The following is a 110869-nucleotide window of genomic DNA, read 5'->3' on the forward strand; positions in this document are numbered from 1 at the left end:
AGCTGATGATCAATGTCACTGAGGCTTGAGGTCACGCAGAAGTCACTGGCAAGACTGGGATTTATAATCTCTCTTAACTCCTAAACCTTTCTTTCCCAACCAGATGACCAGGGACTCAGGTCTTAACCTGTGGAATGCAGGGTGCTTCTCCCAGGATCCAGCACTCAGAAGGCCCATTACCCTCTTAGCTGATGAATGAGCAGGGGATGTGTGGGACGAGAATTTGTACCAGAACATTTGGCAGATGCTCCCCAAAGCCCAGCATCCAAGGATCAAGATCCTGCATCAGTTTTGGTAGATGATGGTTCTTTACTTCTCATAAAGATGATTCCAGCCTGAATGCAGTGAGATGAGCGTGTGGGGAGGAATCACATTTAAAAGCACTAAATAGCCTTTCTGGGCGATTTAGCTCCTGCCTCCTTTTAAAACACTAAAAAAGCAATTACCTGGTAATTAAGATAAATTACTTGACCAAGTTTCATAGCAAAGCGGTTGACTTTGGTTTTTCCACCACTAAATACTGAATTCCAGAGAGAGATCCTCTTTGTAGCTCTTTAAACTTCCAGGACTTTCTACTTATCTTCCGGAGGTCCACTGAGCCTGCAGGGAAGAGGGGAAGGAGGAGATTTGCATGTTTAAGATGTGTGATCTGAGCCAGGCCCCCTGCAGCTAACTTTACCCCACGTCTTTTTCAGAACTCAGAATCCAAACCCGGAGGGGCCATCTAATAACCATGGGGTCCCACACCCAGCCCTGCCCTGGTGGCCCCTATGAAGATAATACCCTTGCTCATAAGCCTGGCTCTTCCCACTGGGGAACCCACGGCCATATAAATACCAGAAGGCAGCCCTGAAAGCAGGCCTTGTTTGCAGGCCCTCAGAGGCTCGAAGGCTCACTTGTCTGCCGCCTCCCCGTGGCCAGGGGTGGGCTGGATTTTTCCGAGAGTGGGAGGCCCTGGGCCTTTTTGTGCTCCTGAGCTCAGGAGGTAGGAAGGGTATGAAGAGGCAGGCTGCCAGGAATCAGTCCACCAGGGAAACAACACAGCCCGCAGAAACCCAGGAACTGAGATGGGGAAGGTGGCCAAGAGAGAGCGCAGCCTCTGCCCACGGGCCCCCAGCATTCATGCTCCCCTTGCTTCCGAACTGGCAGCCTGGTCTCAGCCCCACCCCGTCACCCTTGACCTAGTCACCAAACGCAGAGATTGTCTCTATTGTCCTGCCTCCTGCAGCTCTTCAAGGGACCCATGAGGACACACTTTCTGCCTTCGGGGTCCCTGCACCTCCTGCTTTTTTGCCTTTTGGGTGTATCTTCCTTTTTCCTTTTATTTTCTTCTTCCAATAAGGTGGACCCAGTCCTCAGCCTCGGGCACCCCATAGCCTCTCCCTTTCTCTCCTGCGTTCAGCTCTCCTCTGTCCAAGAAAGACCCTCGGTTCTACACGTCTGGCCCCTGTTTTCTCTCCAGGAACTGTCCGGGTTTCTAGCTCCTTGCTTGGTGTTTCCTTTTGGATCTGCGTCAGGCCTCACCAATGTGTGCAACCCGGCTCCTCTTCTGGCCTCTCCTGTGTCTCTACTTCTCACTGTCAGACTTCCCCATTCCCCTGTTTTCTAGGTCACATTTGCTGTCTAAATCCTGTCAAGTCTTCTTTTAAAATATCCCTTTATCGCCCTCTCGCCTGTTTTTCTTTTTTTTAGTTAGATCTATATTTATTGAACTAGAGGAATATGTTTTGTTTTGTTTTGTTTTTACTGTACTGCGCATCTTGTGAGATCTTGGTTCTCAAACCAGGGATCGAACCTGGGCCTTGGACAGTAAAAGCACAGAGTCCTAACCGACTGCCAGGGGATTTCCCACAATATGCTACTAAGCAGATATTTTAAAAAGCAAGCATGTATAGTATGGTTTTAAAATGAAACTTCCATATGTGTATATGTATGTGTGTTTATATTTGTATGAACATGGAAACAGTGTGGAAAAATATATATTATGCTTTTCACTGAATTACAATAGTGGAGTGGAAAATGGAAAAGGATTAACTTTTCTTTATGCATTTTTGTATTGTTTTATTTTTTGAAATGAGTGTATATCATTGTTATTTATTTTTCTTTGTTGTTGTAGTTTATTGAAAGATATTGAATATAGTTCCCTGTGCTATAAAGTAGAGCCTTGTTGTTTATTTTATATATAGTAGTTTATATCTACTACTCTCAAACTCCTAATTTGTCCTTTTCTTCCCCATTCTCCCTTTGATAACTGTAAGTTTGCTTTCTATGTAAGTCTATTTCTGTTTTGTAAATAAATTCGTGTCATTTTTTAGATTATATGTATAAATGATGTCATATGATCAGAGAAGGCAATGGCACCCCACTCCAGTACTCTTGCCTGGAAAATCCCATGGACGGAGGAGCCTGGTAGGCTGCAGTCCATGGGGTCGCTAAGAGTTGGACACGACTGAGCCACTTCACTTTCACTTTCATGCATTGGAGAAGGAAATGGCAACCCACTCCAGTGTTTTTGCCTGGAGAATCCCAGGGACAGGGGAGCCTGGTGGGCTGCCGTCTCTGGGGTCGCACAGAGTCGGACACGACTGAAGCGACTTAGCAGCAGCAGCAGCAGGTCCACCCATGTTGCTGCAAACGGCATAGCATTTCTCTTTTTAGGCTGAGTAGTGTTGCATTGTGTGTATGTACCGTGTGAGCGAAGCCGCTCAGTCGTGACCAACTCTGTGACCCCATAGACTGTAGCCTACCAGGCTCTTCTGTCCATGGGATTTTCCAGGCAATAGTACTGGAGTGGATTGCCATTTCCTTCTCCAGGGGCTCTTCCCAACCCAGGGCTTGAACCCGGGTCTCTGCATTGTAGACAGACACTTTACCGTCTGAGCCACCAGGAGTGTGTACCATATCTTTATCTGTTTATCTGCCAGTAGATACTTAGGTTGCTTCAGTGTCTTGGCTGTTGTAAATCCTGATTCCTGCTCTGGTAGACAGTGTGGTGTAGAGCCCAGCACAGGGTTCAGTTCTGACAGCGCTGTTTTCTAGTTGTGCCACCTCACGCAGATCCCCGAGCTGAAGCCCCGATTCACTGTCCATAAGGTGGACATATGTGGGAGAGTAGATACCCTGCTCACCACACTCAGCTCACTGACCTCAGTACAGGGCAGGATTTCGCATCCTTGGTGCTGTTGATACATTGGGCTGGATAATTCTTTGCTTTGGGGCTGTCTTGTGCATTAGAGGATCTGTTGAACGGCGTCTCCTCACTAAATGACAGCAGCCCCTGCCCATTCCCTAGTTGTAAAGACCAAAGATGTCTTCAGACAAAGCCACATGTGCCTTGGAAAACTAAATCCCTCTAGTTGAGAACTGTTTGTACAGAGTGACTGAGTCTTGAGTTGTGGGTCCCAGGTTTTTAGGTTTTAACCTTACAACCACCATCCACATATAGAAAGGGAACCAGCATGGATAATATTGAAAGACACAGATACATATTGCTACAGTTTAATATTTTACAAATGGTATTTCCTGTCACACAGCTGAACTAAATGCCGCATGTGTTTGTGATTAAATATTATGGGCTGTAGAACATATGTACTAGTAATATATTCAATACATGCAGTGGACACCTTTCCTGTGACTTAAGCTCAGAGTGTAAACATTTTCATAGAAAATTCTTCTAAGAACAGAATTTAATTCTGTTAAATTCTTTCTTAAACACTTTTAAAGAGATTCTTCACAGATGCATTTTGCACCCTGGGCTGTCCCTGATTTTGGCTTTGTTTCTGGGATGTAAATCCCCAGTGCAAAGAGGGTAACTAGATTGCAGACCTCCAGCCACACAAAACAAGAGGGAGATTGTTTTATTTCAAACACAGCTCCAGCCTGGTTCCATTATTGCAGTTGGGGAGTCAGGCATTGTGGAAAATGGAAGAATTCCTTATTTGGGAGGCAGCCAATGGAACCACACAGAAATTGACATGAAGACATTCTTTCTCTTGATTATGCAGCATTGCTGTAGAGCAAAGAAGTCACTGGCATAAAGGACTAGATTCAACCCCCTGCAGAGGCGAGGGCATTGCTTAGGGTCCTGATGTGTTCATGGGGCTTGAGTAGTAGTCACCCTGACTAGGACAGCTTGGGCGGGGCTGAGCGCAGGAGGCTATTGCTAGGTGCTAGCGTCGCTTCCCTGAGCTCTGCTGGATACCTCTTCAGCACCTGGCATAGACAGAGAAGCCAGACCCTAGAGATAGTCCTAGAGGGTGGTGGTCTTCACAGGTGACCCACTGACATGGCGACAGAGGGTACAGCTGCACACCCCCTGGAATGCTGATTCAGTAACCAAGTGGCACTAATCTGATTTTTGTTTGACCATCTGCGGTGAAAGGTAGAAGTTTGTATTTACACTTGACTTCAATAGTTTCTGAAGAAAAGCAAAGGAAAACAGGCAAGAACACAGAAGTAGACCCTTGAGACTAGAGGGGTTGGGGCTGGCATGAGAGGAGGGATGAATGCGGGGACTTAGTGTACCAAGATGGTCACCAGAGGAGAGGGTGGACCTCAGTATGTGTTGGGCAGCAAGTCTGAACAGTTTTCATCACTAAGAGTGGGATGTCCAGTTGAGGCAGTCAAAAAGGGACCGGAAGTAGAGCAGAGTGAGTTGTGAAAGCTGCTGTCAGATTTGACCCAAATTGCTCCTCAGCTATTTTTGTTTAGAACAGCTGTCTCAGAGTTTGTCTTTCCCACAGCCTGACGTCCCAGGGCAGTCGCTTGGGATGCACTTTGTGGAGAAACAGGCTCTTCTCAGGTGAGAACGGCATCCTTCAGGTCAGAGAGTTCCAGGCTCCAGGAAGTGGTAGCTCCTGACCTGAAACTGTCTCCTTAGTGAAGGGTGACAGGGTGACACTGGCAAGTCCTTGGATCTCTGGGCTGGTGGATGCTATTAGGCATGGACTTTGGAGTCAGACAGCCCAGGTCACAGTTCAGGTCTGCCTCTTCTGGCTGGGTGACTTTAGGCAAGTAGCTTAACCTCTCTGAGCCTTGTTTTCCTTTTCTAAAAAAAAATGGTAATATTATATATATACATGTATAATTTTTTGGTGGTTTAGTCGCTAAGTCTGGAGAAGGCAATGGCACCCCACTCCAGTACTCTTGCCTGGAAAATCCCATGGATGGAGGAGCCTGGTGGGCTGCAGTCCATGGAGTCGCTAAGAGCTGGACACGACTGAGCGACTTCACCTTCACTTTTCACTTTCATGCATTGGAGAAGGAAATGGCAATCCACTCCAGAGTTCTTGCCTGGAGAATCCCAGGGACAGGGGAGCCTGGTGGGCTGCTGTCAATGGGGTCACATACAGTCGAACACGACTGAAGCGACTTAGCAGCAGCAGCAGCAGCAGTCGCTAAGTCATGTGTGACTCTTCGTGACCCCTTGGACTCTAGCCCGCCAGGCTCCTCTGTCCATGGAATTCTCCAGGCAAGAATACTGCAGTGGGTTACCATTTTCTTCTCCAGGGGATCTTCCTGACCCAGGGACTGAACCTGTGTCTCCTGCATTGCAGGCAGATTCTTCACTGCTGAGCCACCAGGGAAGCCATATACATTTGTATTATATTATTATATCAACTCCTCGTGGTGTTGCGAGGATTAAATGAGATTATTTACATACAGTCCTTAGGAGACCATGAGACCAAGGAGACTTACTAGGTACTTGATAAGTGTTTTTGGTGCGGTTAATTGAACAGAATACCTCCCATTTCTGCCTTACTCTAAATTCAGTGTTTCTTTGAACTGGGGAGGGCAGTGTAGAGATTAACTTTATGGATCTCCGTAATACTTTTATAAGAATTCCAGTATGATTTCTTTATTTTTATTTTTTAATTGAAGTATTGTTGATTTACAATATTGTTAGCTTCAGGAATATAGCAAAGTAGTGCAGTTACACATATATGTGTATATATCTCTATATATTTTCGATTCTTTTCTAGTATAGTTTTTTACAAGACACTGCATATAGTTCCTGTGCTATACAGTATATTCTTTTTTACTATTTATTCTATTTTAATATGTTGGTGTGCATCGGTTAATCCCATACTCCCAATTTATCCCTCCCTCACCCTTTCGTAACTCTAAGTTTGTTTTCTGTGTCTATGAGTCTGTTTCTGTTTCGTAAATGAGTTCATTTGTATTACTTTTTAAGGTATGTGATAGCATATACCATTTGTCTTTCTCCTGGTATACTTTCTTCAGTGGAAGAAGGGGGTTGGGTACAAGAATTGTATGTAAATACAGCTTTTTTCATGTTTGTTGTGGCCTGAGGCCCTCCTTTGCTGACCTAACCCTTATAATGGTGCTGATAATTAATAATTTTAGGGCCTCCCTAGACATTTTGAGAGGTGGTTAAATGCTTGGTACAGCCGAGGGAATGTGCTAGGTTTCTGAGTGCCAGCTGCCCCATGTGTTGAGGTAAGAGGTTGAAAACCACTGTCCTACCTACAACCTTGTTGTTCCCAGTGTGAGTAAGCATGTGCATTGGCTTTTAATTTGTTCTTAAGTTCACTGGACTCTGATGCTGCTTTGAAAATAAGCAGCTGAAAAGAATAGTCTTAATAGTTCCCTAATAGTCTTAAGACCTCTTTAGGTGGCTCAGAGGTTAAAGCGTCTGCCAGCAATGCTGGAGACCTGGGTTCGATCCCTGGATCGGGAAGATCCCCTGGAGAAGGAAATGGCAACCCACTCCAGTATTCTTGCCTGGAGAATCCCATGGACGGAGGAGCCTGGTGGGCTATAGTCCGCGGGGTCACAAAGAGTCAGACACGACTGAGCGACTTCACTTCACTTCACTTCACTAATAGTCTTAAGAGGAAGCAAACATGCTCCCCTGGAAACCTTTAAACCTCAGAGACTGACTTCTAGAAATTTTCACCATGATACATTTTCCTTTTCTATCTGTGCCTTGTATGGAGTCTTGGTGTCTTACCCTGTTTGCTGAAGTTTGATTGGAATTGTCTTCTAGGAGTTTCAGGTGTTATGCCCAGAGTCCGAGTCCCCAAAACTGAGAGAATAAGACATCCACAGCAATGCAAACGCAAAAAGGGAATTTATTGCTAGCTCGAGCCAGGGCCCAGGTTCATCCAACGCAGTGGAGTGGAACAAGGGCCCCGAGTTCTGAATCACCTATACTTTTATACAGCATAGCTGATTGGTTAAACCGTATGTGCATGGGACTTTTAAACCTCGCATCCCTAATCTGGATTGGCTCGGGTCTGGCATGGGCGGGGGGCTATGGGGATTTTTTATGATTGATCTAGCTACACTGCCCGGGGGCCTGCCCCTTAGAGCCTGTCCTGGCTTCAGTTTGGTCCTAACACAGGATAATCGGATTGACTGAAAAACAGATCTCTGAAAGGATTAGGGCGTGTAGGGTGGGATGGAATGCTGAGGAGAAAGCCAGGCAGTCAGACCAGGGGAATCTGCTTCAGAGGAAGGCAGCTGGGACTCGGTGCACAGAGTCCTGGATTCCCAGCTCTCCACTGACCAGATCTTGACTTTGGAGAAGGCTGTCCAATGCTTTGGTCATCTTGGGATTGTTGTAAAGTTTAAATGAGATGTTGCACCATTTTTCTACCAGAAGGACAGGAATAGACTCAGAGTAGATATGTGGGCGTGGTGGGAAGGGGAGAGCGGGACGAATCGGGAGAGTGGAGTTGACACACATACACTACCCTGTGTGAGATGGACCGCTAGTGGGGAGCTGTAGCACAGGGAACTCAGCGTGGTGCTCTGCGACGACCTAGGGGGCAGAGGGGCGGGGAGGGAGTGTGCGTATAGCTGACTCACGTTTACGTGTAGCTGTGCACTTGGTTGTACGGCAGAACTAATGCAACTTTGTAAAGCGATTACTTTCTGTCGTTCAGTTGCTCAGTCATGTCCGACTCTTTGCGACCCCACGGACTGCAGCATACCAGGCTTCCCTCTCCTTCACTGAGATGCTGAGATGTTGCCCTTAAAAGGGCTCTGGAGTGGGAGAACTTGGACCTTCTCGGAGACGTAGATTTAGATCCTATTCCGTTTGCAAGTCAGGAAAAAAAATGCTGAGGTTAAATTGGTGTTATTACTTGAATACTTCTGGATTCCAATGCCTTGAAGTAGGTGGGGAGAAGTCGCAGATGATTACAAGAAGATACATTCTAGATCTCTCGACTCTGAGCTTTCTCACCCCTCCCTGGGCCTTGGACAGCGCCGTGGACAAGATGTGGCCCCCTTTCCCTGCTGGGAGTAGGGACCGGTCAGGAGAGAAGGTAAGTGCTGGATGGAATTCAGGCTAGTTGTTGACTTTAGAAAGACTGCCTGGGGTGCAGAACTAGAACTTTGAGACTGAAATAGAAAGATGAGGTCATATAGAGAGGAACGGAGCAAAAACCATTCAGGTAGAAAGGACAGATAAGGAAGGATGTGGAGGGATACCGAGGAGGAGAAAGAGGAGCAGGTGGGAAGCAAACCTGTCCTGGACCACAGGGAGCGGGAGTCTCACCTCCGAGCCCATCTGAGTGCTGTCTTTTCAACAGGGACAAAAGTTTGGGTTCCTGTTGGGCACAGTTCTGTTTGGTTGAATTAAACTTACAGTATATTTGCTGAGTTCCTCCTTGTGGAAGAATCCTACATAGGGCAAAGAGAGCACTTTGAGTAGATTTTGCCTTCAAGGTAGATTTTTTGGTAAGATGTGCTTATAAGAAGTTCAAGGGTCACTTAAAAAGTAATGAGACTGATTTCTTTATTTAGCTTATGGAATTCACTCCCCACCCCCAGCCCCCACCCACCATAATAAGCAAAAACTCTGATGAAACCAGTACCGCTTTCAATTTGTGGAAGCTCCCAATGGAAAATGGATGAAGTGAAATGTTTGGTGTAGGTTAGAAATAGGATTCAGTCTGAAGCTGAGCTATTTTTTCTCTTGGTGTTCTTTTTATTTCTAATAAACCCAACTAAAGCAAATATTTACCCAATCTCTCACCCTATATGAAGAATTATTTTGGCTGGATTCCTTCTGAAGAACATGGGATGGGATGAATCAAGAAATATTGTTGCTGATTTCCTCCGTCTGAGCCTCCTGGCTGCATCCCATGGAAACACCACTGTTCGTGCTTCGGAGGGAAAGTGCTGTACGGCAACTTTAGCCCAAGGCCAGTGACAGTGAATGCTCTCCAGAGACAGCCAGCTGGCCTGGGGTGCTGCTCACTGGGTGTTTTCTGTGCCCTCGAGAGTGTGTAGATTTAGCAAATGACAACACTGAGCGGGCCTGTCCCCACTGGAGCCCCAGGCCCTTCCTCTCTTTGTGTTGGCTCTTTTCCAAGCTTGGATGATTGTATTGGTTGAGCCTTCATCATCCACAAGGAGAGATGAGGAAGCAGACTGGGAGGAGAAAAATGTGCCTTTCTCATGGGCTTTATTCCAACAGATTTTGAATGTTCATATCAGTAGATCTTGTGGAGTTTTATTTGCCGTCAGTTTGGAAGTTTGGTCAAAAATCCCAGTGGTAACACAACTTCTGCTTAAAAAAAAATTTAGTTGGATGTCAACCACCATAGAATTATTGTAGAGTTGGAAATGACCTCATGGATTATTCTTCTCTAATCACTGAATGTCTGGAGTGGCTTAACACACAGTTTGTGAGTGGCAGAGCAGTGACCAGCATTTGGGTACCCAGCCCCTAGTTCCATGCTGGGGCCTATATGCCTCTCTCCTCTGTTACCATTAGAATACTTTCAATAATTTTTGCTGTACTAGATCAGGATGAGGTGACCCGACTTCAAATTCTGATTCTTTCCAAGTTTAGGTATATACCCGAGAGAAATGATCACACTAAAGCTCTACACAAATGTTCATAGCAGGATTATTTATAGTAGCCAAAAAATAGAAGCAAACCAAACGTCCCTCAACCGATAAGTGGATAAACAAAATGTGGGATATTCTTATGATGAACTATTATTCATCTACAAAAAGGAATGAAGTTCTGATACCTGCCATGACATGGATGAACTTTGAATGAAAACATTATGCAGAGTGAAAGAAGCCAGACACAAAAGGCCACATGCTGTTCTATTTAGATGAACTGTCCAGACTAGGCAAATTCATAGGAAAAGAAAGTAGATTGCCAGGGCCTGGGGGAGGAGGAGAATGGGGAGTGATTGCTCATAGGTTATTTTTAAATTGATAAGAATGCTCTGAAATTAGATAGTTGCACAATTCTGGATATCGCTGAATGAAACATCATTGAATTGTCATTTTGTGTGTGTGAATTATATGTCAATAAGTCTATTATTAAAAAAAAAAAAATCCTACTTCTGTCTCTTACCAGTTGGGTGACTTCAGGCAGTGACTCTAAATCCAAGTAATCTCAACTATGAAATGGGAATAATGATATATACCTCCCAAGGTTGTTTTGATAAATGAGACTGTGAATTTGAAAGTGCTGTAAACTATAAACCTTTGGAGCTGTCAGTGGGTTATAGTTCATTATAAATTGGGTTTTTATATTCTCCTGTATTTTCTACAGCATTGACAAGGTCTAACTACATAGGAGTCATTCAGATAAAGACTTTCTGAATTCAAAGGTGTTGCAGTTTTTAAAATCAAAGTTAAAAGCTTAACATTTAAAATCTTTTATCAAAAATCGAAGTGTACAGTACAGTATTGTTAACTATTGCATGTTGTTGTACAACAGATCTCTAGAACGTGTTCATCTTGAATGACTAAAATTCTGTGCCCATTGAGCAGAAACACCCCTTTTTCCTCTCCCTGGTGCCCCTGGTAACCACCATTCTCCTTCCTATTACTAACTGAGATGCCTCACATAAGTGGAATCATACAATGTGTGTATTTTTGTGATTGGCCTATTTCACTCAACATTATATCCTTAAGGCTCATCCATGTCATAGCATGTGTCTGAATTTCCTTTCTTCTTAAGGCTGAATAATGTTCCATTGTAAGTATATGCCACACTTTTAAAATCCATTCATTAGATGATGGACATTTAGGTTATCACCTCTATTGTGAATATGCTGTCATGAATGTGGAAGTGCATATACCTGAGGTCCCATTTTCAAATCTTTTGAATAAATACACAGAAGTAAGATTGCTGGATCATATGGTAGTTTTGTTTTTTGTTTTTTTTTTTTTAATTTTGAGAACTCCTGTTTTGCATTTTACAATCCACCAAAAATGCACAGGTGTTCTAACTTCTCCACATCCTTGCCAACATTTGTTGTTTTGTGTGTGTTTTGTGTGTGGTTTTTTGTCATCTGCTATTTTTTTTTTGTTTTGGTAATGGCCATCCTAACAAGTGTAAGGTGATCTTATTGTGGCTTTGATTTGGCTCTCCCTGGTTATTTAGTGATGTTGGGTACCTTTTATATACCTGTTGTCCATTTATATATCTTGTTTGAAGAAGTATCTATTGAAGTATGTTGCCCGTTTTTAAATTTGATTACTAGTTTGTTTTTTGCTATCAAGTTGGAGGAGTTCCTTACATGTTTTGGATATAAAACTCCTTATCACATGTAAGATTGCAAATATTTTCTCCCATTCCATATATTAACCTTTTCACTCTGGTGATTGTTTGTTTTGTTGTACAGAAGCTTTTTAGTGTGATGTGGTCTCACTTGTCTGTTTTCACTTTTATTTTCTGTCTTTTTGGTGTCATACGCAAGAAATCATTACCGAGACCAATGTCATGAGGCTTTTCCCCTATATTTTCTTCCAGGAGTTTTATAGTTTCAGGGTCTTGTGTTTAGGTCTTTCATTCATTTTTAGTTGATTTCCTATATGGTGTAGGATAAGGGTCCAACAAGGAGCTTTTTTTTTGCTTGGACAAGGATCAGTTCTTTTCCTATGGATATCCAGTTTTCTCCACACAATTTGTTAGAGAGACAATTCTTTTCCCATTGTATTATCTTGGCACCCTTAAAGAGGATCATTTGACCATATATGTATCAGTTTACTTGGGAGCTTTATATTTTGTTCTGTTGGTCAGTTGGGTTTTATACCAGTACCATACTGTTTTGATTACCAAAGCTTTTTATGTTTTGATGTCAAGAGGTGTGGAGCCTTCAACTTTGTTTTTCTTTCTCAAGATTGTTTGGGCTATTCAAAGGCCTTTGAGATTTCATACAAACTTTATGATTGCTTTTTTTTTTTTTAATTTCTGCAAAAAAGGTCATTGGGATTTTGCATTAAATCCGTAGGTCACTTGGATGGTATGGACATCTTAACAATATTAAACCTTCTACTCTATGAACATGGGGTGTCTTTCTATTTATTTGAGTCTCTTCAGTTTCTTCCTGCAATAATGCTTTGTAGATTTCAGTGTACAAGTCTTTTGCCGCTTTAAATTTATTCCTAAAGTTTTTTTATGATGTTGTAAATGAAATTATTTTTATCAGTTTTATTTTTGGGTTGTTAATTGTGTATGGAAATGCAGCTGATTTTATATGTTGCTTTTGTATCCTGCAACTTTGCTGAATTCATTTATTCTAAGTTTGTGTGGTGTATGTGTGTGAATGTACTCTTTAGAGTTTTCTACATGTAAGGTCATAACATCTACAGACATACACAGTGTATCTCTTTGCTTTCTGATTTAGATGCCTTTTCTTTTTTTTGCCTGATTGCTCTGGTTAGGGGTTCTAGTACTGTGCTGAATAGAAGTGTTAAGAGTGGACATTCTTGCTTTGTTTCTAACATTAGAGGAAAAACTTAGTTTTTTTCCCATTGAATATATTAGTCATGGGCTTTTCATTTGTGGCCTTTATTATGTTGAGGTAATTTCCTTCAACTCCTAGTTTATTAAGTGATTTCTTACTATGAAAAGATATTGAGTTTTGTAAAATGCTTTTTCTGCATCTACTGAGATGATCATATGATATTCATTCTTTGTCCTGTTAATATGGTATATCATATTGATTGATTTTCATTTGTTGAACTATTCTTGCTTCCAGGGATAAATTCCACTTGATAATGGTGTATGATCCTTTTAACCTGCTATTTAATTTGGTTTGCTAGTATTCTGTTGAGGATTTTTTTGGCTTCTAGTTTACTTGTAGTATCTTTGGCTTTGGTATAAGAGTAATGCTGGCCTCATAAAGTGATTTTGGAAGTCTTCCCTCATCTTCAGGTTTTGGAAGAGTTTGAGAAGGGTTGCTGCTAATTCTTTAAATGGTAGAATTCTTAAGTGAAGCCATCTTTGTCTGAGCTTTACTTTTAGGGGGAGGTTTTGACTGGGGGAAGTTTTGACTACTGTTTCAATTCTGTACTAATTATAGGCTGTTCATGTTTTCTATTTCTTTATGATTCAGTCTTAGTAGATGAAAGTTTCTAGGAATTTACCCATTTCTTCTAGGTTATCCAATTTGTTGGCATGTAATTGTTCATAGTAGTAGTTCCTTATAGGGACTTCCCAGGTGGCTCAGTGGTAAGGACTGCCTACCAGTGCAAGAGATGCCAGAGACCCAGGTTCAGTCCCGGGTCAGGAAGATCTCCTGGAGGAGGAAATGGCAACCCACTCCAGTATTCTTGCCTGGAAAATTACATGGACAGGGGAGCCTGGTGGGCTACAGTCCATGGGATTGCAGAGTGGGACATGACTGAGCACACACACACACACACACACACACAGTCCCTTCTAATAAGTTTTTATTTCTGTGATGTCTCCTCTTTGATTGATTAACATTAAAAAAAATTATTTTTGGAGTATAGTTGATTAACAATGTTAGTTTCAGATGTACAGCAAAGTAATTCAGTTTTACCTATATCTATTTTTTTCTCTTTGATTTCTAATTTGATTATTTTCTCTTTTTTTCTCAGTCTAATTAAACGTTTGTCAGTGTTGATCTTTTCAAAAAAATTGGTTCATTGATTTTTAAAAATCTTTTGTTCTCGGTTTCATTTATTTCTGCTCTAACATTTATTCTTTCCTTTCTTCCACTAACTTTGGACTGTTTGTTTTCTTTTTCAGTTTCTTGAGATATAACATGTTATTTATTTGAGATTTTTCTTCTTTTTAATCCTTGGAGAAGGGAATGGCTACCCACTCCAGTATTCTTGCCTGGAGAATTCCGTGAACAGAGGACCCTGGTGGAGTACAGTTCATGGGGTCACAAAGAGTCAGACAAAACTGAGCAACTATTACTTTCACTTTTCTTTTTAAATGTAAGTGTTTATCATTAAACACTCTTGCACTTCCTACTCCAGGAGATCTTCCTGACCCAGGGACTGAACCTGGGTCTCTTGCATCTCTTGCACTGGTAGGCAGAGTAAACTCCCCTCTAGGTACTGGTTTTGGTGCATCCCATAAGTTTTGGTATGCTGTATTTTCATTTTTGTTTGTCTTATGATATTTTCTAATTTCCTTTTCAGTTTCTTCTTTGACTCCTTGATTGTTCAGAGTGTGTTGCTTAATTTCTACTTGCTTGTGAATTTTCCATTTTTTTTTTCCAGTTTCATTCTGTTGTGATTGGAAAAAATACTTGATATGGTTTCAGTCTTTTTAAATTTGTTGAGACTTTCTGTACAGTAACTGATCTCTTCTGAAGAATGTTAATGTGTGTGCTTGAGAAGACTGTGTATTCTGATGCTATTATGTGGACTATTTTGTATGTATCTGACAGGTTCATTTGGTCTAGTGTTGTTCAAGTCCTCTATTTCTTTATTGATCTTCTGTCTGGTTGTTCTGTCCATTATTGAAATGGAAGTATTGAAATCTGTTACTATTATTGTGTTGCTGTCTTTTTCTCCTGTCAGTTTTTTAATGTTTGCTTCATATATTTGGGTGCTTTGATGTTGGGTTTATATGTACTTGTAAGATCTTCCTGGGGAGCTGACCTTTCTTTCATTATATAATGCCCTTTTTTGGCTTTTGTGACAGTTTTTGACCTAAAGTCTATTCTGTCCTATTTGTATGGCCACCTCTGCTCTCTTTTGGTTCCTATTTCCATAGAATATGTTTTTCTGTCTTTTCACTTGTGTATTTTTTACACTTTCAGCCTCTGTATTTTTTAAATCTAAAGTGGGTCTCTTATAAATAATGTACATTTAGATCTTGTTTCTTTTTAATCCATTCAGCCATCAAACTGTTACTGTTTCAAGCATTTCTTTAAACTCAGTTAATCTATAAATCTGGATATTTTAAAATCCAAGTATTTCTCAGAATGAAGACCTCTAGTAACTTGAATTTTGTTCCCCCTCATTTTATATTATTTTCTCTTTCTTCTTTAACAGAGACAACATATCTGATTCATTGGCAAGACCACAGTCTGATCCCAAAGATGTGTTCCACGAACCCAGGCAACTGGGTCACATTTGATGACGACCCCACTTTTCAGTCTTCTCAAAAGTCAAAGAATTTCCCTCTGGAGAATCAAGGCATTTGTCGGCCAAATGGACTTAAACTGAACCTTTCTGGCCCTAAGGAATTTCCCAGTGGGTCTTCCTCTACCAGCAGCACCCCTCTCTCCTCTCCCATCGTAGACTTTTACTTCAGTCCAGGACCTCCAAGTAACTCTCCTCTTTCTACACCTACCAAAGACTTCCCAGGTTTTCCTGGCATCCCCAAAGCAGGGACTCATATGCTTTATCCTATTCCAGAATCATCTTCAAGCAGTCCATCTATAACAGCAACAGGTTCTTCCTCACTGGCTACTAAGCCAACCTGTTTCTCCCAAGCTTCCTTACCCAGCGACCACTCATGTATACATCCAGCCTCCAAAGTGGGTCTTGCAGATGAAATGAGCCCTCACCAGGCTGAAGGGTTCCAAAGTGATACTCCCCAATTTCAGTATTTTCGGGAAGACTGTGCCTTTTCAAGTCCGTTCTGGAAAGATGAAGGCAGTGCTTCCCAGCTCACCTTTGACCCTCCAGGAAGCAGAAAGATCTTCCCATCAAGAGACAAAGAAGTGCCTGTGGATCAAAAAGGCTTAAATCAGTGTTCACTCAGCTACATCTGTGAGAAGCTTGAATATCTCCAATCAGCTGAGAACCAAGACTCATTTGCAAATTTGTCTGTGCAGCGTCTATATGCGGAAGACGCTGCCTCTTCCTTTGTCCCCCACATGCTCTTCAGGAGTCAGCCGAAAGCTGGATGGCCTTTCATGATGAGAATTCCGGAGAAGAAGAACATGATGTCTTCTCGTCAGTGGGGGCCAATTTTTCTAAAAGTCTTACCTGGAGGAATTCTGCAAATGTATTATGAGAAGGGGTTAGAAAAACCATTTAAAGAGTTACAGCTCGATCCATACTGCAGGCTTTCTGAACCCAAAGTTGAGAACTTTAGTGTGGCAGGAAAAATCCATACTGTGAAGATTGAACATGTGTCTTACACAGAAAAAAGGAAATACCATTCTAAGACAGAAGTAGTTCACGAACCAGACATAGAACAAATGCTGAAGTTGGGGTCCACAGAGTACCATGACTTCCTCGCCTTTCTGACCACTGTGGAGGAGGAGCTGATAAAGCTGCCAGCTGTTTCAAAACCAAAGAAGAACTATGAGGAGCAAGAAATTTTCCTGGAAATTGTGGACAACTTTTGGGGTAAAATCACTAAAGAAGAAGGAAAGTTGGTTGAAAGCGCTGTGATAACTCAAATTTCTTGCCTCTGCTTTGTGAATGGCAACACTGAATGCTTTTTAACCTTGAATGACCATGAGCTACAGAAGCAAAATGAACGCTATTTTGAGAAAGATCCAGAAAAGAAGGGGATTGATATTCTTGACTGTCATTTTCATAAGTGTGTGAAAGCACAAGAATTTGAGCAATCAAGAATCATTAAGTTTGTACCTCTGGATGCCTGCAGGTTTGAGCTGATGCGCTTCAAAACTTCACACAGCGGGGAAGATCTTCCCTTTTCCCTGAAGTCAGTAGTGGTTGTCCAGGGGGCGTATGTGGAGCTTCAGGCCTTTGTCAACATGGCCCCGTTGGTCCAGAGACCATCCCATGCCGGTTCCTTGAGGTCCTGTGACAACATAATGATACACTTTCCTGTCCCATCTCAGTGGATCAAGGCCCTCTGGACCATGAACCTCCAGAGGCAGAAGTCCCTGAAAGCCAAAATGAACCGCCGGGCGTGTCTGGGGAGTTTACACGAACTTGAATCTGAACCTGTCATACAGGTCACAGTGGGGTCCGCAAAATATGAGAGTGCCTACCGGGCTGTGGTATGGAAGATAGACCGGCTTCCTGATAAAAATTCAAGTAAATATTCAACACACTAAGCTGATTTTCGTATGAAATCTCTTAAATGTTTTCACCCTCCTCCTTGGGTTGAAACCAGACTGAGGCAGATGATAATGTCAGTCAACTAAGGCCATGCTTATTACATCAGTGGGTAGGAGATGGAACATTTAATCAAACAACTGACTTATTTTATCCCTTTATACCTATTTCTACCAGATAAGTTTAACTGATTTTTTTTTTTAATAGTGTAAGAACTACTATCCGAAGCTAGGATTTTATTATGGATGGTGATACTGAGGGAAAATTTCTAGTTGGACATCTTCACATCAACCTCAGATATTAAAATTATTGTTCATATAGCTTAGATTCCTAGTTAACCTTTTAAGATCTGTCATCCTTGAATATACTTGAACCTTTTATATTCTCAGCCAGTACCAAGACTTCTTCCTTGTTTCAAGTGATAGCTCAGTTGGTAAAGAATCCGCCTGCAAAGCAGGAGACCCCGGTTTGATTCTTGGGTCGGGAAGATCTGCTGGAGAAGAGATAGGCTAACCCACTCCAGTATTCTTTGGCTTCCCTTGTGGCTTAGCTGGTAAAGAATTCTCCTGCAATGTGGGAGACCTGGGTTCGTTCCCTGGGTTGGGAAGATCCCTTGGAGGAGGAAAGGCTCCCACTCCAGTATTCTGGCTTGGAGAATTCCATGGACTGTATAGTCAGTCCATGGCGTTGCAGAGTCAATATGACTTAGTGACTTTCAGTTTCACTCTTACCTTGAAATAAGACTGCCTTTTATCTTTACTCAAGATAATTTCTTTTGCTGAATTGACCAATTTGACCATCTTGACAGGTTGTTTTAATTTTAATTAAGCATTGGAACAGTTACTTTTTCTATTTTGCAAAGAAAACAGTGAATCTAGAAGTTTAGACATTTGAACAGACTGTTCTAGCATTGCGTTTATTTTAAAGTAGTAAGTTAGTGGGGGCTTCCCAGGTGGCACCAGTGGTGAAGAACCCACCTGCCAATGCAGGAGACATAAGAGGTCTGGGTTTGATCTCTGGGTTGCGAAGATCCCCTGGAGGAGAGCATGGCAACTCACTCCAGTATTCTTGCCTGGAGAATCTCTTGAACAGAGGAGCATGGCCAGCTACAGTCCATAGGGTCGCATGCAGTCGGATATGACTGAAGCGACTTAGCACGCAGGCGCAGTAAGTTAGTGTGGGTGTAACATCATAAAGCAAAAAAGCAAAATTTGAAATTAGGGCTGCTCGCTGTTTTAGTTCAGTTATTTCTAGCAGAACACTGGGCTTTGGAGCTAAGTTGGGGCCAGGTTTGGAGCCTTTGAGTTGATGCATTCATCATTTAAGCAAACCTTTATTGAGCACTTTTTGTATTCCGAGTGCCTCATCAGGTGCTGGGGCTCAAGAGAAGTAAGATTGTTTCCTACTTTCAACTAGCTCTCAGTTGGACTAGTCCTTCAGGGAAATTTAATTTCATTAAAACAAACCTTCACACTGTAGACTTCAGAGGAAGCGTTTTTATTTGGGGTAGACCCCAGCAATGTTTTTCAAAACTGGCTATCTGTTAGAGTAGCCTGCTCTGCTATGCTCAGTTATGTGTGACTCTTTTCAACCCCATGGACTGCAAAGCTGTACTGCCAGGCTCCTCTGTCCATGTGATTTCCCAGGCAAGCATACTGGAGTGGGTTGCCATTTCCTCCTCCAGGGAATATTCCCCACCCAGGGATCAAACCCATGTCTCCTGTATTGGCAGGAAGATTCTTTACCACTGAGCCTCAAGGGAAGCCCATTCAGGCTCTACTCTATGCCAGTTAAATCAGAATGTCTTGGGTAGGGGCCCAGGTGAACCTCATGTGTAGCCTGAGTGGAGGGACACTGCTCTGCAGGTCTTGCAGTGTTCTGGGGCAGGAAGAACAAGCCACAGACTACAGTGGACCTTAGGGGCAGCGTGCCATCTTGTCTGTACCCTGCAGTTTTCTGGCTTAACATCTCTCAACTAATTGCAGCTTGAGTTACGGACAGGGCCCGGCAGGTGAGAGACACAGCTGGTGGCTGACAAGCCCAGGCCCCTGTGCTGAAGGGAAGCCCCTGCTCAGTAGCCCTTTCTGACAGAACTTGCTCTTCTCCTTTTATGCCCAGTTCCCCTCCACAGTGTTCTCTGGACTCGCAGTAGTTCGTAGTGACCTGCTAGTTCCAAGGAATAGCCAGGAGAGCCCAGGCGGGGAGAGGCAGTGATGGGGTAGTATGCTCACAGGTGCGGCCTCTAAGGGCACCTCCTGGTCAACTCTAACGTGATGGGATTGTCTTCCATGATAGAATCCATTTAGGGACTGTTTCCTGACTTCTTGATAACATTGCTGGAGGAACCAGTTAAAACTATTCTCAGATTATCTTCCTCCCAGGGAAACAAATGTGAGGTTTTGAGTATGTGGTTCCAAGGGATCTACTCTCAAAGTTATTTTGTGAGTTTTATTTTGCTAAACACAAAGGGAAAGAGGGGGAGGCAGGCTGGAATGCTGACTGTAATCTCCTCGGTCCAGAGATGTTTCCTGAGGTCTGGGTGATAACCCGACTCCTGCAGTTCTCCTTTAATCCTAGAGATGGTCACTGGACCCGGAACAAGGTCAAGTGTAGCTTTTGCACAGATGTGGAGAATGATTACGCCTCTGAGGGTTCAGCCTGCTGGCTTGTCTGGCTGAGGTCAGGGGGCAAGGTGTGCAGGGAGCTCACTCCAGCTGCTCTGTCTTGGTGCAGCCTAGACCCACTGGGGCAACCACACTTCTTTTTCAAACTGAGAACCCATGCATCCTTTTCTGATTTTAGAAGGGGAACAACATATATAAAGCTTCTTATAAAAGTGATCCTGTTCAGAATACTGCATTTTCTCAGAATTAATGGTATAGGTAATTGATCCATTCAACAAGAATTTAGTGAGAGGGCTCTCTCATTCATGCATCTATTCCACAAACACCCACGAAATTTCCTGTAGGTACAGACTCTGTGCTGGGTCCTCGGGGGACACAGATACAAACATGTTCCCTGCTGTCCAGAAACAGATGTCTTACGGGTGAGGCAGACATGGAAGCAGCTATCCAAAGGCACAATGGCACTGTGCTCTCTTCTATTGCAGGCATGTACCGACGTACCTGATGGGCACCCCAGAGGAAGGGGTGATCATCTGCAGGGGGACGGGGACGGGTAGGGAAGGCTCTGCTGGAGAGGGGATGCTTCAGCTTGGCCTGTGAGAATCAGTGAGATTCCATCAAGACAGAAACAGCAGAAACTCAGGCGTGTCGATGGGGGATCCTACCTGAGTTTCAGGACTGAGGGGAGAGTTGGAGAGGAAACCAGGATGCAAGAAGTGTTGTGAGCCACGCTATGGGGTGTGGAGATTGTCAGCAGGGCCTCTGGAGTATTTTCAGGCACATTTGTGACAGAATTCTGCTTTGTTTTAGAAAGTCAGGCGTACATCGTGGAGGAGAGATTCAGAAGTAGATTAAAGTAACGGGAGGCTGGTAGGAGGGAGAGGGACTGAATGAGACGGGGGAGGGGGCAGTGGGAGAATGAGGCAAAGGTGAAGGGTGAGCCCGAGACGGTGACAGGCAGTCTGTGGGCTCGCGGAGAAGGGAGGGGCTGGGAGGAGGTCAGGGCCTCTGGCTTTTACGAAAAGATGGGCAGTGGTGCCATTAGCTAAGATAGCCTCTCCTCACTCCTTTTAAAATCTGTTTCCAGCCCTGGCTCCATGTTAGAGTCTAGAATCATTAGAGCTTTAATATTTAAAATACCACATATAGGCCTCATCCCCACCAAGCAGACTGTAGGCCTGAGGCCCAGCTATGGGTGCTTGTGAGAGGCTCTCCACGCTGCTGGCCTGGTACCTCTCCTGGGAGAACTGTCCTGGCCTCCTAGGCACCAGTCCTCCCTGCTCTGTGCATCCTGTGTCTTCTAGAGCTCCCTTACTACCCTCCCATCTGCATTTACCAGCAGTTGCGCTCACTGAGGACAATTAGAAGAATGCATTCCCAGAGAGGCTCACTGGACTTGGTCCTGGCCTTTGGGAATTCTTGTGGAGGACTGTCCTCCACAAGCATTCCAGCCAACTACATAGTGAGAACTCACTGACCAAATAAATCCCTTGGGATCAAAGCTGCTTCATTCAGATCAGGCCTGTGCACCAAGAGGAGGCCCATTGAGAAGGCAGTGAAGCTGTGACCAGTGGAGTCTTGGGGGAAGGGGGAGCTCTGAGCCAGGCTGGGGCTGGACACTTCTGGGGGCATGTGGACTTGTCACCAAGGCGTCTCCACCACAGGGGTGGAAAGGGGTGGAAATGCAAAGAGTAAGAGGCTTCCTGCCACTTTTTTCTTGAGAAGCATAGAGTAAGGCTAGGGTAGAGAGGAAGGCTTTATCCTGAGGCAGTGCTTGTCAAGTGTTGGCATGCACATGAATCGCCTTGTTAGAATGTGGACTCTGATTCGGCAGGTGGGTCTCCCATACTGTGTCTCCCACACACACTCCAGCGATGCCAGGGCTGCTGGCCATGGGCCTCATGCAGAGGAGCAGGGAGTTAGAATGCATCTTGATGTTTCTATATGATTTTAAAAATCACCTGGGTATTTAGAGAAGAGAAGATTTTGAAAGAAGTTCTTTAAAACGTTACCCTTTCAAGCTAGCTTCTGAAAACCCTACACTGTTAGAAAAAAAAAATTTTAGAAACATGGAAACTAAAAAGACTATATGAAGTACTTGTACTCATGAAAAACAAACGAACAAAAAAAATGCCCCTTTCTTGGGGATTTACGAGATCAGTATTGACCTTTCCTGTTGGTGAAATCACTCATGTGATTTTTGGGGAGGTGGGATGTTGCCTCCTTAACTATCTTTTCTGCCATCATGCCATTGCTTAATATGACTTTAACAGTGAGTGAGCCTTTCACTAAACAAAGGCTGGCCCCAGATGGTTCATTCAGGCTAAGGTGTGAATGACAACAGAGGACTTTGCTCAAGCACAGGATTTGCTAGGGGTGGAAAAGACAAAGAGAAGGAGGAGAAGGCGGTGGATAAAAGCGAGGAGGGAGAGAGGGGAAAACGGAGGAAGTAGGGGGAGAGAATGAGGACAGGAAAACACTCGTTAGACACAGAGGGCGCATATGTCAGTTAAGTTCAGTTCAGTTACTCAGTCGTGTCCGACTCTGCGACCCTGTGAATCGCAGCACGCCAGGCCTCCATGTCCATCACCAACTCCCGGAGTTCACCCAGACCGACGTCCATCGAGTCAGTGATGCCATCCAGCCATCTCATCCTCTGTCGTCCCCTTCTCCTGCCCCCAGTCTGTCCCAGCATCAGAGTCTTTTCCAATGAGTCAACTCTTCACATGAGGTGGCCAAAGTCCTGGAGTTTCAACTTCAACATCAGTCCTTCCAAAGAAATCCCAGGGCTGATCTCCTTCGGAATGGACTGGTTAGATCTCCTTGCAGTCCAAGGGACTCTCAAGAGTCTTCTCCAACACCACAGTTCAAAAGCATCAATTCTTTGGTGCTCAACTTTCTTCACAGTCCAACTCTCAACATCCATATATGACCACAGGAAAAACCATAGCCTTGACTAGACGGACCTTAGTCGGCAAAGTAATATCTATGCTTTTCAACATGCTATCTAGGTTGGTCATAACTTTCCTTCCAAGGAGTAAGTGTCTTTTAATTTCATGGCTGCAGTCACCATCTGCAATGAATTTGGAGCCCAGAAAAATAAAGTCTGACACTGTTTCCGCTGTTTCCCCATCTATTTCCCATGAAGTGATGGGACCAGATGCCATGATCTTCGTTTTTTTGAATGTTGAGCTTTAAGCCAACTTTTTCACTCCACTTTCACTTTCATCAAGAGGCTTTTTAGTTCCTCTTCACTTTCTGCCATAAGGGTGGTGTCATCTGCATTTCTGAAGTTATTGATATTTCTCCCAGCAATCCTGATTCCAGCTTGTGCTTCTTCCAGTCCAGCATTTCTCATGATGTACTCTGCATAGAAGTTAAATAAGCAGGGTGACAATATACAGCCTTGATGTACTCCTTTTCCTATTTGGAACCAGTCTGTTGTTCCATGTCCAGTTCTAACTGTTGCTTCCTGACCTGCATACAGATTTCTCAAGAGGCAGGTCAGGTGGTCTGGTATTCCCGTCTCTTGAAGAATTTTCCACAGTTTGTTGTGATCCACACAGTCAAAGGCTTTGGCATAGTCAATAAAGCAGAAATAGATGTTTTTCTGGAACTCTCTTGCTTTTTCCATGATCCAGCGGATTTTGGCAGTTTGATCTCTGGTTCCTCTGCCTTTTCTAAAACCAGCTTGAACATCTGGATTCACGGTTCATGTATTGGTGAAGCCTGGCTTGGAGGATTTTGAGCATTACTTTACTAGTGGGTGAGATGAGTGCAATTGTGCGGTAGTTTGAGCATTCTTTGGCATTGCCTTTTTTTGGGATTGGAATGAAAACTGACCTTTTCCAGTCCTGTGGCCACTGCTGAATTTTCCAAATTTGCTGGCATATTGAGTGCAGCACTTTGACAGCATCATCTTTTAGGATTGGAAATAGCTCAACTGGAATTCCATCACCTCCACTAGCTTTGTTTGTAGTGATGCTTCCTAAGGCCCACTTGACTTCACATTCCAGGATGTCTGGCTCTAGGTGAGTGATCACACCATCGTGATTATCTGGGTCATGAAGATCTTTTTTTACAGTTCTTCTGTGTATTCTTGCCACCTCTTCTCAATATCTTCTGCTTCTGTTAGGTCCTGACCATTTCTGTCCTTTATCGAGCCTATCTTTGCATGAAATGTTCCCTTGGTATCTCTAATTTTCTTGAAGAGATCTCTAATCTTTCCCATTCTGTTGTTTTCCTCTATTTCTTTGCATTAATCACTGAGAAAGGCTTTCTTATCTCTTCTTGCTGTTCTTTGGAACTCTACATTCAGATGCTTATATTTTTCCTTTTCTCCTGTGCTTTTCACTTCTCTTCTTTTCACAGCTATTTGTAAGGCCTCCTCAGACAGCCATTTTGGTTTTTTTTTGCATTTCTTTTCCATGGGGATGGTCTTGATCCCTGTCTCCTGTACAGTGTCACTAGCCTCCATCCATAGTTCATCAGGCACTCTATCTATCAGATCTAGTCCCTTAAATCTATTTCTCACTTTCACTGTATAATCATAAGGGATTTGATTTAGGTCATATCTGAATGATCTAGCGGTTTTCCCTACTTTCTTCAATTTCAGTCTGAATTTGGTAATAAAGAGTTCATGATCTGAGCCACAGTCAGCTCCTGGTCTTGTTTTTGTTGACTATATAGAGCTTCTCCATCTTTGGCTGCAAAGAATATAATAAATCTGATTTTGGTGTTGACCATCTGGTAATGTCCATGTGTAGAGTCTTCTCTTGTGTTGTTGGAAGAGGGTGTTTGCTATGAACAGTGCATTTTCTTGGCAAAACTCTATTAGTCTTTGCCCTGCTTCATTCCATATTCCAAGGCCAAATTGCCTGTTATTCCAGGTGTTTCTTGACTTCCTACTTTTGCAGTCCAGTCCCCTATAATGAAAAAGATATCTTTTTTGGGTGTTATTCTAAAAGGTCTTGTAGGTCTTCATGGAACCATTCAACTTCAGCTTCTTCAGTGTTACTGGTTGGGACATAGACTTGGATTACTGTGATATTGAATGGTTTGCCTTGGAAATGAACAGAGATCATTCTGTTGTTTTTGAGATTGCATCCAAGTACTGCATTTCAGACTCTTTTGTTGACCATGATGGCTACTCCATTTCTTCTGAGGGATTCCTGCCCACAGTAGTAGATATAATGGTCATCTGAGTTAAATTCGCCCATTCCAGTCCATTTTAGTTTGCTGATTCCTAGAATGTCGACGTTCACTCTTGCCATCTCCTGTTTGACCACTTCCCGTTTGCCTTGATTCATGGACCTGACATTCCAGGTTCCTATGCAGTATTGCTCTTTACAGCATCGGACCTTGCTTCTATCACCAGTCACATCCACAGCTGGGTGTTGTTTTCGCTTTGGCTCCATCCCTTCATTCTTTCTGGAGTTATTTCTCCACTGATCTCCAGTAGCATATTGGGCACCTACTGACCTGGGGAGTTCCCCTTTCAGTATCCTATCATTTTGTCTTTTCATACTGTTCATGGGGTTCTCAAGGCAAGAATACTGAAGTGGTTTGCCATTCCCTTCTCCGGTGGACCACATTCTGTCAGACCTCTCCACCATGACCTGCCCGTCTTGGGTGGCTCCATGGGCATGGCTTAGCTTCATTGAGTTAGATAAGGCTGTGGTCCTAGTGTGATTAGATTGACTAGTTTTCTGTGATTATGGTTTCAGTGTGTCTGCCCTCTGATGCCCTCTTGCAACACCTACTTTCTTACTTGGGTTTCTCTTACCTTGGGTGTGGGGTATCTCTTCACGGCTGCTCCAGCAAAGTGCAGTGTATGGTAGCATAAGATTAGAGAGAGAGGTGAGAATGGTGGAGGGTCAATTAACATATGTCTATCTCCACTCCTGGTTTTACCAATTTTAAAATATATCCTGCTATTATTTTTTTCTTTGCTGTCTCTTCAGTACATTGGTTTTTCTCTCCTCCTCCACTGGTGTCACCCTCCTACTATTCATTCCCTCCAACTCTCACCAGTTCAGTTTCAGATGTACAATATTTTGGTTCAAGAAGGACTGGGTACCTAGTAGACCTAAATAGATTTTGTCATTCGCATGCATAGTCCTTAGAAGGTGGTGAGAGACTGATTACCAAAGCCTGAGAGTGCCCCCTGGTGGTCAGTACTGAGATAAAGAACATGATTTTCCTCTCTCTTTTAGTTATTCACTTGTAAATTCCACAAATAGCCTTTCAGCTCCAAATGTGCCAGACTTGCTCTAAGGATAGACATAATACTTTTCTTAATGGATATCAAAGTTCAAAGGGAGTGTGAGTTACTAAACATTGTAGAGTTTTAAAAGCCAAGAAAATATATGTCAGAAAAATGTTCTTTATCTTTTTTTTTTTTTTGGAGCCCCATTTATTTGTGTTTGAAATATGTGACCTTTCTTATAACTTGTGGTCTTAAACTTCTGTTTTACAAAACCCAAAAGGAAAATCCAGAAGAAACCAACAATAGAGGTTATATCAAATAATAACATACAAAGCTATAGTTAAGATGAATTAAAGAAAGCCAACATTAAAACTGCAAAACTTGTTAGTTACTTGTTGGATCCAGCCCTACACTAGAAGTTAGGTAATATATACAATTATTTTCAAGTAGATTACTTTATGTTGCTCTAACATGTTCTTTTCATCAGTGCACTGTTAAACTAATCAAAAACTCTACACATGTATATTCCCGTAAAATAGCAGCACACACTACCGCTACCTGCAAAGCCATCCCTTTCAAACGACATAGGGAGTAAAAGGAAATAAGAAGCAGGGGGGTAACATATTAAGGAGAAATAATGGGAATTAGAAGATTAATGCAGTTCAGCTCTTTTTAATCAGCCAGCAAGTTTGCTAGCAACAAGAGATGGTTTCCGTTGAGGAAGGTCCTGTGGAGTGGGAATGTGGTCACCAGTGACCTCTGTCTTATCCGGGGTTGCAGTAGGAAGTTGCTTGTTCTTCATTTTTGCTTTAGCCATGTTGTAATCCCCAGAATCAAAATATTTTTGCCCTTTCTGCAATCGTTTCCTTAAAAAATCGGAACCTCCAGGCTTTTGTCCCAGATGAGGATACCTTGCTTTTAATTTTGCTTCTTCAGCTTTCTCTGGACTAGTCACTCTATCTTCCATTTCCTTCTGCTCCTCCGCGGAGGCTGCCTCGGGGACTTCCGCAGACATACTGCTCCCTCTACGGACGAGAGGCCGAGAAGAGAAGCGATTACTGGGTGGCCGAGGCCGCCCGACCACCGCGCCTTCGCAGGCCCGCCCGCTCCCGCCTCCCGCCAGCTCCCCGAGCCTGTTCTTTATCTTTTAACCTTTTTTTTTTTTTTTTTTTAAGAAAAGTGGATAGAAAGGTTTTTTTCCTAAACCTATTTTTGGAGTTCTAGGTCTTAAAGTTGGGTTATTTTAATTGCAAAATTCCAAAAGAATTTTTCTTTAAAATGTGAGTGTCAGATTAGATCATCTTTAGTATTATTTTCAGCTCTAAAAGTGTAGAATTCACAGTCCTTTCATTAGCAGAATTACAGTCATTAAATGATAATATTGAATTTATAATCGAATAGCACTTTGCACTTCTAACAGTGCAACTTTCAAGACGGTAAAGAATCCGCCTGCAATGCAGAAACCTGGTTTCGATGCCTGGGTTGGGAAGATCCCCTGGAGGAGGGCATGGCAACCCACTCCAGTATTCTTGCCTGGAGAATCCCATGGACAGAGGAGCCTGGCGGGCTACAGTCCATGGGGTCACAAAGAGCTGGACACGACTGAGTGACTAAATACCTAGTGTACTCCGGCTCTACGCTGTGTATGCCAGCCGGCTTGCTCAGTCTTCACAGCAACCCCATAAGGTTCATACTGTTAACCATCATCGCACCCATTTTCAGATGGGAAACTGAGGCCCGCAGCGATCAAATAACTTGAGAAGGGTCTCACACATCTTTCAAGTAGCAGAGCTGGGATCTGATCCTGGGCTTCCGGAGTCGAATGTTTATGTTCGTAACCACCATGCCATAAAGGACTGAAGAGTGCCTGAATTAAGTTTAAATAAACTTACTGTATCCTGTGGACAGAAGGCTAGAAAAGCTAATGGATTGTGGACTCTCCCCTGGGGGGGCTGTGTGTGTGTGTTAATAAAGTTGTCACTTGACTACAGTGATCTGGGTAGTGTAAAGCAACCCTGGGGCCGCTGTTGTCTTGCCCTACAAGTGAGTGGTGGAGACTCTAATCAGCATCTGTTCATGGCTGACGTCTCAAGGGCTTTTATAGCCTTACAGTTCCATTAGTCTATAAGAAGCAGGTTGTAAGGCATTAAAGGCAATTTATCTTTTAAGAATTAAGTGAAATCCTTTAAATTCTTGTTTTTGTGCCTAAAGCTATCTTTTGATAGAAATGTTCTTTCTTGGTCATATCAGTGGTATAGTAATTTAATCTGGCTTTTGAAATTATTATTATCTCTTGCATAAGTAAAGATAGCTACAAGGAATATGTAGATGGAATATGCCACGAGGGTAGAGCCCCTGGAGGAGGAAATGGGAATGCACTGTAGTATTCTTGCCTGGAGAACCTCATGGACAGAGGAGCCTGGTGTACTGTCCATAGGGTCACACAGAGTCGGACATGACTAGAGCGACTTAGCACACACAGCTACATGGAATATGCAGACACTGTGGACTGATGGAGCAGAATCATGGAACATTTATAGAGTTACTGCAATGATTACATTGAAAATACTTTTAACTTCGCTGTAACACACATACATAAACACACAGTATATAACCCTCTTAAAAGTTTTTGTGTAAATCTGATATCTAAGGTCTGGCAGAGTCTGGTTTGGTATAGAGTAGATGCTCAATACATGGCAAAGCAAACTTAAGTGAAGAAAAATATTACATGGAAACATTGAAAGTCAGTATGCCCATCTCCACACTGTACATTTGTTCCAGTCAAAGCTTTGAGGAGGGTAAGTGGGAATTAATGTACTCAAAATTAATGTCTCACTAAAAAAAAGAATCCTTGACTTATAATCTTTTCTGAAATGCAAGAAAAAATTCACTAAGTTGAACTTTAAAAAAAAATAATTCTTTATAAAGTGACTTAATTTACTCTGAAATTTTCTTTGCATTATCAATAAATAGAGTGGTAAGAAACTGAAAAAAATTAAGAATTATAAGATCTTAGTCTACTTAGAGAAAGCTTTCTTTTTAAATACGTCTTATGTGCATTTTGCTTCCCTGGTGGCTCAGAGGTCAAAGCGTCTGCCTCCAATGCGGGAGACCCGGGTTCGATCCCAGGGTCGGGAAGATCCCCTGGAGAAGGAAATGGTAACCCACTCCAGTATTATTGCCTGGAGAATCCCATGGACAGAGAAGCCTGGTAGGCTACAGTCCATGGGGTCACAAAGAGTCGGACACGACTGAGCGACTTCACTTTTCACTTTTATGTCTACTGTAGCCCAACAATGATGCTTAATTTAAATACTCATCTTTTAATTTAAAAAACTTAGCACACTTCTGTTATTCTATTTTTATGAATTAGAATCACTCAATGGAAGGCACTCACATATGTTCAGTTCAGTGACTCAGTCATGTCCAACTCTTTTGACCCCATGAATCACAGCACGCCAGGCCTCCCTGTCCATCACCAACTCCCGGAGTTCATTCAGACTCACGCCCATCGAGTCAGTGATGCCATCCAGCCATCTCATCTTCTGTCGTCCCCTTCTCCTCCCGCCTTTAATCTTTCCCAGCATCAGGGTCTTTTCAAATGAGTCAGCTCTTCGCATCAGGTGGCCAGAGTATTGGAGTTTCAGCTTCAACATCAGTCCTTCCAAAGAAATCCCAGGGTTGATCTCCTTCAGAATGGACTGGTTGGATCTCCTTGCAGTCCAAGGGACTCTCAAGAATCTTCTCCAACACCACAGTTCAAAAGCATCAGTTCTTCAGTGCTCAGCTTTCTCCACAGTCCAGCTGTCACATCCATACATGATCACTGGAAAAACCAGAGCCTTGACTAGACGGACCTTTGTTGGCAAAGTAATGTCTCTGCTTTTCAACATGCTATCTAGGTTGGTCATAACTTGCCTTCCAAGGAGTAAGCGTCTTTTAATTTCATGGCTGCAGTCACCATTTGCAGTGATTTTTTAGCCCCCAAAATAAAGTCTGACACTGTTTCCACTGTTTCCTAATCTATTTGCCTTGAAGTGATGGGACTGGATGCCATGATCTTATTTTTCTGAATGCTGAGTTTTAAACCAACTTTTTCACCCTCCTTTTTCACTTTCATCAAGAGGCTCTTTAGTTCCTCTTCACTTTCTGCCATAAGGATGATGTCATCTGCATATCTGAGGTTATTGATACTTCTCCCGGCAGTCTTGATTCCAGCTTGTGTTTCATCCAGCCCAGTGTTTCTCATGATGTGCTCTGCATAGAAGTTAAATAAGCAGTTAAATATACAGCCTTGATGTACTCCTTTTCCTATTTGGAACCAGTCTGTTGTTCCATGTCCAGTTCTAACTGTTGCTTCCTGACCTGCATATAGATTTCTCAAGAGGCAGGTCAGGTGGTCTGGTATTCCCATCTCTTGAAGAATTTTCCAGTTTATTGTGATCCACACAGTCAAAGGCTTTGGCATAGTCAATAAAGCAGAAATAGATGTTTTTCTGGAACTCTCTGGCTTTTTCAGTGACCCAGCGGATGTTGGCAATTTGATCTCTGGTTTTTTGAAAACCAGCTTGAACATCTGGAAGTTCACAGTTCACGTATTGCTAAAGCCTGACTTGGAGAATTTTGAGCATTACTTTACTAGCGTGTGAGATGAGTGCAGTTGTGTGGTAGTTTGAGCATTCTTTGGCATTGCCTTTCTTTGGGATTGGAATGAAAACTGACTTTTTCTAGTCCTGTGGCCACTGCTGAGTTTTCCAAATTTGCTGACATATTGAGTGCAGCACTTCCCACAGCATCATCTTTCAGGATTTGAAATAGCTCCATTGGAATTCCATCATCTCCACTAGCTTTGTTCATAGTGATGCTTTCTAAGGCCCACTTGACTTCACATTCCAGGATGTCTGGCTCTAGATGAGTGATCACACCATCATGAATATCTGGGTCATGAAGATCTTTTTTTGTATATATGAACTTGATATAACTCTGAATTTTTTGTCACTGTTGTTGGTTATTGTTTTATTTGAATAATTAAATGAAATATTTAACTTTCCTTTTGAAAAAAGAAACAGCCCAGTTCTACTTGAAAACATTTTGGGAGTTAACATATGTAACTATATAATGATAAATTGTACTTACTTTAAAGCTAGTACTTAAAAATTGCATTTAGATTCCCCCCCTCCCCAATTAGTGCAAGATTGTGAATTTTGAAGATATGTAATTTAGTGGAATTCACAGCCAGAGTGCTAATGGAAATGTATATTAAAGAGAGAGATGCGTGCCTTTTACACTCAAGAGAAATGTGCACTGCCCATTGAAACGCTTTGACTGACCTTTTGATTTTTTTTTCTTCAAGGTCCTGATCATCCCCATTGTTTGTCTTACAAACTAGAACTTGGATCAGACCAAGAAATTCCCTCCGATTGGTATCCATTTGCTACTGTTCAGTTTGGGATCCTTGACACCACTGCTTCAAGGACAGAGGTCAGGTCTCTGGGGGTGGAGAGTGATGTCCAGCCACAGAAACACATTCATCATCGGTCTTGCTACAACATCCAGGTACATCCCAAAGCCCCTGGTGTTAGGATGGGACTTTCGAAGCTGTGACCTGATTTGGCTTTAGATCCTTGCCTTGCCTTCTTAAGTAACGTCATGTGTATGCATGTATTAGACCTAGAAAAGAGCTCAGTTGTGGAAACTTGATGGTCACCAGTGAGCCTAGTTCTTCTCCTCAGTTCTAGAGAACATTAGGAACCTGAAGACAGTGCCATGTACTTAACTCAGATCTCAATGAAAAACAGGGTGTTCAAAATAAGTTCAGATTTCAGAAGCATATTTGTAATAAAGGTTTTGTCAGAATAACATTTCCCTAGGTGTGTTCTATGGGACATATGTCCCATATAATGATCTAAGAAAAAAATAAGTTGGGGAATGCTGTCCACTTAATGTTGAACAAGGAAGTCCTGCAGAAAAGAAACTTACTAAACTTAGCTCAGTCTCTCCCTACTTGCCAATTATGGAACCTTGTCTCCTGTTGAGCACCTGTCAGTACCTTCTGTAATAGTATTCTGTGGTGCACTGTTTGGGGAAACGCTGAGTTACTGTGTCACCACAATTTTAAATGTTCGCCATCAGCTTGTCTGCATTCTGGAGCCGTTTGAATTAGAGAGGGATGTACTCTTGCACTTGTTCCTAAGCTTGCTTTTCTTTCTCAGCTTCAAAGTTAGACGACATAGAAACAACCTCTGTCACACATTTCCCATAGTATCTTGAAATGGTGTTATTATATGATATCATTAGCACCAACTAGCGGTTCTATAATATAGTAACCTAAGTCTGAATTTTTCTTTATTTTGGACTGTCTGTTCCGAGTCCTGTGTGTTCGGGTCCAGTAATGTTTTTTGTATTGGTAAAACCAGTGATGAGTGGGTGCTATCCTGTGCGTCCCTTCAAGACGGAAGGGCTGATTCAGCAGCTGGGAACTGCCCTGGATGATGCACATGCCACTCTCCAGGTCACGTCCCCTTCCTGGGGCAGCCTGTGTCCAGTGGCTGGTCGCCCGGGGCTCTAAACACCCTTCTACCTCAAGCTGCAGTAACCCTGAGGGCCATCCTAGCTTCATCCCTCTCTGGGGATTGGCTGAAACCTTTACTGTGACTGCTTTGTAGCCCAGCGTCTCTCCCTGTTCTGCCCCATCCCTTCCCCTTTCCCTCCCCTTGCCTCCCTCCCCTCCTTCTCCCTTTCTCTCCCCTCCCCTTTCTGTGTCAGTCAGGTGTTGACCCCAGGAGCTCTCCACAGCAAGCTTTCTGCACCCCAGTCTCCATCTCAGCATCTGCTTCTTGGGGAAGCTGACCTGTAACACTAGGCAGCTAAGTGTCATGTGTGACTGAAATGGGTGTGAAGTGCACATGGAGACTTCATACCATCCGCCATTCCTGGGATGCGCCCATTTCACATGGTTTGTAGAGGGCCGCTCAGAATTGTGTACCAAAGTCTCTTCAGCTTTAATGGCAGTCGGTTTAAAAATGTTATCTTCCATTTAATTAGTATTTATTGAGCAATTTCAAAGTGCCATCTGCTGCTGTAGATGCTGAGACACAAAGGTGAAGTTCCTGTCCTCGTAAAGCCTACCTTTTAGTGACAGAACAAAAAATAATCAGTAAAAAGTACCATGATTTCAAGTATTGACAAATTCTAAGAAGAGAATAAAAGAAGATCACAGCATAGAGAGGGATGGAGGGCTTCCTTATCTAGAGTGGTCCCGGAGGGACTCTGTGAGGAGATTATGTTTGAAAGGGTGAGACAAAGGTGAGGGACAGGTGGATGGTTTGCCCCAGATGGATTACTATTGTAAACTAGTTTCTTTTAGTTAGAGAGATGATTTTGGGTGTACTCTGAATCTCAGGGAGGCCCAAAGCTGGATGTATGATACTTGGGGGATATAACTGATTGAAAGACTAGCTAGATTTGTAAATGTCTTATCAGTATGTGTATTCTGTGTACACCTGTGTTTGACTGAGAAGAGACTTTGTCCTCTTCAAAATTTGACCCTAGAAGAAGGATTTAGGAGACTTGTTGTCCAGAAGGGGAGCAGTGTGCCTTCCTTGGGAATGGGCATGGCAGGGTGGAGGGGCTGTGTTTGTGTGCAGAGGATGAAGTGGCTACAGTGCTTGCTGGTTTACAAACCAGAACTGAAGTGTTATGCTGTGTTGCAGTCGTTAATGCTTCCTCCTGTTTTGCTTTTGTGCAACAGGTTGAAATAGAAAAGAAGTGGATTAAAATCGATGGAGAAGACCCGGATAAAGCTGGTGACTGTGTAACTCAGTAGGAGTAGCAAGAGTCAGTGATGATGACCCAGTTTGCAAATAAATGCATAATTCACAGAAACCGCACAAAGTCCTGCTACTACTGTATAGTGGAAATGACGGATCCGCTGGCTGTGTTTAGGGATGTTTAGACCTGCAAGCGAACCATCTATCCTTTATGCTTTTGATATGTTTGTGCCCCAGGGGTTTGATCTAAAATGTGTCTTGAATTTTTGTGATGTTTTTATTTCCTAGTAGAACTCAAAGGCACTCTTCTCCAGTGTGTGACCTCACAGCCACTGGCCAAAGCATTTTTAATTTTTGATTACTCGGTGGCTGATTGTTTCCCACTCTGGATTGATGCCATGTTTATTATCCTCCAGCCCCATCTCTTCTTATTAAGTTAGCACCTATGCTAGAGGAGAAGGCAGTTGAAGGAGACATAAACCAAAATGCTTAATTTTCCCTCTTGCTCTTCCCTGAAACGTGGTTATTGTAGACTGATGTGGAAACCACAGGCTAAAATGGAGATGTGGAACTATCTCTGATTCTGAATTATTTATCTTCCTGTCTTGTTAACACATTGGTGAGTAATCATCAGCTGTATTTGGTACCTCTGTTTCCCTTGTGGTATTATTATTTTCAAAATGTATTTGTATGCTGATATGTGCGGCAAAGACGCTAGTTCTGTTACTATGCATATTTTAGTACAAGTCGCTGAGACATACTGCCTTTTGCTTGGAGAGATTCCTTTCAGAATGAAATCCTAGTATGGACTCTAGTTAAAATATTAATGTATGTTAAAAATGAATTTTTATAGTCCATGAATGTTGCTTCTCAAAGGTGTAGACTCTAAGAATGTATTTTGATAAAGTATTATTTGTAATTAACACAAGCCTCTCTTAAGTAGAAGTCTGAATCATGGTTATTTTATGCTAACCCTGCTATCATGCTATTTATGCTAATTCTGCTTAGTTTAGAGTGATTCTCTTTAAGAGATGAGGAAACTGAAAGATACTATTTTGTCTGCATTTCTAACAAGTGATATTTCTATTTTTCAAAGTCAGATAAATGTTTGTTTTTTTAATGAAAAGTCAGTGGCATTAGCAGTTATGATTCTGTTTATAACTTCCTTTAAGTGTTTATAGTGAAAAGTCAGACTTTTAAATTTAGGAAATCTATGTTCTAGATATTTTTTTAGTAGGAAAAACATGGAAAAAAAACATGATATGAGTACACCTTCAATTTATGTTGATCCTTAAATATGATTAGGAGATATTTTTCTCTATTTACCAGATCTGTTTTGAGTCAAAACTGATACGACAGTATTCTTCCAAACAACATTATCTGTCGGCCCTCATACGTTTTATTTAATGTTATATTACATTCATTTTAATCTGTTTAAAATGCAAATTAAAATGAACATTTATGATGGTTTGTATCAATCAGCAGATTTACTGCTTTTCATTATTTTACTATAAAGGCAAAAAATGCAAAAGTTGACTGTTAAAATGAATTGGTGTTGCTGTTTTTAACTTCACTTGATGTGTTGCTCCTAATATCATATGCTTGAGACTCGCTATAGATATATATGAGAGCAAATCTGTGTGTGCATCATATAAAAAAAAAATCCTACCATCCTGACTCACCTGGTGTGGCACATTCTGGAATGACTTCAATCTGCTCAGAGCAAATATGGAGGCAGGCTGAACTTGGTGCTCCTCCATGGTCCCAGGGACGGTAACTGAGTTAATTACTGCTGGTCCTTTCAGATCTGTTTTATGGCATCCTGCCCATAAGGAACTCAGAGTCTAATTCGGATGAACTTAATGAATATTTACACCTCAAAGTAATTTCAGCATAGGGTCCAATTAATCACCCCTCAGGCTTCCCAGGTTGCCAGCATGTGCCGGCACCTCACTGCTGGAGTCATTTATTCACCAGCCCTCCAGCCTTCAGACACATCTCAAGATTCAGTGCTGAAAATAATAACAAAAAGCTGACTGAAGCCCAAGTTGAGTTTTTGTGGCAATGCAAAGGGTGTTGGTAGGAACAGCAGGGTTCTGCAGCATAATTGTTCATTTGCACATCTATTAGGGTCCTTAAATATTCATTACTTAGCATTAAATTAACATTCTCTGTTGGGTGGAGAGAATTTTTAATACAGTACTTCTGACCTGAGCTGTGGCAGAAGGTCAAATGTGATCTTGGTGCTTTAAGTGACAAATCAGGTAGCGTCCACTTAGACTTACAAATTAAAAAGTAGAATCTCCTTTTCCAGAAAGTAAATGATGATCTTCAAAACAACAATGACAAAAACTCCTTCTTTTAAGGTCAGGAAGGGAGGAAGGAAGTGAATGAAGGAGGAACTACTCCTTACTAGCATTTTAATTTAGGTAATTTATTTAGATCAATGCTCTATGAGTTTGACCCATTAGGGGTCCTTTGTTTAATTGACTGAATGGCAGACTTCCAGGCCGTTGGCCAGTTTGGGATGGGTTGCTCTGCTCTAATTGGTCTGGTCTAGTTACCTTACCAGTCAAAGGATCGTATTAACTCTGTAAATGAGTTCATGGCTTGATGGTTACCTGATCAGTTGTACAGATATGAATTTAAGGCCATTTCCTTTTTTTTTTTAAATGGGACTAGAAATAGTTTATCCATTTAAAAAGAATAAAAAAAAAAAGCCCTTCTTAACATAAATAAAGGCTGGCATTTTGACCTGATTTCTGTGTTAGGTAATTGTAGGGTTTTAATTCCCTTCATTCTGGGTTTGTGTTTTGATATAGCTCTTTTTCTTTTATAAATTCAGTCAGGAGGCCTTCCTTAATAATGACTAAGTATTATTATATCTTACTCAAAATATGATTTTATGTCGTCAATACAAATATAAAACATTGAGCCTTAATAATCATGTAACAAAGTATTTTGTAGATTGCATATTGATTTTTTAAAAATTAAAGATGTATTTCAAATGATTCTTGATATCCAGTGGACTTATATCTTCTTTTGTAAGGTCTGGGGCTGGTTTTTTTAATGTATGAAATCCATTTCAATAACCTTAAACAATTGACTCTGTCAGGCAAATGCGTGCTTACATGTGTATATGCTCAGTTGTGTACAACTCTTTGCTACCTCGTGGACTGTAGCCTGCCAGGCTTCCCTGTCCATGGGATTCTCCAGGCAGGAATACTGGAGTGAGTTGCCCCTTCCTTCTTCAGGAGATCTTTCTGACCTAGCAATTGAACCCATGTCCCCTTTCCTGCATTGGCAGGTGAATTCTTTCCTGCTGAGCCAACTGGGAAGCTCCCAGACAAATGTATACTGCTTCACTATGAGGGAGTTAGTGTCCATGGTGTTTTGGCACATCCTGGAAAAATATCACCATCAAAGTACAATTTATGATGTTAAAATAATTATTTTTGAAAGAGGATATAATCATTATTCTCATGAAGAAATGATATGAGTGTGTGCCCAAGTTTTACTTAACTCATTGACTAATGAGGGAACTTGTTAAGATGTTTGTTACAAGTGGCTCTAAGGAGAATTCAAAAGAGCAGAGACATGTACAGGAAATAAGGAATTCTGAAATGAATTTACAAACTGATGCGGAATGGATTGGTCCATAGGGCAATATTAGTAATAATTTCCTCTACTCCCACACAGTTAATTTGTATGGGCAAGGATGATGCATGTTATTGTCAGTTTTCTAAAACTTACAGAGTTGGGACAATGGAATCTGTTGATAATTTGGATAAATGAACTAGTTAGGACACTTTACAAAGTCTTTCACAATTTTTCCCAATAACTGGACGAACTTTGTCCACAGGAGAATTCTAAGCAATTTTCAAACTTTGGCAACTAGTATTAGAGAAATGATGTGCTTTCAAAGTGATTTTTTTAAGTTTAGAAAACTATTTTTATCCAATCTATTTATCCAATTTTATCCAATATTTTTATCCAATTTATTTATCCAAACTATTTTATCCAGTCTGTTTCAGGTAAGTTGTATGTTTAGGGGGTATTAAAGATACGAAGATAAATCAGCTCTAATGAAAACCAACCTAAGAAGCTCTCCACCTGCTCTTTGTATGAGCAAGCTGCCTGTGTTGAAATTCAATTTTTATCTAGCTATTGCAGTTAAATTTCAAAATTGCATTAGGAAATAAACCTTCGTAGAGGCTGGATCATTGGGAACTGTTTTAGCCACTCCTGGAATTAACAGGGCTTGACTCTTGTTCCATAGGAACAACAAAAAGATTCAGTGACATAAACTGATCATATTTGTAACAGAATTTCTCAGATTCCATCAATCATTTCTTTCCTGTTTTGTTTCAACTCCACCTAGACTCTCCTGCCTTCTCTGCGTAGTTATATAGTGTTTCCAGTGCTTTTTCTTGCATCTGCCCCAGCCCCTCCCCATTCTCAGCAGTTTCTCCACTCCCAAGACCATTTTTTGCCCTTACCTAGAGTCCTGAAGGACAGGGCTGGGTGTATTTGATTGAACCATATGACGCTGACAATATGTAACCTTTCTTGATGGCAATTTCATGGTCCTAAACCTAATTACCTGCATGTTTCCCCAGTTTATATGAAATAAGATTTTCTTATAATTATGTTAATGAGTTCCTACTTAGAACTGGCATCTAAATGTGAATTTGTCAATTTTTAAAGCAAGATAGAATTGGTAGTCAGAAAGCAAATGGATGAGTTACAAAAAATACCTTAGGTTAAAGCTCCAGGTGATACAATGCCTTAAAATCATGCCCTGTCTGTAAGGAAAATGGATTAGATCAGTTGCCCCATGTTTTAATAGATTAATTTCTATGGGACTGCCTAGGGAAGAAGTGCAAATCACAGTTACACTTCAGAGACGGCAGCATTTCCCTCATCTTCACCACACCTATCTGTTCCAGAAAAGGTGTGAAAACCTCAGGTGGGAGGATAGCACATTTAAATAACACGATCACGTGTGTCGCCATTTTCCTGAAAAGCCCATTTTTGTACTCTAGAATTGCTGTGAGTTCTTTGTAATATAAGTTGTGGTATACTCTTGAAACAGAAGAGGGCACTCTCAGGCAAGAGCTGCTAGCCAGAATGAGAAACAGTATTTTGATTTGGTGGTGTTTGTATATGTTATGATTAATAAAAGATCCTGGGGCCATTTTGTAAAGGATTTCAAAGCGTTGTGAATCCAGTGGAGTATGATTAAAATTAATGCAATAGACAAACACTTTATAAAGTATTCTTAATGCCTGTCTAAAAATGCTGTTGAATACAATTTTACACATCCTGAAATTTTAAGTACCATGCTTATCACTAAACATTTCTAAGTACCAAGGAGAAAAAAAAGTCTTCTTTCTTAACACATTTGAAGAAAACTTTTTTAAAATGAGAGTTAATAAACCCTAAATCTGCTTACTTTAAAAAAATGTGTAACATAATGAATCCATCATGTTTGGGTTCTGAGCTTTCAGGTACATGTATCAAGATTGATGTGATTGCTAAAGAGCTCCAGCCCAGAATTGTACTTTCAGGTTCTGAGGGAAGGACAAACACATATTTGCTTTCAGGAGAGTATTCCATGCCACCTCGACTCAAGCCTTTACCTTGTTCAACCGTCCAAAATTAGGAATGAGCATTGTCTTTTAAGATGGGTTCTGTCTTTCTCTCAGAAATCTTTCTGGGTGGATGATATCATTCCCTTATAAAGCCTGTTGGAACAGTGTGTTTCTAAAAGTTGTGGAGCATGAGTAGGTCTATGAATGTGGTTAAACACATGAGGCCTTCCCAAAGCTTCCACACCCTGAAGTGCAGAAGGCTTGTTTAAGACACTGGGTGCCATAAGTGGTGACTTTGAATCACTTCGAAATGCTGTGTGGCCATGTCTCCCATTAGTTGTCTTGCCGATTCTAATGTTTATTGCATTTCTACTAGGTAACTGCATTTTTCTAGGCACTGGGGATAAATAATAATAAAAACTGTAAATTCTTGTTCTTGTAGAGGATATATAATAGGGAAGTCAGACAATAAATTGATAGCAGGCTGTGATCGTTGCTATGTAGGAAATAAAAACCGACCGAGTAGCGGAGAATGCCCTTTCAGATAGGTTGGTCAGGAAGGTCCTGTCTGATGAGTTGACATTCTAGCAGACCTGAAAGAAGCGAGAAGAGTGTATCCAACAGAGGGAACTCCTAGTGTCAAGGTGTACTTAACTATCAGAGGAACACCAAGGAGGCAGGTGGCTATGATGTGGCCAGGGCAGAGTGAGCAAAGAGGATGGTGGGGGGAGGAATCAGAGACTGTGCGTAGGTGAGGGAAAGCAAATCAGTAAGGCTTTGTGGCTTATGGGAAGGACTTTGAATTTTATTCTGAGTGAAATGCAAACCGCTAGGAGGTTTTGTGCAGACGAGTGACATGAACTGAGGTACGTGTTCAGATGGTTCCATGGACATAGAAGCAGAGCAATGGCAGAGCAGAACAGTTAGGAGGTTACTGCAGTAACCCAGGTGAGAAGAAAAGGTGACTCTGAGTTGTGATGGGAAATGAAAAACTGTTGGACTCAGAACATGTTTGAAATACAGTTAATAGTGTTTGCTGATGGGTTGGGTCAAATTCCCCAAGTGAGGGAAAGAAGAGAACCAAAAATGACTCCCAGAATTTTGTCCTGAGCAGCTGTAAGATGGATCTGTGTTTTATGGAGAAGGGGAAGACTTGTAGGAGAAAGTTTGGGGAGAAAGATCAGAAATTAGGGTTTGGATGTGTTAACTCTGAGATGCCTGTTAGACCTTCAGATAGAGACAGTAAGTAACAACTGGATGTATAAGGAAGGACAGAAGGCTGGGCTTGGAATATGACTTTTAGAGACGTGAGACTGTATGAAATTACCTAGGAGTGAATGTAGAGTAGAAGTGGTCTGAGGACTGAACCTTCGGATTCTCCAAAGTTCCAAGGTCAGGAAAGTGTGGTTGATCCAATTAAGGAGACTGGGGAGGAGTAGCTCGCTAGAGTAAGTGTCATCAGTTGCCTCAAGTGCTGCTGATTGGATGAGGACAAAGAATTGACCACTGAATTTAGCACCATGGAGGACATTGGTGAACTTGACAGACAGCTCAAGTGCATGTGGAAACAGTGAGTAGATGGTTTTGGGGAGCTTGGCTGCAATTAGGAACTTTGGGGCAGTAGCTGGTAACGATGAGATCTTTCTAAACGCTCCCACCCTTGAAACCTGTCTTGGTGTTGGTCTTTACTAGTGTGTCTTCTTTATTGTTATTTTTTATAACTTTAGTGATGTTGACTTACTAAAATTCCCTCCTCTTTTTCTCATTGTCAACACTTAGAGAAGATGATTCCTTATCATCTTTCAATCCCATGTCATCTGAGTCTTATGTTTCCCTCTTTGGATGTGCCCATTTCTTCAGTTTTTCATTAACTGTATGTATGTATGGTGTTAAAATGTTATATATTAATACGTCAAGATAAATTCAGCCGTTGCTTTGCTCACCTCTTGTTTTGCTTTTAAATATTCTTGATTGGACTTTACTGGTCAATGTCATTTCAGGTTGGATATCTCACTTTAGATTTTATTATGAAATTTAGAATAATTGTAAACAATCTTGTGAATACCTACAAACTCCTCCAAGTTCCTAGAAAATGGAATATACACAACTATTTATTTACTAGTTTTTATATTTATTTGAGTTTGTACTTTGATTCTTTATTATGGTTTTCTGATATAGTACTTTGTAGTTTTCTAGTAACTAAGTGAATTTTAATAAAATAATTGCAAAAAGCATAATGTAAGTAACTACTGATGTAATTATAATTTTCTTGATTCTTTAATTTTAAAACAGCGATTAAAATAGAATGCCAATTTTAAAGATATTAGTATTCAAATACAGTATTTCATGTATACAAACAAACAAAACTTACTAAGCAAAATTATTACCTTTTGCCATTCATTGCACACTTTTAAAGACACAAATAACAATTCCAAGTGGTCACATAGAATGAAAGAATTGAAGTAACTCAAATTCTGTTTCTTCATCTTTATAATCATTGTTTGTTTTGAATCCATGATTCAAACCCAGGAATACGTAGTACTGAAGGGGCTGGAGATAAGAACTGTGCCTGAAGCAAGTTTTGAATGATTCTGGACCATTGTGAATTCCAAAATGAATATAGATGTTGAGGTCCACATGTGTCCAGTGTCCAACTGTATAACAGGGAGTTTTCTAAACTAACTTCTGTGTAGAATACTGTTTATTGCTAAGAAATTAAAATGTGCCGATTTGAAGCTTACATATGCATTATTAAAACTCAACAGTAATTGTAGCAATTGGGTTGGGAAGATCCCCTAGAGAAGGAAATGGCAACCCACTCCAGTATCCTTGCCTGGAAAAATTCCATGGACAGAGGAGCCTGGCAGGCTACAGTCTGGGGGTCACAACGTGTCGGACACGACTGGGCAATACACATGCCAATAAAGTTGGAGAGGGGGTCATTTTAGCTCAGACATTGCTTAGAATTGTCAGCACATGGTGATAATAGAAAGCAGATTTGTATGGGAATTCCCTGGCAGTCATGAGTAGGGCTCGGCGCTTCCTCTGCAGCAGAGACCCGCCCCCCCCCACCCCGCCCCCCCCACACCAAAAAAAGGCAGACTTTTAGTCAATTTCCTTATGTATTTTTATAATTATTTATTTTTAATTGGAGGATAATTAATTTACAATGTTGTATTGGTTTCTGCCATACGTCAACATGAATCAGCCTTAGGCACATATATGGCCACTCCCTGCCACTCTCCACCCTGTCCCACCTCTCTAGGTTGTCACAGAGCACCGAGTTTGAGCTCTGCGCCACACAGCGAATTCCCACTGGCTATCCATTTTGCATGTGGCGATGTGTGCGCCTCAGCGCTGCTCTCTCCATTCGTCCCCCCTCTCCTTCCCCAGTGTGTCCACAAGTCTGTTGTGTATGTCTGTGTCTCCACTGTTTCCCTGCAGATAGATTCATCAGTAACCATCTTGCTGGATTCCATGTAAATATGTTAATATACTCTATTTGCTTTTCTCTTTCTGACTTACTTCATTCTGTATAATAGGCTCTGGGTGCATCTGCCTCATTAGAACTGACTCAAATGCATTCCTCGTTCCTTCTGTATTTCGATTTTCTCCACACGGTGTCTGCCGTTATTGCCTGCACCCAGGACTGACTACTCTCTCCCCCATCCTTGGTGTACCTCGGATGGGGGATATGTGTCCCTGCAGGCTCGCAGTGATCCAGTAGTGAAAGGAAAACTGATGATGCAGAAGAAGAGAGGGAGAAAATTGCTCAGGCCGTATCTCTGAGTAGACCAGAGGGGATGAGATCAGCCAGCAGAGGGCTGATTTAGGTAAGAGCGTGAACAGTTCACCCATTGCAATTGTAAGCAAGGCAGAGTTTATGGGTGCAGCTGCAGGCAGACCCATATATCCAAGGTATTATTTCTTAGTTTCTTTTACAGAAATGGAATTGGATTCAGAGAGTTTCCGCCCTCCTACAGAGGGTGGGTGTCTTATGAATTCCCTTTAAAGACCTTTTATGACTGACTTCAATTTTATTTTCTTGAGTACTTTGGTCATGTCCTTCACATTATTTGTATTTTACTGGTATTAATGACTGAATATCAGTGATACTGACCCAAATGGGGACATTTCTGTAATTTGGGGGACTGAGACTATGGAATTCCCTTCTAACAGAATGTGAAAGTCACTCAATTGTGTCTGACTCTTTGTGACCCTACGGACTATACAGTCCAGAGTGATGGAGTGGGTAGCCATTCCCTTCTCCAGTGGATCTTCCCAACCCAGGGATCGAACCCAGGTCTGCTGCATTGCAGGCAGATTCTTTACCAGCTGAGCCACCAGGGAAGCCCCTAACAGAGAAATGTTCTGATTTAGGAATCCCAAGTGTGATCACTGCAGAATTTAGCCTCTTTCTGCTTCTCATCTCTGAGACAGATGCTGCAGGCCTGTGAGTGGCTGCATGGGAGTGGGAGATGGCTCCCAGTTGCAGCGCTTGTCCTTTTTTGTAGGGTTTTGTTTTGATTTTTTTCACACTGCTCAGAGAGAATTCCACCCAAAGGTCCTCAAGTGCCTGGAAAAAGGACAAGGAAAGAGCATCTCTGAATCAAGTACCTGGAAAAGGACAAGGAAAGAGCATCTCTGAATGGTGGCATTGTTAAATGCCAAGAATCTGCCTCTCCAGTGGATTATCTGAGACACTGAAACACTTTTCAAAGGCTTTGCTAAGTATTCATTGTGGTAAAGGACAAATTCTATATTAAACTCACACTGGGGCCAGAAGTGGCCTTGGGTTAAACTGAACTGGATGATATTCATCACCTTCTTTTTATTGCCTTTTCCCTCATAGTAAATGCTCCATCCCTTCCCCCTAAAATCCCTTGGCGTCTTCCCCCTCTCTTCCTCTTAGCTTTATATGGTTGAGTGCCAGGAAAGGCTATATATCGGTAACTTAGATCTTATTCCTTCCTAGGGACATTGGTCCCGCTGCAGGCTTTTCAAACAGAGCGGCTCATTCTTCCTTACCCTCACAGACCTCTAACAGCTTCTCTGCTTCCTGTGGTCTTCTTACAATCTACCTCCATGCTGCAGTCAGTGGAGAACACGTGAACTGGCCTTATTTACCAGCCAACCTTAGCTTTGCCAAGACTCCCCCTGCTGTCTATCCTCCAGCCAAACATTCGAACTACTCTCATTTCCTCAAACCCACCACGTTCCTTCTGCACCCCAAGCTTTGGCTTACAGTGCCCTATCACTGGAACATCCTTCCTTGCCCCCTTCCTTTGTCCCTTATTCATTCCACAGATCTAAGTTTAGGTGTCCTACTCTAGGAAGCCTCCCCTGACTCCTCCCATTCAGGTTAATTGCTCCTCATAAATAATTTTTAGTACGTAGGCCCATTATATTGTAGAAGTTTATGTATTTCTCTTCTCCCTCTGCCCCAACTGAGATTTTCATTGGGGTGTGGCTCTGTCCACACGATTTCCCATTCTCGGGGAAGAGACTCAAACACAGGGGTGGTGGTAGGTGATGGTGATATCAATGGCAGCTGCACATAAGCTTAGCCAAGGCATAGGACCTAAATTTTGAATGAATGAATGAATGATAGGTCAAATTTAGATCAATGTACTGCTTGCCTGCATGCCTAGTTGCTTCAGTTGTGTGTGACTCTTTGTGACTCTATGGACTGTAGCCCACTAGGCTCCTCTGTCCATGGGATTCTCCAGGCAAGAATATTGAAGTGACTTGCCATTCCCTCCTCCAGGGGATCTTCCTGACCCACGGATGGAAGCTGCGTCTTCAGCATTAGCAGGTGGATTCTTTACCACTGAACCACCAGGGAAGCCCCAGATCAATGTACTACTACTCCTAAACATAGATACATTTTAGTCCCTAATTTTCTCTTACAAACAAGCTAGAAATTTAACAATAAATTTAAATCAGTAATATTCAATACATGCCTTTCATATTGGAGGTACTATGTTAGGAACTCAGGAGGCATATAAGGATGAATAATACACAGCCTCAGTCCTCAAGAAATTCAAAATCTATCACACTTACAAATACATGTTTTCTTAATAAACACATCTTCAAGGGGTTGGAAAGATTTAAATGTTTATAAAGTTGTTTGTGAAAGCTGCTGAAAGTGAAGAAGAACCTTTAGACTTCTAGCGCCTACTGTGTACTGTGGATCTGGTTTTCTTATTTAATACTGAATATTTCATAAGGTAATTTCTGGTTATGAAATGAGGGTATCTGTCTTTTGTTAGAAGTATTTTGGAACCATTCTATAGCTGGAGAAGGTATTTTCCTGCACTGGAAACAAGACCAGATACTTAATTTCTTTGACCTGTCCATATAAGGATAAGATATAACCTTAAATTAAAATGAGGAGTTATTATTTTAAGGGTAAAGAGTTTCACTTTGACAAGATGAAAACAGTTAAGGAGATGGAGAGTGGTGATGGCTGCCCGACAATGTGAACATACTTAATGCCACTGAACTGCACACTTAACAATGTTAAGATGGCAAATTTTATGTGTATTTTATCAATACCACAATGTAAAAATATAGATCCTCACCAGGGAAGTCCCCAGCCTTCAGTTTTAAATGTAATTTAATTCATTCTTTTAGTCAGCACTTTTTGAGGGCTGAGTATGAGCCAGGCACAATTCTAGGTACAAGAGAGAATGAAAGAGAGATTGCTTTCCTCCTGGAGTTTATATCCTAATGACAATAAACACTAAGCATAATAAATTATATAGTAGTTAAAGGAGTTAATGTCTACAGAATAAAAATTAAAAGGGATAGAAGATACGGGAGTACGGGGATGGAAATTGCTAGTTTAGAAGGTGTTCAGGATGGGCTTCATTGAAAAGGTGACATTTAAGAAAAGACAGTAAAGAGTCTGCCTGCAATGCAGGAGACCCAGGTTTGACCCCTGGTTTGGAAGATCCCCTGGAGAAGGGAATGGCTATCCATGCCAGTATTCTTGCCTGGAGAATTCCACGGACAGAGGAGCTTGGCAGGCTATAGTCCATGGAGTCGCAGAGTCGGGCACGACTGAGTGATTAACACTGTTACTGAAAAGGTGATATTTAAGAGAAGACTTAAAGAGAAGCTTACCTCAGAAGGGGATGTACGGCTTGATGCAAGAGACATGAGTAGGATGAAATGAGTTAGGAGTATAACAGGAAATGAGATCAGAAAGGGAAATGGGGGTGGACAGTGAGTCTACAGTAGCCTATTTCGTTAAAAAATGAGAGACTTTTACTACTTTGAGTAGGGATTTATTCTTCTGCATATTTTCAAAAACGCTGTACTTTTTACTATTAAAAAAAAAAACCAGGCCAATCTAAAGAAGGAGTGCCCCCCCCCCCAATATCTTTCAAAAGTTTTGCTGAGGATTAATTTATATATGATAAAATATACCTGTTTTAATTATACAGCTCCATAATTTTTGGTATATTTACACAATTACACCACCATCACCACAATCAATTACTTTAGAACTTTTCCATATCCCCCAACATCCCTTAAGCCCATTTTCAGTTACTCTTTGTTCTCATCCCAGTCCCAGGAAACCACTAATCTTTTTTTCTTTATATATTTGCCTTTTCTGGATATTTCATATGAATGGAATTTTACAATATAGGCATTTTGTCTCTAGCTTCTTTCACTTAGTATATTTTAAGGTTCATCTGCTCTGATTATCCAGGTCCATGCATGTATCAGTAGTTTATTTCTTTTTATTGTCAAGTAGTATTCCATTGTATGACTATACCACGTTTTATTTATGCATTCATCCCTTGGGGGACTTTTGGATTTTCCCCACCTTCCCACTGTCATCAATAGCTCTGCTACACACACTCATGTTCAAGTATTTGTGTCAATACATGTTTCATTTCTCTTGGGTATGAGTGGAATTTCGGGGTCATATGGTGAATTTATATTTAACTTTTCAAGAAACTGCCAAACTGTTTTCCAAAATAGTTGTACTATTTTATACTTTTTTCACATTCTTCCCAGCACTGGTTTGTGCCTTTTTGTTTTTTGTTTGTTTCCTCTGTTCTTTATTTCTTTTTTTCTGCCTTCCCACTGATTACTTATACATTTTTTAAGAATTTCATTTTGATTTGTTTCATGAATGAGCATCTGAGCACACACACAAAAATAGTATTTGGGGGTATATTTCTTTGTGTATCTTTTTCTAGTGGTTGCTCTATGTATCATATATGTATAATTTATCATCTGAACACTTTTATCAGTTCCAGGGAACTGAAGAAACTTTATTTTTCCTTATCCTCTCCTATTGATGATAGGATTTGAGAACCACATGAAGCAATAGTACACTTTTTGTTTCAACTGTCAAACATACCAGCAAACTCAAAAGGAGAGTCTACCATATAGTATTCAGTCTACTACTATAGCTACTAAATAACTCATATTTTTACTTTTCATTACTTTCTATCTTCCTGATATTCCTCCTCTTATCATTTCCGTTCTATTTAAAAACTTCCTTTAGCCATCCCTTTATGGTGGTTTTGCTGGTGAGAGGTAGTCTTAGTTTTCTTTAATCTGAGAATATTTTAATCTTCCTTGTTTTCCCCCCAAAGAGTATTACCACTGGATATGGGATACCTGGTGGCTGAGACAGTAAAGAATCTGCCTGAAATGCAGAACATCTGATCCCTGGGTTGGGAAGATTCCCTGGAGAAGGGAATGGCTACCCACTCAAGTATTCTTGCCTGGAGAATCCCCATGGACAGAGGAGCCTGGTGGGCTACAGTCCATGGGGTCACAAAGAGTCAGATGCAACTGAATGACTAACACTTTCAACACTTTGATGGGATTCTGAGTTGACAGTTCTTTTAGCACTTTTTTCTCAGGCCACTTCCTTTTGGCCTCAGTGGTTTCTCTTAAGAAATCCATTGACAATAAAACTACTATATGACCCAGCAATCCCACTACTAAGCGTATATCTTGAGGAAACCAAAACTGAAAAAGACACATGAAACCCAATGTTCATTGCAGCTCTATTTACAGTAGCTAGGAGATGAAAGCAACCTAGATGTCCATCATCAGATGAATGGATAAAGAAGCTGTGGTACATATATTCAATGGAATGTTACTCAGCCATAAAAAGGAATGCATTTGAGTCAGTCCTAATGAGGTGGATGAACCTAGAGCCTATTATACAGAGTGAAGTAAGTTAGAGAAAAGCAATTATCATATACTAACACATGACAGTGAAAGAGGAGAGTGAAAAAGTTGGCTTAAAGCTCAACATTCAGAAAACTAAGATCATGGCATCCAGTCCCATCACTTCATGGGAAATAGATGGGGAAACAGTGGAAACAGTGGCTGACTATTTTTCTGGGCTCCAAAATCACTGCAGATGGTGACTACAGCCATGAAATTAAAAGACGCTTACTCCTTGGAAGAAAAGTTATGACCAACCTAGATAGTATATTCAAAAGCAGAGACATTACTTTGCCAACAAAGGTCTGTCTAGTCAAGGCTATGGTTTTTCCTGTGATCATTATAGATGTGAGAGCTGGACTGTGAAGAAAGCTGAGTGCCGAAGAATTGATGCTTTTGAACTGTGGTGCTGGAGAAGACTCTTCAGAGTCCCTTGGACTGCAAGGAGATCCAACCAGTCCATTCTAAAGGAGATCAGTCCTGGGTGTTCATTGGAAGGACTGATTCTAAAGCTGAAACTCCAATACTTTGGCCGCCTCATGTGAAGATTTGACTCATTGGAAAAGACTCTGATGCTGGGAGGGATTGGGGGCAGGAAGACAAGGGGACGACAGAGGATGAGATGGCTGGATGGCATCACCGACTCAGTGGACATGGGTTTGGGTTAGCGTGCTGCAATTCATGGGGTCACAAAGAGTCGGACACGACTGAGCGACTGAACTGAACTGAACACATATATATGGAATCTAGAAAGATTGTACGATGAACTATTTGCAAAGCAGCAATGGAGACACAGACATTGAGAACAGATTTATGGACACGGCTGGTGGGGGAAGAAGGAGAGAGTGGGAGGTATGGAGAGAGCAACATGGAAACATACATTACCATATGTAAATAGATAGCTAATGGGAATTTTCTGTATGACTCAGGGAACTCAAACTGGGGCTTGAAAACAACCTAGAGGGTGGGGTGGGGAGGGAGGTGGGAGGGAGATTCAAGTGGGAGGGGACATGGGGAAAGCTATGGCTGATTCATGTTGATATTTGGTAGAAACCAATGCAATACTATAAAGCAATTATCCTTCAGCTAAAAATAAATAAAAATTTTAAAAGTTTAAGGTAGTAAATTTCATGTTACGTGTATTTTAGTACTATTAAACTTTTCTTAATTAAGAAAAAAATCCACTTGCATTTGAACTGACTATTCCTATTATTCAAATTGAGTTATTTCTACTGTTCTTTTTTCAAGTTCATTGAGTCTTTCCTTTCTCATCTTCATTCTGCTGTTGAGCCCTATATTTACCAGGGCTGCCATAACAAACTACCATAACCTGGGCAACTTAAAATAACAGAAATTTGTTGGCCTAAGTTTAAAGTTTGGCTAGAAGTTTGAAATCAATGTGTTGATAGTCATACCACCTCTGAAACTTGTAGGGGAGAATTTCTTCCATGTTTCTTTTAGCTTCTGGTGTTTACCAGTAATCCTTGGTGTTGCTTGGCTTGTAAGACGCATCACTCCAATCTCTGCCTGTGGTCACATGGCTGTCTTCTTTGTGTATCTTTGTCCTTTTCTTATAAGTGCATCAGTCATATTGGATTGGGCTTCCCTGGTGGCTCAGTGGTAAAGAAACTGCCTGCCAATGCAGGAGATGCAGGTTCGATTCCTGGTTCAGGAAGATCCCCTGGAGAAGGAGATGGCACCCCATTCCAGTATTCTTGCCTAGGAAATGCCATGGACAGAGGAGCCTGGCAGGCTGCAGGCTACAGATTATGGGGTCACAAAAGAGTTGGACACGACTTAGCAACTAAACAACAACAGCACACTGGATTAGGGGCTCATCCTACTCCAGTCTGATCTCAATCTTAACTAATTATATTTGCAAATACAGTCACATTCTGAGGTGCAATGAGTTAGGACTTCAGATACCTTTTGGGAAGAACATATGTTAACCCATAATAAACCTATACATTGAATCTTTTATTTTGGTCATTGTATTTTTATTTATAAAATATCCATTTGGTTCTTCTTTATATCATCTATTTTTTGCTGAGATTTTCCACTTTTTCTTTTGTTTAAGTCACTCTTTAAATTACTTGCTTAATTTCTCATCAAAGCAGTTTTATGAAGGCTGCTTCTAGGGTCCTCGTCAGATAATTCCAACATGTTAAGTCATCTCTGTGTTGGTGTCGATTGTCCTTTCTCCTTTAAGTAGAGATTTTCCTGGTTATTGGTATGACAACTGATTTTCAGTTATATCCTGGACATTTTGGTCATTATGAGACTCTGGATCTTATTTAAATCTCTGTCTTAGCAGGTCTTCTCTGACACAGGGCCAGTGGGGGAGGGTGAAAGTGCCCACTTGCTGTTGCAGGTGGAAGTGAAGGGTTCTGTTTTCTGGCTCAGTCTCTGCTGACAGCCTAGGGGAGGAGGATCTCCTAGTGACTGCTGGATAGAGTGGGTGTTCAGGCTCCCCAGTTGGCTTCCCCTGACATCATGCTGGTGGACACAGGGAGGGGAATCTTGTAACTCCCTCTTATGTGGCCTCCACCGACACTTCAGAGGGAGGTTTCACTGTCACCTAGCAGGAATGAAAGTCTTGGTTTTCTTTGACACCACCTTCGTGATTGGTGGAGATGACTCATTATAGTTGGGTAGGGGGACAAGTCCAAGCAACCCACATGGCCTCCAGTGACATCGTGGGGAGGGCTGCACCTCAATGCACCTGGGCAAGAGTGGAAGTCTAAACTCTACTCTGCCTTTGCTGACAGGGGTGAATTGGAGTCAGTTTTTTTCTGTGGTGTTTGAAGTAGAGCTGCTGCTGCTGCTGCTAAGTCACTTCAGTCGTGTCCGACTCTGTGCGACCCCATAGACGGTAGCCCACTAGGCTCCCCCGTCCCTGGGATTCTCTAGGCAAGAACACTGCAGTGGATTGCCATTTCCTTCTCCAATGCATGAAAATGAAAAGTGAAAGTGAAGTCACTCAGTCGTGTCTGACTCTTAGTGACCCCATGGACTGCAGCCTACCAGACTCCTCCATCCATGGGATTTTCCAGGCAAGAGTACTGGAGTGGGGTGCCATTGCCTTCTCTGTAAAGTAGAGCAGTTTTTGTCTAATAAGAGTTTTCTGTCTTGCTGCCCATTTTTCTGGCCCTTGGCTGGAGAAAAACGACTTTTTGTTCTTTTTTGTCTGTGGCCTTTGATGTCTCTGAATTGCCAGCTTCAGCAGTACCCAGTCTGTTATAGGCAATGTAAAAAGAAAACAAGGGAATTTATTGCTGTGCATTCTTTGGGGTGTGAGGTCCCTAACTGGTCTGGGCTCTTCTCTCCATCTTTTATATGTAATATCCAGAGTTTTTTTTAAAGCTGTTCAGTTCAGTTCAGTTTCTCAGTCGAGTCCGACTCTTTGCGACCACATGAATTGCAGCATGCCAGGCCTCCCTGTCCATCTTAGTAGTATTCTTGGGCTACCCTGGTGGCTCAGCTGGTAAAGAATCTGCCTGCATGCAAGAGACCTGCATGGGTTGGGAAGATCCCCTGGAGGAGGGCATGGCAACCCACTCCAGTAAGTATTCTTGCCTGGAGAATCCTCATGGACAGAGGAGCCTCAAAGGCTACAGTCCATGGGGTCACAAAGAGCCAGACACAACTGAGCGACTAAGCACAGCACAGTAGAAAGAACAGGCAGGAGTGTGACTATATCATGTTGTTCCTGCCTCTCCTGATATTTGAAGCACCTATGATAACATAGAATACTTAAGATCCTACCATTACATCTTACAAAATGAGACCAATTATGAAAGAAGGTAAGTATGGTTATTGTGGGAACAAAGCTGGTTGGTTCTTTCCAGGTCATAGCCTTAAGTTCAATGTATTAGTCTTTACCTCTGTCCTCTCTAAGTAGAAATTTAGATTGGAAAATTCACTGGAGACAGACATTATTCTTGCTAATATTTCATGTTCATATTTGATTATACATGTTGTGATTAAAGTAATGAAAATGAAATCATTTGTTAACTTGGAAATTACTGAATCTTATCAAGACCCTGATGAGAATGTTGAAAAGTAGCCATAGGGAAAATTGTGTTTGAAGACCTCCTTCACACTTTCCATGAGTTAATTATAGTCCCTAATTTTCATATGTACACAATGTGTACATCTCTTCAATATTAATGTGTTAGCCGCCCAGTCTTATGTGACCCCATGGACTGTAACGCGCCAGGCTCCTCTGTCCATGGAATTCTCCAGGCAAGAATACTGGAGTGGGTAGCCATTCCCTTCTCCAGGGGATCTTCCTGAACCAGGGATCGAACCCATGTCTCCAGCATTGCAGGCAGATTCTTTACTGTCTGAGCCACAAGGGAAGCAAATAAATTTGCACAAGTTTATATGCTCAGTTCAGTTCAGTTCAGTTGCTCAGTCGTGTCCTACTTTTGTGACCCCATGGACTGCAGCACTCCAGGCTTCCCTGTCCATCACCAACTCCCGGAGCTTACTCAAACTCATGTCCATCACATCAGTGATGCTGTTCAACCACCTCATCATCTGTCATCCCCTTCTCCCACCTTCAATCTTTCCTAGCATCAGGATCTTTTCCAATAAGTCAGGTTTTCCCTTCAGGTGGCCAAAGTATTGGAGTTTCAGCTTCAGCATCAGTCCTTCCAATGAATATTCAGGACTGATTTCCTTTAGGATGGACTAGTTGGATCTCCTTGCAATCCAAAGGACTCTCAAGAATCTTCTCCAACACCACAGTTCAAATGTAAACACCACAGTTTACATGCTATAAATGGGCAAAGCTGGGATTTGAACCCACGCAATCTGGCTCCAGTCTTTGTGCTTAACTGTAACACTATATGCTGTGCTAAGAAGATGAGATAAACATTTAAAAACAGGTTGTAATGTGATCATGAACAGTGTTCCACCATGTGATAAGGTCACCAGTTGGCCATAGCACTGTGTCACATGGTCACTTTAGCTGAATTCCTGTTGAGGTTGGGGGAGGCAGTCTGCATGGTGGAATTGTATCTGATGTTCCAATAATGTAAGCTGATTTTAGAGTTGTATTAGAAAATGGAAAATGTTATAAAAGTGCAAAGTATAAATCAGAACTGCTAACATTGCAAACATTTCAAAGTTACAAGGTAAGGCAGTGATTATCTGAATTTTCATTTCCTGAATGATGTGAAGGATGAAACAGAAGCAGAGAAACAGAATACTGCTGGGTTTACTGCGTTGCGTAAAAAATGTTCAGAAACTAATTATGAATATTTGCTGCCTTAAGCCATATGCTCATAGACTAACTTGTATTTTTCATTACTGATAAATATATTATTTAGAGTCTAGAGTTACTGAAATGCCCTGTGTTTGACTGTAAAATTTAATATGTAAAAGATAATGGGCTGTCTCTAAAATACATTAAAAAAAACATTCTTATTCAGAGAAAGGACTTCATAGATATGGCCTTTTCTCACAATAAGCAAAGAAAAATTGTTTCTTTACTTTTGTAATAATATCACTGAAACCTCCAGGCAAAAGTAATAAGAACATACTGAAGGCAGAGAAATTAATCTGATTATTAAGATTTGCTTAAATGTTGTAAAACCAGTGTTGATTACAAATGATATATTAAATAGATATTATAGCTTCTAAACAAAGCAGGAGGAAATGAAAATCTGATGCTTTGAACTGTGATGAGCAATTGGGGAGGAGCTTTATGCTTTGCCACAGGTGTAATTTCAAAGAACTACATACTCAAAGAAGGACCAAAGCTCAGCATTCCTTTTTTATTCTCTATTTACTAACATAAAAAAGAGTCGCTGTAAAATTGCCTCACTGAGACTTTGGGATCTTGAAATTTCAATTTTAGCATCAAAAGTGTTTTGTGTATGCACCACACTTCCCTTCTGAGTTTGAAAAATTGACAAAAGAAATGTGATCATTACATGACTACAACAGTCTGCTTGTTTGATGATAACCTGGGGTCAACACTATCAAATATCAGCCTATACAGATTCCTTTACCTACTTTTCAAATGCTTTTGTGACTGATGAGGATATTCAAGAAACTTTAAATGCTGAGATTACAATGAGAAAAAAACAAGTCTTCACGTCTGCTGCTGCTGCTGCTGCTAAGTCGCTTCAGTCGTGTCTGACTCTGTGCGACCCCAGAGACGGCAGCCCACCAGGCTGCCCCGTCCCTGGGATTCTCCAGGGAAGAACACTGGAGAGGGTTGCCATTTCCTTCTCCAATGCATGAAAGTGAAAAGTGAAAGTCAAGTCGCTCAGTCGTGTCCGACTCTTCGCAACCCCATGGACTGCAGCCTACCAGGCTCCTCCGCCCATGGGGTTTTCCAGGCAAGAGTACTGGAGTGCGGTGCCATTGCCTTCTCTGAAGTCTTCACTAGTCACAGTTCAATCAGAGAATGGGGCCTGTATTAGTTATCCCATTTTGTGCAACAAATTGTCCCCAAAATTAACTGCTTAAATGACAAATATTTATTATCTCGCACAGTTTCTGAGGATTGGGAATCTGGGAGATGCCTAGAGGGTGTTTCTCATTCAGAGTCGCTCAAACGGATGCAGACAGGCTATCAGTCAGGGCGGCAGTCATGTGAGAGCCCATATGGGGAGGGATCAATTTCGAAGCTTACTTTTGTGACTGTCTACAGGCTTCTGATCCCTGCCAGCTGTGGACTGGAGTCTTGGTTCCTTACCACATGGACCTCTCCATGGGCTGAGTGTTTGACTATCCTCACAACATGACAGCTATCTTCTCCCAAGTGAGTAATCTGAAGGAATCCAAAGATGGAAGCCATAGTCATTTATAATATAATCCTAGAAGTGACGCGTCATTACTTCTGCTTTATTCTATGGGTCACCCAGATGAACCATGGTATAGTGTGGGAGGGGCAAACACAAGGTCTTGAATACCAGGAAGTAAGGAATTTGGGGGGCCGTCTTGGAAGCTGGCTATCACAGGTTCAGAGCAGATTTGCAGCCTGGATTCACCTGGAATGTAGGTTAAAGTATATCTCCTCTATTTTTTTTCCTTAAAAAAATTTTTTTTTTAATTGAAGGATAATTGCTCTACAGAATTTTGTTGCTTTCTGTCAAACCTCTACATGAATCAGCCATAGGTATACATATATCCTCTCCCTTTTGAGCCTCCCTCCCATCTCCCACCCCATCCCACGCCTCTAGATTGATACAGAGCACCAGTTTGAGTTTCCTGACCCATACGGAAAATTCCCTTTGGCTATCTATTCTACATATGGTGATGTAAGTTTCCATGTTAAAGTATACCTTCTCTAAAAGCCATTGTCTACTGTTGCGAAGAAACTACATCTCAGTCTATTAGTGACCAGGCAAACAGACCCTCAGGGGCAAATGGAAAGTTACTGACATCTCTCTGCTAAAGTTACATAACCTCTCTGCAACCTGAGTCCACTAAATATACTAAGAAATAACAGTTCAACATAGTCACTTTTTATGAGGAGCTAAAGTTGAAAGGTTCTATGAAAACCTACGAGACCTTTTAGAACTAACACCCAAAAAAGATGTCCTTTTCATTATAGGGGACTTGAATGCAAAAGTAGGAAGTCAAGAAACATCTGGAGTAACAGGCAAATTTGGCCTTGGAGTACAGAATGGAGCAGGGCAAAGGCTAATAGAGTTTTGCCAAGAGAATGCACTGGTCATAGCAAACACCCTCTTCCAACAACACAAGAGAAGAACCTACACATGGACATCACCAGATAGTCAACACCGAAATCAGACTGATTATATTCTATGCAGCCAAAGATGGAGACGCTCTATACAGTCAGCAAAAACAAGACCAGGAATAAGACTGTGGCTCAGAGCATGAACTCCTTATTGCCAAATTCAGACTTAAATTGAAGAAAGTAGAGAAAATCACTAGACCATTCAGGTATCAGTTCAGTTCAGTTCAGTCGCTCAGTCGTGTCTGACTCCTTGCGACCCCATGAACCGCAGCACATCAGGCCTCCCTGTCCATCAACAACTTCAAATCACTTATGATTATACAGTGGAAGTGACAAATATATTTAAGGGACTATATCTGATAGAGTGCCTGATGAACTATGGACGGAGGTTCATGACATTGTACAGGAGACAGGGATCAAGACCATCCCCAAGAAAAAGAAATGCAAAAAGGCAAAATGGTTGTCTGAGGAGGCCTTACAAATAGCTGTGAAAAGAAGAGAAGTGAAAAGCAAAGGAGAAAAGGAAAGAAATACCCATTTGAATGCAGAGTTCCAAAGAATAGCAAGGAGAGATAAGAAAGCCTTCCTCAGTGATCAGTGCAAAGAAATAGAGGAAAACAACAGAATGGGAAAGACTAGAGATCTCTTCAAGAAAATTAGAGATACCAAGGGAACATTTCATGCAAAGATGAGCTTGATAAAGGACAGAAATGGTATGGACCTAACAGAAGCAGAAGATATTAAGAAGAGGTGGCAAGAATACACAGAAGAACTGTACAAAAAAGATCTTCATGACCCAGATAATCACGATGGTGTGATCACTCACCTAAAGCCAGACATCCTGGAATGTAAAGTCAAGTGGGCCTTAGGAAGCATCACTACGAACAAAGCTAGTGGAGGTGATAGAATTCCAGTTGAGCTATTTCAAATCCTAAAAGATGATGCTGTGAAAGTGCTGCACTCAGTATGCCAGCAAATTTGGAAAACTCAGCAGTGGCCACGGGACTGGATAAGGTCAGTTTTCATTCCAATACCAAAGAAAGGCAACACCAAAGAAAGGCAACACCAAAGAAGGCTCAAACTACTGCAAATTGTACTCATCTCACATGCTAGCAAAATAATGTTCAAAATTCTCCAAGCCAGGCTTCAGTAATACGTGAACTATGAACTTCCAGATGTTCAAGCTGGTTTTAGAAAAGGCAGAGGAACCAGAAATCAAATTGCCAACATTTGCTGGATCATGGAAAAAGGAAGAGAGTTTCAGAAAAACATCTATTTCTGCTTTATTGACTATGCCAAAGCCTTTGACTGTGTGGATCACAACAAACTGTGGAAAATTCTGAAAGAGATGGGAATACCAGACCACCTGACCTGCTTCTTGAGAAACCTGTATGCAGGTCAGGAAGCAACAGTTAGGACTGGACATGGAACAACAGACTGGTTCCAAATAGGAAAAGGAGTACGTCAAGGCTGTATATTGTCACCCTGCTTATTTAACTTCTAAGCAGAGTACATTATGAGAAACGCTGGGCTGGAGGAAATACAAGCTGGAATCGAGATTGCCAGGAGAAATATCAATAACTTCAGATATGCAGATGACAGCACCCTTACGGGAGAAGGCAATGGCACCCCACTCCAGTACTCTTGCCTGGAAAATCCCATGGACGGAGGAGCCTGGTAGGCTGCAGTCCATGGGGTCACTGAATCGGACTCGACTGAGCGACTTCACTTTCACTTTTCACTTTCATGCTTTGGAGAAGGAAATGGCAACCCTCTCCAGTGTTCTTGCCTGGAGAATCCCAGGGACAGGGGAGCCTGGTGGGCTGCTGTCTCTGGGGTCGCACAGAGTCAGACATGACTGAAGCGACTTAGCAGCAGCAGCACCCTTATGACAGAAAGTGAGGAAGAAGTAAAGAGCCTCTTGATGAAAGTGAAAGAGGAGAGTGAAAAAGTTGGTTTAAAGCTCAACATTCAGAAAACTAAGATCATGGCATCCAGTCCTATCATTTCATGGCAAATAGATGGGGAAACAGTGGAAACAGTGGCTGACTTTATATTTTTGGGCTCCAAAATCACTGCATATGGTGACTGCAGCCATGAAATGAAAAAGACACTTACTCCTTGGAAGGAAAGCTATGACCAACCTAGACAGCATAATAAAAAGCAGAGATGTTACTTTGTCAACAAAGGTCCGTCTAGTTAAGGCTATGGTTTTTCCAGTAGTCATGTATGGATGTGAGAGTTGTACTATGAAGAAAGCTGAGTGCCAAAGAATTGATGCTTTTGAACTGTGGTGTTGGAGAGGACTCTTGAGAGTCCTTGGGCTGTAAGGAGATCCAACCAGTCCATTCTAAAGGAGATTAGTCCTGAGTGTTCATTGGAAGGACTGATGCTGAAGCTGAAACTCCAATACTTTGGCCACCTGATGCGAAGAACTGACTGCTTGGAAAAGACCCTGATGCTGGGAAAGATTGAAGGCAGGAGGAGAAAGGGATGACAGAGGATGAGATGGTTGGATGGCATCACTGACTCAATGGACATGAATTTGGGTAAACTCTGGGAGTTGGTGATGGACAGGGAGGCCTGGCGTGCTGTGGTCCATGGGGTCACAAAGAGTCGGACAGGACTGAACAACTAAACTGCACTGAACTGATGAGTACCAAGGTCCACATTTAATTTCAAAAGTATGTATGTTCATCTGAGAAGGAGAGAACATATAATGAAGTCTCTTGCACGGTAGCCAGATTCTTTACCTGCTGAACCATCAGGGAAGCCCCAATATAAGATAGTATGCTATCACAGAAAGTTAAGTGATTACCAATTCTATGCATTTAGGAATCAAGTTTTAAAATTTGACTATGAAAAAGATGATAAACAAGAGACCTTTCAGCTTATTTCCCAGGTTGAATAATTTAATTGGATATTTGGATATCAGCAGGAATCAATAACTACTTCTAGCTTTTCTATTTCAGGTGTAAGATGTCACTTTGAATAATTCTGGTGGTAAATTGCCAGGTAGAGACACAATCATTAAAAATTATTATATAAAATTCTTGACTTTTTGAGAAAGAAATTTCAGATAGTTTTCAATGTAGGAAAATCTTCTAAAGAGCCTCATATAAATCAGCTTCTTGAAACTCATCCACCATAAGGTACCTGACTCAGGCAAAGCAAATACAGAATGGTTGGGCATAAGTAGCTCTACTGAATTTACATGCACAAATACTCAATTTTAAACCTGATAGGATTTTTAATCATTAACTAATTTAAGTCTTCTGGTTAGGTCAGGACCTATCTGATAGGATAGAAAGTCTTCTTTGAAAGGCAGAGTACTGGCAATAGATGACTTCTTCCTTTATCTAACCCTCCAGGTTATCTGTGCTTACATCTGCCCTCAGCCCCAGGCAAGCTGTGCCCCTGGATGCTTTACCCTTCAAAGGAAGGAGGAAATTATTACAGGTCAAGAGACTGTGATTTCTGCCTGAGGAGGAAAAGGAGCCTGGGTGGTATTGGGATGCTGACTTTATTTTAGCAGTGGTTCTCCACCTTGGCTGCATAAGATAGAATCAGATTCTCTAGGGGAGAGACCCAGGTGCCAAACCTTTAATAATCTCTGCAGGTGATTTCAGTGTACAGACAAAGTTGAGAATCTTAGTTTTGGGACACCAAGTCTTATTTAAGTGCCCATCAGAATCACGTGGAGAGAATGTTAAACTTACAGAAGGCTAGGTCTCCACCTCTGGAGTTTCAGACTCAGGAAATCTGGCTGTCCTGTGCTGTGCTTAGTCGCTCAGTTGTGTCCAGCTCTTTGTGACCCCATGGACTGTAGCTCGCCAGCCTCCTCTGTCCATGGGGATTCTCCAGGCAAGAATACAGGAGTGGGTTGCCACGCCCTTCTCCAGAGGATCTTCCCAACCCAGGGATTGAACCCAGGTCTCCCGCATGGCAAGCGGATTCTTTACTGTCTGAGCCACCAGGAAAGCCCAAGAATACTGGAGGGGTAGCCTAACTCTTTTCCAGGGGATCTTCCCGACCCAGGAATCGAACTGGGCTCTCCTGCATTGCAGGTGGATTCTTTACCAGCTGAGCTACCAAGGAAGCCCAGTAAAGTCTGGGGTGGGACCCAATAATTTGCATTTTTAACAGCTTCCCAGATGAAGCGGTTGCTGCTGTCCCACACTTTGAGAACCCATCTTAGAAGAGTTAGATTCTTGTTACATACTGGAGTTCAGCTGTGAGTGGGGCCCAAGGAGAGGAATGAAAATTAGTAGGAGAAGACAGACACCTCTAATTCCTCTCTTTTCAAAGGTAAAGTGAGCTGGGATCTACCACTGCATTGCTCATCCCCTATTTTCGTAGCCTTTATTTTACAACTTGAGAAAATAAAGGCTTTTTAAGGGTCAGGTGAACAGCCCAAGGCTAATTACACCGGAATTAACCATCCCACTTTAGCTGGTTTCTGTGCCCCAGCAGACCAACCTCTCCCCTGCATCAGCACCGAATCTCCAGTTAACCCTGATCGATTTATTAACCTTCTCTCCTCCCCTGCCCCGCCCGCAGCGCCCTGACGTAGTTGCACGGACAACGTGCACCCACATTCAAAGCCCACAGGGGGCGGTCCTTGGCGAGGCACCGCGTGCTGCGCAGGCGCAGGCGCAAGCAGCAAGGTGCTGGAGCCGGTGTCATGGATTGCGTCAACGGGGTGGTAAGTGAGGACCATCGGCATGGCCTCTTGGCCTGCGCCCCGTGGGGAGGGAGTGTGAGCCTGGGGTCATGGCAGCGGAGCTCCCCACACCACTTTTTTTTCCTCCTGGCCCTTCACAGACATTCAGAGGCCCTCTCCCGTAGGGGCTTCGGCTGTTCTTCGCCTCCGTGTTGGAGGACACGGATTAGAGCCAGTAACTCACCTGGAAGTTGGATCTGGCTCCCATCAGAAGAGCAGATGCCCCTCCTCTTCTCCTTCTGGCTTCTCATCCAAACTCAGGTCCTCTAGAATACGGATGTGAGATGGTGGTTAGAGGTGGAATGCACCTGAGCCCTGCCAGTTTCCTGTGTGTTTAGAATTACTAAGTTCAATTGTAGCCCTTAATTTTAGTGTGGCCACTGTTGATTCTAAGCTGTATTAGTTACCTGATACAACAGGTAATGTGATACTTTGTTACCCCACCACATATTTTTAGAGGTCTCCCTCTTCCTTCCACTTTTCCATCCATAAGTACAGTTGAAATTGATAAACGGAGACATTGCTCTCCTACTGCTATGGAGTACCTAAACCTCACATGAGAATTGATAGGCTAAATGGCCTTGTGAGACCTTCTGTCAATCTTAAAAACCTGAATTAAAGGTAAAGTTAAGGAGTCATGTTGATTTTCAGTTCAAGTTAGAAGTTCACATTTGGTAAAAGGCAATGTAGCTTGTCCAGATGTGTGGTATTTTATGGGTTCCACCTATACATACACAGCATAAAAGGGTTCATGTCTTGAGAAAAGTTATTATCTTAATGTGTATCCATTGTCTGATTTTAGTGTGTTTTAAGATATGTAAAGTAATTATACTTGAATTTACCATGTATACCATTTGATTATAATGAAGATAAAATGTAACTGTAGTCCTAGAAGAGAAAGTATGTTCAGCTCCTACTTTGCTTTTGAAATTTTGTGTGGTAATGGGTCATTTTCGATGGCTGCTGTTACATTCTGAGGGTAGATCTTAAAAGATGTGTTTATCCCTAGGAGTTTTTCCCTCTTGCTTTAAATGTGATCACACTAGCCGAGACCAACACTGAAGCCTCAGTTTAGCACCTTTATCAGGGTAAACTGTTTTACAAGAAGCGACTAATCTAGAGCACCTAATCTTACTGTCATACTTGTGAATACATATTACTTAAAATATTACTAAGTGGCTTATTTATAGTCTTACTCTTGGTCTTCAGAAGGATAAATGTAAAGCCTAACTACTCTTGCCATGAACGTATTTATTTACTGAGTAGTAAGAAAAAGCAGTCCTTGAATAATAGAATTTTCAATTTGGCCTGTTAATTGCTGAAATAAGAGCAATTCAACTACATTCCTATTTTGTCATTTCTTATCAGTCCACTAGGTCAGGTCAGTATTGTTAGTATACTTAGCGTGGCTCTTTTTTTTTGCATTTAGTAATTTTAAAATTTTATTTATTTTTATATTTTATTTTATTTTTTGGGCACGTTGTATGACTTGCAGTGAATCTTCGTACCTTGACCAGAGATTGAACTCGTGCCCCCAGTAGTGAAAGCATTGAGTCTTAACCACTGGACTGCCAGGATTATGGTGGAAATGAAGCACAATTTACATAGATTTGAAGGACTGAGTTTATTTCACAGGGCTATTTTTCTATTGATATTGACCAATTTTTAATCTGGTAAAAATCTGCTTTTAGGATGTTACTTACTGTCTGCAGGCTATGGAAGGGTAAGGTTCATTTAGTTTCTTAGTTTCTGTCCTTAGTTTCTCTTAGGAAATCCTTTTTGTTGCAGTTTACTTGACCATGGTTCAAGATATCTTTTGGATTACATGTGCTTTGGAAGTGGGAAGCACTTTGGTGACTATTGTAAATGCCTGCCCCAAACTTATGAGGTGGAATTTATTTACATTAGTGGAAATAATAAACTCTAAAAACGCTCTTTTGATCTGTTTGAGAAAAGAGTAAACTGAAAACAAAAGGTTCATTTCCACCTGCCTTAAATTAGTTTCCTTTTAAAAAGGACTGGGGAGGTTAAATACTGACACAGAAGTCAGGGAACATAAAAACAAGCATACATCTTGATGAGATTTGTATCTCATATTTTCTTGTAGTATTGTGATTCAGGGCTTCCCTGATGGCTCAGCAGGTAAAGAATCTCCTGCAATGCAGGAGACACAGGAGATGCCAGTTTAATCCCTGGGCTGGGAGGAAGAAAGTGGCAGCCCACTCCAGTATTCCTGTCTGAAATATCCCTTGTACAGAGGAACCTGGCAGACTATAGTCCCTGGGGTCACAAAAGAGTCAGACTTGACTGAGCAACCTACACGCTCATTGTGATTCAGCCTTATAGATAGACTGAGACTATGGATCTGAAATTAACACAGTTTATGAAAAGCTAAGACTATACTGGGAATAGGATGCATTTAGTGAAAATCCTTGTGGTGGCTTTTCTTTAAATATAAGATTAGAAAAGTGTACATTTCATGTTTTTAAAGGCTGAGCACACTCAAACTTGAATGTAAAACTTTTAACAATTGCTTTTATGTAGGCTAAACTTTACAGATCTGTAATTGAAGATGTGATTGAAGGAGTGAGGGATCTCTTTGCTGAAGAAGGTGTAGAAGAACAAGTCTTAAAAGACTTGAAACAGGTTTGTAGACAGTAAAAGTTTCTGTCTTTTGTTTTTTCAGCTTAAAAAATGGCTAAACTATAATTCAGACCTCTTAATTAGCATTTAACACTTACCCATTTATTGAGATTTCAGTTGACAATTTAAAAGTTAAAAGAATAGCAGTAACTATCCTAATTTTTTTTTTTAAAGCAAACATTTTGTTTCTCTCTGCAGCTCTGGGAAACAAAGGTTTTGCAATCTAAAGCCACAGAAGACTTCTTCAGAAATAGTGTTCATTCACCTCTGTTCACACTTCAGTTGCCACACAGCTTGCACCAAACATTGCAATCATCAGCAGGTTGGATACAGTTAGTAAATTAGTAGTATTTGTCTTTGTAACAAATTCTTCTTTGGTGGTGGTTTTGAATTAGGGTAATATTCTTAAGGTAAGAGGGCTTGGACTTCAAAAATTGTTAAATAAATGAATGCAGGATAACTCATCACTGCCATGTAATTATTGATAAGAAAATTAGGTTGTTTAAACTATTTTTTAAAAAAAATTCTATAGTCCCAAAAGGTGACAAAGCCATACTTCAGAAGAACAAGTTGTATAGTTCATGGGCTGTTGGGAGTACCCTCTGGTTATTTCAGAAAATTTAATTGGCTGTAGTCAAGGAGTCATCCAACCATTGTTGGTAAAGAAACAGAGGGAAAGATGGGTACTTGCAAGCTTGTGCACTCTTTCTTCTTGCTGTCTGTATGTATTATAAATTTGCCATTGAATTGGAAGCAAAATGGAGCTTTTGTGAACAATCACTTTTATAAACAGGGATATGGATGTTATTCAGGCTGCTTCACAGTTTTGGATATAAAATGATGGCTAGAAATGGACCTTACATGTATTGTCACTAATCTTGGTCCTACTGAATCTAGATCTCTGCTTTTAAGGGAAATATTTGTCCATAATATGTCTATTAGTTTACACTGGAAAAGATTAGCGGTTAGCAATACTATTATGTCTTTCTAGCCTTTCTTTCTTTTTTCTCCCCTGATTCTTATGATCATTATGCTGTCCTGATATGTGTATGTGTATACACCTGCTTGTTGATACACAGAGACGCAGGCAGATAGAGACACTGACAGACACAGAGGCATACACCAGCAGACACATCTAGATACAGACATGCCCAGACAGACAGACAGACAGACAGACACACACACACGTAGGTTTTATTTGATTTAGCTGGAATTCAGTAGATTAATGTCTGCAAGGGTAGATTAAATCGTCAATACAAACTGGATCATTCATGGTATACTTGGGAAAATTCACATGAGTATATGTGGGCCAAGGCCAAGGGACAATAGTAAGGAGGCTTGTACCTCCTCTATAACAAGATGAGAGAATTTGTGTGGCAGCAATTGTAACTTATAAAAATGAAACCAACAGAGAATGTTGGGTTACCAAACAGCTTTTATCTAACGCTGTGCTTAAAATGTAGAATATTGCAGTGTAAGAATTAGCCATAGCAGTTTTAATTACTTAGTTGACACACTGAAACATTTTCCATCAAATTTTGTGTTTTTCTGGCTATGCTTTCATTTTTAATTTTATTGTTTTATTAGGGCATTCCTTTTATTTCTGCATTTAAATAACATTCTTTTACTCTTTTTTTCATCATTAAAGAACTTTAAAGATTTTTTTCCTTAGGAGTGGCTTGGAGTGTGGTCAATGTGGAGGAGTAAAATACTTGACTGAATTTTATCAAAAGCATAGTTCTTGAAAAAAGAATAGCCAGAACACTTCCACTTTCTGTCATTCAAAATTGCAATACTAGATTTTGCCGCAAGATGGTAATATTACCAATGATTTAAATCACAAAATAGTCTTGCAACTAATATATCTAGCTGACTTTCACTCAAGACTTCATTCTAATTTCTTTCTTAGAGGTTAGAATAATAGAAATAATTACATTTAAATAAGATAGTTTTTCTTATTCTCTTCTGCGTCATTCATAATGAAGTGAAGAGGAAGCATGTGTATCCTGTAAAACTGCACTATAGGCCTTATTGCCTTCCATCTTCATTTCTAGGTACTCTAGTACCTAGTAAATAACCTCATAAAATTGGAAGTGCTTTTTATGTCTTCTCATTGTATGCTTTTAAAAGCCTGATTAAGATAACCTAAGCTTATGCAACCTTTTCATCTCTTGATAACAAGTTCTAATTAAATCTACAATGGAATAAGTCATTTTCCTTTGTCTGTTCCACACATTTTATTATGTTTTCTTTGACTGTATTATCCATTTGTTTAATAATTTGCTGTATCTTCAATTGTCAGCTTTTTTTCTTTTTTTGGTGGGGGGCGCCTCAGGACCGCTTTACACTTTAAAATCGAGAACCTCAAAGTACTTTTCTTTTGGGTTATAGATACCTGTCATATTAGAAATTAAAGCTGAGACATTTTTAAAATGTTGATTTATTAATTTAAAAAGTAATTGTATGTTAATATATATTTGTTTAAAATAACTATTTTCTAGAGCAAAAAGTATTTAGTGAGAAGATTGGTATTGTTTCACTTTTCTGCAATTCTAGTTAATGTCTGGCTTAATTCAAGACAGCTGGATTCTCATATCTATTTCTAAATTTAATCTGTTGTGATATGTAGTTTTAGCAAAACTACATATAAGAAGAAAATCTAATATTCCACGGTGAGATAATTGAAAAAGCAGGAGTATTTTAATAGCTTTTTCAGGTAATTTGGTACTAAGCTAAAACTCAACAAGTGGTAGCTTCTGAGAGATTAGGTGCAAAGTAGAATCAATATCCGGAGAAGGCAATGGCATCCCACTCCAGCCAGTACTCTTGCCTGGAAAATCCTATGGACGGAGGAGCCTGGTAGGCTGCAGTCCATGGGATCGCTAAGAGTCGGATACGACTGAGCGACTTCACTTTCACTTTTTACTTTCATGCATTGGAGAAGGAAATGGCAAGTCCCAGGGACGGCGGAGCCTGGTGGGCTGCCGTCTATGGGGTCGCACAGGGTCGGACACGACTGAAGTGACTTAGCAGACAGGCAGGCAGAATCAATATCAGTGGACTTTTTGAAACCATATCAGTGGACTTTTTGTTAAAGTTCCCTGGTATATCTTGCACTTTGAATGACTCTCTAACCTATGTGTAATTTTGTAACATATGTTGATGACATGGAAAATGTTGGTTCACTGAGTTAAATATTTGACATGTTGTTCATGATACAGGATAAAAAGTCATTATCATCCCCCCACATCTCATCAGAAAAGTGTCCTAAGTATCGGAAAGCAATGAAGCTCACTGTTGTGGATATAGAGTTTCCAAAATTCTAATTTTTGCTTGAAAACTTGAATTTTATCCTTCCTAAACAAACATTGTCAGTTTGCTTTTCTTTGAAGTGATGGGCACACTTAGTTCATCTTCAGAAAACTGCCATGTACCCAACTTTGAAGAACCATGGTGTTACTGTCAGTTTTTCTTTCAAGTAAAACTAGTGTTTCTTGAAAAAAAGAATGTCACTTAAAGAACAGCACCACTGCATCTCGTTGCACTTCCTTGTACTTCTGTATGCTCCAGAAATGCTTTATATGTTCTTCCAGTTTCCTCATACAGAATATTAAAAGGAAGTATACTTGAGGGTTGAAATTTAGTAAAAATAATTATTTATAGTTACATTAAGGAACTTCTGAAGTGAAACAGTTTTGTTGTTGCTGGTTTTATTATTACTTTTTTTAGTTGTGAGTAAATAGCAATGGAGAGTAAACACAGTGAGCACTAGTAGGGTTTGGTGCTTACAGGCTTAATTCATGTGATGGTGCCTTTAGTTTTAATCATTGTGGCTTTGTGCCACAGTGCAGATGTCAACAATACCCTGCCCCAAATGCTTAGTGAGAAATGAAAAAGGCATAAATTGCCTTGATATCCTGGTGGCTCGGATGGTAAAGAATCTGCCTGCACTGCGGAAGACCTGAGTTCTATTTCTGGGTTGGGAAGATCCCCTGGAGGAGGGCATGGGAACCCATTCCAGTATTTTTGCCTGGAGAATCTGCATGGACAGGGGAGGCTGGTGGGCTACAGTCCATGGGGTCACAAAAGTCGGACATGACTTGGTGACTAAGTGACCACCGTTCTATACTTATATATCATTTATAGTCTTTTTAAAAAATAATTAATTTTAAAGAGTATCTTTAGATTCACAGCAGGCTTGAGAGAAATTTCCCATGTACTGCTTGCTCCCTACGCAAGCATAACCTCTTTATTTATCAGCATCCCTCAGGAGGGTGGTGTATTTGTTATAATTTATGAACCTGCATTGATATGTAAAGTCACAGTTTACATGATCACTTTTGGTGTTCTACATTCTGTGGGGTTGGCCAGGTGCATAATGATTTGAATCCATTGTAATAGTTTGATACAGAGTATTTCCATTGCCCCCAGTACTTCTGTGCTCCTTTTTGTCAGTTCCCCTCACACCAGTCCTTGGCAACCTCTGATCTTTTTACTACTAATATCTCTATAGTTTTGCCTTTTCCAGGTTGTCATATATTTGGGATCCTATAGTATATAGCCTTTTCAGGTTGGCTTCTTTCCGTTAGTAATATGACTTTAAGATCGTTCCATGTCTTTTCATGGCTTGATAGCTCCTTTTGTTTCAGCACTAAATAATATCCCATTGTCTGGAGCTACTGCAGTTAATATATCACTCAGCCCCTGAACAATAACTGATTGGTCTCTGAATTTGGCAATTATGAATAAAACTTCGTAAAAATGAGTGTGCAGGTTTTTGTGTAAAAGTAAGTTTTCAACTCCTTTGGGTATAAATACCAAAGAATGTGATTGCTGGGTCACATGATAAGAGTATATTTCGTTTGGTAAGAAAGTGCCAAACTTTCCAAAGTGGCTGAACCATGAGAGTTTATTGCTCTGCATATTTGTCAGCATATTGGTGTTGTGTCTGCCATCTGTATATCTTCTTCGGTGGAGTGTTTATTTAGGTGCTTAATTTATTTTTTAATTTGATTATTTTGTTGTTGTTAAGTTTTAAGAGTTCTTTGTATATTTTTGATAAGTCTCTTATCAGGTATATCTTTTGCAAATATCTTCTCCCACACTGTGGCGTGTCTTCTCATTCTCCTGACTTGTCTTTCACAAAGCAGTTTTTAATTTTAATGAAGTCCAAATTATCAGTTATTTCTTTCATGGATTGTGCTTTTGGTGTTGTATCAAAAAATTCATTGCCATGTTTAAGTCATCTAGATTTTCTCCTGTGTTATTTTCTAGGAGTTTTATGGTTTTGCATTTTACATTTAGGTCTATGATCTATTTTGAGTTAGTCTTTGTGAAGAGTGTAGGGTTTGTATCTAGGTTCCTTTCTCTTTTTTTGCATTGTAGGTTCAGTTTCAGCACTTTTTGTTGAAGAGGCTGTCTTCGCTCCCTCATATTGCTTATGCTCCTTTTGTCAAAGGTCAACTGATTATATTTATGGGGGCTCTCTCTGGGCTCTTTGTTCTGTTCCACTGGTCTTTTTGTCTATTTTTGTTTTGCCATATGACACTGTCTTGATTACTGTAGCTTTATAGTAAGTCTTGAAGTTGGGCAGTATTAGTAGTTCATTTTTTCTCCTTGAATATCATATTGGCTATTCTGGATCTTTTGCTTATAATGCACTTTTGAGAGAGAAATGGGATTCTATTGATAATAACCTCAGAATAATAGGTGTGAAGTAGGACTGTCTTGAGCACACTGGGGTGTGTCGTCAGGCTGCCTCTGATTGCCGTATTCCTAGGGCAGTTCCAATCACCATCTGATTTTTGGTCTTCATGTCACATAGTCTTTTTGATGCAACCATCAGTCACTGTGGGAAGAAGATAAGAACCAGGAACATTGAGAGATTTGTTGGCTTTCAGCTTTGAGCATTGAAACTCTTAAACTTCAGGTAAAAACTGTGTGTCCAGTTGTTCTTGAACTTGGATCTGTTGAAAGTTTAAACACTGCTGTTGTCTCTTGAGATGATTTGAATTAGAATATTCAGTTTGGTAATCAGGAGACAGCCATGTGCTAAAGAGTAGTCACAAAGAAGAAATTTACCAGTCTTTGCACCTCTTGAATAACGTGACTTGGATATTAAAATTTGGAATGGTTCAGAATGGACCCAAGTTTGTTAAGCTGCCTTACTGTATTAAGTGTTTCCCTGGTGGCTCAGAGGTTAAAGCGTCTGCCTGCAATGCAGGGAGACCTAGGTTCAATCCCTGGGTGGGGAAGATCCCCTGGAGAAGGAAATGGCAACCCACTCCAGTATTCTTGCCTGGAGAATCACATGGACGGAGGAGCCTGGTGGGCTACAGTCCATGGGGTCACAAAGAGTCAGACACGACTGAGTGACTTCACTTTCACTTTCAATGTATTAAAGACTTTTTGGTGTGTAGGGAAAAACACACTTATAACTGTGAATGTTGCTATGCTGTATTATATAATTGTATAATATATATTATGCTATCTTTTTATAAAATTCATTAAATTATATTTGGCAGATTTAGTTGTCTATATTCTAAAGCTTATTGTTTGTTAAATTTGCTATTTCTAGAGTATGAACGAACATCAAAATTCTGGCTCTTCCAGTTTGAGTAAAAACATGTATTCAGTTAAAACTTAATTGGTTATCAAAACTGTCTTGAGTATTTTAAAAAATACGTTTCAGGCACATATAATTTGTGAATGTGTATGAATGGTGAATTTAACTTGTGAATTTAGTATCAAAATTAAGTAGGAACTGCGTGAAACTTTACTATAAAATTTTGTTAGTTCAGTTCTTTTGATGACTATAAAGAAACAATCTTGAAACTCTCTTATAGCTCTGTTTGATTTATATGAGTAGAGAGAATTATCCTCTGGGATTTATTTCAGAGTATTTAAAAGGGGAGAATTATTGCTATTTTTCCTCAAGAAATTCTTTTAATTGCTGCAGACAGTATGTTAACAGATTTTTGTTTCCTCTCAGGCTATGACTTAAGCTGTACCAACCTAAGCTTTGCTCACTTCAGCTAATTAAGACTAATACCATTGTGTTGCTGCCACTCCAATTCTTTCTAATTTAGCCTTTCTGAAAGAATGCCTGTTAATAAGCAAAGCCATAGATGGCAGAAGATAAAAATAATTTTGTACCTCATTAACTATCAATCTCTGTAGCTTCACTTCTGTTGTCTTAATGTGACAAGAATGGTTAGTTAAAAAAATTTGCTCTTCTGAGCTGTTTGTTGTATGTGATGGAGCCACTCTAGCGTCAGAAATGGATCTTGGGGGAAGTGAAAGGGAAGTCGCTCAGTCATGTCCGACTCTGTGCGACCCCATGGGCTGCAGCCTACCAGGCTCCTCCGTCCATGGGATTTTCCAGGCAAGAGGACTGGAGTGGGTAGCCATTTCCAAGTCTTCCTTAACACAGTATGTGAAAAAAAATGCCATAAAAATATTGTATTTAATACATACATACTGCTTAAACATGCCAAAATGTTTTTTATTTCATTAAAGAAAAGAGATGGTCTTCTAACAGTCAGGTTCAAGTAGATAAAATGAACCTTGAGGTAAGGTTTAAGGTTATATTGGTCAACCAGAATCCTTCTAGTAATTATTTGTTTATTAGACTGATGTTTAAATAAATTTTATTGAAGCATAGTAGATTGAAAATGTGTTAGTTTCTGCTGTACAACAAAGTGAATCAGCTATAAATATACATATATCCACTCCTTTTTAGATGCTTTTGCCATATAGCAGAGAAGGCAGTGGCACCCCACTCCAGTGCTCTTGCCTGGAAAATCCCATGGACGGAGGGGCCTGGTGGGCTGCAGTCCATGGGGTCGCAAAGAGTTGGACACGACTGAGCGACGTCACTTTGACTTTTCACTTTCATGCACTGGAGAAGGAAATGGCAACCCACTCCAGTGTTCTTGCCTGGAGAATCCCAGGGATGGGGGAGCCTGGTGGGCTGCCATCTATGGGGTCGCACAGAGTCAGACACGACTGAAGCGACTTAGCAGCACCACCTTTTCCCACCCTAGTAACTGTAAGCTTGTTTTCCCCATCTGTGACTGTAAATAAGTTCATTTGTACCATTTTTTTAATTCCATATATAAATATTACATATTTGTTTTTCTCTGACTTCACTCAGTATGACAGTCTCTAGTTTCCACGTTGCTGCAAATGACATTATGTTGTTCTTTTTTAGACTTATTTTTAAACAACTGCATTTAAAACCATTTGGCCAACCTTTTAGATGTACAATAACCAAAGGGACAGTTAGCACAGGAAATTGGTGCAAATAAAGATAAATGAGATGATAGGTTTAATGCAGGTTGAGTTGGTGTTCTCCTAAGAATTTATTGTCATATTTTTCTTCGCAGTTTACCTGAAGTCCTGCAGAGACTTCAGGAGACATGTTCTTTTAGATTTACTCTTAAAACTGTGTATCTGTGTTTGCTTAATTACTTGACTAAAGTACTATAAATAAATTTTCATGAAATAAATGAATTGAAATTTATTTTGAACCTATTAAAACATAGAATGGTTTATGGTAGTTTACTTTTTTTTTTTTTTTTTGCTCAAAGTATGCTTGAAAACATGCCATAAAATTACTTTTTTCTGTTATGAAAAGTTGTGATGGAGGTACACTGACTTTCTAAAGATAACCTAGCTGTTTCCTTATGGACTTCTATATTCTGTAGTACAATATACTTGATTGCAATGGGATTTTGTTTTGGTACTGAAAATAGTTGTAAAGTCTTTATCTGAAATTGTTGGGAAAAGATATGATTAACCATTTTTACCTCACTTGGAATCAGAAAGTATAGAATTTATCATGGTTGAAATGTTAGTGATGGAAAGCATTAAAAAAAATAAGGTATACTTAGAGCAATTTTATTAAATTGGTAAAATCTAATGACTGTGTGATGTTTATTTTGTTTTCTCTACAGCATCGTTAGTTATTCCTGCTGGTAGAACTCGTCCCAGTTTTAGCGCAGCAGAACTGGTATGTAGCTTATTTAAGATATATTTTAAAAAGAGATGCCCCAGTTTTACTGAATGGTGGCCGAAGGCTGGGCAGAGATGGAATTTGTAAACCTTTAGTTGAATGAGGAAAGATGTCATAAGGGATGGGAAGACAAAAATAGCTTCTATAACATAGGTGTTGGAAAAATTCAGTAGTTTCAGATGTAATATTTTCTCACCAGCTTTTCCTGTCTTCCAGAGCCGTTGTTAGCATCTGTCAAGACTGTACCTACAAGATTAGGAAATTTCTAAAGTTACATTGTATGGCGTTTTACTACACGGTGTAATGTTATATACTTACATGTTGGTTCCTAAGTAGATGATTTTGATATGCTGCATTTTCTGATTTTTTCACCCCTAGCGTTGAGGCACATCGTAGTTCTTCCTTTTATTTAAGTGGAATATTTTGGTTATTTTTTATCTTTGTGTAATAGAGGTTGGTTTTGCCCCTAGGATTTGGGGGCATGAGATAAATTTAAAACTTACATATAGAAAATTGAGTAGTTTTCAGGTGGGGAAAAATAGAACTATTTCTCTCTCTCTTTTTTTTATAAGGTTTCCCTGGTGGCTTAGTGGTAAGAAATCCACTGTGAAGAAGGCTGAGTGCCGAAGAATTGATGCTTTTGAACTGTGGTGTTGTAGAAGACTCTTGAGAGTCCCTTGGACTGCAAGGAGATCCAACCAATCCATTCTGAAGGAGATCAGCCCTGGGATTTCTTTGGAAGGAATGATGCTAAAGCTGAAACTCCAATACTTTGGCCACCTCATGAGAAGAGTTGACTCATTGGAAAAGATTCTGATGCTGGGAGGGATTAGGGGCAGGAGGAGAAGGGGACGACTGAGGATGAGATGGCTGGATGGCAACATGGACTCGATGGACGTGAGTCTGAGTGAACTCCGGGAGTTGGTGATGGACAGGGAGGCCTGGCGTGCTGCGATTCATGGGGTCGCAAAGAGTCAGACACGACTGACTGACTGAACTGAATGCAGGAAATGCAGATTCCATCCCTGGATCAGGGACATCCCCTGGGGAAGGAAGTGGCAACCCATTCTAGTATTCTTGCCTGGAGAATCCCATAGACAGTGGAGCCTAGTGGGCTACAGTCCACAGGGTCACAGAATTGGACACGACTTAGCAACTAAATAACAACAAAAGATGATATATGATCCACTAACTGTTCTTCCTTTTCTTTCAGCCCATGAGTTACCTTTCTGAGGTACAAGAATTTTGTTGTTCAGTCGCTAAGTTGTGTCTGACTCTTGTGACTCCTTGGACTGTAGCTCTCCAGGCTCCTCTGTCCTTGGGATTCTCCAGGCAAGAATACTGGAGTGGGTTGCCATTTCCTTCTCCAGGGGATCTACCCCACCCAGGTATAGAACCCGTGTCTCCTGCATTGGCAGGCAGGTGCTTTACAGCTGAGTCACTTCGGTTGGTTTGGTTCAGTCGCTCAGTCGTGTCTGACTCTTCGCGACCCCATGAATCGCAGCACGCCAGGCCTCCCTGTCCGTCACCAACTCCTGGAGTTCACTCAGACTCACGTCCATCGAGTCCGTGATGCCATCCAGCCATCTCATCCTCTGTCGTCCCCTTCTCCTCCTGCCCCCAATCCCTCCCAGCATCAGACCCTTTTCCAATGAGTCAACTCTTCTCATGAGGTGGCCAAAATACTGGAGTTTCAGCTTTAGCATCATTCCTTCCAAAGAAATCCCAGGGCTGATCTCCTTCAGAATGGATTGGTTGGATCTCCTTGCAGTCCGAGGGACTCTCAAGAGTCTTCTACAACACCACAGTTCAAAAGCATCAATTCTTTGGCACTCAGCCTTCTTCACAGTCCAACTCTCACATCCATACATGACCACAGGAAAAACCATAGCCTTGACTAGACGGACCTTAGGTGGCAAAGTAATGTCCCTGCTTTTGAATATACTATCTAGGTTGGTCATAACTTTTCTTCCAAGGAGTAAGCGTCTTTTAATTTCATGGCTGCAGTCACCATCTGCAGTGATTTTGGAGTCACTTAGTGGACCATTTATTTCTGTTTCTTCATTAAAAATAAAAATCATAGTCCTTACCACAATTTTTAAAAAGAATGTTGCTGCTTTTGATAGGAAACCAGTGAAGAAATACTTCCATCTTTGGAATTCTTGGAAATAAGTTCTCATTAATGATGATCTTCCTTGCTGCCTCAAATGGTAAAGAATCTGCCTACAGTGCAGGAGACTCAGGTTCATTCCTTGGGTCGGGAATATCCTCTAGAGAAAGGAATGGCTACCCCCTCCAGTATTCTTGCCTGAAGAATTCAATGGACAGAGGAGATTGGTGGGCTACAGGCCATAGGGTTACAAAGATTTGGACCTGACTGGAGCAACTAACACACATACAAAAAGTAAAATCAGATTTAGAAAGTAAAAAGTGATAGGGCCCTATAGGATTATATCCCAAAGGTAGCTGTTTTAACTGTATGATATATATCCATTTAGACTTCTTCATCGGAGAAGGCAATGGCACCCCACTCCAGTACTCTTGCCTGGAAAATCCCATGGACGGAGGAGCCTGGATGGCTGCAGTCCATGGGGTCACTGAGGGTCGGACACGACTGAGCGATTTCACTCTCAGTTTTCACTTTCATTTATTGGAGAAGGAAATGGCAACCCACTCCAGTGTTCTTGCCTGGAGAATCCCAGGGACTGGGGAGCCTGGTGGGCTGCCATCTCTGGGGTCGCACAGAGTCAGACACGACTGAAGTGACTTAGCATAGCAGCAGACTTCATTAAAGAAAGTTATATTAATTTTCACAGTAAAAGTAGGATCATTCTCTGGACTATTTCTGTAATTTCTTTTTCTAAACTTAGTAATATAGATGGCCCTTTTCAGTGCTAGGTAAATATTGATTAGCCTTAGTGGATTTATCACAGTTTAATTAACCAGTCTTGTTTATGGACATTTAAATTATTGTTAGTCTTTTTCTAATATAGCATTACATTGGTGATACTTGTAGATAATATTTTGGTGTGTTTGTGATAATCAGGTAATTGGGATAAATTTCTAGAAATAGAATTTCTGGGTCAAAGATAATGCATGTTTTTAGTTTTGGCATATACTGCAAAATTGCCCTCCAAAAGGATTGTACCATATATGCTCATATAAGCAGTGGTGTGAGAGAATATGATTTTTATCATATTCTTAACAACAGTGGGTAATATTAATAAGTCTTTAAAATTTTTGCATGTCATATAGGCAAACATGTTTCCTTATCTTTTCAAAAATTTTAAAACCCTAAGGTCTAATTATTCTAAAATAAAAATGATACCACTTTTATCTGCTTTAAAATAATATTAGTGATTAACTTACAGACTAGAGGACTCCTACAAACAACTGTGGTTCTTATATTTGACATCTTGAGGATCAGTGCCCATTTAAAAGCTATGTTGTGGGCAGATTTTATGAGTCAGTCTTCATGCTATTTATGAAGACTTACTGACTTCGTTGCTAATAGCCGTAGGATGAAATTCCTTTTATTTTTAATGAGATGATCTACATCAAATATTAAAAAGCTGTTTACTCAAGAGTACTCAGCCCTAATGCTGGGTTACTATTGTCATGTTGACCTTAATCAGAGTTTTTTGTATCCTCTATGAGATCAGGAAAAAAGTTTCAAGTAAAGCCTCTTTCTAAGTTTCTAATATAAAATTTTCATATCTAGGGCACCTCAAACTCCAGTGCAAGCTTTACTTTTCCTGGTTATCCTATTCATGTACCAGTGGGTGTGACACAACAGACTGCATCTGGTAAGAGTATAGTCTTAAGAATATTTTGTTTTTAGCATTGGTACTGACTTCTGGGTATTAACTTCCACAATTGTAAATTAACTATACCACAAGTCATTGAAGTTATAGGCACTTTTGATAAACCTTACTTAAAAGTAATAATAGATAGTAGTTGTTATGAAAGCAGTCTACCACAAAAAACACTAAGCCTCTCTATTAAGACAGGCACTAAGCTTGTCCCCACATTTCACTTCCAGTACTCTTTCCCAACATTGTATAAGATGCTTTGTGTAGGTTTTCTCTAGTTTAAACTGGTTCCCTGAATTGTTACACACAAGTCCCAGCTAGGTCTAATAAAAAAAACTAAAGATTAGATTTATCAACATTTGCCTCCTTTCTTATTGGAGATTGTATCAGAATATTTGAAAAATTTGGAGGTTTAACTTGTGTCTGCTTTTCAGAGAACTGTTTCTTTATTTGAAAGAGAATCATATCTTTTTTTTGTTGTTGTTGGTCATTACAGAGTTTAAGCAAAGCACCTGACTCGGTGCTCAAAAAGTAAATTTATTTCTTCTTTTTAGTATTATTTTAAGGAAAGAAGGGGAAAATTTGTTAACTTTTGAACTTATTAAACCCTTTTTAGACAGCCTTGTCTTATAGTTGTTCTATGGTATCTTATATCTAAAGTATACATTCTCCATGACTAGGTTTCTTAAAAATCCCAATTTAGGTTATTAACACTGTAATTTATTACACAGTGGGAAAGGCTCATGGAATAAATATTGGTGGCCTGTGTATGTTTCCAAATATGCCATATAAGCAATAGTGGGAAAAAGCTAGAGTTAAAGCAAGATATGTTTAATTTTTCAAAATAAGAGTAATACATTATTATGGTAGACACACAAAAAATACTGAAAAAAAAAAAAAGAACTCCTAGAGATAACCACTGTTAACCTATTGATATATTTCTTCCTGGCCTCCTGTGCATGAGATTGTTTTTTTTAAAGGAGATTAGGATTCTGTTATACTTACAATTTTGTTTTCTCCTTTTAAAGCTCACCTTTATAAAGTCAGTGTACCATTTATGGTGACACAGACTTCTGAAAGAGCAAGTATTCTTCAGCCTCCAGTTCAGCAAGTGTTTCAGCTGCTTGGGCAGCCGTCAATAATACAGACCAGTATTCCACAATTAAACCCATGTTTTCTTCAAGCAACTACTGAAAAATCACTGAGAATGGAAACTATGCTCCAGCAACCTATAGCTCTTCCTTCTGAGACAGTGGATAGGAAACATTTAGAAAACACTGGAAATGAGGATAAAATCATATCTGAAGCCTTATTGAATCAGCTGGTAAGCTCTCAGTACATCAGCTTTCCAGGTGTTGTATTTACTCCACAAGCCTCTCAAGCAGGTTCCAATGTGGAGCCAGCGCTCCAGGTTTCAACTCGCATGACTCAAAATCTGCCTGGGCCCCTTTCCACTAGCCCTCAGGGAGCTCAGCAGCAGCACGTGCCTGAGGCTCAGCCTCGTGTTCTTAAAAACAAGATGTGTGGATGTGATTCTGTAAAGCAGCCAAGAAATACAGAGGAACCCAGCAGCCTACCTGTCTCAGAGAAGGTAGTACTGTGTTTAACTTACTGGTATTAACAGATACACAGTAGCCAGTGATTAGATGTCCTGAGTGGCTTTTTTAAAAAACTGTAACATTACTCAAAAGTATGCTTTACTTTTTCCTTTAGAAGATTGTTTCTTTATTTTCTTTAAACACACCTAACAGTTTTAAAAAGTATTCATGCTCAGCATTTCTAAACTTATAGTTTTCATGAATGAATTAGAATATTTCTTTGGAGAAAATGCATTTGTTTTAAGCTTCCCTGGTGGTTCAGCTGGTAAAGAATCTGCCTGCAGTGTGGGAGATCTAGGTTCGATCCCTAGTTTGGGAAGATCCTCTGGAGAAGAGAACAGCTACCCACTCCAGTATTCTGACCTGGAGAATTCCATGGACTGCATAGTCCATGGGGTCGCAGAGAGCTGGACGCGACTGAGTGACCTTCACTTTTCAGTCTATTTTATGTTTCCCTTACATTGTGAGAATTGTTTTTGTGTGCAGATAAAGTTTAAGATTCAGAAGTGCATCCTAGTAATTAAATGAGTATTTTGAGGTAATTCATTAAATGTTCAAAAGAGATCCAAAGTCTTATTTCTTGTTCTACCTTTGTGCTTAGTTACTCTGTTTACATAATTTTCCTAAATTTCCATATGAAAGTTTTCTCTCCATGAGGAAGTACCTTTCTGGTAGATATTTTGTTTCTCTGTTTGCTAAAATACTAATTTCTTTTAGAATCCAAACCACTAAAAAATAGCTCCTAATTAACTTTCCATATAAAAAATAGGTTCATGTTAGTAATTTCCAAGGAATTCATAGTGATTGCAGAAAGATTCATGGAGAATTTTGCATGGTAAAATTTAAAAATCTTGTGTTATCTTTTTACAAATGTGAAATGTCTTACAGCTAATTCCACTTATACAATTTAGTGACATATGACAAATAATTGACAACTTGTGTCTCTGACTAATGATTTAGTAGTCCTTTAGAATTGCTGTACAAATCTGTAGCAATATAGTAGTTAACTGCAACCTTAATACTTTACTAGATAAAAGGGAAGGGTATAGTATAAGGTTTACTATGAAAGAGGAAGTCACTCAGTCATGTCTGACTCTTTGTGACCCCATGGACTGTAGCCTGCCAGACTCCTTTGTCCATGGAATTCTCCAGCAAGAATATTGGAGTGGGTTCAGTTCAGTTCAGTCGCTCAGTCGCGTCTGACTCTTTGCGACCCCATGAATCACAGCACGCTAGGCCTACCTATCCATCACCAACTCCCAGAGTTTACCCAAACTCATGTCCATCGAGTCAGTGGTGCCATCCAACCATCTCATCCTCTGTCGTCCCCTTCTCCTCCTGCCCCCAATCCCTCCCAGCATCAGGGTCTTTTCCAAGGAGTCAACTCTTCGCATGAGGTGGCCAAAGTATTGGAGTTTCAGCTTTAGCATCATTCCTTCCAATGAACACCCAGGACTGTTCTCCTTTAGGATGGACTGGTTGGATCTCCTTGCAGTCCGAGGGACTCTCAAGAGTCTTCTCCAGCACCACAGTTCAAAAGCATCAATTCTTCGGCGCTCAGCTTTCTTCACAGTCCAGCTCTCACATCCATACGTGACCACTGGAAAAACCATAGCCTTGACTAGACGGACCTTTGTTGGCAAAGTAATGTCTCTGCTTTTCAATATGCTATCTAGGTTGGTCATAACTTTTCTTCCAAGGAGTGAGCGTCTTTTAATTTCATGGTTGCAATCACCATCTGCAGTGATTTTGGAGCCCCCCAAAATAAAGTCTGACACTGTTTCCACTGTTTCCCCATTTATTTCCCATGAAGTGATGGGACCAGATGCCATGATCTTAGCTTTCTGAATGTTGAGCTTTAAGCCAACTTTTTCACTCTCCTCTTTCACTTTCATCAAGAGGCTCTTTAGTTCCTCTTCACTTTCTGCCATAAGAGTGGTGTCATCTGTGTATCTGAGATTATTGATGCGTATCTGAGATTATTGATACTTCTCCCGGCAATCTTGATTCCAGCTTGTGCTTCCTCCAGCCCAGCGTTTCTCATGATGTACTCTGCATATAAGTTAAATAAGCAGGGTGACAATATACAGCCTTGACGTACTCCTTTTCCTATTTGGAACCAGTCTGTTGTTCCATGTCCAGTTCTAACTGTTGCTTCCTGACCTGCATATGGGTTTCTCAAGAGGCAGGTCAGGTGGTCTGGTATTCCCATCTCTTTCAGAATTTTCCAGTTTATTGTGATCCACACAGTCAAAGGCTTTGGCATCGTCAATAAAGCAGAAATAGATGTTTTTCTGGAACTCTATTCCTTTTTCTATGATCCAGTGGATGCTGGCAATTTGATCTCTGGTTCCTCTGCCTTTTCTAAAACCAGCTTGAACATCTGGAAGTTCACAGTTCACATATTGCTGAAGCCAGGCTTGGAGAATTCTGAGCATTACTTTACTAACGTGTGAGAAGAGTGCAATTGTGTGGTAGTTTGAGCATTCTTTGGCATTGCCTTTCTTTGGGATTGGAATGAAAACTGACCCTTTCCTGTCCTGTGGCCACTGCTGAGTTTTCCAAATTTGCTGGCATACTGAGTGCAGCACTTTCACAGCATCATCTTTCAGGATTTGAAATAGCTCAACTGGAATTCCATCCCCTCCTTTAGCTTTGTTCATAGTGATGCTTCCTAAGGCCCACTTGACTTCACATTCCAGGATGTCTGGCTCTAGGTGAGTGATCATACCATCATGATTATCTGGGTCGTGAAGATCTTTTTCATACAGTTCTTCTGTGTATTCTTGCCACCTCTTCTTAATATCTTCTGCTTCTGTTAGGTCCATACCATTTCTGTCCTTTATCGAGCCCATCTTTGCATGAAATGTTCCCTTGATATCTCTAATTTTCTTGAAGATATTTCTAGTCTTTCCCATTCTGTTGTTTTCCTCTATTTCTTTGCATTAATCACTGAGGAAAGCTTTCTTATCTCTCTTTGCTATTCTTTGGAACTCTGCATTCAAATGGGAATATCTTTCCTTTTCTCCTTTGCTTTTCGCTTCTCTTCTTTTCACAGCTATTTGTAAGGCCTCCTCAGACAGCCATTTTGCTTTTTTGCATTTCTTTTCCATGGGGATGGTCTTGATCCCTGTCTCCTGTACAGTGTCACTAACCTCCATCCATAGTTCATCAGGCACTCTGTGTATCAGATCTAGTCTGGAGTGGGTAGCCGTTCCCTTCTCCAGAGGATCTTCCCAACCCCGGGATCAAACCCAGGTCTCTTGCATTGCAGCCGGATTCTTTATTGTCTGAGCCACCAGGGAAGCCCAAGGTATACTGTAGGGTACAGTGAAGGATAACGAACAAATAACATGTTTATCAGAAACCATTCGACTTATTATTCAGATGTTTGATGAACCCTGTGTAAAATCTTTTAGCAAGTGTTTTTAGTTTAGTTTGGTATAATGTATTAAGGGCTTCTCTAGTGACTCAGATGGTAAAGAATTCACATGCAGTGCAGCAGACCTGAGTTTGATCCCTGGGTTGGGAGGATTCCCTGGAGGAGGGAATGACAACCCGCTCCAGTATTCTTGCCTGGAGAATCCCCGCGGACAAAGGAATCTGGCGGACTACAGTCCATAGGGTTGCAAAGAGTCATACATAAACTGAGTGACTAAGTACTCACACTAAGGGTAAAATACTTTTTGAGCATTTTTTATCGTATTTTCACAAACCATATAAAATTTAAGAAATGTAGGATAAATTCCTAATTATGAAACAGATGATTTTGAGAGAAAATGACTATAAGTGTTTTCATCACTTATAATATTAGAGGTATTTTCCTCCTGGACTCTGAACTTTAAAGATTTCTGGAGTGATGATTCAAGGACTTATTCTACTGTCACCTGTTAGATGTCATCTTGTACTTTGTTCTGATATGGAGAAGTAGATCAGTTAAGGAAGATTAAGCGAGGATTGTTTAGAGGGTAGTGGTTAAGAGCTTAAGCTTTAGAGGCACAACAGGTTCAAATTCCAGGTTTGCCTTTTAAAAGCAAACTATGTAATATTGCTCTTTAAAATTCAGTGATATAAACCCAGCCTCATAATTTTTAGAGTTATCAGAGATGTATATGGAGTTTTTAATAGCTTCTGTCACCATAAGATTTAGGTTAGTGCTGTTACGCTTTATGGGCATGTGACATATTGGATAATGGTTCATACAACTTGTTGGTTGATTTTAAAATAGATCTGTATTTAAAACACAAACATTGAAAGGAATTTAATTTATATTAAAAATTTTTTTCCATAGGATATCTTAAAATAGTAATCTGGTGAAATTTATACTAATATAATTTTCAAAAAAGTTTATAAATAACTTTATAAGTAGCTTTCAGAAATTCTTATTGCTGAAAACAAGTTACAGTTAGCCCTTCGTGTACAATTAGCCTGCTTTTCCTGTGTAGACTACCAAAGATCTTAAGTTTTTATGTAGGTTTAACATCATTACTGTTGCATAAAATATATTCCTGACAGTGTTTGACATGCTCCTATTTTAAGGTGTATATTATTGTATATTACTATGTTAAGTTTTTCCTCAGTGGAAGAATTTTGTTTTCTAATCTTACAATGCTATAGAAAATTAGGAACTCGGATTTTCATTGTAACTCCCAAAAGTAGAAGGAGAGAACTGGGTATGATGGTGTATCTTCCCCAGCTCCTTTTCATCTCTTGCTTCTCTCCCCACCATCTTCATTGTCCCTCTCCCAAATATTATTTCTGCTACCTTCTGTTTAAAATATTTACCTTTCTAACTGCTGCTTCTTATCTCCTTCATGACTCCTCTTTATCTGCCCTTCCTGTTTCCTACAGGTTCTATCCTCAGCTCATTTCTTAGTTCATGTTTTCTGTGGGCAGTCCCATGCAATATCATGGTTTTCACTAGGATCTTTGTATTGATAACTGCATTTCCAATCCTGTTATTCTCTTGAGCTTCAGTCTCCAACTCGATGGACGTGAATTTGAGTAAACTCTGGGAGTTGCTGATGGACAGGGAAGCCCGGCATGCTGCAGTCCATGGGGTCGCAGAGTTGGACACGACTGAGTGACTGAACTGAACTAAAAGTATTGAAATCATATAGAGTCTGCTCTCTTATCATACAGTGGACTCTTAAACAGCAGAGGGGTGAGGGACCCTGAGCTCTCTGCAGTGAAAAATCTACGTATAAGTTTATAGTCAGCCCTCTGTATCCGTGAAAGTGAAAGCCGCTCAGTTGTGTCTGACTCTACTGGAGTGGGTACTCTTTCCCTTCTCCAGGGGATCTTCCTAACCCAGGGATCGAACCCAGATCTCCCTCATTGCAGGCAGGTTCTTTACCAGCTGAGCCACAAGGGAAGCCCTCTGTATCCATGGATTCAACCAATCACAGATCTGGTAGTACATATTTATTGAAAAAGATCCATGTGTAATGGACCTGCACATTTCAAACCTATATTGGTCAAGGGTCCACTGTGTAACACATGATTTACCATTTTAACCATTTTTTAGGTGTACAGTTCAGTGGCATTAAGTATGTTTCATTGTTGTGTGACCATCACTACTGTGCATGTCTCGAACATTCTCATCATCCCCCAAATGAAATTCTGTACCCATTAGAAAATAACTTCCCATTACCCTCTCCATTCAGCTACTGGTAACTTCTACTTTCTGTTTCTATGAATTTGATTATTCTAGGTACCTTGTGAATGGTATCATACAATATTTGTGCTTTTGTGACAGGTTTATTTTACTTAGCACATTTTTAAGGTTCATTCATGTTGTAGCATATATAGGAATTTCATTCCTTTTAAAGACTGAATCATGATTTTTGACATCTTTTAAAACCAAGTATTTCTGGAATATATTCCCTCTTCTCCATCTATTACCCTAATTGTCTCTCACTTGGGATAATATAGTTTCCAACTAATTACTAGCCTTATAGTCTCTACGGGTTCTTATTCCACTCTTCCCAGTCCACCCATCCTAGAGGTTAAAAGATTCAGGGATGAGAAATGTTTTGGATTCCTTTTATATCCCTTAGTAACTATGTGAGTTGGGCAAGTTACTATATCCTCATTTGTAAATAAAGATAATCGTATCTACCATAGAATTGTGATGGTGGGAAGATTATGTGAGAAAATCTGTGAAGTGCTCAGCAGCATACTTCCTAGTACATGGTAAGAACTCAGTGCACATTAGCTATGATCTCTGCTCCTCTTGGCTGCCATAGACTTATCCAGCATACAGCCCGCTTGCCATGTCACTGACTGCCCGTCAAGCTACAGGATAAAATTTAAACTCCTTGTGAAAAAATATTAATAGAAACCTCAATTAGATACAGTTGGGAGACCTGCAGGGGGCACTCTTCACACCCAGTGACAATGGCAGAGCCCAGTTAGAAGAAAGACCCCTCATGTTTACTGACAACAACTTAACCAATGAAAAGCAGTGGGATTTTTGTTTACTGTAGCTTTCCCGACTTCCTTCTTTCTATAAGCTTTCTGCCCTCAGGGGGATGTGTGCATAGCCTCCCATGGTTGCACACCCTATATCTCTGCTGATCCTGAGTAGCCCTGTCTTTGCTGAGAAATACCTGGCAGTCTCCTACTAGGCCAGCACTCAGTGTGGCACATAAGGACCCCCGTGTTGTTGTCTGCGTTTCTTTCTTACTCTTCTTCATTTCATACCTATTGCTTTACTGGGAGCAACAAACCGCAAGCAAGTAGCTGTGTTGACTTTGTTGTTTCCTACCTCTCTTTGGTTTTGCTGTCCCCTCAGCTTTGTGGCTGGATTTTTCTCCCACCATCCTTTCTTATGGTTAATTCCTACTTAGCCATTTATTACTTTCTCCAGAAATTTTATTTTAATACCTTTCTGTCTCCCCACTCCCCTTTTATTATTAGTTTGGATGTATCTCTTCTGTGTCATCATAGCCCCTTAAGCCTGTATCTGTCATAATGTAGTTAAAAGATATGTTACAATGACCTATGTGCACTGAGAGGTATATTTGATTAATATCTGTGTACCCAACACCTGAAGGGGAAAAATATGTATGTATATTAGAATATAAACTTTAAAAGGGAGGATCTGTGACTAGTTTATTTGGCTCAATAATTCTCAACTCTGGCTAAATATTAGAATTATTGTGTGCATGCATGCTAAGTTGCTTCAGTCGTGTCTGACTCTTTGTGACCCTCTGGACTGTAGTCTGCTAGGCTCCTCTGTAGTTGGGATTCTCCAGGCAAGAATACTGCAGCGGGTCGCTATGCTCTCCTCCTAGGGATCTTCCTGACCCAGGGGTGGAACTCGCGTCTCTTACCTCTCCCACCCTAGTGCCACTTGGGACACCCATTAGAATTACTGGGACATTAAAAAATTCCAAATCCATTCTGATATTCCTCTAAGATAAATTATCATGCTGATAGTTATTTGAATTGATGATTTAGTTAATTGAGCACATATTTTTTGAGTTACTATATGATACTTCTAAATGAATATCTCTTAATCAGATTTTAAAACTCAGTAGTGGCCACAGAACTGGGAAAGGTCAGTTTTCATTCAATCCCAAAAAAAGGCAATGCCAAAGAATGTTCAAACTACCGCACAATTGCACTCATCTCACACACTAGCAAAATAATGCTCAAAATTATCCAAGCCAGGCTTCAACAGTACATGAACCACGAACTTCCAGATGTTAAAGCTGGATTTAGGAAAGGCAGAGAAACCAGAGATCAAATTGCCAACATCAAAAAAGCAAGAGAGTTCCAGAAAAATCTCTACTTCTGCTATATAGAGTATGCCAAAGCCTTTGACTGCGTGGATCACAACAAACTGTGGAAAATTCTTTAAAAGATAGGAATACCAGACCACCTGGCCTGTCTCCTGAGAAATCTGTATGTAGGTCAAGAAACAACAGTTACAACTGGACATGGAACAACAGACTGGTTCTAAACAGGAAAAGGAGTACATCAAGGCTGTATGTTGTCACCCTGCTTATTCCACTTCTATGCAGAGTACATCATGAGAAACGCTGGGCTGGAGGAAGCACAAGCTGGAATCAAGATTGCCAGGAGAAATATCAATAATCTCAGATATGCAGATGACACTACCCTTATGGCAGAAATTGAAGAGGAACTAAAAAGCCTCTTGATGAAAGTGAAAGAGAGTGCAAAAGCTGGCTTAAAGCTCAACATTCAGAAAATGAAGATCATGGCATCTGGTCCCATCACTTCATGGGAAATAGATGGGGAAACAGTGGAAACATTGACAGACTTTACTTTTGGGGGGCTCCAAAATCACTGCAGATGGTGACTGCAGCCATGAAATTAAAAGACGCTTACTCCTTGGAAGAAAAGTTATGACCAACCTAGATAGCATATTAAAAAGCAGAGACATTTTTTTTGCCAACAAATTTCCATCTAGTCAAGGCTATGGTTTTTCCAGTGGTCATGTATGGATGTGAGAGTTGGATTATAAGGAAAGCTGAGCACTGAAGAATTGATGCTTTTGAACTGAACTGTGGTGTTGGAGAAGATTCTTGAGAGTCCCTTGTACAGCAAGGAGATCCAACCAGTCCATCCTAAAGGAGATCAGTCCTGAATATTGATTGGAAGGACTGATGCTGAAGCTCAGACTCCACACTTTGACCACCTGATGTGAAGAACTGACTCATTTGAAAAGACTCTGATGCTGGGGAAGATTGAAGGCGGGAGGAGAAGGTGAGGACAGGATGAGATGGTTGGATGGCATCACCGACTCAACGGACATGAGTTTGAGTAAACTCTGGGGCTGGTGATGGACAGGGAGGCCTGGTGTGCTACACTCCATGGGGTTGCAAAGTTGGATATGACTAAGTGACTGAACTGACTGGATGTGATGTTTTTATTTCTTTATAGGAAAAAGCAAATTTAACAAAATACTGTATTTTGTATTTGTCAAAATATGTTGAGATATATCTCACCCCAGCTAAGAGTAGAGTGGCATGGGGTGATCTTTACATAGCTAGGTAATAAATAATCATTGCAGTTGCTTTATGGGAGATACTTAGATTCAATTACTGTTAAGAATTAAAGAAGATGTACCCTGCCATTATGATTATTGTTCAATCGCTAAGTTGTGTCTGACTCTTTGGGACCCCATGAACTCCAGCATGCCAGGCTTCCCTGTTCTTCACTATCTCCTTTGTTCAAACTCATGTCCATTGAGTCAGTGATGCCATCCAACCATCTCATCCTCTGTCGTCCCCTTCTCCTCCCGCCTTCAATCTTTCCCAGCATCAGGATCTTTTCTAATGAGTTGGCTTTTCACATTAGGCAGCCAAAGTATTGGAGTTTGCGCTTCAGCATCAGTCCTTCCAAAGAATATTCAGGACTGATTTCCTTTAGGATGAATTGGTTGGCTCTCCTTGCTGTCCAAGGAACTCTCAAGAGTCTTCTCCAACACCACAGGTCAAAAGCATCAATTTTTTGGCTCTCAGCTTTGTTTATGGTCTAACTCTCACATCCATACATGACCACTGGAAAAACCATAGCTTTGACTAGACTGACCTTTGTTGGCAAAGTAATGTCTTTGCTTTTTAATATGCTGTCTATGTTGGTTATAGCTTTTCTTCCAAGGACCAAGCGTCTTTTAATTTCATGGCTGCAGTCACTATCTGCAGTGATTTTGGAGCCCCAAAAAATAAAGTCTGGCACTGTTTCCGCTGTTTCCCCATCTATGTGCCATGAAGTGATGGGACCAGATGCCATGATCTTAGTTTTCTGAATGTTGAGTTTTAAGCCAACTTTTTCACTCTCCTCTTTCACTTTCAACAAGAGGCTCTTTAGTTCCTCTTGCTTTTGTCTGTAAGGGTGATGTCATCTGCATATCTGAGGTTATTGATATTTCTCCCGGCAGCTTTGTTTCCAGCTTGTGCTTCATCCAGCCTGTTGTTCAGTGTAGAGTTTTTAAAATATGTTCTGTATATGAAATCTGTTTCAGATACATAATTTGCAAATATTTTCTCCTATTTTGTGGGTTTCTTCTTCACTTTGTTGATAGTATCCTTTGATACACAAAGGTTTTAATTTTGATGAAGTCTGTTTTATCTTTTTTTCTTTTTGCCTGTGCTTTTGGTATCATATCTAAGAAATCATTCCCAAATTCACTGTCATGAAGATCCTCCTCTATGATTTTTTTCTGAGTCTTGCGGTTTTAGGTCTTATGTTTTAGTTTTTAATCCATTTTGAGTTAATTTTTGTATATGGTGTAAGGTAAGGGTTCAGCTTCATTCCTTTGCATGTAGATATTTACTTTTCTTAGCATTTGTTGAAAAGACTGTTGTTTCCTTGTTTAACATTCTTGTTATTTTTATTGAAAATCATTTGACCATACATGTGAGAGTTTATTTCTGGGTTCCCTGTTTCACTGGTCTTTTTTCTGTTTTTATGCAGGCATACTGTTTTTGACTACTGTAGTTTTATATTAAGCTTTGAAGTCAGGATATATGGGACCTCCAGCTTATATTTTCTTTTTCAAGACTGTTTTTGTTATTCAACATCCTTTGAGGTTCCATATGAACTTCAAGATGGATTATTCCATTCACACCAAAAGTGTCATTTGGATTTTGATAGGAATTGCGTTGAATCTTAACCTTTGCATGCATGCTAAGTCGCTTCAGCTGTGTCCGACTCTGTGCAGCCCCATGGACAGCAGCCCACCATGTTCCTCTGTCCTCGGGATTCTCTAGGCAAGAACGCTGGAGTGGGTTGCCATTTCTTTTTCCACTTAGATGCCTTTGGGTAGTATCAATATCTTAATATTCAATATTAACTCTTCTAATCCATGAATGAGGAATTTATTCCCATTTAGTAGTGTCATTTTCGACTTCTTTGCAGTGTTTTGTATTTTTTAGTGACAAGTCATTTTCCTCTTTGGTTGTGTTTACTCCTTAGCATTCTATTTGATGGTATTGTAAATGGAATTGCTTGCTTTGTGTTCAGGTTGTTAATGCATAGAAATGCAACTAATTTTCTTATTTTTTTTTGTATGCTGTACCTCTTGCTGAATTTGTTCTAACATTGTATGTGTGTGTATATGTGTGTGAGAATGAAACTTTTGGGGTTTTGTACATAATAAGATGTCATCTGCAAACAGAACTGGTTTTACTTCTTCCTTTTCAATTTGGATGCCTTTTATTCTTTATCCTCCTTGGTTGTCCTAGCTAGAATATATTGAATAGAAGTAGCAAGAGTGGGCAGGGTACCTTGGATGAAAAGGAAAAGCTTTCTGTGTATATTTTCTCTTTCTTCATGATTCAGTCTTGGCAGGTTGTGTGTTTTTAGGAATTAGTTCATTTCATTTAGGATATCCAGCTTGTTGGCATGCAAATTAGTCATAGTATTCTGTTATAATTCTTATTATTTCTGTAAAATCAGTAGTAAATTTTCATTACTTCTAATTGTAGTTTTCCTTATCAGTGGAGTCATATATTTATCAATTTTATTGATCTTTTTGAAGAAATAACTCCTGATTTTATTTTCTCTATTGTTTTTTTTTTCTTTATCTTTGCTTTACTTGGTATTATTTCCTTCCTTCTACTAGCTTTGGGCTTTATTTGTTCTTCTTTTTCTCAGTTCATTTCAGTTCAGTTCAGTTGCTCAGTCGTGTCCGACTCTTTGCGACCCCATGAATCGTAGCATGCCAGGCCTCCCTGTTCATCACCATCTCCCAGAGTTCACTCAGACTCACGTCCATCGAGTCCGTGATGCCATCCAGCCATCTCATCCTCGGTCGTCCCCTTCTCCTCCTGCCCCCAATCCCTCCCAGCATCAGAGTCTTTTCCAATGAGTCAACTCTTCTCATGAGGTGGCCAAAGTACTGGAGTTTCAGCTTTAGCGTCATTCCATCCAAAGAAATCCCAGGGCTGATCTCCTTCAGAATGGACTGGTTGGATCTCCTTGCAGTCCAAGGGACTCTCAAGAGTCTTCTCCAGCACCACAGTTCAAAAGCATCAATTATTTTTAATAATTTGAGATCTTTCTTCTTTTTTTAATGCAAACATTTACAGCTATCAATTTCCCTCTGAGCACTGTTTTGCAGCATCCCATAGGTTTTGGTGTGTTGTGTTTTCATTTGTCTGAAGATATTTTTTATCTTTTGCAAAAGATTCTGATTCCTTTGATTTCCTCTTTGATCCATTGATTTTTTTTTTAGACTGTTGTTTAACTTCTGTGTCTTGTAGATTTTCTGGGTTTCCTTCTGCTTTTATTTCTGTTTTCATTCCATTGTGATAAAAAAAGATACTTTGTATGATTTCAGTCTTTTTTGTGGCCTAACTTACCAGCCTGTCCTGGAGAATGTTCTGTGTGAACTTAAGAAAAATGTGTGTCCAGCTGTTTTGCAAATTTTGTTTATGTTTGTTAGGTGTAATTAGTCTGTCATGTTCAAGTTTTTTATTTCCTTATTGATATTCTGTCTGGTGTTCTATTCATTATTGAAAGTGGAGTATTGAAATGTCCTACTACTATTGCAGAGCTATTTCTCCCTTTTTGTTGCATATATTTAGGAGCTCTGATGTTTGGTGCATGTATGATGAATTGATCCTTTTGTCATAATTTCTTTGTTCTTAACAGTGTTTGACTTAAAGTCTATTTTGTCTGATATTAGCATAGTTTCCCCAATCCTTGTGGTTAATATTTGCATGGAATATCTTTTTCCATAGTTTTACTTTTGACTTGTGTGTGTCCTTTGATTTAAGGTGAGTCTCTTGTAGACAGCATATTGCTGGGTACTGTTTATCCATTCTGCCAAACTGTTACTTTTGATTAGGGAGTTTAATCTGTGTACATTTAAAGTAATTATGGATAGGGGAGGAGTTATTCTTGCTATTTTGTTATTTTCTGTGTGTCTTTTAGCTTTTTTGACCTTCATTTCTTCCCTTATTATATTCTTTTGTGTGTAGTTGATTTTTTGTAATGACACGTTTTGATTCCTTTCTCATTTCTTTTGTGTGTATTCCATGTTTTCTTTGTGGTTAAAGTTGTTAACAGCCTGTTTTGAACTGATATCAACTTTAATTTCATGTAAAAACTCTGCTCCTTTTTATTATTTCCCTGTTTGCTATGAGCTTAATTTGGCCTTCTCATTTTAGTTTCTTACAGTGGAATTTTAGGTCACTGATTTGAGACTTGCTTAGGCTGCAGTCCATGGGGTCGTGAAGAGTCGGATATGACTGAGCGACTTCACTTTCACTTTCTTTTCTTATATAATCATTTAATGCTATAAAATTCCCTCTAGGCACTGCTTTAGGTTCAGAAGGCAATGGCAACCCACTCCAGTACTCTTGCCTGGAGAATCCCATGGATGGAGGAGCCTGGTGGGCTGAAGTCCATGGGGTCGCAAAGAGTCGGACACGACTGAGCGACTTCACTTTCACTTTCAAGTTTTAAAATGTTGTGGTTTTGTTTGCGTTCAGTTAAAATTATGTTTTAATTTTCCTTGTGACTTATTCTTTGACCCATGGGTATTTAGAAGTGTGTTGTTTAGTTTGTAAATATTTGAGGATTTTCCAGATCTTTCTGTTACTGATTTCTGGTATAATTCCTTTTGCTAAGTGAACATATACTTTCTGTGTGTTACATTTGTCAAGATTTGTTTGATGGTTCAGAATATGATACATCTTGTGAACATTCTATGTGCTCTTGAAAAGAATGTGCGATTAGCTCTTTGGGAGTAGAGTTTTCTGTAAATGCCAGTTAGGTTATGTTGGTTCATTGTGTTGTTCAGGTTTTCTATATTCTTACTGAATTTCATTCTGCTTTTTAAATTGATTACTATGGAGAGAAATGTTGAATTCTCCAACTATGATTGTGGATTTGTCTGTTAATGTTGTCATTTGTGTCAGTTTCTATTTATATTTTCTTTTAGTGGTTGGCTTATTCTAGTTAGTACAGTCCTTTATATTTTTTATTTATCCATTAAACGTGATGTCACTTGTCCTTTCTACTTCATTGTTGTTTAAAGTAAAACAGTTAAAACTTTAGAGATATTATTTAATTTTAAATTAGTTTATATAAAAGCTGATACTTTTTTTCTGGGCTTTCTTTTTTTAAAAAATTATTTATTTTAAATGAAACAAAGATGAATATTTTTAATAATAAAAGGTACAGTTCACTGAGAAGATAGACATCATAAACCACTAGAATATCAGAAGAAATATAAGGGAAAAGAAACAAATATATAATCATAGTGAGATATATGAACATTTCTCTGAGAATATTTTATCAAATGCAGAAAAAGTAAGAATAAGAGCATCTTGAAATGATGTCATTTATAATTTAAATGTAATAGGTTTATATTTATATTAATCATATCCTATACAAATGTATTTAAAATTTTGTATCTCATAGGTTGTTATTAGATGTCAATAGGACATTTAGAAAAACTGGCAAAAAGAAAGTAGAATTCTTTTTTGTGTATGTGACACATGTTATACGTATAAACATGTTAATTTTGAAATGATTTTCCGTTATAGGTTATCATAAGATACTGACTATAGTTCCCTGTGCTATACAGTTAACCTCTGTTGCTTGTTGCGTATCTTTTTTTTAATTAGAAAGGTATAAAAACTGATAAATATTACCTGAAAGCAGACAACTGATTTCTGTCTATGTATGACTGCAAGTTTATTTACAATTTAAATATCAATTTATCCCCATATTACATAGAAATGCTGCTGCTGCTGCTGCTAAGTCGCTTCCGTCATGTCCGACTCTGTGCGACCCCAGAGACGGCAGCCCACCAGGCTCCCCCTATAGCAGTGTTCTAAAATTCAAAATGAGGGAACATCACCTGACCAGGGAGAAATATATTTTAAGAAGCCACTTATGAAATGTTTAGATAATTTTATATTTTGCTGATTCAGTGTTTTGTATACTTCTTTTGTATTCTTTCCTTTTCTATTGACTTTTGTATTCTTTCCTTTTATACTGATTTACGAAACTTTATTGCATTTCTTTCTGTTTTTAGGATTCCAGTTCTCAGATGGATCTGAGCATTCAGGTAACTGATGGTGACATTAATGAGATAATTCAAATAGGTGGAACTGGAGATACATCTTCCAATGATGAAATAGGAAATACAAGACATGTAGATGAGAATGGATTGCTAGGGATTATTGGTGCAGGAGACCTGAAGGTGCCTGAAGAAGAAACTGGCAGTGTATCAAATGAAGATTCAAGTGTGAACAGTAGTGATAATGAAGACCCCGAGATAGACCTTGTGGAAGAAGTAAGGATTATTTTTGAGTTGAAAGTTTTAAAAATTTATAGCGTTTGTGCTCTAATATACTTTGGAACCAAGAGGAATAACAGTTCAGATCAAGCTGTCTTTAGTCTTTAAAATGAGACTTACTTGTATTTGTACTTGTATTTAAGCTTTTGACCTTAAGCTGCAATGTAAATCAGTATTAAGTATTTAGGAATCAGTTACTATATTTGTTAGTCTTAACTAGAGATAGTGGGAATTTGAAGGGATGGGAGTGAAGTGATAGAAGGCATCCAGGCATAATGTATCTGCTCTAATCCTAATATATGCCATTAAATCTTTGTGGAATGTGATAATTAAGAAGCATACATGTTATTAGCTATCATTTATGGTGGCCTTACATATGTCTCTGGAGAAGGAAATGGCACCCCACTCCAGTACTCTTGCCTAGGAAATTCCATGGATGGAGGAGCCTGGTGGGCTACAGTCCATGGGGTCGCAAAGAGTCGGAGACGACGGAGCGACTTCGCCTTTGCCTACATATGTGCCGGGTACTATACTAAATTGTATTGCCTTTTGTTATTTAACATTCCACTGCCCTATGGCTCTTATTACTGTTCTCATTTTGCAAATGAGAAAACTGAGATATGAGGAGTTTTAATAGCTTGCCAAAAAGGTCAGTCTTGTGGTTGTTGAGTGGCCAAACTGGGAGTCAAACTGAGGCTGTTTGACTTTTAAGTACAGTACTGTTCTTTGCACTTGGAGAGACAGAATATGTCCCTCTATCTTTAAAAAATTCAGAGTATCATAAAATTCATTAATGTGACTATCTTTCATCTTTAGGACCCTTTAAATTCTGGAGATGATGTTAGTGAGCAAGATGTGCCAGACCTGTTTGATATGGATAATGTAATTGTCTGTCAGTATGATAAGGTACTGTACTCACCTTTTAGACTGTGGATTGATTAATTGCATTTATAGGAGAAAGTAAGCAAAATGATAGGAAATACTATGATGAGTTTTTATTCAGTTAAATTAATCTCAAACAGATAGTTAATTCTACAAATTTGAGGGGTATTTTGAGTCTAACACCGTACTCTGTGGTCTCAGTGATACCAAAAAAGTGATAGTCCTTGTCTTAAAGAGGTGACAATCTTATTGAAGCAAGATGTTTCTGTATGGAATAATAGAATGGCATACAATAAGATGGTAGGTAAATCAAAAGCTAAAATATATGACAGATAAGTCAAATAGTAAAATACATGACAGATAAATCAAATACTAAAATACATGGCATATAAATGAAATACCAAGATGAGTGGCATGTAAATCAAATGCTAAGATAAGTGGCACAGACAGTTAAGTCCTAGGAGTGGCTAGGAAATGCAAGAAATCATTTGTAGTTGGAGTTCTCCACAAATCCTTTCTGGGTGATGTGGGGCTTTTAAATAGGTCTTGAATGATTTGTAGGATATAGATAAGTGTGGAGAGTAGGCATTCAGGAGAGTAGAATAGCCTAATAAAAGGCAGAGAAATGAATGCATGTAGAATTATAAGAAAGAGTGAAGAGACAACTCTGCCTTGAATAAAGTGTTTTCCTTTTGAATATTTTAGGAAATGAGGCTGGGTGGGGGACAGAGGTTGAAGCAGATTGGAAAACCCAGAATCCTGGTAGGGAAAAATTCAAACTTGATTTGGTGGACATTAGCCCTCTAAGGATGATATTGAGAAAATTTCAACTGGGTTCTAAAACTGGCTTTGTTAATTTCGAAGTGGCAAATAGTAAGAAGAACAGGGATAGTACATAAAATAACAGAGCCCAGACTAAAGATGGCAGCATAGAACATAGAAGAATTAGAGATTATGATGGAAGAATCACTGGACTTTCAATACTCTGTTGAAGAGAAGTGGTGAGAGTGGGCATCTTTGTCTTGTTCTAGATTTTAGCAGGAAGGATTTCAGCTTTTCACTGTAGAGTATTCTATGGGCTGTGGGTTTGTCATAAATAGCTTTCATTATATTGAGATTTGTTCCCTCTATACCCCCTTTCATAAGGTTTGTTTTTTTTTTTTTTTTTTTTGGTCATGAATGGATATTGAATTTTATCAGATGCTTTTTCTGCGTCTGTTGAGAGGATCACATGGTTTTTGTCCTTTCTTTTGTTAATGTGGTATATCGTATTGATTGGTGTGTATTGAACCATCCTTGTGCACCTGGGATGAATCCAGCTTAGTTGTGGTGTATGAACTTTTTTTATGTGTTATTGGATTTTGTTTGCTAATATTTTGTTGAGAATTTTTGTGTCTGCATTCATCTAAAATATTGGCCTGCAGTTTTCCTTTTTTGGTAGTATCTTTGTCTTGTTTTGGTATCAGTGTGATGGTGGCTTCATAGGATGTTTTGGGAAATATTTCTTTCTTTTCAGTCTTTTGGAAGAGTTAGAGAAGGATGGGTGTAAGTTCTTCTTTGTGTGTTTGGTAAAATATACAATAAGGAAAAGACAGTCTCTTCAGCAAGTAGTGCTGGGAAAGTCGGACAGTTGCATATGTATCAGTGAAGTTAGAACACACCCTCACATGATATACAGAAGTAAATTCAAAATGGATTAAAGGCCTAAATATAAGATAAGACACCATTAAACTCCTAGAAGAGAACAGAGGCAAAGCATTCTCTGACATTAGTTTTCTTAGGTCAGTCTTCCAAGACAATAGAAATGGGACCTAGTCAAACTTACAAGCTTTTGCACAGCAAAGGAAACCATAAATAAAATGAAAAGCTAAACAACAAGATCCTACTGTATAGGTCAGGGAACTGGTTTCAATATTCTGTCATAAAGCACAGTGGAAAAGAATATTAAAAAAAAAGTCTGTGTGTGCATAACTGAATCACTTTGCTGTACAGCAGAGATTGGCACAACATTGTAAATCTATACTTCAATAAAAATGTAAAATTAAGTAAAAAAAAAAACTAACAAGGGCTTAATTTTCAGAATATCAACACAGCTCATACAACTGAACAACAACAAAACAATGCAATCCAAAGATGGGCAGAAGACCTAAATAGATATTTCTCCAAAGAAGACATACAGATGGCAGCAAGGAACATGAAAAGATGATCAGCATCACTAATTAAATTAGAGAAATACAAATCAAAGCTATGGTGAGGTACCACCTCACACCAATCAGAATGACCATCATTACAAAGTCTACAAATAACAATTGCTGGAGAGGGTGTGGAGAAAAGGGAAACCCTCCTACCCTGTTGGTGGGAATGTAAATTGGTATAGCCACTATGGAAAATAGTGTGGTGGTTCCTCAAAAAACTAAAATTAGAGTTGCCATATGATTCAGCAATCCCACTCTTGGGCACTTATCTGGACAAAACTAATTTGAAAAGATACATGCACCCCAGTGTTTATAGAAACACTGTTTACAACACAGTAGCCCAGCACATGGAAACAAGCTAAATGTGCATCTACAAATGAATGGACAAAGAAGACGTGGTATATATGCACAGTGGAGTATTACTCAGCCATAAAAAGATGAAATAATGCCATTGGCAGCAGCATGGATGGACCCCGAGAGTGCCATACTGAGTGAAGTAAGTCAGAGAAAGAAATACCATATAACACCACTTATGTATGGAATCTAAAATACAACACAAATCAACAGACCTGTGAAATGAAAACAGACTCACAGATGCAGAGAACAGACTTGTTGCCAAGGAGTGGGGGTAGCGGAGGGAAGGATTGGAAGTTTGGGATTAACAGAGATAGAATACTATACATAGGATGGATAAATGACAAAGTCCTATTGTATAGCACAGGGAACGATATTCAGTATCCTGTGACAAACTATAATGGGAAAGAATATGAAAACGAATATATATGTATGTGTGTATAAACTGAGTCACTTTGCTGTACAGAAGAAATTAGCACAACACTGTAAACGAGCTACACTTCAGTAAAATTAAGAAAAAGAAAAAAGAATCATTGGGATCTAGTAATTAGCTGGATATGAGAGAGGGATTGACAAGGGAGAGTTGAAGATGCCCTATGCTGCTGCTGCTGCTGCTAAGTCGCTTCAGTCGTGTCTGACTCTGTGCGACCCCATAGACGGCAGCCCACCAGGCTCCCCCGTCCCTGGGATTCTCCAGGCAGGAACACTGGAGTGGGTTGCCATTTCCTTCTCCAGTGCATGAAAGTGAAAAGTGAAAGTGAAGTTGCTCTGTCGTGTCCGACTCTTAGTGACCCCATGGACTGCAGCCTACCAGGCTCCTCCATCCATGGGATTTTCCAGGCAAGAGTACTGGAGTGGGGTGCCATTGCCTTCTCTGAAGATGCCCTATACACTTTACCTATTTAAAGTGTACAATTCAGTGATTTTTAGTATATTTGTGGATATGTGTAACCATTGTTATCATTCAGTTGCTCAGTTGTGTCAGACACTTTGTGACCCCATGGACTGCAGCACATCAGGCTTCCCTGTCCTTCACTGTCTCCGGAGTTTGCTAAAACTCATTTCCATTGAGTCAGTGATGCCATCCAACCTTCTCATCCTCTGTCACCCCCTTCTCCTTCTGCCTTCAACCTTTTCCAGCATCAGGGTCTTATTTTGTGAATCCGCTCTTCGCATCAGGTGGTCAAAATATTGGAGCTCCAGCATCAGTCCTTCCAATAAATATTCAGGGTTGATTTCCTTTAGGATTGACTGGTTTGATCTCCTTGCTGTCCAAGGGACTCTCAAGAGTTTTCTCTAGCACCACAGTTTGAAACTGTTAACACAGTCAATTTGAGAAACTTTTCATCACCTGAGAGAGAAAGCCTGTTCCCTTTAGTTCTCACTCCCATAACTGCTCTGTTTCTTCCCGTCCTCAGTAGTAAGGCACTGCTAATGTCACTGTAGATTTCCTCATTCTGGAGTTTTATATGAAAATAGTTTATAATAGGTGATATTTTATAACTCATTTCTCCTACCACACACAGTGTTTCAAGATTGATCCATACCATGGCTTGTGACAGTTCTTCATTCCTTTTGGTTGATGTGTATTGGTTCTTTGAATGGATATACCACAATTTGCTTATCCGTTCATCTGCTGAGTGACATTTGAGTTTTTTCTAACTTTTGGCTATTATGAAGAATTTTGCTATAAATAGTCAAGTTTTTTTTGTGTGAATATATATTTTCATTTTTCTTGGTATATACCTAGGAGTGGAATTCCTGGGTCATACAGTAATAATGTAAGGCACTATCAGACTATTTTCCAAGATGGCTGTACTGTTTTTTCATTCCTGTGAATAGTGTATGAGGGTTTAGATTGCCTCACATTCTCACTAACACTTGTTATCTGACTTTTTGATTCTAGCCATCCTAGTGAGTATAAAGTGGTGTCTTGTGGTTTTGAGTTGCATTTCCCTGATGACTAATGCATATTTACACCTTTCACTTTTTTTCAGTAACAATTTCAATATACTCAGGTCAAACAGAAGATGATATTTTGAATTGCTGTAAAAATAAATCATTTTCTCTAAAAATAGGATCTTTTCTCCTATAACATTTTATATAGATAGAAAATGGCAATTTATATGCTAGTAAACATAAACATAAGAAGGAAAAGGTAATAGAAAAGGAACTGGTCTTGGTTTGAAACTGTTTAGATTCTTATTCTTATAAATAGTGTATTGCATTCTATAAACAGTGTGATGCCTTATATAAGGCATTAGATTATATTTGCATTCCATAGAGTCACAAATAGTTTTCTAGACCATTATGGATATAGTATCCTCAGTGGTACTGCACTGTGGAAAATAGCTTGCAGTTAATTAACACAGTGCTTTATATTTTTCAAAGTATTTTTAAAAAATATTTATTTGTATGTTTGAGGTATTAATTGTGGCTTGCAGGATTTCTCTTCATCATGTGAGATCTTTCATGCATTGGAGGAGGAAATGGCAACCCGCTCCAGTGTTCTTGCCTGGGGAATCCCAGGGACAGGGGAGCCTGGTGGGCTGCCGTCTATGGGGTCGCACAGAGTCGGACATGACTGAAGCGACTTAGCAGCAGCAGCAGCAGCATGGACTCAGTAGTTGTGGTACCGGGTTAGTTGCTCCATGGCAGGTGTAATCTTAGCTCCCCTACCAAGGATTGAACCCATGTCCCCTGCACTGCAAGGTGGATTCTTAACCACTAGTCCACCAGGGAAGTCCCCAAAGTATTTTCTTATACACTGTCTTTTGCTTCTCGCAACAACCTGTGAGGTAGACAGAAAGAGTGGTGTTTTTGATATTTAGTGTTACCAGATGGCACAGTGGTAAAGAGTGTTCCTGCCAGTGCAGAAGATGCAGGTTTGATCCCTGGGTCAGGAAGATCCCCTGGAGTAGGAAATTGCAACTTGGTCCAGTATTCTTTCCTGAAGAATTCCATGGACAGAGGAGCCTGGCAGGCTGCACAGTCCATGGATTTGCAGAGTCAGACACGACTGAGGATGTAGCATGTTAGTAAATCTGGTTTTCTGAGGGCACTCTAACTAGTGGATATTTTAAGAACAATACAAAAGCAAGACATTGGGGAACTACGGAAAATTTTTTGAAAAGGAAGTGAGAAGGTCAGAAGATAGCTAGCAAAGAGAATGTATCTACAATCAAAGTAGGGTGGGAGAAACCACTGTTTCAGTGAATTTTTATGAAAGGCTAACTTCCAAGTTCTGGTTACTAGTTGTCTTATTTGAAGAAGTATTGGATGTAACCATACTCAAGTAAATTGAAAACTTCAGTAATAGTCTTGTAAAAGCTTTACTGCTTAGGGTGTTTTGAAGGCCAGTAGTATCAGTTCCCCTGGGAGAGTGTTAAAAAGAAGGAATTTTGAGTCTTATCCTAGAGTACTGGATCAAAAAGTGTATTTTAACAAGACTCCCAGGTGATTTTCATGCTCATTAAACTTTGAGAAGAGTTGGGGTTTTTGTTTGCTTTTCAGTATATTTTATCTGACTTTGATTATCATATGAGATTTAACTTTAAAATTTATAAGCTAACAGTCAAGGGAAAAACTTTGAGATGAAGATGTGCAGTGAAAAAGGGTTAAATGAAGGTCACTGATAAACATGCTGAGTGAAAGTTATGGACATACTATTTCCGAGGCAGAATGAACAAGGTTAATATAAAGATTAAAATAATAAAGATATTATAGGGAAGATTAATGGTGAAATGAAACATTTTACTATAGTTAGGAGTGTTCTGTGCTATAAATAGGATACTATTAATAGTGGAATGTGAAACTATTTAAATATGTTCCATTTTCATTTAACAGTTTAGCTGACTTTGTCCCTTAGATGCTAGTATTACAGTGGGTAATTACTAGGTGTGTAGCACAGTATCTCTCTCTCTTTTGTTTTTTGAATAGATATTGCATACACATTGTTAAAATATCTAAATACTATAAAAGGTATACCATCAGGTCTCTGGTACCCAGTCCTTCAGCATCTGGTCTTCCTACCAGTTGCTCCCTGTCACTGCCTTCAGTGCAAATAAGTAACCAGTTACATTAATTTCTTTATATATTTAGTCTCTTTATTCAGGTAGAGCCTAAAGGGGTAGGATCAGTTCAGTTCAGTCACTCAGTCATGTCCGACTCTTTGCGACCCCATGAATCGCAGCATGCCAGGCCTCCCTGTTCACTACCAACTCCCGGAGTTCACTCAGACTCACGTCCATCGAGTCAGTGATGCCATCCAGCCATCTCATCCTCAGTCGTCCCCTTCTCCTCCTGCCCCGAATCCCTCCCAGCATCAGACTCTTTTCCAATGAGTCAACTCTTCGCATGAGGTGGCCAAAGTACTGGAGTTTCAGCTTTAGCATCAGTCCTTCCAAAGAACACCCAGGACTGATGTCCTTCAGAATGGACTGGTTGGATCTTCTTGCAGTCCAAGGGACTCTCAAGAGTCTTCTCCAACACCACAGTTCAAAAGCATCAATTCTTTGGCACTCAGCTTTCTTCACAGTCCAACTCTCACATCTATACATGACCACTGGAAAAACCATAGCCTTGACTATAGACAAAGCTATATTTTGCACCTTGTCTTTGAAGAGATTAACAATATATCTTAGAAATCTTTATCTGGATATTTTTATAACTGTGTAATATTCCATTGTAGAATTATTAAAACTTATTTAACTCATCTCTTATTTGAGCTATTTTTTAGTTGTTTGCTATTGAATGACCATGTACATAAAACATTTCATATGTGGGCAGTTTTATCTGTTAAATAAATCTCTATAAGTGGAATTACTGGGTTAAAGGGCAAATCTATTTGGTTAGATATTGCCAGAATGCTCTCCTGGAGGTTATTCCAGTATATATGCCTATTACAGTGTTTGAGAGTCCTCCTTTTTCTACAGCCTTGCCAATGGAATGTAATGAGACATTTGGATCTTTGTTATTATGAAAGGTGAAAAATGATACTTTGGTGACATTTTTAACTTTTTGTGTGTTATGAACCATTTATATTTAATTTTATGTGAACTGCTTGTTCATAACCTTTGTCGGTTTTATTTTTATTTATTTTTAATTGGAGGATAATTGCTTTACAATGTTGTGTTGGTTTCTGCTGTGCAACAATGTGAATCAGCCATGAGTATACATGTATACCTTCTCTCTTGAGCCTCCCTTTCCCCCTGTTAGGTTGTCATAAAGCACTGAGCTGACCTCCCTGTGTTATACAGCAAATTCCCATTAGATATCTGTTTTACATATGGTAATGTATATATTTCAGTGCTACTCTCTCGATTCGTCCCACCCTCTATGTTTTAAAAAGTTAAATTATTAGTCAGTTTATTGATTCCTAAGAGTTCTGTATTATTTTGGGAGAGATTAGCTCTTGGTATGTGCAAAAATACTTTTTCCTCAGTTATTTGCTTTCAATGCTTTTTCTTCCATTCAAGCAGATGTTGAACTTGTCAACCTTTATTTTTATGGCTTCTGAATTTTGAGTCATGAATAGAAAGTTCTTTTTTACCTCAGGATTTTAAAGGGATTCACCCATGTTTTTCTCTAGTATTTCTTTGGTTTCTTTTAAAAAAGGTAAGTCTTGATTGATAGAGCCATTTTTCTTGGTGTGACAGGTGATTATAAATTTTTTCCCAGATGGCTACCCAGTTTTCTTAATATTGCTTATTGATAAGTCTATTTTGTCTCCACTTAAAAGAGAATGATTTCTTTATCATCTACTGAAGTTCAGTATTTTGAATTTACTTCTTGATTTTCTGTTTTGTCTCATTGGGTTGTCCATTAACCTCTGCTACATTGCTTTAATTGTTTTGAGGTTTTTAATATCTTTATTTTATTTTTTTAAATTTACTTATTTTAATTGGAGGCTAATTAGTTTACAATATTGTAGTGGTTTTTGCCATACATTGACATGAATCGGCTATGGGTGTACATGTGTTCTCCATCCTGAATCCCCTTCCCACCTCCCTCCCCATCCCATCCCTCAGGGTCTGGGATCCCAGTGCACCAGCCCTGAGCACCCTGTCTCATGCATCAAACCTGGACTGGTAATCTGTTTCACATATGATAATATACATGTTTCAGTGCTATTCCCTCAGATCATCCCACCCTCGCCTTCTGCCACAGAGTCCAAAAGACTGTTCTATACATCTGTGTCTTTTTTGCTGTCTTGCATATAGGGTCATCCTTACCATCTTTCTAAATTCCATATATATACATTGATACACTGTATTGGTGTTTTTCTTTCTAACTTCACTCTGTATAATAGGCTCCAGTTTCATCCACCTCATTAGAACTGATTCAAATGTATTCTTTTCAATGGCTGAGTAATATTCCATTGTGTATATGTACCACAGCTTTAATATCTTGTAGGGCTGGTATTTCTTCATATTCTTTTCCAGAGTTTTGCTGGACATTCTTGTTTATTTCTCGATATTGACTTAAGAATCAGCTTCTCTGGTTAAAAAAACAAAAACCAAAAACCTGTTGATATTTTCACTGAGATCACATTAATAGAATTTGGTATTTCAGTAATATTAAGGAGGAGTGGGTTTCAGTTTAGGATGCGATGTCCAGGGGAGGCTTTACTGACAACGTGATAGGGTAAAGATCGAAAGAATGTAAGAGAATGAGCCATGAGGATATTTGGATATAATCATTTCAGACAGAGGGAGCAACAAATACATAAGTCCTGAGGTGGAAGAATACCTGTGTGTTCAGGGAACAGTGAGGAGACCAGAGCATTAAGTGAGGGGAGGAACATTAAGTGAGGGGAATGACCTTATAGGCCATTTTAAGGACTTTATTTTTGAATGAGAAGTCATTGGAGAGTTTGAGCATAGAAATGATATCTGATTTATGTTTTAACAGGGCCACTCTGGCTACCATTTTTAGAGTAGACTTAGTGGGGGAGAGGATGAAAATAGGGAAACTAGTTGTGGAGTGTATCAGCCCAGGTGAGAGGACGGTAGCTGAAACAAGAGTAATAGATATGGAGGAGGCGGAAATGGCTGGAATGTGAATATGGCTTGCAGGTGGAACTAGCATTTACTGACGGACCTGGATGTGAGGTGTGAGCAAGAAGGGTAAAGATTATCTCCAAGATTTCTTGTCTGAATGAGTGGCCATTCCCCACTGAGATGGGGAAGACTGTGAAGTTCAGGGGAGAATATATATCAGTGTCCTTGTTTTTAACTTGCTTGAGATGTTTATTGGACATTCAGGAAGATGTGTTGAAGCAGTTGAATGAGAATCAGCGTTTTAAGGGAGACGTATGAGCTGGGGATATAAATTGCGGGAGTCATTAGTTGACATTTAAAACCATGAGATTAGATAAGATCACCAAGGGAGTGATATAAACAGGAAGAGTCCTGGTACACTCTAAGAGTGAGGTGAGGGAGAGAAGGAGAAATCAGGACAGGAAACAAAGGAATGGTTAAAGAAATGGAATAGAAAGAAGTGGAAAACCAGGAACATTCTGGAAGCCAAATGAGGAAAATATTTCAAAAAGGAGAATGTATTTAATGGTGCCGGTAGTCAAGTATTGTAAAATGTATTCCTAACTAAGCTATGTCTTTTTTTGCTACAGAAAACAGGCTCTTTCTTTATAACTGTTGCTTGTATGTGTGAAAGCTATGAATTTCTATATATTAATTTTGTACCAATACTGAATTCTTGTTTAGTCATTTTTAATTGATTATCTTAGATTTTTCAGATATCCGGTCATTGTGTCTGCAAACTTGTTTCATCTCTTTCAGTTTTTTTATCTCTTCAGTTCAGTTCAGTTCAGTTGCTCAGTCGTGTCCAACTCTTTGCAACCCCATGAGTCACAGCACGCCAGACCTCCCTGTCCATCACCAACTCCCAGTGTTCACCCAGACTCACGTCCATCGAGTTGGTGATGCCATCCAGCCAGCTCATCCTCTGTCATCCTCTTCTCCTCCTGCCCCCATCCATCTAATTATGCTGTCCAGTACCGGTTGTACTCTCCTTTTGTTCTACTGTATTGGCTAGTACCTCTAGAGTGAAAAGTTAGATAATTGTTTTCTTGTCTGTGTTCTGACTTGAGTGGGAATATTTTAAGGATTTTCCTCACTAAGCACTAAGTCACAGCTTCTGGGTTGAGGTAGGAGAGAGAGAGAGAGAGAGTGTATTTGTAGGACATAGTCTTTCTTAAAATGCTTGAGTTTTATCAAAAGCTTTTTCAACATCATTGGGGATGATTATATTATTTATCTCCTTAGGTCTAGTAATATAGGTTTTTATACTGATAAGTTCCTAATGTTGAACCATGGTTGCATTTCTAGAATAAATATAGAAAATAATTAATAAATATAGTCACTTGATAAAGGTAATGGGCAGAGTTGTTGCTGCTTCTGCTATTTTTGTTTTCCCAATATTGGTCAGATTTTATCATTTCTGTTAAGGATTCTGTTGTCATGGTTGTGTTCCCTGAGGCCAAAGATAAGTGCATATGAAAATTAGAAAGTCGAAACTCAGAGAAGAAATTTTCCATCATTAGGACATTTCCCCCCTCCCCACACAAATGGAGGATTTATCCTGTGTATTTTCCTGTGCCTCCCAAAATGCATCTGAATACTAGACACAGGGTTTTTCTTCCTCAGTTTGACTATTTGCAGTCAACAACTAGGTTTAATTTTTACTCTTGATTTCAGATCATGTATTTCTAAGCTTTTTAAATAGTCACTTGTAATTTACCCAGAAGTAACAATAATTGTATGATTTCTTACCTATTAAGATGGTAGGATTTTCTGGTTTTTATTTTGTATCAGCCTGGTTTACTGAATCTAAAGAATAGCCAGTAGAATCTGACAGATTATAAGCTATATTTTCTGACCTTGCTCAGTGTGTTCTTTAGGACTATTGACTTTCTTCTTCAAAATGAAACACAGCTATTTTTTTCATTCTTGATATTAACTGCATCCTCTCTATTCCTTTGCAGATATAGTGACCTCTGCTGTTCTTGAGCAATCCAGGCATGCCCCTCTCAGGACTTCTGTTCTCTATGCCTATAATGCTCTCTAGTCAACATATTCTTTTTCAGTCTTTGCTCAGATGTTACCTCAAGCTCCCACTGATGCTTCTACTTAAAATTGTAATCCCATCTCTGTGTTTGTGATACTCTTTTTTCCTGATCTATTTTTCGTAATACTTCCCAGGTGGCGCTAGTGGTAAAGAACCTGCTTGTCAGTGCAGGAGACATAAGAGACATGGGTTCGATCCCTGGTTGGGAAGATCCCCAGGAGGAGGGCATGGCAACCCACTCCAATATTCTTGCCTGGAGAATCCCATGGACAGAGGGACCTGGCGGGCTGCAGCCCATAGGGTCACAGAGAGTCAGATGCGACGGAAGCGGCTTAGCTTGCATGCACACTACTTTTTAATAGTCTATGGAGTTTATGGTTTTATTGGCTTTGTTTCTCCAATCCTTAGCAAAATGTAAACTCTTCAAAGACAGGAATTTTTCTCCTGTTCAAAAAAAAATAATTTATTTTCCTTTTTAAAAAAACTAATAAATCTCTAGTGCTTAAAGCAATACCTGATACATAGGAGCTCAGCAGATATTTGCTGAATGAGTGAATAAACTATCCTAAAGAGATTTTATTTATAAAGAACTCCCTGGTGGTCCAGTACTTAAGAATTTGCCTTCCAATACAGGGGATGTGGGTTCTATCCCTGGTCAGGGAACTAAGATCCCATATGCTGTGGAGCAGCTAAGCCCACACATCACAACTAGAGAACCCACATGCCACCACTGTTGAAACCCACATGCTCTGGAGCCTGCACAGCACGACTGCTAAGCCTGTGAGCCGCAGCTGGAGAATTCCTGCATTGCAGCAAGGGATCCTGCGTGCCACAATAAAGATCCTGCATGCCACAGCTAAGACCCAAGGCAACCAAATAAGTAAATAAATAAATATTTTTAAAAAAAGAACTCCCATTTAGGGTCAGAATAATCCCATGGGATATGCAAAGGAATGTAAATAATCCTTTAACTTCTTACTTTGATTAATTTAGACTATTTTTCTCCCTCCAGATTCATCGAAGCAAGGACAAATGGAAATTCTATCTGAAAGATGGTGTTATGTGTTTTGGAGGGAGAGACTATGTATTTGCAAAAGCCATTGGTGATGCAGAGTGGTAAAACTTATGAGCTCAGTACATCATAAACATCAGAGGGACTATATCACATATTGTTCACTGTATGGAATTTAATAAAATTATAATTCAGATGCAGATACAAATATACAATGTTACACTTCTTTCATTTTATATTTCAAACTGTTTAACAGGTTTTTATTTTTTAATTATCTGTACCATTACAAAGCACAGATGTATTAGGTGTGATGTAGCATGAAGAAATTTCATATTTCTTAAATTCTGAAGTAAAATTTAAGTCAGACTCCAATTCCCCATCATGGCAAAGTCAGTATCAGTTATGAGACTGGGGCTGGTGTTCCTCCCACTGCTCAGCAAACCACATTACAAAATATCCTGGAGAGTCTTGTGAGTACCTAGATATTCAGGAAGGCGTCTCTAGATAAAACTAGTCTATGTTTATCACTAACAGTACACTGATTGTGCAAGCCCAGATGGGTCCTTGGAGTCAGATGCCTCAGTTGAGCCTACACTAAAACATGAAAATCTTTGTTGATGCTAGGATCCCTAGAGCCAAGTATTAGCCTCTGGTTTATCTTGTGGCCAGACCATTCTTATTTGTACCTGATATTTCCCTGGGGAATTCTAGGGAGTGGGTTAGGTTCCCATTTTAATTCTTAGAACTTCATATTTCTGTCTTCTTCCCTCATCTCTAATTTTTTTCTATTTTTCTTACAGTGGAAGACTCCTTTGCAAAGTCTTGTAACATCAAACATATTGTCTCTCTTCATTTCTCCTAATAGGGAATTCCCTCATTGAGTTTAGGCTTTCTAAATCAAAAGTCAAGAAGAGATGTTCTCTTTAGGAACCTTCTATTTTGGTGAGACAATCTCATTTGAAAACAGAAGACCTAGATAATTCTTAAAATCAGATAGCAGAAACAAAATAGCTCTCATTTTCTTAACACCAATGAAAACAGAGCAAAATATTTCAGTGAACTATTCTGTAATATTCTCTTCCTTAGTAACAGATTCAAATTCCTTAAAGGAAACTTTCCCCCATCATACTGCTTCTTTTAGTGGATGGAGTGTGTGTGTATGTGTGTGTGTGTGTGTGTCACTTAGTTGTGTCTAACTCTTTGCAAACCTATGGACTGCCATAGGTTTGGACATAGGAGACTGCCAGGCTCCTCTGTCCATGTGATTCTCCAGGCAAGAATACTGGAGTGGGTAGCCATTCTTCTCCAGGTGATCCTCCTGACTCAGGGATTGAACCCAAGCCTCCTGCATTGCAGGCAGATTCTTTACTGTCTGAGCCACCAGAGAAACATGGTCTCTAAGTCTAGGATCCCTGCTTTTGGCCCTGAATAGTGTTCTCCACTCAGGCTTCCCTTGTGGCTCAGCTGGTAAAGAATCTGCCTGCAATGAGGGAAATCTGGGTTCGATCCCTGGGTTGGGAAGATCCCCTGGAGAAGGGAAAGGCTACCCACTCCAGTATTGTGGCCTGGAGAATTCCATGGACTCTATAGTCCATGAGGTCACAAAGAGTTGGACACGACTGAGCGACTCTCACTTACTAGTATTCTCCAGGACAGTAATTCTTTAACAAAAAAGAAGTTCTGAGATGGAATGGGCAAAAAGCTCCTTGAGGATTAGATTCCTGCATCTGGCTGGTCACAGGGTGAATTCCCCATCTCTTTTTCAGGGCATCCCTCCTGAGTTTAAATTATTTCAGTGCTTGTTCTTTTCTACCCAAGTGACTCAGCTACTGTTAGGTCTTTTGAGATATTTGGGTAAATCTCATCTGGACCGTGGATGACATGAGTGAGACACTGTCTTTGGCCTCAAGTTGGCAGCTGCATGAGGATTCAGTTAGTACTGGTTGGGTGGGCTGGCTGGTGCCTTCTTCGTGCTCAGGCTCACTGTCCTTTTCACCACCACCTCTGCTGTTTCACATCCTGCTCTGGCTCCTGAGAACTTCCAGGAGCTATGGATTCTTCACGGATGTTTCCTACCAAGAAATGTTCATCTTTTCCCTTCATGGATGTTACCCACCAGGAAATGTTCCTCTTCTCTACATGGAAGGCAGAAAGAGGGCACTTATCCTCTGTGTCATTTCTGAAATGTACTCCCCCACCCACACCCAGTGTTGAGGAGGACACTTTCTAGACTTCAGGTGCTCTCAGTCACCCTGTATTAAGTGCTGAATTTATCGACAAGGTGTGTTCACCTGGAAATTGGGCTTTAATGTGTTGCTTTAAGTGTTTGGGAGAGATGATAATAGTTGTTTCTAAAATTCCTTTCCTCTTTTCCGTGGTGAATTTTAAATTCTTACTTTGCTTCAGTGATTAAAAAAAAAAAATTATATTACAAATACTACTATGTTGTCCTCTTTATTTATGGGGTTCATTTTATCAGAGAAAAAGGTCATTGTCTCATTTGTGTCTTTCCATGCCCTCATGCCTCTGATTCTTTAAAAATGTAAAAACATCCATTTAAAATAGACTTAGCACAAAACGAAACAAGCTCCATAATGATTACCTTTGCACAATAGTGTAAATGATGATAGTTTGGGTGGTGAATGCACGGAGAACTAAGAGTCCCCAAATTATTGTGGATCTAGGTGCCCTTTTATCAGTCTCAAATAGTACTAGAAAAGAATCCTGAGTCTTGAAAAGTCGTGTAAATTAATGGTTTAAAAGTCATTTTGGCCAGTGCCACACTAAGAAATGGGCTCCCCTGGTGGCTCAGATGGTAAAGAATCCGCCTGCAATGCAGGAGACTGGGTTTGATCTCTGGGTTGGGAAGATCCCCTGGACGAGTGCATGGCAACCCACTCCAGTATTCCTGCCTGGAGAATCCCCATGGACAGAGGAGCCTGGTGGGCTACGGTCCATGGGGTTGCAAAGAGTTGGACACGGCTTTGAGTGACTAAGAGCCCACTAAGAAGTAAACTTTAGCAACTAGTGTGTGTTTGCATGTACATAGATACATATAGCACAAATAAAAGTATCAGAAAATCATATTTGCTTTTAACATGATGGCCTCCTATATTGGATTCTATTCTGTTCATTAGAAAAAAATTTTTGATGGTATCGGCCCTATAAGTTGGTTTCACTACCTACTGATGAGTCATATTAAAAAAATTTTTTTAACCCATTTGTTAAAATGAAACATATTAATCTATTTTGAAAGAGAAGATTATTCTCTAAGTCCTATAAGTTGTGAGTGTATCTGGGACTTGGCTTTAATATGGTATTACATTTAGGAACCTCTTTATCATGTCCAAGCTTAATATTTCTTGTTGCATATTTTAACAAAATGTCATAAAGTGGGTTACATGTTCTTGTAAATACCATCCTACACCCTTTTATAGATGGTGAATATGTCCCTAGTAAAGAGGTTACAGTTTATTGTGTTATGTGAAATCCACGTATCATGTATAGCAATTCCTAACCCAGACTTTTTCTCATGTATGCATCTCATAGGGCTTTTTTTTTTTTTTTTTTTTACATACTTTCCACCTTTCCCTGCCGACTGCGAAGATCTTGAGTTTGCATAGTTAGTCTCTTAGGGACTGACCAGCTGACCTTGCCTGGATTACCTTCTTTACCTGTTTCATTCAATGTGCTATAATATGTGTAAAAAAATCATCTGTATAGCTCAGACTTCATAGGGCAATGAGATGCCAGTTCTGGCTGAGGAACTCAGTTGAAGTCATTTAAGTTGTGTAGCAAAACTAGTAACTTTAGAATGAATAGCAGTGGTTAAATGGGTGGTGAGAAGGGGAATTTAGGGGGGAATTTATTTTGACTTTTGTTAGCA

At 40.1% G+C, this 110869-nt stretch overlaps 2 protein-coding genes across 2 annotated transcripts; one reads left to right on the plus strand and one right to left on the minus strand.

Annotated features, from left to right (window-relative positions):
- The first annotated feature begins 15311 nt into the window (after positions 1-15311).
- LOC128055782 (stonin-1-like) lies at positions 15312-107091 on the plus strand. Its single transcript, XM_052648324.1, has 10 exons — positions 15312-17232; positions 31439-31641; positions 63640-63741; positions 63937-64060; positions 72696-72751; positions 76476-76560; positions 77595-78157; positions 93190-93450; positions 94270-94359; positions 106984-107091. The coding sequence occupies exons 1-10, from the start codon at positions 15312-15314 to the stop codon at positions 107089-107091; spliced, it is 3513 nt and encodes a 1170-aa protein (XP_052504284.1).
- Positions 26742-27189, minus strand: LOC128055783 (cAMP-regulated phosphoprotein 19-like). The gene has a single exon (XM_052648325.1). The coding sequence runs from the start codon at positions 27098-27100 to the stop codon at positions 26762-26764; it is 339 nt and encodes a 112-aa protein (XP_052504285.1). The 5' UTR covers positions 27101-27189; the 3' UTR covers positions 26742-26761.
- Positions 107092-110869: the final 3778 nt, after the last annotated feature.

The sequence above is a fragment of the Budorcas taxicolor genome, chromosome 11 (genome assembly GCF_023091745.1).
Source record: "Budorcas taxicolor isolate Tak-1 chromosome 11, Takin1.1, whole genome shotgun sequence".
Lineage (NCBI taxonomy): Eukaryota > Metazoa > Chordata > Mammalia > Artiodactyla > Bovidae > Budorcas > Budorcas taxicolor.

Excerpts from the sequence above, each read along its gene's own strand:
- LOC128055782 (XM_052648324.1), top strand. The coding sequence starts at position 15,312 with ATGTGTTCCACGAACCCAGGCAACTGGGTCACATTTGATGACGACCCC. Across the intron at positions 63,742-63,936 it reads TCTTAAAAGACTTGAAACAG|CTCTGGGAAACAAAGGTTTT; the intron begins GTTTGTAGACAG and ends TTCTCTCTGCAG. Across the intron at positions 72,752-76,475 it reads GTTTTAGCGCAGCAGAACTG|GGCACCTCAAACTCCAGTGC; the intron begins GTATGTAGCTTA and ends TTTCATATCTAG.
- LOC128055783 (XM_052648325.1), bottom strand. The coding sequence starts at position 27,100 with ATGTCTGCGGAAGTCCCCGAGGCAGCCTCCGCGGAGGAGCAGAAGGAA.